General features: G+C 46.2%; 1 protein-coding gene across 4 annotated transcripts; it reads left to right on the top strand.

Moving 5' to 3' along the window:
• Nucleotides 1-5,950: 5,950 nt before the first annotated feature.
• Nucleotides 5,951-106,438, top strand: ANGPTL5 (angiopoietin like 5). 4 transcript variants are annotated; one of them, XM_063957012.1, is made up of 8 exons: nucleotides 5,951-6,115; nucleotides 60,024-60,198; nucleotides 60,893-60,996; nucleotides 69,031-69,124; nucleotides 70,965-71,065; nucleotides 79,916-80,036; nucleotides 85,872-86,057; nucleotides 105,829-106,438. In XM_063957012.1, exons 2-8 carry the CDS (start codon nucleotides 60,072-60,074, stop codon nucleotides 106,146-106,148), a joined length of 1,053 nt encoding a protein of 350 aa, XP_063813082.1. In that variant the 5' UTR covers nucleotides 5,951-6,115; nucleotides 60,024-60,071; the 3' UTR covers nucleotides 106,149-106,438. The 4 variants fall into 4 exon arrangements, with proteins under 4 accessions (XP_063813082.1, XP_063813080.1, XP_063813081.1 ...); XM_063957010.1 differs by lacking the exon at nucleotides 5,951-6,115 and adding an exon at nucleotides 36,158-36,425 and having other exon boundaries at nucleotides 105,829-106,436; XM_063957011.1 differs by lacking the exon at nucleotides 5,951-6,115 and adding an exon at nucleotides 36,347-36,433 and having other exon boundaries at nucleotides 105,829-106,436.
• Nucleotides 106,439-122,287: the final 15,849 nt, after the last annotated feature.

Here is a 122,287-nt window from a genome sequence, read left to right as displayed (position 1 = left end):
ACCACCATAAGATGGCAATATTGCACGCAATCAGTGGTGGCGATGCTGCACGCAATCAGAGGTAGACACCGTGTTGATATCACGCAATAAGTGGATGCAGTGACGACGTCGCAAGTAGTCAGTGGTGGACGCAGTGGCGATGTTGCACGCAATCAGTGGTGGACGCAGTGGTGATGTCGCATGCAATTAGGTGGACAAGGGCGATGACGTACGCAATCAGAGGTGGACACAGGCGATGTCGCACGCAGTCAGTGAACGCAGTGTGGCAATGACGCACGCAACTGGCCGACAACGCAGACATCCAAGTTGCTGTGCACGTGCGTCCCGATTGTTGCCACTCACACTCTACAGATATGGACACATTGTGTGGATTGTAGTGGGCGTAACTGGTAGGTAACGGGGGTGGCTTAGCAGACAAACGGGTGTCACTGAAAGCGGTTGCGTCCAAAGCCGCTGTACCGCTTACACAGGAGTCTTACTCATCTCCAGGGAAGGGGAGACGTCGCACATACGTCTCCCTTGAACTGCCTGGCAGCTTCCCGGGCAGCAGGATCGCATACGATACACCGTGTGCAGTCCTTTTGCATTCAATGTATCGTATGCTATCCCAGCCAAGGCTGCCAGATCCAAGAAATCTATAGTGCAGCCCTTGTGATCTACAGGCTCTGATCCGATTAGCATGGGGCCGCGCATCGGCTTGGATTCACATGCGATTTGCAAGTTTTCATCTGATTTCTTGGCCTAGGTGGTCATTCCGAGTTGATCGCTCGCTAGCTGTTTTTAGCAGCCGTGCAAACGCTATGCCGCCTCCCACTGGGAGTGTATTTTAGCTTAGCAGAAGTGCGAATGAAAGGATCACAGAGCGGCTACAAAATAATTTTGTGCAGTTTCAGAGTAACTTCAGACCTACTCAGCGCTTGCGATCACTCCAGACTATTCAGTTCTTGTTTTGACGTCACGAACACGCCCTGCATTCGGCCAGCCATGCCTGCGTTTTTCCTGGCACGCCTGCATTTAACCGAACACTCCCTGAAAACGGTCAGTTGACACCCAGAAACGCCCACTTCCTGTCAATCACTCTGCGGCCAGCAGTGCGACTGAAAAGCTTCACTAGACCTTGTGTGAAACTACATTGTTCGTTGTAATAGTATGACGCGCGTGCGCATTGCACCGCATGCGCAGAACTGTCGCTTTTTTGCCTGATTGCTGCGCTGCGACCGAAATCTGCTAGCGAACAACTCGGAATGACCCCCCTGATGCGTTGGAATCAGATAAAAAGGGCCCAAATCGCACTAGTGTATGGGCACCTTAAGATAGCTACTTTGGTTTGGAAGTGGGAACTAAGGGGGTGTAGTACTGGTGACCGGCGGTCTCCTGACCGGCGGTCACCTTACCGACGCCGGGATCCCGGCAGCATACCGACGCCGGGATCCCGGCGGGGAGGGGCGAGTGCAGCAAGCCCCTTGCGGGCTCGGTGGCGACCTGCGGTCGCCACGGGTTCTATTCCCACTCTCTGGGTGTCGTGGACACCCACGAGTGGAAATAGTCCCTGTTGGTCGGCATGCCGACCATCGGGATAGTGAGCCGTCGGGCGCACGGAGGAGGTCATGTGACTGTCGGTCAGCTGACCGGCGGTCACATGAATACCACCCAACTAAGGGCCTAATTCAGACCTGATCGCAGGAGCAAATTTGTTCTCTAATGGGCAAAACCATGTGCACTGCAGCTGGGGCAGATATAACATGTGCAGAGAGAGTTAGATTTGGGTGGGGGGTGTTCAAACTGAAATCTAAACTGCAGTGTAAAAATAAAGCAGCCGGTATTTACCCTGCACAGAAACAATATAACCCACCCAACTCTAACGCTCTCTGCACGGGATGCGGTCAAGATCCCGCCGGACGGATTCCCGGCGGTTGAAATACCGACACCGGAATCCCAACCGGCACAATCCCGACATATTCTCCCTCCGTGGGTGTCCACGACACCCATAGAGAGAGAATAAAATAGTGTGCCGAGGGTAGCGAGGCACAGTGCCCGCAGCGCAGCGAGCCTGCAAGGGTCTGGTTTCCACTCGCCACCCCTGTCGGGATTCCGGTGTCGGTATTTCGACCGCCGGGATCCCGTCCAGCGGGATTTCGTACTGATCCCCTCTGCACATGTTATATCTGTCCCCCTCCCCCACCCTACCCCCGCAGTGCACATGGTTTTGACCATTAGAGAACAAATTTGCTGCTGCGATCAGGTCTGAATTAGGCCCTAAATTCTTCGAATTATTTTGTATTGCATCTGAGATCATTTATTCTCGCACTTACATCAGCGCCCCCTACCTCCTTTGTGTACTGTCTAGTGCAGGGGTCAGGGAACTTTTTTTACCTTTTACCCTAAAATATATTTAGATACGCCAACGTTACCCCCTTGATTTGAAAGGAAGGAAATCACATATTATTGTGCATATATACTGGTTATCACTGTGTATATGGCATTTCTGAGATACTGTGTGTATGTGTATATATATATATATATATATATATATATATATTTATTATTTTTATTATGATTCTCAACAATAATTTTTTGGCAATGAATGGGTTAATTAACACTTTCTCCCCAAAACACCAGAATGAATGTAAGAAAGATGGATGGGGGGGGGGAGAGGACACTACTTTTAGGAGACAGATGGTCACATCCTTATCTCAGTAATGTCGGTGGGAATTTCCCACTGTTATGTGGGCCACTGTCTGATCCTGCGGAACTCCGTCACCGGTCAGCCACAGAACACTTCAAGTTCTGTGTGTGGGTTGGCGGGCAGTGGGCTGGAGGACAGGACAGCGCAGGACGGGCGGGCGCGAGGGAGCGGTGACGTCACACCGCATCCAGAAACACAGCACAGGGCGACAAGGAGCACAGCGCAGGGCAGGCAGGAGGGAGCACGGTGTGGCGTCAGCACGTCACATCGCGAGCCGGCCGGTGCTGGACGGGGCTGTGTCTCGGCAGCGCAACCGTCCATTACCCCCAGGAATTTCATTTTTACCCTATTTAGGGTAATTTACCCCTGTTCCCTGACCACTGGTCTAGTGCTTTAGGGATTTCCTCAGGGTTTTGCTAGAACCCTGAGACAGCTAGTTCCACGCTAGTTGGGAATGGTTGATCCCAGATGGCGCCTTTTTCTTTCATTTTGTACATGATATGAAGGGGCAGAGAAATTGAAGCTATGAACCAAGGGGGTGTGGTATAGAAGAGCTACACAATAATTAGACAGTCATTAGGTTGACCCCATATGGTCGACATGCATTAGGTCGACAGAGTCAAATGGTCGACATGGAAAAGGTAGACAGAAGAAAAGGTGACATGGAAATGGTCGACACAAGTTTTTTAAAAGTTTTATGGGTGTCATTTTTTATAGTTTATCATATGTGCTCACATTTATTGCAAATGTATACCATCACAGGCTCGCTTTGCTCACCACGCTTCGGGCAAGGTTACTATTTCCAGTCATAGTCCACGTGGATGGTAAATAAAGAAAAAGTTGAAAAATTTGTGAAAATCAGCAAGAACACTTGTGTTGTCCATGGTGTTGTCGACCTTTTCTACCTGTTGATCTTAAGCACTGTCTACCTTTTACCTGTCGACCTTTTAACCCTGCCGACTTACTGACTGTCTGTCTAGACAATGTCTATTTCTACATTGCAACCCACGCCAATGGCAGGATGCTACACCATCTATGTCACCTTCTGAGTACTCTGCAGGATTGAAGAGCCCGATACCATGAGCTGATCTGCAGTGCCGTTTCTTGCGGAGGACGAGCCATGCAATCACACAGGGCACCCGCTGCAGCACTTTGTCCCCTTATTGCTCCCCCTCCTCCCTCCTCTTCCCGAAAACTCAATTTGGGGCGGGGTTTCACGGAATGATGCGGTTGCAATGTTCCGTCACGACGCAACCGTGTCATTCCGCAAACCCCGCCCTGAACGGAGCACTAGGGAGGAGGGGCAGCTGCTTCATAGTACTGCATTCCTTATAACACGCTCCTGGGGACCGGGTGTATGAAGGGGGTGGTCCCGGTCAGTAGCGTTGCACCAGTCCAGGGCCCCTGGGGACTAAGGGTCCCGCTGGTGTTGGCTGCACTGATGAGCAATACATTTTCACTTGGGCCAGTCCGAGCAGCTGGAAAGGGGTGTGGAGTGTAACAGTGGTGATCCCGCTGCTTGGCTGCTGCAGTTAATCAGCCCACTCCAGCCCTATTGTGAGGAGCTGGGACTGGGTGTTTCCAGCTCATCACACACTGCACTGAGCTTAAGAACTACACTTAGTTCTTAGAGCAGGGGTAGGGAACCTTTGGCCCTCCAGCTGTTGTTGAACTACACATACCAGCATGCTTTGCTACAGTTTTGCTATTTGGCCATGCTAAAACTATTGCAGGGCATGCTGGGATGTGTAGTTCAACAACAGCTGGAGGGCCAAAGGTTCCCCATCCCTGTCTTAGAGCTTAAAACCATCACTTAAGAACTACTTTGGTATGTACAGTGGGCTTGTTGAGGCAATAAATGATCTGTCGTAAAAGAGATTGTTTACAACCATCATAAACTACTATACACCACATTACTATGTGAAATTAGCTGTGACTGTTGGTATCATTGTGGATGCTAAGCAGTGCTGTTTCTTGTGGTGGACGAGCCGTGAGCGGACGAGCACGACAGCGAATCCCTTGGCAACGAGCATGGATCCCAGAGAATGAAAACACCTGGAAACAAGCATGACTCCCAGCGTATGAAACCCCTGGCAATGAGCATGACACCCAGCGCATGAAACCCCTGGTATCGAGCAGGTAATTTTAAAAGTAATTAGAAGCTTTACTGTAGGGCATAATGTATTACAAGCATTGTGGTGTATGGCATGATATGGTGCAAGGGGCATTACTGTGTGGGGCTTAATATGGTGGATTATTTTTTTTACCTGTGGTGGCTGAGGTCTGTTGTTGCAGGGTCAAAAACTGGGGCGTAAGGTAGTCTTTTCCTGCGAGGCTATGCCCATTTTAAGTTAGACCACGCCCATTTTAGTGAGACCATGCCCCCTCCCCGGGAGCGCGCCTCCAGCGCATGCAAAATAGGTTTTTTATGTCCCGGAGGGGGGCGCATTTTGAATGTCTATGGGGAGGGGGGGGATTTTTTACTGTTCGCACTGGGAGCCAAATTGTCTAGAAATGGCCCTGCTGATCTGCCAGCCACCCTGCTTTTGTCTTTTCTTTATGCTGTTACCAATAAATGATGCAACTAAAACAAAATCACCAAGTAGGCGCACGGTACCAGTGATGTTGATAAAAACACAATTTATTAACATAAAACCAATAACAAACTGATTAAAAGACACAACACTACACAGAGCATATAACTGAGGTATTATACCTTATAGTTCACACATAAAGTGTATAAATAAGTGAAAGGGACACTAATATGCAGGAGAACCCGTCTCTGTAAGATAGGGTTAATCTCTCACATTAATTCCATATCAGACAGTTTAAATGAAAAGGAAGTCCTGTAAACTGATGTAATTAGCGTTTGTGACCATAAAGGTGTCCAGATTTAAATAGTGTTTCCTTGGAGCAAAATAAACCAGCCGATTAATGTTACTCACTGAGACGTAATGATCTCTTGCTGTACGGGATAAATGGTTAAGAAACCGCTTGTTATCACCCTGTGCATGGGTGAGACATCCGTCAGCGGTATATTCAGATGAAAGCCACTTCTTTCTGTGCAGCACCAGTTGCCTGTATTAGATCACCATACAGATCCTCCAGCTTGCTGAGCGACGCCCGGCCGGGCAGGAGGTAACAATGTTCCAAATGCAAGGAGAGTTAGAGTGGAGTGATTGAATCACAGGCTGGATCATTCACCGGTAACTTGAGGGTACAGAAGTAAGGGCCACACTTGACCATTAAGTGTCCCACGGAGCACGACATCCATCACTTTCAGCCGTTTGTTACAAGTTACCGGAGCTGCACAGAAAGAAGTGGCTTTCATCTGAATATACCGCTGACGGATGTCTCACCCATGCACAGGGTGATAACAAGCGGTTTCTTAACCATTTATCCCGTACAGCAAGAGATCATTACGTCTCAGTGAGTAACATTAATCGGCTGGTTTATTTTGCTCCAAGGAAACACTATTTAAATCTGGACACCTTTATGGTCACAAACGCTAATTACATCAGTTTACAGGACTTCCTTTTCATTTAAACTGTCTGATATGGAATTAATGTGAGAGATTAACCCTATCTTACAGAGACGGGTTCTCCTGCATATTAGTGTCCCTTTCACTTATTTATACACTTTATGTGTGAACTATAAGGTATAATACCTCAGTTATATGCTCTGTGTAGTGTTGTGTCTTTTAATCAGTTTGTTATTGGTTTTATGTTAATAAATTGTGTTTTTATCAACATCACTGGTACCGTGCGCCTACTTGGTGATTTTGTTTTAGTTGTTTCACTTTCAGGAGGCCGGCTACCTCCTTACCAAGTGGCTGCCATTACCAGTGCTATATTTGCACGACCCTGTTCAGCGCCTAAAAACCCTTTTTCTGTTTACCAATAAATGATGACCAGTTTTAAAATATCCTCACTGCCTTCTGCTGGCTCCCAGGATGGAACAAATTATATCAGTCGCTCCTCACTGCATTCTGCTGGCTCCCAGGATGGAACAAATTTTATCAGTCGCTCCTCACTGCATTCTGCTGGCTCCCAGGATGGAACAAATTATATCAGTCACTCCTCGCTGCCTTCTGCTGGCTCCCAGGATGGAACAAATTTTATCAGGTGCTCCTCACTGCCTTCTGCTGGCTCCCAGGATGGAATAAATTTTATCAGGTGCTCCTCGCTGCCTTCTGCTGGCTCCCAGGATGGAACAAATTATATAATTCGCTCCTCGCTGCCTTCTGCTGGCTCCCAGGATGGAACAAATTTTATCAGGTGCTCCTCGCTGCCTTCTGCTGGCTCCCAGGATGGAACAAATGATATCAGTCGCTCCTCACTGCATTCTGCTGGCTCCCAGGATGGAACAAATTATATCAGTCGCTCCTCACTGCATTCTGCTGGCTCCCAGGATGGAACAAATTATATCAGTCACTCCTCGCTGCCTTCTGCTGGCTCCCAGCAGTGGCGGATCTTGCCACGGGCAAGCAGGACTTTTGCCCGGGGCGCCGCCTTCCGGAGGGCGCCGGCGCCATCCGGAGGGCGCCGCACCATGGCAAGATCCTCCACTGTCAGTGTGCGCCCCAGCAGTGTCCCCCCGCTGTGCCCCCCCTCCCGCTGTGAGAAGGGAACCAGACGCTATGCGTCTGGTTTCCCTTCGTGGCGCTGGTCCTCCCCCGCTCTGAAGGGAATCAGACGCTAAGCGTCTAGTTTCCCTTCATGGAGAGGACCTTTGGTGTGCGGTGCGCGATGACGTCATCGCGCACCGCACAGCATTGTGGCATAGACGCTAGGGGTCATAATTGACCTCTAGCGCTTATGCTGTGCTATGGGAGAGACGTCATGACTGACGTCTCTCCCATAGATCCGAGGAGAAGAGCGGCGCCGGTCTGCAGGGTCTGGAAACAGGAGCGGGGTACAGTAAGTATACTTTTTTTTTCTTCTTTTTTTTTCCAGCGGCGCTACAAATGGGGGGCGTGACTGACCACGCCCCCATGTTAAGCCACGCCCCTAACTTTTGCCCGGGGCGCCGCAAGGGCAAGAACCGGCCCTGGCTCCCAGGATGGAACAAATTTTATCAGGTGCTCCTCACTGCCTTCTGCTGGCTCCCAGGATGGAACAAATTTTATCAGGTGCTCCTCGCTGCCTTCTCCTGGCTCCCAGGATGGAACAAATTATATAATTCGCTCCTCGCTGCCTTCTGCTGGCTCCCAGGATGGAACAAATTTTATCAGGTGCTCCTCGCTGCCTTCTGCTGGCTCCCAGGATGGAACAAATTATATCAGGCACTCCTCGCTGCCTTCTGCTGGCTCCCAGGATGGAACAAATTATATCAGGTGCTCCTCGCTGCCTTCTGCTGGATCCTGAGATGGAACAAATTATATCAGGTGCTCCTCGCTGCCTTCTGCTGGATCCTGAGATGGAGCAAATTATATCAGGTGCTCCTCGCTGCCTTCTGCTGGATCCTGAGATGGAACAAATTATATCAGGTGCTCCTCGCTGCCTTCTGTTGGCTCCCAGGATGGAACAAAATATATCAGGTGCTCCTCGCTGCCTTTTGCTGGATCCTGGGATGGAACAAATTATATCAGGTGCTCCTCGCTGCCTTGTGCTGGCTTCAAGGATGGAACACATTATATCAGGCGGTCCTCACTGCCTTGTGCTGGTTCCCAGGATGGAACAAATTATATCAGGCGCTCCTCGCTGCCTTCTGCTGGTTCCCAGGATGGAACAAATTATATCAGGTGCTCCTCGCTGCCTTCTGCAGGCTCCCAGGATGAAACAAATTATATCAGGTGCTCCTCGCTGCCTTGTGCTGGCTTCAGGGATGGAACAAATTATATCAGGCGCTCCTCGCTGCCTTCTGCTGGATCCTGAGGTGGAACAAATTATATCAGGTGCTCCTCGCTGCCTTCTGCGGGCTCCCAGGATGAAACAAATTATATCAGGTGCTCCTCGCTGCCTTGTGTTGGCTTCAGGGATGGAACAAATTATATCAGTCACTTCTTGCTGCCTTTTGCTGGCTCCTGAGATGAAACAAATTATATCAGGCACTCCTCACTGCCTTATGCTGGTTCCCAGGATGGAACAAATTATATCAGGTGCTCCTCGCTGCCTTCTGCTGGTTCCCAGGATGGAACAAATTATATCAGGTGCTCCTCGCTGCCTTGTGCTGGTTCCCAGGATGGAACAAATTATATCAGGTGCTCCTCGCTGCCTTGTGCTGGTTCCCAGGATGGAACAAATTATATCAGGTGCTCCTCGCTGCCTTGTGCTGGTTCCCAGGATGAAAAAAATTATATCAGGTGCTCCTCGCTGCCTTCTGCTGGCTCCCAGAATGAAACAAATTATATCAGGTGCTCCTCGCTGCCTTCTGCTGGCTCCCAGGATGAAACAAATGATATCAGGTGCTCCTCGCTGCCTTCTGCTGGATCCTGATATGGAACAAATTATATCAGGTGCTCCTTGCAGCCTTGTGCTGGCTTCAGGGATGGAACAAATTATATCAGGCGCTCCTCGCTGCCTTCTGCTGGATCCTGAGATGGAACAAATTATATCAGGTGCTCCTCGCTGCCTTCTGCTGGCTCCCAGGATGGAACAAATTATATCAGGTGCTCCTCGCTGCCTTCTGCTGGCTCCCAGGATGGAACAAATTATATCAGGTGCTCCTCGCTGTCTTGTGCTGGCTTCAGGGATGGAACACATTATATCAGGCGGTCCTCACTGCCTTGTGCTGGTTCCCAGGATGGAACAAATTATATCAGGTGCTCCTCGCTGCCTTCTGCTGGATCCAGAGATGGAACAAATTATATCAGGTGCTCCTCGCTGCCTTCTGCGGGCTCCCAGGATGAAACAAATTATATCAGGTGCTCCTCGCTGCCTTCTGCTGGCTTCAGGGATGGAACAAATTATATCAGGCGCTCCTCGCTGCCTTCTGCTGGATCCTGAGATGGAACAAATTATATCAGGCGCTCCTCGCTGCCTTCTGCTGGATCCTGAGATGGAACAAATTATATCAGGTGCTCCTCGCTGCCTTCTGCGGGCTCCCAGGATGAAACAAATAATATGAGGTGCTCCTCGCTGCCTTGTGCTGGCTTCAGGGATGGAACAAATTATATCAGTCACTTCTTGCTGCCTTGTGCTGGTTCCCAGGATGGAACAAATTATATCAGGTGCTCCTCGCTGCCTTCTGCTGGTTCCCAGGATGGAACAAATTATATCAGGTGCTCCTCGCTGCCTTGTGCTGGATCCCAGGATGGAATAAATTATATCAGGTGCTCCTCGCTGCCTTGTGCTGGTTCCCAGGATGAAACAAATTATATCAGGTGCTCCTCGCTGCCTTCTGCTGGCTCCCAGGATGAAACAAATTATATCAGGTGCTCCTCGCTGCCTTCTGCTGGCTCCCAGGATGAAACAAATGATATCAGGTGCTCCGCTCTGCCTTCTGCTGGATCCTGAGATGGAACAAATTATATCAGGTGCTCCTTGCAGCCTTGTGCTGGCTTCAGGGATGGAACAAATTATATCAGGCGCTCCTCGCTGCCTTCTGCTGGATCCTGAGATGGAACAAATTATATCAGGTGCTCCTCGCTGCCTTCTGTTGGCTCCCAGGATGGAACAAATTATATCAGGTGCTCCTCGCTGCCTTGTGCTGGCTTCAGGGATGGAACACATTATATCAGGCGGTCCTCACTGCCTTGTGCTGGTTCCCAGGATGGAACAAATTATATCAGGCGCTCCTCGCTGCCTTCTGCTGGTTCCCAGGATGGAACAAATTATATCAGGTGCTCCTCGCTGCCTTCTGCGGGCTCCCAGGATGAAACAAATTATATCAGGTGCTCCTCGCTGCCTTGTGCTGGCTTCAGGGATGGAACAAATTATATCAGGTGCTCTTCGCTGCCTTCTGCTGGCTCCCAGGATGGAACAAATTATATCAAGTGCTCCTCGCTGCTTTCTGCTGGATCCTGAGATGGAACAAATTATATCAGGTGCTTCTCGCTGCCTTGTGCTGGCTTCAGGGATGGAACAATTATATCAGTCACTTCTTGCTGCCTTTTGCTGGCTCCTGAGATGGAACAAATTATATCAGGCACTCCTCACTGCTTTGTGCTGGTTCCCAGGATGGAACAAATTATATCAGGTGCTCCTCGCTGCCTTGTGCTGGTTCCCAGGATGGAACAAATTATATCAGGTGCTCCTCGCTGCCTTGTGCTGGATCCCAGGATGAAACAAATTATATCAGGTGCTCCTCACTGCCTTCTGCTGGCTCCCAGGATTAAACAAATTATATCATGTGCTCCTCGCTGCCTTCTGCTGGCTCCCAGGATGAAACAAATTATATCAGGTGCTCCTCGCTGCCTTCTGCTGGCTCCCAGGATGAAACAAATTATATCAGGTGCTCCTCGCAGCCTTGTGCTGACTTCAGGGATGGAACAAATTATATCAGGCGCTCCTTGCTGCCTTCTGCTGGATCCTGAGATGGAACAAATTATATCAGGTGCTCCTCGCTGCCTTCTGCTGGCTTCAGGGATGGAACACATTATATCAGGCGGTCCTCACTACCTTGTGCTGGTTCCCAGGATGGAACAAATTATATCAGGCGCTCCTCGCTGCCTTGTGCTGGTTCCCAGGATGGAACAAATTATATCAGGTGCTCCTCGCTGCTTTCTGCTGGCTCCCAAGATTAAACAAATTATATCAGGTGCTCCTCGCTGCCTTCTGCTGGCTCCCAGGATGAAACAAATTATATCAGGCGGTCCTCACTACCTTGTGCTGGTTCCCAGGATGGAACAAATTATATCAGGCGCTCCTCGCTGCCTTGTGCTGGTTCCCAGGATGAAACAAATTATATCAGGCGCTCCTCGCTGCCTTCTGCTGGATCCTGAGATGGAACAAATTATATCAGGTGCTCCTCGCTGCCTTCTGCTGGCTTCAGGGATGGAACACATTATATCAGGCGGTCCTCACTACCTTGTGCTGGTTCCCAGGATGGAACAAATTATATCAGGTGCTCCTCGCTGCCTTCTGCTGGTTCCCAGGATGGAACAAATTATATCAGGTGCTCCTCGCTGCCTTCTGCTGGCTCCCAGGATGAAAAAAATTATATCAGGTGCTCCTCGCTGCCTTCTGCTGGCTCCCAGGATGAAACAAATTATATCATGTGCTCCTCGCTGCCTTCTGCTGGCTCCCAGGATGAAACAAATTATATCAGGTGCTCCTCGCTGCCTTCTGCTGGCTCCCAGGATGAAACTAACTATATCAGGTGCTCCTCACTGCCTTCTGCTGGTTCCCAGGATGGAACAAATTATATCAGGTGCTCCTCGCAGCCTTGTGCTGGATTCAGGGATGGAACAAACTATATCAGGTGCTCCTCGCTGCCTTCTGCTGGTTCCCAGGATGGAACAAATTATATCAGGTGCTCCTCGCTGCCTTCTGCTGGTTCCCAGGATGAAACAAATTATATCAGGTGCTCCTCGCTGCCTTGTGCTGGCTCCCAGGATGGAACAAATTATATCAGTCACTTCTTGCTGCCTTTTTCTGGCTCCTGAGATGGAACAAATTATATCTGGCACTCCTCACTGCCTGTGCTGGTTCCCAGGATGGAACAAATTATATCAGGTGCTCCTCGCTGCCTTCTGCTGGTTCCGAGGATGGAACAAATTAGTGTATATCAGGTGCTCCTCGCTGCCTTCTGCTGGTTGCCAGGATGGAACAAATTAGATCAGGTGCTCCTCGCTGCCTTGTGCTGGCTTCAGGGATGGAACACATTATATCAGGTGCTCCTCGCTGCCTTCTGCTGGCTCCCAGGATGGAACAAATTATATCAGGTGCTCCTCGTTGCCTTGTGCTGGATCCTGAGATGGAACAAATTATATCAGGCGCTCCTCGCTGCCTTGTGCTGGCTTCCAGGATGGAACAAATTATATTGGGCGCTCCTCGCTGCCTTCTGCTGGCTACCAGGATGGAACAAATAATATTAGGCACTCCTCACTGCCTTCTGGTGGCTACCAGGATGGAACAAATTATATCAGGCGCTCCTCGCTGCCTTCTGCTGGTTCCCAGGATGGAACTGCATAGTCTGTTTGTCTGGAACTTGCCATATTGCCCATACCTCTCCATATCTTGCACAGGGCTAGTTTAAATCTTCTGGCCCCTTTCTGTATTGCTGTGTATGTGTATTTCTTTGCTTTTTTCATCATAAGGTCCTTCTTTGTCTGCTTGGACCATGGAATGGACGTCTATCAATCTGTCAGCAAGACAGACCAGTCACTCTGTTTTCATGAAGATTTTAGCCCTTTTATGGCTTGGTTCTATCAACTGATTTTTTGGCCAATTTCTTAAAGCCAAGGCGTAAGGGGTGTGCGGCCGGTGCCATTGCACAGGGCGGGATGCCCTGAGGACAGTACCGGCCATAGTTACCCTCCACTGCAGCCTCCAGGGGAGGCGGTAAGTCACAGTATAGCGACAGCACCATCACGTCTGCCAGAATCCCGGCAGCGAGGCTGCGAGTCACCTCGCGGGCTCACTGCGCTCGCCACACTGTGGGTCCGGTGGCTAGCTTTGTTCGCCACAGGTTCTATTCCCACTCGGTTAGTGGCATGGACCCACAACCGAGTGGGAATTTCGGGTGGGTGTCGGGATTATGGGCGCAGGTATAATGTCGGTTGTCGGGATTACGGCATCGGTATCCTGATTGCCAGGACCCCGACAGCCGGCATTTTTACTGCATCCCGCTCCAGGTCATGGCTCCCGCACTGTGTTTGGGTATGTATTTTCCCTTAGTGCAGAGGGAGCTGCTACAGTATGTCGCGTGGAGCATCTATATGACGCTCAGAGCCTCCCGCCCCATGGGTTGTTTAGTTATGGTGGCTTGAGAAGGTGGCCACAGAAGCGCCCTGTTTCAGGGCTGCTTATAGCACATGTCATGAAACTTGGGCTTACAGCATTGCATAGATGTTCTTTTGATGAAGAGGCAGCGGTGCAGGATCACGGCTGTGACATCTGATATTTCAGTGTTATTGCTATGGAGTGATACAAAGAGCATTAACAGTTGTTCCTGGGTATGATATCTGTTATGTGGCTGCATGGGATTCCTCTAGGAGTTCCCACACAAATGGTTGTCAGCTGCACTCTCTCCTCAGGATGATCTTGTACAACACGCTGCCATATTTGTGGCACAATTTGTAGCACACCTGGCTACATTGGTTTTGTTGTTGTTCTTGTAATGGGACTGTCACCCTTATGCCTGCTTTCTCTCATTTTTGGTCCTTTTTCAGTCCTAACCTTGTCACAAATGTACCCTACTTCTAATAATCCACATATACAGTATTCTAATGCAATGCTCACAGCCATTATATTGTGATAGAGTAATCACCCCTGAACAAGACTGAAGGTGGGTACACACTGGTAGATATATCTGCCGATCAATTGATCAGCAGATATATCTATGTACGGATCGGGCAGTGTGTTGAGCATACACACTGCCCGATCCGTTGTGGACTGACACCGTGAACTGGCGCCCAGTTCAGCTGTCAATCAACGCCGGCTGCCGCAGCATGTGCCCATACACACACAGCGAAGTGCCAATATATCGGTAGATATATTGGCCGTCGGCTGTGCTGCGGGGCCGACGCGATACGTCTGTGAACGACGAAGTTCACAGACGTATCGCCCGTACACACTGGCCGACGGACCCGCGATATATCAGCTGTTCAAGAGAATGGCCGATATATCGGCCAGTGTGTACCCACTGTCAAAGTCGAAAAATATTGTAATACACACAGCACGTACTAACCACACACACATGCCCGCTGCGCGTGCACTTGTTCCGCCGTGCATGCACATATCCGCAATTTGCGTATGATCGCTCCTGCGATCATGCGCGTGGTATGGGTATTTACGGCGGAGTTTGTGAGCGCATATAGGGGTATCAAAACTTTACATATTTAACCCAAATAGTGCACATTGTACACATAGCCCCCCTGCACCACATCAGCAAGTACTAACAGTTTAAATGATTCCAGGACTAAGGGATTCACCTTTGCATGATAGGAAGGGACAGACTAAGGTTATAAGGTGATGTCTAGTATCCAGCTGTAGGGTATTTTAAGGGTAACATTCCGGTGTTGGTTAGAAGAAGATCGCATGTTCCTGCGTATAGTTATGTGCAGAAGTAGAATATAGATATAAACTGTATTTACTGTATATTATGTATGCTGCGGGAATCCAGAGGAGACCACCCACAAGAGCAGTTGAGAAACACATCGCCCACCTTTTCAAATCAACCTATGACCTCTAGCATACAAAGTGCGTAGCGTGTGTATTAAGTCTAGCGGCCGCAGCGGCTCCATGGTAAAAGTGTATTTAGAGGTATAGCTTTATGGTTTAAGATAATATCGACATTATCAATTGGGGGCATCGTCCGGTTTTTCCTCATGCCCACAACCTAGCAGGTGAAAGCAGACTTTATCTATCAGCAAAGGGCGGACAGGTATCCTACGTAAGCCTTTTCCTGGCCGTAGAATACACTGGTAAACCCTATCTCATTGCTGATAAGATGGCGTCTGCTCTGCATGGTTTGTAGGGATGCTGGTGGGATCCGTAAGGTAAATATGCAAAGCTATTTTAAAAGTCTGTGAATTTCTGTTTGGCGCCAAATGCGTACACAACACAAGCATACACCCGTACTTTGTATACCTGCTCGCATTGTTGCCATACGTATTGATTATTAGATTTATTTTGACCTGTACTGAGAAATTTGTTGCTATTTAGTTAAGACATAGACTAGATATTAAGGAAGTAAACGTAAAACACAAATACAGTCTGGCCTAGTTAAACAGGTTTATACAGGAAGAAACTGTGTTGTGTTAAGTAAACGATTATAGGTAATATCGCTTACTTTTATAGAAGTGTGGGATTTGTACTACTGCGGACGTACGGTCTTTGTACACGTGTCTCGGACAAAGTACGGGACTGTGTACGCAACATAAAGACATACGCACGGTCGCGTGTTTACGCAACGTGCGTAAGGGTACGGCCGCTAAGTACAAATTACACAATAGCATTGTTTAGTTTAGGCGCGGGACGGTAGCCACGCGACAATAGCACAAATTGCTCAGTTTCCAAGATTTAGTTTAAATAAATCCTTTTTACTGTATTACCTCTGGTACTAAGGCTGTTTATCTGAATGAAAGTTAATTTTCTGTACAGAAAAACCAAAGTGTATTTGAGTGAACGAACGTGAGTGTGCAAACATAATAAAGGTTTTGTGGACCCAGTGAATTCGGGATCCCGTAGGAGACCACACCAGGTGAGTGGAGACTTGGTGGCGTGAGAATAGCTAGCTCACGTTAATATAAATTGAAGTACAAAGGAGCAAGGTAGCAGAGTACCGCAGGCCAGAAGGTCAGCGAAGGTTTAGAGTACCGCAGACCAAAGGTCAGCGAGGTTTTTGTTTAGAGTACCGCAGCCCAGGGGGTTAGCGAAGATACCCATTTAGGCCTTTGATTGATACGCTCCGGCTAAGGTTTCGCAGCCTGAAAAATCGATTCCATTGGTCGTACGGCGGATAAGTAACAGTTACCTATACGCTGTGCGATTGGACAGCGCGTTCGTGGGTGTAATATTTAGCGCAACATGATACCCTTTTTTTTACGAGCTTTGCGTAAAATCGCGGGATCATTAGCGCTGGATATAGCATACGCAAGCGTGATTTGTGTATAATAAAGGTTAAGGGAGTTTCGCTGGTCACTCAGGAAATCTCCAACAACCAATATTTACTGGAAAGGGTAAGTCACTCCCAGATACTTCCAGTAAATAGAGGTTACATAGGGGCCCTAGGTTGGGTACGTACCTCCGCTAACGACAGTGTTTGGTAGTATTGGCCAACATGGGCGGTGTTGCCTTATAGGTAATTGTCTGCACTTAGTATAATATTAGGGCAATGGATATTGTCTGAATCAAAATATAATTCATTATAAATAGGCGATGTTACCATAGTGGACAGTATACTGGATATATATAGTAAGGAATAGATATGAAATAAGTTTGAATGTATGAGGTAATGTTTAGCTGATTTAAGAGATTAGGTTTGTGTATGTGTTTATATAGATATACTGTATATTTGTGTTTTACAGCAAGATGGTAAAAAATAGTGTAGGGAACAGGTTTATTCTGCTCTAGTCATAAATAAGGCCAGAGAGGTTACAGTAAGATCAAGAGTCATTGTAGAGAAAAGGTATTAGGCCATAAATGATAATAGGTATGTGACAGAGCTCTGTTGGTCATTGGAATTCACAGGTGTGCTTACAGTAGATCAGAATCTACTGGTTTGTCTATTGTCCAGTGAAGGTTAAAAGCTAGGGAGTATAAATTAACTACTATGAAAAGAGATCACATCCATTGATAAAACATTGTGTAACCGACCCCAGGAAAACTTGTCAATACAACAGAACTTTGGATGAAAAGACATTCCAGATTTTACAATACTATACTTGCTTAAGGCAGTGTGGACACCACACTTTTATGACACCATGCCTCCGTGAACAGGACACGACAGCCCAGTTCAATGTTTGTTTTATTACACCTTGGAATCTGACAAACCTATAATTACCTATTCCATTGGAAACTATGAGAATATGATAGTTTGAATTGGTAAAATATGAGATAAAAGGACCAGACTTGTAGTTAGGAGTTAGAAGGAAGAGGGAGAGGGAGAAGAAGAAGGAGAAGGAAGGAAGTCAGTCAGGAGGAGAAGTCATGGAGAACATGCAGAAGGAATGATTCTTGGGATGGCAATCTTTAACTTGCAAGTATACATTTTATGTTAGCAATTGAAACTGTTTGTGAAACTTATGTCATGTTGTTTTATGTTATGTAACGAAGGAAGCATATATAATTATAATTAGTATATATATCACTACTGTGTATATCTTATTCTGTACGATTTGATCTGCCTGTAAATAAAGAATCATATAAAAAGAGCGGTAATATTCAAGCTTGAACTCTCTTTAAGGAATCTTAACTTAATAACTTCATAAGTCATATGTATAAGGACTGCATATATGTATCAGCCAATTAGTTTGTAAGCCTGACATAATATATTTGCAGATATATATGATAAATGCATATTAATTGAAATATATCCATATATTAAATACCATATATGATATATTAAATATTAATATTCATAAATATTGATTCCAATATTGATTTATGGAATCATATTTATGAATATTAATATTTAATATATCATATATGGTATTTAATATATGGATATATTTCAATTAATATGCATTTATCATATATATCTGCAAATATATTATGTCAGGCTTACAAACTAATTGGCTGATACATATATGCAGTCCTTATACATATGACTTATGAAGTTATTAAGTTAAGATTCCTTAAAGAGAGTTCAAGCTTGAATATTACCGCTCTTTTTATATGATTCTTTATTTACAGGCAGATCAAATCGTACAGAATAAGATATACACAGTAGTGATATATATACTAATTATAATTATATATGCTTCCTTCGTTACATAACATAAAACAACATGACATAAGTTTCACAAACAGTTTCAATTGCTAACATAAAATGTATACTTGCAAGTTAAAGATTGCCATCCCAAGAATCATTCCTTCTGCATGTTCTCCATGACTTCTCCTCCTGACTGACTTCCTTCCTTCTCCTTCTTCTTCTCCCTCTCCCTCTTCCTTCTAACTCCTAACTACAAGTCTGGTCCTTTTATCTCATATTTTACCAATTCAAACTATCATATTCTCATAGTTTCCAATGGAATAGGTAATTATAGGTTTGTCAGATTCCAAGGTGTAATAAAACAAACATTGAACTGGGCTGTCGTGTCCTGTTCACGGAGGCATGGTGTCATAAAAGTGTGGTGTCCACACTGCCTTAAGCAAGTATAGTATTGTAAAATCTGGAATGTCTTTTCATCCAAAGTTCTGTTGTATTGACAAGTTTTCCTGGGGTCGGTTACACAATGTTTTATCAATGGATGTGATCTCTTTTCATAGTAGTTAATTTATACTCCCTAGCTTTTAACCTTCACTGGACAATAGACAAACCAGTAGATTCTGATCTACTGTAAGCACACCTGTGAATTCCAATGACCAACAGAGCTCTGTCACATACCTATTATCATTTATGGCCTAATACCTTTTCTCTACAATGACTCTTGATCTTACTGTAACCTCTCTGGCCTTATTTATGACTAGAGCAGAATAAACCTGTTCCCTACACTATTTTTTACCATCTTGCTGTAAAACACAAATATACAGTATATCTATATAAACACATACACAAACCTAATCTCTTAAATCAGCTAAACATTACCTCATACATTCAAACTTATTTCATATCTATTCCTTACTATATATATCCAGTATACTGTCCACTATGGTAACATCGCCTATTTATAATGAATTATATTTTGATTCAGACAATATCCATTGCCCTAATATTATACTAAGTGCAGACAATTACCTATAAGGCAACAGTCGCCCCCTTGTGGCCATGAGAAATTCTTTTGATTGGCCACACATTAAACTAGCGTAATTGCTTCCAAATACATTTCAAAATATTCCTTCAAACATAACTTTCGTTGTAACCATAATATATACCATAAGTGTAATAATAATAACCATTATGATTTTAAAAATCTCTAAAAATTCTTAGCTTACCTAACCTTATTCTACTTTTAACTAAAGCAGACAAAACTGAGGTTTTTATTCAGTATTCATGAGGAAAACTAATTTCTACAGACATTTGGAATACCATAGCCCAATTGTAGACCTTTTTTCTGTATCTGGATCAGTACGTTTGGACATTTTTGCTGTTCTTGTATGTAGCAATTTACTGGGATAAGACTGTCATCTGCGTGGTTTGCTTGCAATTGGAGATGCCTTGCGTTTGCATTATGGCCTTGCGTTTGCAACATTTGCACCATTACTAGAAGTAGAATTCTTCGTAGCAGCTGCTCCTTTGCTTGCCATTTCGCTGTTTGAGGCAGAGGGCTGTGTACGTCGAGTGCTGTGTCTTGAACATTCAGTACTTGTGACGACCCTCAGTAATAGTAATAGTCTTTATACAGTCTTTAGCAGTTCTGTTTCCTTTGCGTTTATCCAATGCCGCAGTTGTGACCAGTGTCCATATTGCTTTTGCACAAACAGGTTGTGATTTTGAATAGAACAGGCATATATGAAACAGTCTTTTTTTTTTTTTTTCTTTCTTTCTTTCTTTCCTTGCTTGTTAATAGTAGGTCTTAATTGTCTTCGGGCAATAGTACCACAAATGGCTGTGAGTAGTACACCTACTCTGTTCTGTATTTCCTCACTGAATAAATTACCATGCAGTCTTAAATCTCCTTATTCTACCTTGTACCTATTTATACATCTCAATCTTACATAAACTTATACCAGTTTAACCCATATAAAGGCGTTTTCTATCCTACCTATATTTTGACTAATAATTATTTAAAATGCTTTTGATGTGTATATAGTAACATCCTATCAATACAATAAATGAATATAATTTTGCTTCAAACAGATATTAAATATCATTTAGGAATGGCTTTAAATATATCTAATTCCATCCAATATTATTTTATATGCAGCCATGTGCATATACAGTGACCCTGTTATGCTACAAATAATTATCTTAGACTTGTGACAGTCTTTATTAAGAGAATTATTCATCCCACTTAATAATCTCGGCCCAATTTGTTATAACGTGGTATACCATCCTGTATTAGATATTTAATTACTTTTGAAGCTTTTACGAAGGAAGCATAGGTAGTATCTATTGTGTAATATATAAAAAAAACATAAAATATTTACAAGGTATATATGCAATGATATAAAATATATCTCAGACAAATGTTTACATATATGTGATTAAGGTATATGAAGGGATGAGACAGTTCTGTATAATCACAGTGATGAGATGTGCTGTACACTGTTGTGGGAGTGTACATGTAGTTTGAAAGACAAGTAATGATTACTTGTGATGAAAGGGTTAATGAAAACCTTCCCCTTTCTTGTGAAACTGGAAAACTCCTTGAGGATTTGTCCATATATCAGTCTTTAGGGATGCTATGTAGATTTTGCTGGATAGCAGCGATGAAAGGGTTAATGAAGACCTTTTCCCTTGTAAATTGGAGTCTTTTTGGAGTCTTGCACCATTCTGTATACAGGTTGCCAGGATTACTATGAATCAAACAAAAATACATACAATGACTATCACAGATATTTATACAGTGATTTAACATAGCTTGCTATGCATTCTGTCCTATCTGCTGCATGTTATCAGGTACAGAATTTACAAATGTGTCTTTTAACGATTGAATAACAAACAAACAATTGTTTCTGGCCTGTGCCAATCTTTCCTGTCACATTGTGTGTCAATGACAGCACAATTGTCGCTGCAGATATGATGCAGGTTTAATTTGGAAACTGTGGCTGTTTGAACATCAAAGCAAACAATGGCTTCATTGGATCTAACAAGTAAAGGAATGATACTACCGTATTCACTTGTGACCATACTCCCTTGTGATGCAGCCTGGTCCCAGACTGTCTTTAACCATAGCGTTTGCTGCTTGGTGTGGCTCCTTAGTTTGGAAGAATCTTGGAGCTTCTGAAAAAACCTACTTTTGTGGGGAGAGAAACTTGTTAAACTTTGCCAAATATGTATTGCAGGTCCCAGGGCTTTCTGTCTTTCCACACCTGTAATAAAATGGTTATGGCACCAGGGCATAAAAACATTTTCATCCTGGTGATCCTTTTTGTCATTGTTAATTGGTGTGTGGTTTGCAGAATGACACTCTGCATGTGGTCTCTCTGAGAGCATGCAAACATTTGCACCATCACTAGAAGTCTCTGAGTGCTCTGTGGGGGTTACATAAGTTTGGGAACTTTGTTTGTAAACATGCATTCCTGAATTAATTTCATGGATTTTCCCTTTAAACATGTTTCCAGGTGAATACATTTCAAGGTTTGCAACTCTGGTTGCCATGGGAGTTTTCACCATGGGGAACTTCCCCACCCCTGTGTGCACTGTACTGCTGCTATCAGTGTTTAAATCTGCTGACAATTCACCTTTGCCTAAGGGCATAACAAATTCTTCATTTACATTGGGAACTCTGAGAGTGTATTCAGCAGAATACTCATAATCTGAGTTACAATGATCTTCCCCCTTACTAGACACAGTATAGGGGACATCTCCTATTGCTGCTACCTCCTTTACATTAATGTGCTGTCTGATGATAGACACATCCGGCACATTGCTACTTTCTTCCTTTACCACAGAGGCTGTTCTGCTGGTGGTCTGTGTGACCATAGCAGACTCCATGCGCTGCACATTGATGCAGTCCTGCAACATGTAACTTTCCTTAATTTTAGGATCTTGACTGATTAAGTCATTTCTGACTCCTGTAGACTCTGTGTACAGAGTTTCACATACCTCAACACTATTCCTGTTTGGTGTTTCTATCTCAGCTTGCTTGCTGGATGTTATCTCTTCATCAGAGATCTTGACAATTTGATTACAAACTGTCAGGCTTTTCGCTTCTGCCCCAAACTTTTTCTGTTTATTTTTCTGTTTAAGGGACTTAAATAACGAATGCATTTTTGCATTAATGGTCAGGCACGCCTTACGAAGACGTGAACCTGATTCTTCTTTACATTTCTGTTTGGCTTCTAGAGCCGCAGTTCTGCGCATTTTTCTAAATGCTACAGAAAACTTTTGCATTTTTAACATTTCAATGCTAAATTTATATATTCTTTGTTTTTAGTACTGAAGGTATCCTCTCCTTAAGATTGACCGGTGTCTTAAGGTTAAACTCTAATACCTGGTACATTTATACATTTATTTGGAAATACTCTTTTCCACTGTGCACATTTTCTATTCTAGGCCTTTAAATTCTTTATTCTCATTTGTAACCTATTCCACTGTGATCTTGTATTTTGCCAGCAGGCTTATAGCCTTTGGTGCTGCTTCCTAATAGATATTATGTTAGTTAAAATAACGTATATTGCACTAACACATTTATCCTAGGTTATACAGAATACAAAATTGACATTACACAATGGTAATAAATTTTCATAGATACATCCCCACCGTGATTCTGCAGATTTGGTAGCCAGCTTATAGCATCTGCTACTCCTCATAAATATTATAGATCAGATAATCAGATTCAGTAATAACAAGTCCCTTCATGGTCGCCAATATTGATTTATGGAATCATATTTATGAATATTAATATTTAATATATCATATATGGTATTTAATATATGGATATATTTCAATTAATATGCATTTATCATATATATCTGCAAATATATTATGTCAGGCTTACAAACTAATTGGCTGATACATATATGCAGTCCTTATACATATGACTTATGAAGTTATTAAGTTAAGATTCCTTAAAGAGAGTTCAAGCTTGAATATTACCGCTCTTTTTATATGATTCTTTATTTACAGGCAGATCAAATCGTACAGAATAAGATATACACAGTAGTGATATATATACTAATTATAATTATATATGCTTCCTTCGTTACATAACATAAAACAACATGACATAAGTTTCACAAACAGTTTCAATTGCTAACATAAAATGTATACTTGCAAGTTAAAGATTGCCATCCCAAGAATCATTCCTTCTGCATGTTCTCCATGACTTCTCCTCCTGACTGACTTCCTTCCTTCTCCTTCTTCTTCTCCCTCTCCCTCTTCCTTCTAACTCCTAACTACAAGTCTGGTCCTTTTATCTCATATTTTACCAATTCAAACTATCATATTCTCATAGTTTCCAATGGAATAGGTAATTATAGGTTTGTCAGATTCCAAGGTGTAATAAAACAAACATTGAACTGGGCTGTCGTGTCCTGTTCACGGAGGCATGGTGTCATAAAAGTGTGGTGTCCACACTGCCTTAAGCAAGTATAGTATTGTAAAATCTGGAATGTCTTTTCATCCAAAGTTCTGTTGTATTGACAAGTTTTCCTGGGGTCGGTTACACAATGTTTTATCAATGGATGTGATCTCTTTTCATAGTAGTTAATTTATACTCCCTAGCTTTTAACCTTCACTGGACAATAGACAAACCAGTAGATTCTGATCTACTGTAAGCACACCTGTGAATTCCAATGACCAACAGAGCTCTGTCACATACCTATTATCATTTATGGCCTAATACCTTTTCTCTACAATGACTCTTGATCTTACTGTAACCTCTCTGGCCTTATTTATGACTAGAGCAGAATAAACCTGTTCCCTACACTATTTTTTACCATCTTGCTGTAAAACACAAATATACAGTATATCTATATAAACACATACACAAACCTAATCTCTTAAATCAGCTAAACATTACCTCATACATTCAAACTTATTTCATATCTATTCCTTACTATATATATCCAGTATACTGTCCACTATGGTAACATCGCCTATTTATAATGAATTATATTTTGATTCAGACAATATCCATTGCCCTAATATTATACTAAGTGCAGACAATTACCTATAAGGCAACAGTGGTGAGTGGGTGAAAGCACTCGGAGAACTTTCACCGTTGCCTTATATTGAGTATTTTGGTTTTTTGTAGGATTAGCCGGGACGGCAATACCTGCAAAATATGGGGGTCAGTTGCTCAAGTAAGGGACGTTCAACCAGGGATCAGGTTGACATTCCGCGGCCCAGGGGGTCAGCGAGGTTCATAATGTGTGAGAAGCATGGACCACACGCAGAAATGTTGTGCAATGAATGGGAACGTATGACTGCGGAAGATAGGGAACCATTCCCTAAGGTAGGCAGTTTTGAACCAGAGGTATTGCAGAATTTAAGGGTTAGGATATGTCTGATAAAATCCCGAAAGCAAAAGGTCAGACACACAAACTGTTTAAATTTATGGCAGCAAGAGGGCGATATGCAGAGGGAACTAGCTCACGCAGCAGGTTCCAAACCTAGCAGGAAAATGATGGCAACCGCACCACCACCAACGTATATTGTGGGGGAGAAAGTGGCTACAGACAATGGCATATTGGTATCCGATAAGAGTATAGTTGATAAATGTACTAACGCTAACCCTTGCCAGTTGTATCCCATTTTAAACTTTCCTCAGGACTGCGAGCAAGAAGATGAGCCCAGCACGATATCGGCACTCTCTCTAGCAGCCACCATACAGAACACTCAGGTGGGCATGGCCCAACCAGTAAGATCAGTAGTAAAGGCCCCTAGCGGAGGGATAGGTGAGGTCGTGTCCACAGGTAAGTACGGAACCATACATTATGCAGAGACAATAGCACCTCAGATTGTGGAGTCAACTCAGAATGATGTAATTGAATTGAATCCTGTCAGGGTGATCGCAGTCCCCAATGGGAAGACTGACGCTCAGGGAGTCACCCCCATCAGGAACATTGCTATGCATTGTCCTTGGTCCCGGACAGAATTGAGGACAATTATGTCTGAATTTCCAGATCCCAGAAAGGATCTAGTCGCATGCCAGATGTTCATTAAAGAATTAGGTAACGCTACCGAACCCACAAACAAAGATTGGCGAACAGTGCTTCGGGCATGTTTACCCTCCAATATTGACCCCGTGAAATTCATTACTGATTGTAAATTAGACGCAGAAGTACCTCTCACTGATGAGTACACTCAGGAGAATGTACGACAAATCAATCTGCAATTAGGAGTATATTTCCCTACTGTTGTCAAATGGAATAAAATCTTTTCCATAAAACAAAAAGAAGGTGAAACGGCATCTGAATATTTCCACCTAGCACTGCAGGAAATGGCTAGATACACTGGGGTCGAGGACATTAAGGAAAATGTACATCACAGGGAGGTAGCTGTGTCAGTATTAATGGACGGGTTAAAAGAAACGTTGAGAACAAGGGTACAAACTTCTCTACCTAACTGGAGAGGTATCTCGGTGGCTGCATTAAGAGAGTCCGCTATCGAGCACGAACGGAACATCATTAAGCACAGGGAGTCACAGGGGGATAAGCTGATGACAGTAAGTATAAATGCCCTTACAACGAAGCCGCATCAGCCAAAACCCCAGACCCCTGATGGTAAGTTACGTGTAGTGGTATGCTATAACTGTAAGAAGGAAGGACATTATGCACGGAATTGTAGATTTAAGGACACACATAAGGTATATCGACCCCCTAGACCAGGATATGAACCACATTATGATACGCGTAATTGGGATCAGGGATCACATAGGAAAAATTATGAGCCACACGCAGGGGAAACAAGGAGGTATCCACCTAGGAGGGACTGGCAGGCCTCCGAAAATTCTCAGTTACCCCCCTCACATATAATAGCTGCCAGCGCGCTGCGGGAGGGTCACAATATACAATAGGGGTTAGGCCACACCTGTAGTCTGCAGCCAGTAAAGTTGATTGCTAGCCTTGGTAGTGAACCCGAGGTCACAGTTGATGTAGCTGGTAGATCATTACCTTTTCTTGTAGAAACAGGGGCGGCCAGGTCAGTGTTAAATTCGACGGTAGGTATGAAAACCACGGGTAAAACAATTTCAGCAATGGGAGTAACAGGAATAGTGCAACACTACCCTTTAAGTAGACCAGCGGAGATTACGATAGGGCCTTTACAGACCAAGCATTCCTTTTTGCTGGCTGCATCGGCTCCGACTAATCTACTTGGGAGAGATTTATTGTGTAAAATGAGGTGTGTCATATATTGTACTCCTGAGGGTGTCTTCTTGGATATACCCGAGAATCACGTTCAGGAAGTGCAGGATATGTTAGACACCCCACAAAGGTTAATGTCACACTCTGCTGTTATAGACAAGTGTCCATCCAAGGTAGAGGCAATGATCTCCCAGATACCGGAATCCCTCTGGACCAAAGATGGACAAGACACTGGATTGATGGCGAATGTAGCTCCTGTAGTAGTGCAAGTAAAAGATGGTAGGATAGCTCCAAAAATCCCACAGTATCCTCTGAAGCCAGAGGTGGAATTAGGAGTGTACCCCGTCATAGAGCGCTTGCTACAACAGGGCATCCTAGCTAGGACGTCCAGCACTGCCAATAGTCCCATCTTCCCTGTGAAAAAGAGTGGGGGGAGGGTTTACAGACTAGTGCAGGATCTAAGGGGGATAAACAAGATAGTTGAGAGCCAATTCCCTGTAGTGCCAAATCCAGCTGTCATCCTCATGCAAATTCCCCCTACTGCAAAATTTTTCACTGTCATTGACCTCTGTTCTGCTTTCTTTTCTGTCCCTCTGCACCCTGACAGCCAATACCTGTTTGCATTTACATACAGGAGAGTACAGTACACCTGAACTCGCCTACACCAAGGTTTCATTGACAGCCCAAGTATTTTCTCCCAGGCTTTGCATGACTGTTTACAATCCTTTCAACCTGAGAGCGGATCAGTATTAATACAGTATGTAGATGACTTACTGCTGTGTTCTGATTCACTCGAATCGTCCTTGAAAGACACGAAACAGCTTCTGTTTCACCTTTCTAATACGGGACACAAGGTTTCAAAGGATAAGTTGCAGTTGTGCCAGACCAAGGTAAAATATTTGGGACATTGCTTGACGCAAGGACTTAGACACCTCACTGCTGATAGAATACAGGCGATTCGCGACATAACTCTGCCACAAACACAGCAACAGATCCGCACTTTTCTTGGAATGTGTGGGTAATGCCGAAACTGGATCCCAGGGTTCTCCATACTGGCTTTACCTTTGCAAGAAATGGTCTCCTCGAACAAACCAGATCGGATCTCTCACACAGATGAGTCCGAACTGGCATTTGAGAGACTTAAACAGTGCCTATCACAGGCACCTGCATTAGGCATGCCAGATTATGGGAAACCCTTTGAATTGTACGGTACGGAAAGTGCTGGGTGTGCGGCAGGTGTCCTAACCCAGAGACATGGTGATGCCAGCAGGCCGGTAGCTTACTACAGTGCACAGTTGGACACTGTAGCGCGGTCTCTCCCCACATGCTTGCGAAGTGTTGCAGCGATAGCTTTGCTAGTGAGTAAAAGCGAAGACGTAGTGTTAGGACACAACCTGACCATCCATACACCTCATGCAGTGTCAGCCTTACTGAACTCTGCCCAAACCAGAAATGTCTCATCTGCACGGTTTACAAGGTGGGAATTAGCACTAATGGCCCCTGTAAACATCACCATAAAGAGATGCAGCGCACTAAATCCTGCAACTTATCTGCCAGGTGTGCCTGGACAGGCACAAAGGGTGGAGGATGAGAATGATGGTGAAGGAGGATTTAGTACAGACACTGACACACATGATTGTATGGAATATCTGAACCAGACTTTCACTGCAAGACCCGACATTAGTGACAACCCACTGGAAGGCGTAGATTTTACCTTTTACACTGACGGTAGTTGCCACTGACAGACGGACTCGGGAGACCTGTGTACTGGATACGCAGTCGTAGATGACAGAGGTATCATAGAAGCTGAGCCCCTGGGCCCACCGCACTCAGCACAAGTTGCTGAGCTGGTCGCCCTAACCAGAGCGTGTGAATTGGCCACGGGAAAGTCAGCCAATATATATACAGATTCTAGGTATGCCTTTGGAGTAGTGCATGATTTTGGGGCCCTATGGCGCCTCAGAAATTTCATGACGGCAGCTGGCACACCTGTAGCGCATGCATCCCACATAAAAAGGCTTCTAACAGCGATACAAGAACCAGACAGAGTGGCTGTTATCAAGTGCAAAGCCCACACTTACAGTCAAGACCCAGTGTCACTTGGTAACAGCCGGGCAGACAAAGCTGCTAAATCAGCAGCCAGCACCCCCATACAAACAGATATCACATCACTGATGACATTCAACGCAATCAACACACAAAAATTAAGTGAAATGCTAAATTTGTGTTCTCCACAGGAAAAGGCAGTCTGGAGGTCAAAAGGGTATGGCCAGGAGTCCTCAGGACTCTGGACAGATGGACAGGGTAAGCCAGTGGCCCCCAGAGCATATCTTCCAAGCTTAGCTGAGGCGGCACACGGTCTGACTCATCTGGGTAAAGAGGGTATGTGTAAGCTGGTGAGAGCCTACTGGTGTGCGCCAGGATTCTCTTCTCATGCGGGTAAGAGAGCAATGACATGTCTTATTTGCTTGAGGAAGAATATTGGAAAGTCAATACCAACAGAACCATCCCATATCCCGCCGACAGACGGCCCTTTTCAGGTAAAACAGATTGATTTCATACAGTTACCACCCTGCAGGAATTTAAAATATGTGTTAGTCTGTATCGATGTGTTTTCCAATTGGGTAGAAGCGTTCCCTGCTGCCACAAATACTGCTACGTTCACTGCAAAGAAAATTGTGCAGGAATTTGTGTGCAGATATGGTATCCCTAGAATAATTGAAAGCGATAGGGGTACCCATTTTACAGGTGAAGTCTTTCAGGTTATGTGCAAACTGATGGGAATTAATAGCAAGTTGCATACTCCGTACCGCCCACAGGCGAGTGCAAAGGTGGAAAGAGTAAACAGCACTATTAAGAACAAGTTGAGCAAAGTGATGGCTGAAACTGGATTGTTGTGGCCAGAAGCTTTGCCACTAGTATTGTACAGCATCAGAACCACTCCCAGGTCCCCACTTAACCTATCACCCTTTGAGATTCTTTTTGGTCGACAACCCCATGTAATGATAGACCCCCAGGATGATTTGAAATGCAATAACGAAGTGACTATAAAATATTTGGTTAAGATGAGCCAGCAGCTGAGGAATCAAAACAGAAATCTAAAGCTGGTGATTCCTGATCTACCAAACAGTAATTGTCATGACATTGAACCTGGGGATTATGTAATGATTCGAAATTTTCTACACTCAGGTTGCCTCATTGACAGGTGGGAAGGACCGTACCAAGTCTTACTAACCAGCACGACAGCATTAAAGGTTGCCGAAAGAGATACTTGGGTCCACTCGTCCCACTGTAAGAAGGTCGCTGACCCAGAGAGAACTCGTGACAAAGAGCAGAGTGTAGAGAACATCATATCACTGGAGTGTCTGTTCCGGGAAGGTTGAGAGGCAGTACTGTTGAGACGGCACCTGAGCGCGGAGAACAACAAGACCAAGAGGCGGTTGTCGCAGCAGTTTTTCTTTTTTATTATTTTCTCCACCTCCCACTACCCTCCTTCTCTCCTTCCCTTTTCCTCCCCCTTCTTGTTTCCTTTCTCTTCCCTTAACAAGATGGACTTACCCCAAGAGACTGCGTTTCGGGTTTTCCTGTTAACCCTGTTGTTGACCAGAACAGTCTATTTCGGTGAGAGTACCAGAGAGGTCGAGAAAGGATCTGGAATGGGTTCTGATGGCGAGGACGGATTTGTAGAATTCCAAGAGCAACACATCAATCGAGCAAAGGCGAGTATCAGAAAACGATCTGGTAGTCAGGGAGCTAGGAGGCACTGTGAAGGGTTATTGGCTGAGGAAAATTGCATTTGTAAGAATTGTGAGAACATAGTTGAGGATGGGTGCATCCAGAGATGTCAGTCCAGCCTTAATATCAACATGGACCGTCATCCATTGAGTGATTACCACTCACTAGTGGGTAAGGTCTTAAACCAGACAGAATGCTGGGTGTGTTCACAAGTACCTCAAGGTCAGAGCAAGTCAGGATTAGTACCGTACCCTTTAGCAATAGATGAGGTACTCGAATTACGGGGTGGGAGACCGGGGGACAAGAAATTTAATATTTCTAGGCCCCCTAGTTTGAAGCTGCACCAGTATCATGTAGATAGATCCTTAGTGTGCTTTAACATTTCCAATTCCCGAAAACCAGGAGATTGGGAGGTGACAATGAATAATCAAACCATGGCATTTTCGCACAGAGCTGATAGGATACCCGTAGACTCTGAACTTATACACCAAATAGCCAACAGTGGAAGGTATTTCCGGTATAGGTATACTCAAGGAAGCAAGACCATGCGGGTTGGAGAAATATCACCAGGGTACTGTGCTCATATCATACAGCCTGATACTTGTACTGAACAGATAAGAGAACTAAGGATTGGGCTTTTCACTTGGAAAGTTTGCAATATGGTAATGTCATATTCTGTCCCATATGTTCTCCCCGATGATGCCTATTTCATATGTGGGAGGAAGGCGTATAAGTGGCTTGCCCCAAACTCAGAAGGATTGTGTTATGTTGGAAGAGTGTTGCCAGAGGTCATGACCATAACCCATGATAAGATGAAAGACGTTCACCGCAGTGCTCAGGCTCCTTATACTCATACTCACTATGAACACATCGTTAAGAGACACCTCATAGATAGGACAGAGCACGTAGCCTCTGATTTGATCCACGAATCCACCGGGATTCAATTCCTTCTCGCATTAGACATCACCCGTACTGCCAGAGGAATTAAAAATTATAGGTATATCCATGCGCTGGCGAACTTGATAGATAATATCACTGAGATGTATGACGACACCTTCAGGTATACGGGTAGGGAGTTGCAAGCTTACAAAATAGAACTGATCCAGCACAGGATGGTCCTTAATTATATCACAGCCGTGACGGGTGGGTACTGTGTCACTTTGGCAACTCAATATGGTGTGAAGTGCTGCACGTATATTACAAACAGCACTGATGACCCAACCGAGATGATCGATCAAAAGATGGACGATATCTTGCAGTTGAAGTGGGAGTTCCGAAGGAGACACAACCTTACCCTGACTGCTGTGAGTAATGAACTAACCGGCTGGGTCTCATGGTTGAACCCACGCAATTGGTTCTCAGGTTTAGGAGAATGGGCTCAAAATGTTATTATGAGTGTAGGAAAGTTTCTCCTTTGTATCCTGGGAGTCGTCATAATTATTGGCTTGATATTTAGGTGTGCTCGAATTGTAACGCGGCGCAAGCACGGCACAAAATTAATGAGTTTAAGGAGCGGGGGCATTGTTACAGCAGCAGATTTAATTTACGACCCATCCATAGAGACAATGTTATGATAAGGATTGCAAATGAATTCCATGGCCCGTTTCTTTCACCCGTTTTTCCTTTGTCTCCCCCTTGGCCCAAATACACCGATCCGGAAAAGACATCGACTACACCCAAGAATGATTACGAAAATGTTATGTGAATGTATTTTAGATATGTGTCTTATCTTCATCTCTACAACCTTCAGTTAGTGACACACATAGTCGACAGGTGATATCCACATATATTAGCACTCACATATGTTCCCCCTCCATGTATCATCAACTAAATGTGCACCCCATTTGTTAGAACAAGAAGCCGAAAAGAGCTCGGTAGTGTTTGTTGGCCCACTTACAGACCCTTAATACGGGATGAGAAGGATTTAATGTATACTTTGCAATACCTCGAAGCTTATCTAGAACATATACGGTACGATGATACATGCCCCTCAAACATGGATTCATACATACATGCTTTTTCTATCCCACTAGGTCATACATTTCCCGCCTACACCTCTCCTCCTACCACCCAATCATCTGTAGATATTGTATTGTATATTTTTCTGTTTAGTGTTTAGATAGTGGCAGTTATTGTTGACTGCCAAAGGGTGGACTGTCAAAGTCGAAAAATATTGTAATACAGCACATACTAACCACACACACATGCCCGCTGCGCGTGCACTTGTTCCGCCGTGCGTGCACATATCCGCAATTTGCGTATGATCGCTCCCGCCATCCTGCGTGTGGTATGGGTATTTATGGCGGAGTTTGTGAGCGCATAGAGGGGTATCAAAACATTACATATTTAACCCAAATAGTGCACATTGTACACATAGCCCCCCTGCACCACATCAGCAAGTACCAACAGTTTAAATGATTCCAGGACTAAGGAATTCACCTTTGCATGATAGGAAGGGACAGACTAAGGTTATAAGGTGATGTCTAGTATCCAGCTGTAGGGTATTTTAAGGGTAACATTCCGGTGTTGGTTAGAGGAAAATCGCATGTTCCTGCGTATAGTTATGTGCAGAAGTAGAATATAGATATAAACTGTATTTACTGTATATTATGTATGCGGCGGGAAACCAGAGGAGACCACCCACAAGAGCAGTTGAGAAAGACATCGCCCACCTTTTCAAATCAACCTATGACCTCTCCTGTAATGTAAAGATGCATCTCTGTGTCCAATGAACAAAGGGATTACAGTAACCATTGTATTGTTTATGGAAGTAGTGTATAAAAAGCCTGTTGCTGCCTGGCCGGTCAGAAGACTCTGAACGCTATCTACCTGATGAGCGGAGGACTGGTCCAGGTTGCGCAAGCGAACATTCTCACGTATGTACATTGACTGTAGCCATTTTACTCTGTTGTATTTTGTAGTGTATAAATTGTATTGTTATCCCCTTCCAGATATATACGCTGAGGTTTCGGAGCCCAGTGTTTAACTACAAATCGGTGTTGTGTCCTCTTTTCCCTGCTAGGGTTTAAAAGCGTATTACATTACCTAACTGTATAAGGTTTAAGAGTGTATTGATAAGGTGTGTACGCACTGCGGGTACTTTATACCGTCAGCGCTGCAGAAGGTTTAAGGTGTAACATCATTGCATTGCATTGCTAATAAGGTTTAAAGTTTATCAAGAGTGTGTGCACGCGCTGTGTGTACTTTGTACCCCCAGCGCGGCGTTTGTATGCTAAGTCCGTACTAGGTACGGGACTCTGTACGCAAATAGCGTACAAAGTGCGTAGCGTGTGTATTAAGTCTAGCGGCCGCAGCGGCTCCATGGTAAAAGTGTATTTAGAGGTATAGCTTTATGGTTTAAGATAATATCGACATTATCACCACCTTAACAGTAGGGCTCTGGAAGCGGAGAAAGGGATTATGGGAAAGGTAAGACAAGCAATGACAACTTAATTATGAGCTCTGCAAGCCGATTAACAAGCACCCTCTTAAATAACCAGGTAAAGCTCTATAACAATATTTATACATTCATCCCTTTATTCAACTAATATAAGGAGAACATTTTTTTTTTAAAATGGCACAAATCCCTTTAACATCTCATTTAGGGGCTTTTTCATTATCACTAAATTTTCATCATTTTATCAAATTCTACTTTTTTTCACTTAACCTCATTCATCAAAGCTGTAACAGAAGGAGATACGACTAATATCTCATTTGTTAGAACCTGCTTCGATAATCTCTAGACTCCCATGTAGAAATTAGTACATTCATCAAACTCCGTAGAAGCATTTTCTTCTAAGTTTTTTAGTGAAACTGATCCATACTTGCCTACCTGACCCTCTCCATGAGGGAGAAAATGCTCTGTTCCTGGACTTTCCTGGTAATGTATGATTGCCATCACCTGTGGTGAAACACCTTTCTTAACAATTAACTAGCTCACCACAGGTGATGGCAATCGTACATTACCAGGAAAGTCCAGGAACAGAGCATTTTCTCCCTCATGGAGAGGGTCAGGTAGGCAAGTATGAACTGATCGCCATCCTGGCAACGGGCAGCTTGTGCACATAGCGGCAGGATCTGTGGGGGAAATTCAGACCTGATCGTAGCAGCATTCTCAGTTCAGGACATTATCCATTACAGAGGTGAAACGCCACCTTTCTGAGTGGAACACGAGCACACCCATCCCAGTGAGCCTCTCTCTGCATTTTATCAACAGACCTACTTGAGTGCCACTGCCCTACCCACAGAAGTGTACTTTCCCTAACCCCTCCCCCCTATTCTGCGTGCAGCAGATGACTATATTGTACCGAAAATAAAGACACAATTAACTTTTAACATATTACTGTTTATTTGTCATTGTCATATTACTGTTAGCATTAGTATCAGTTTTTGTCATTCACATCCAGTGTGCATTAAATAACAAACAGCATAAATGTAAATACACATCCTTTCAGGTGCACTTGTAAAACTTGTATCATTACCAATATTGTTTACGCGAAGTATTTGAGGCATACTTGCCTACCTGACCCTCTCCATGAGGGAGAAAATGCTCTGTTCCTGGACTTTCCTGGTAATGTATGATTGCCATCACCTGTGGTGAGCTGGGTAATTGATAAGAAAGGTGTTTCACCACAGGTGATGGCAATCATACATTACCAGGAAAGTCCAGGAACAGAGCATTTTCTCCCTCATGGAGAGGGTCAGGTAGGCAAGTATGATTTGAGGTGCTTCACCAACAAGTTGCAGCCTATACAAATTTGTTAGCAGTTAGGCAAACCATGTGCACTGCAGGGGGGGGGGGGGGCAGATATAACATTTGCAGAGAGAGTTAGATTTGGGTGGGTTATTTTGTTTCTGTGCAGGGTAAATACTGGCTGCTTTATTTTTACACTGCAATTTAGATTTTAGTTTGAACACACCCCACCCAAATCTAAAGGGCCCTACACACTGGCCGACCCGACGGCGGATACGGCCGACGAGCGACCCGGCGGCGGGGGGGCAGTGACGGGGGGAGTGAAATTTCTTCAGTCCCCCCGTCATGCGGCTGCATTGAAGTGCAGGCAAATATGGACGAGATCGTCCATATTGGCCTGCATGCACAGCCGACGGGAGACCAGCGATGAACGAGTGCGGGGCCGCGCATCGTTCATCGCTGGAGTCTCCACACTGAAAGATATGAACGAGTTCTCGTTCATTTATGAACAAGATCGTTCATATCTTTCAGAAAATCGGCCAGTGTGTAGGGCCTATCACTCTCTCTGCACATGTTATATCTGCCCCACCTGCAGTGCACAACTGCTAAACAAATTTGCTGCTACGATTAACTCTGAATTACCCCCAATGTGCACTGCAGGTGTGGCAGATATAACATTTGCAGAGAGAGTTAGATTTGCATACCTCCCAACATGACCCTCTCCAGGAGGGACTCAAAGCTCTGTTTCTGGACTTTTCTCTTAATTTATGATTGCCGTCACCTGTTTTGAACAGGTTAATGAATAAGAAAGGTGTTTCACCACAGGTGCTGGCAATCATAAATTAAGAGGGAAGTCCAGAAGCACAAAAGCAGAGCATTCTGTCCCTCCTGGAGAGGGTTATGTTGGGAGGTATGGATTTGGGTGGGTTAATTTGTTTCTGTGCAGGGTAAATACTGGCTGCTTTATTTTTACACTGCAATTTAGATTTCAGTTTGAACACACCCCACCCAAATCTACTCTCTCTGCACATGTTATACCTCCCAACATGACCCTCTCCAGGAGGGACAGAATGCTCTGCTCTTGGACTTCTCTATCAATTTTTAATTGCTCTCACCTGTGCTGCTGAAACACCTTTCTTATCCATTAACCTGTTCAAAACAGGTGCCAGCAATCATATATTAAGACAAAAGTCCAGAAACAGAGCATTTCTGCAGCGGGGTACACTGGTATTCCACAGGGAATAACATCGGGGTGTAGAGTTGGATCTTGATCCGAGGCACCAACAGTCTAAAGCTTTGACTGTTCCCAGGATGCACTGCACTGCCCCCTCTATAGCCCTGCCTCCAGGCACTGGAGCTCAGTTTGAAAGTTGGTGTCTGCAGTGCAGGTCACTAACAGGGGGGCTGCACTAGGCAGCCCTGAAAATAACTTTTTAAGAAGACTTCAAGGGCCACAGCACTTTTTATTTCTTTCTGACATGCTGTGCTGCAGCTCCATCACCTCCTTCAGTGGCGCTGCATACTCTCGAAGCCTGGTTCCCGGGTACTTGCAGCGGGGATGCATCGGTTCCTAGACACACCACCGCTGCTGCTCTCCTGGATCGCGTGGCTGCATGACAGGGAGGAGGTAAGAGGGTAGGTAAATCGCGATCCAGTAGCGGTCCCAGGAGACAGACCACGCTGCTGGCGTGGACACTGTGGCCGTACAGGGACCCCACTATATCCACCAGGGCAGGGAGCACAGGTTGGATTTACCAAAATACGTTTATAATAGGCTCCACAGTACCCGGTGGTGATGTCCAGCAGAGGGGATAAGGTGCAGACCTGTAGCCCCTCCCCCAGCTCCAGGGCGCCATCTACTGCTGGTGTGCCCGCCCTGGAGCTGCATTTCTCTCTCCCTCACTCCCTGTTGAGATTTTGGCGCCATCTTCACTACTAGCTGGGCTGATCTCCGGGACTGCTGGGCAATGTCTCCTCTGTAAAACTGCCTGTCTTGTCAGCGCTGTGTATTTACAGACACTTAAGTATTCTACATGTTATTTTAGACAGTGTTAGTTAAGAACAAGTGTACTGCTATATGAATATTTAGTACACGTATTCTGTGATATACATACAGTGTTTAATGTGCATTGTTATACCTGTATACATACATATCTATATGTAGATTTACTAGTCCAGTGCAGTCTTATTGTTTATATGTAATCATTTCTGCATTGTACCTGTGACTGTGTGTGCCTATAGCTGCTGTGTGGATTATATTCTGTGTATCACACATATTGCTACCACTATATTCTGTTCCCTGGGGGGCTAAGTGCATCAGGGTCTCATGTAAAATATAGTGTGCCACAGGATATCCTGTTTGGTATTTTTCACTGTGTGTTTCAGTCACCTCACACCACTTAAATCCTCTGTTTGTGCTCTGCATTTGCTGTCACATAACACAGGCTTTTTATTTGCAGGTATTGTGTTTTTCTGGCTTTATTGTACTATTACTCCCTAAGGCTACATTTCCAATAATGTCTGCTACACAGGGCGGGAATTCCGCAGACGCTCCTGCATCATGCAGTGCTGGCGCCACGGATTTGACTGAGGAAAAGGTTTCAGCTGAGGGTTCAGGTACGGGGTGCCCTGCACCTTCCAGTCAGTCTGCAGCTCCTGTGGCAAATCAGGACCCACCTTGGGCTGCATTTTCAAATATGCTGACTACGCTTGTAACACGGCTTATGCCCTGTCCCTGAGGGACCTCCCTTGTCATTGCAGCCACATATTGTCCCTGTAGTTAACCCGCCTTGGGCGGATACTCTGTCTGCCCAGTACAACAATTAAATCAGTCTTTGGTTAGACAAAAACCTACCCCTCGCCCTGCTGGGGCCAAGGGGTCATCTAAGCGGGCCATTTCTTCCTCACAATCCACTAATATTTTGGATGATTCTTCCGATGAGGATGGGGATGGGGATTATACTGATCCGTCAGACACTGAAACAGTTGCTTCTGATAAGGAATCTACAACTCAAGTGGATGTTCCTGACCTAGTGGAGGCTATCAAATTGATTCTCCAGATTGATGATGAGATTGATCCTCTTGTTACGTCTAAGAAACCTGATAAGTTCAAATGTCAGAAGGTTGCTAATGTAGTTTTACCACATTCTGACCTTTTAATTGACATACGCCAGGAATCCTGGTCTTCTCCAGGAAATAAATTTTCCCTGTCCAAAAAGATGCTAGCTCATTATCCTATCCTGTGGAGTTGAGTAACAAGTGGGAAACTCCACCGCCGGTGGACTCTCATGTCGCCCGTCTAGTGGTGTCTTCTACTCTGCCTGTCACCACTGTCACCTCACTGAAGGAACCGACAGATAAGCGCGTCCCCACTATGGCAGCCTCTTGGGCTGCAAAAGCTATTGAAGCATGGGTTCAGGCAATTGAGGATGTGCTACCTCTAAATTTTTCTGACACTGACAGACAGTATCTGTCATATATTACCACAGCCTCTCACTCTATTCAGGAGGCGGCCTCTGATGCAGGCGTAATGGCGGCCAAGGCGTCTACTACGTCTATCCTGGCTCGCCGGATTATGTGGTTAAGGTCCTGGAAAGTGGACCTGGACTCCAAAAAGACCTTGGAGGTGCTCCCTTTTAAGGGGGGCATACTATTTGGGATGGATCTGAACAAGATCGTGACTGACTTGGTAACAGCTAAGACTGCGTTTCTCCCAAGTACTAATCCTTCTGCTCCGAAAGCTAAGAGTACCACTTTTCGTTCCTTTCGACCTCCAGGTAAAGTGAAGATCTGGATGACTTGCTGATCCTGGCGAACTCCCCAGAAGTTCTCCTCAGTCATCTGGAACTGACGGTCCAATTCCTACAAGCCTACGGATGGCTCATCAACTGGAAGAAGTCCTTGCTGGTCCCTGCTCAGAGCATGGTGCACTTGGGAGCATTGTTGGACACACACAACCAACGATTGTTCTTGTCTCCAGAGAAGGTCCTGAAACTTCAGGACAGGACAGGATACTTCCTCTCTCGCCAGAGAGTGTCAATACACTCGGCGATGCAAGTACTAGGCCTCATGGTGTCGGCATTCGACATGGAAGAGTACGCTCAATTTCATTCCTGTCCTCTGCAGCGGTTAATTCTTTCCAAGTGGGACGGCATACCTCACCGGGTTAGGTCTCAAATAGGTTCATCTGTCACTAAGCTGGTGGCTTGAGGACCAACAGTTGAGCAGGGGCCGTTCCTTCTGGATATCCAACTGGGTCCTCCTAACGATGGATGCCAGTCTGCGGGGTTGGGGTGCAGTGTTGGAGCAACACTTTCTACAGGGTTGGTGGACCAGGGAGGAATCTCTCCTACCGATAAACATTCTGGAATTACAAAGTGTTGACGCTTGCCCTGCCTCTGGTACAGAACAGGCCTGTTGAAGTACAGTTCGACAACGCCACCATGGTGGCATACATAAATCATCAAGGCGGCACTCGAAGCCACATGGCAATGATGGAAGTGTCAAAAATCCTTCAATGGGCGGAACGCCATCTGCCAGCAATATCGGCAGTGTTCATTCCAGGGGTCCTCAACTGGGAAGCGAACTTCCTCAATCATCAGGATGTGCACGCCGGAGAGTGGAGTCTTCATCCGGAAGTCTTTTAACTCCTAGTGGACAAGTGGGGCCTACCAGATGTAGACCTGATGGCGCCTCGACTCAATCACAAGGTTCCAGTCTTCGGATCAAGGACAAGGGATCCTCATGCAGCGTTCATGGATGCACTGGCGATTCCATGGGACTTTTGGCTGCCATACGTGTTCCCTCCAGTGTCACTCCTGCCCAGGGTTCTACGGAAGTTCATGCAAGAAGGAGGAATACTGCTTCTAGTCGCTCCAGCGTGGCCCAGACGGCACTGGTTATCAGACCTGCAGGGTCTCTCAATAGAGCATCCTCTTCTACTTCCTCAATGCCCAGACCTCCTCGTTCAGGGCCCTTGTGTCTACCCAGACCTGGCCAGACTGGCTTTGACGGCGTGGCTCTTGAAGCATCACTCCTGAGAGACAAAGGTTTCTCTGAGGCGGTCATTCAAACTATGTTAAAAGTCCATAAACCGGCTTCAGCTCAGATTTATTACAGTGTCTGGAATTCTTACTTCACCTGGTGTGCCAGTAAGAACTATGATGCATATACTTTCAGGACTTCCAGACTTTTGTCTTTTCTACAACAAGGCCTGGTCTTGGGCCTTTGTTTGGCCTCCCTCAAGGTTCATATTTCTGCCTTGTCGGTATGATTTCAGAGGAAAATTGTGTCTCTTCCGGACATTCACACTTTTACTCAGGGTGTTTTACGGATTCAGCCTCCTTATGTCCCTCCTGTGGCTCCATGGGATCTGTCTGTTGTTCTGAATGCCCTTCAAGAATCTCCATTTGAACCTCTTGAGTCTGTGGACCTTAAATGCCTTACGCTTGAGGTCGTTTTTCTGTTGGCTATTGCCTCTGCTAGGCGCTTTGTCCTGTTGTCCACACTTTCTGATTTTTCACCGTAACCGGGCAGTTCTTAGAACTTGCCCAGGTTATTTGCCTAAGGTGGTATCATCTTTTCTCTATCGTCCTAGTGGATGCTGGGGTTCCTGAAAGGACCATGGGGAATAGCGGCTCCGCAGGAGACAGGGCACAAAAAGTAAAGCTTTTCCAATCAGGTGGTGTGCACTGGCTCCTGCCCCTATGACCCTCCTCCAGACTCCAGTTAGATTTTTGTGCCCGGCCGAGAAGGGTGCAATCTAGGTGGCTCTCCTAAAGAGCTGCTTAGAGAAAGTTTAGCTAGGTTTTTTATGTTACAGTGATTCCTGCTGGCAACAGGATCACTGCAGCGAGGGACTGAGGGGAGAAGGAGTCAACTCACCTGCGTGCAGGATGGATTGGCTTCTTGGCTACTGGACATCAAGCTCCAGAGGGACGATCACAGGTACAGCCTGGATGGTCACCGGAGCCGCGCCGCCGGCCCCCTTGCAGATGCTGAAGACAGAAGAGGTCCAGAATCGGCGGCTGAAGACTCCTGCAGTCTTCTAAAGGTAGCGCACAGCACTGCAGCTGTGCGCCATTTTCCTCTCAGCACACTTCACACGGCAGTCACTGAGGGTGCAGGGCGCTGGGAGGGGGGCGCCCTGGGAGGCAAAATGAGTACCTATAAAGGCTAAAAATACCTCACATATAGCCCTAGAGGCTATATGGAGATATTTAACCCCTGCCTGATTTCTCAAAATAGCGGGAGACGAGCCCGCCGGAAAAGGGGCGGGGCCTATCTCCTCAGCACACGGCGCCATTTCCTCTCACAGCTCCGCTGGTCAGGACGGCTCCCAGGTCTCTCCCCTGCACTGCACTACAGAAACAGGGTAAAACAGAGAGGGGGGGCAAATTTATGGCGATATTTTTATATAACAAAGCAGCTATAGGGGAGCACTTATTATAAGGCTATCCCTGATATATATATAGCGCTTTTGGTGTGTGCTGGCAAACTCTCCCTCTGTCTCCCCAAAGGGCTAGTGGGTCCTGTCTTCATTAGGAGCATTCCCTGTGTGTCTGCTGTGTGTCGGTACGTGTGTGTCGACATGTATGAGGACGATATTGGTGTGGAGGCGGAGCAATTGCCAAATATGGGGATGTCACCTCCTAGGGGGTCGACACCAGAATGGATGCCTTTATTTATGGAACTACGGGATAGTGTCAACACGCTAAAGCAGTCGTTTGACGACATGAGACGGCCGGACAATCAATTAGTGCCTGTCCAGGCGACTCAAACACCGTCAGGGGCTGTGAAACGCCCTTTGCCTCAGTCGGTCGACACAGACCCAGACACAGGCGATGACTCCAGTGGTGACGGTGACGAATCAACCGTATTTTCCAGTAGGGCCACACGTTATATGATTTTGGCAATGAAGGAGGCGTTACATTTAGCTGATACTACAGGTACCACTAAACAGGGTATTATGTGGGGTATGAAAAAACTACCTATAGTTTTTCCTGAATCAGAAGAACTAAATGACGTGTGTAATGAAGCGTGGGTTGCCCCTGATAAAAAGCTGATAATTTCAAAGAAATTATTGGCATTATACCCTTTCCCGCCAGAGGTTAGGGAGCGCTGGGAAACACCTCCTAGGGTGGACAAGGCGCTAACACGCTTATCTAAACAAGTGGCGTTACCCTCTCCTGAGACGGCCGCACTTAAAGATCCATCAGATAGGAGGATGGAAAATATCCAAAAAAGTATATACACACATGCAGGTGTTATACTACGACCAGCTGTAGCAACTGCCTGGATGGGCAGTGCGGGGGTAGTTTGGTCAGAATCCCTGATTGAAAATATTGATACCCTGGACAGGGACAATATTCTACTGTCGTTAGAACAAATAAAGGATGCATTTCTTTATATGCGTGATGCACAGAGGGATATATGCACACTGGCATCACGGGTAAGTGCTATGTCCATTTCGGCCAGAAGAGCTTTATGGACGCGACAGTGGACAGGCGATGCGGATTCAAAACGGCATATGGAAGTTTTGCCGTATAAGGGGGAGGAGTTATTTGGAGTCGGTCTATCAGATTTGGTGGCCACGGCTACAGCCGGGAAATCCACCTTTCTACCTCAAGTCACTCCCCAACAGAAAAAGGCACCGACTTTTCAACCGCAGCCCTTTCGTTCCTTTAAAAATAAGAGAGCAAAGGGCTATTCATATTTGCCACGAGGCAAAGGTCGAGGGAAGAGACAGCAACACGCAGCTCCTTCCCAGGATCAGAAGCCCTCCCCGGCTTCTACAAAAGCCTCAGCATGACGCTGGGGCTTCTCAAGCGGACTCGGGGACGGTGGGCGGTCGTCTCAAAAATTACAGCGCGCAGTGGGCTCACTCGCAAGTAGATCCCTGGATCCTGCAGATAATATCTCAGGGATACAGGTTGGAATTAGAGACAGATCCACCTCGCCGTTTCCTGAGGTCTGCTTTACCAACGTCCCCCTCCGAAAGGGAGACGGTGTTGGAAGCCATTCACAAGCTGTACTCTCAGCAGGTGATAGTCAAGGTACCTCTTCTGCAACAAGGGAAGGGGTATTATTCCACTCTTTTTGTGGTACCGAAGCCGGATGGCTCGGTAAGGCCTATTCTAAATCTGAAGTCCTTGAACCTGTACATAAAGAAGTTCAAGTTCAAAATGGAGTCACTCAGAGCAGTGATAGCGAACCTGGAAGAGGGGAACTTTATGGTATCCTTGGACATCAAGGATGCGTATCTCCACGTTCCAATTTACCCCTCACACCAGGGGTACCTCAGGTTCGTTGTACAAAACTGTCACTATCAGTTTCAGACGCTGCCGTTCGGATTGTCCACGGCACCTCGGATCTTTACAAAGGTAATGGCCGAGATGATGATTCTTCTTCGAAGAAAAGGCGTATTAATTATCCCATACTTGGACGATCTCCTAATAAGGGCGAGGTCCAGAGAACAGCTAGAGATGGGATTAGCACTGTCTCAAGAAGTGCTAAAACAGCACGGGTGGATTCTGAATATTCCAAAATCCCAGTTAATGCCGACAACTCGTCTGCTGTTCCTAGGGATGATTCTGGACACGGTTCAGAAAAAGGTTTTTCTCCCGGAGGAAAAAGCCAAGGAGTTATCCGAGCTTGTCAGGAACCTCCTAAAACCAGGAAAGGTGTCTGTACATCAATGCACAAGAGTCCTGGGAAAAATGGTGGCTTCTTACGAAGCGATTCCATTCGGCAGATTCCACGCAAGAATTTTCCAAAGGGATCTGTTGGACAAATGGTCAGGGTCGCATCTTCAGATGCACCTACGGATAACCCTGTCTCCAAGGACAAGGGTGTCTCTTCTGTGGTGGTTGCAGAGTGCTCATCTATTGGAGAGCCGCAGATTCGGCATACAGGATTGGATCCTGGTGACCACGGACGCCAGCCTGAGAGGCTGGGGAGCAGTCACACAAGGAAGAAACTTCCAGGGAGTATGGACGAGCCTGGAAACGTCTCTTCACATAAACATTCTGGAACTAAGAGCAATATACAATGCTCTAAACCAGGCAGAACCTCTGCTTCAGGGAAAACCGGTATTGATCCAGTCGGACAACATCACGGCAGTCGCCCATGTGAACAGACAGGGCGGCACAAGAAGCAGGAGGGCAATGGCAGAAGCTGCAAGGATTCTTCGCTGGGCAGAGAATCATGTGATAGCACTGTCAGCAGTGTTCATCCCGGGAGTGGACAACTGGGAAGCAGACTTCCTCAGCAGACACGATCTTCACCCGGGAGAGTGGGGACTTCATCCAGAAGTCTTCCACATGCTGGTAACCCGTTGGGAAAGACCAATGGTGGACATGATGGCGTCTCGCCTCAACAAAAAACTGGACAGGTATTGCGCCAGGTCAAGAGATCCGCAGGCAATAGCTGTGGACGCGCTGGTAACGCCTTGGGTGTACCAGTCGGTGTATGTGTTTCCTCCTCTGCCTCTCATACCAAAAGTATTGAGAATTATACGGCAAAGAGGCGTAAGAACGATACTAGTGGTTCCGGATTGGCCAAGGAGGACTTGGTACCCGGAACTTCAGGAGATGATCACGGAAGATCCGTGGCCTCTACCTCTAAGGAGGGACTTGCTTCAGCAGGGTCCCTGTCTGTTTCAAGACTTACCGCGGCTGCGTTTGACGGCATGGCGGTTGAACGCCGGATCCTAAAGGAAAGAGGCATGCCGGAAGAAGTCATTCCTACTTTGATTAAAGCAAGGAAGGAAGTAACCGTGCAACATTATCACCGAATTTGGCGAAAATATGTTGCGTGGTGCGAAGATCGGAGTGCTCCGACGGAGGAATTTCAACTGGGTCGATTCCTACATTTCCTGCAATCAGGATTGTCAATGGGTCTCAAATTGGGATCTATTAAGGTTCAAATTTCGGCCCTGTCGATTTTCTTTCAAAAAGAATTGGCTTCAGTCCCTGAAGTCCAGACCTTTGTTAAGGGAGTGCTGCATATACAGCCTCCTGTGGTGCCTCCAGTGGCACCGTGGGATCTAAATGTGGTTTTGGACTTCCTAAAATCTCATTGGTTTGAACCACTAAAAAAGGTGGATTTGAAATATCTCACATGGAAAGTGACCATGCTTCTAGCCCTGGCTTCTGCCAGGAGAGTGTCAGAATTGGCAGCTTTATCTTACAAAAGCCCATATCTGATTTTCCATTCGGACAGGGCAGAACTGCGAACTCGTCCGCATTTTCTCCCTAAGGTGGTGTCAGCATTTCATCTGAACCAGCCTATTGTAGTGCCTGCGGCTACAAGTGACTTGGAGGACTCCAAGTTACTGGACGTTGTCAGAGCATTAAAAATATATATTGCAAGGACAGCTGGAGTCAGAAAATCTGACTCGTTGTTTATATTGTATGCACCCAACAAGATGGGTGCTCCTGCGTCTAAGCAGACGATTGCTCGTTGGATCTGTAGCACAATCCAACTTGCACATTCTGTGGCAGGCCTGCCACAGCCTAAATCTGTAAAGGCCCACTCCACAAGGAAGGTGGGCTCATCTTGGGCGGCTGCCCGAGGGGTCTCGGCATTACAACTTTGCCGAGCAGCTACGTGGTCAGGGGAGAACACGTTTGTAAAATTTTACAAATTTGATACTCTGGCTAAGGAGGACCTGGAGTTCTCTCATTCGGTGCTGCAGAGTCATCCGCACTCTCCCGCCCGTTTGGGAGCTTTGGTATAATCCCCATGGTCCTTTCAGGAACCCCAGCATCCACTAGGACGATAGAGAAAATAAGATTTTACTTACCGATAAATCTATTTCTCGGAGTCCGTAGTGGATGCTGGGCGCCCATCCCAAGTGCGGATTATCTGCATAAGTTGTACATAGTTATTGTTAACTAATTCGGGTTATTGTTAAAGGAAGCCATCTTTCAGAGGCTCCGCTGTTATCATACTGTTAACTGGGTTTAGATCACAAGTTGTACGGTGTGATTGGTGTGGCTGGTATGAGTCTTACCCGGGATTCAAAATCCTCCCTTATTGTGTACGCTCGTCCGGGCACAGTACCTAACTGGAGTCTGGAGGAGGGTCATAGGGGGAGGAGCCAGTGCACACCACCTGATTGGAAAAGCTTTACTTTTTGTGCCCTGTCTCCTGCGGAGCCGCTATTCCCCATGGTCCTTTCAGGAACCCCAGCATCCACTACGGACTCCGAGAAATAGATTTATCGGTAAGTAAAATCTTATTTTCTCCTTAACCAGGAGATTGTGGTTCTGGCCTTCATCTCTTCTGGTTTGTCCTCCAAAGAGCAATCTTTGAACGTGGTACGGGCTCTCCGTATTTATGTGGAAAGGACTACCTCTATCAGGAGGTCAGATTCCCTTTTTGTACTTTTTGGTTTTCACAAACATGGCTGGCCTGCGAATAAGCAAACCTTGGCCAGATGGATTAGAATGGTGATTGCACAAGCTTATGCGCAGGCTGGACTCCCAGCTCCTGCTGCTATCAAGGCCCATTCTACTCGGTCTGTTGGACCTTCCTAGGCGGCCCGCCGTGGCGCGTCCGCTAAACAATTCTGCAAGGCGGCTACATGGTCCTCAGTGAACACGTTCATTAGGTTCTATGCCTTTGATACTTCCGCCTCCCAGGATGTTTCCTTTCCACACCGGGTTCTTGTACCCGCTACGGTGCATCCCCTCCCATGAGGAACTGCTTTAGGACAGCCCCGATATTATTCCCTGCGGAATACCAGTGTACCCCGCTGCAGAAAAGGAGATTTATGGTAAGACTTATCATTGTTAAATCTCTTTCTGCGAGGTACACTGGTTTCCAAAGGGCACCCACCCTGACGTACTTAGCTTATTTGGGTTTGTATGGCATTAGCCGCTAGTCCCTTCTCCTGTCGTGAGAATGGGGTTCTATGTGACTAACATCTACCGTCTCTCTTACCTGCTACTGCATTGGACTGGTTAACAAAACTGAGCTCCAGTGCCTGGAGGCGGGGCTATAGAGGAGGCAGTGCAGTGTATCCTGGGAACAGTCAAAGCTTTAGCCTGTTGGTGCCTCGGATCAAGATCCATCTCTACACCCTGATGTTATTCCCTTTGGAAACCAGTGTACTTCGCAGAAAGAGATTTAACAATGGTAAGTCTTACCATAAATCTCCTTTTTGTCCCTCCTGGAGAGGGTCATGGGGGTAATTCCAAGTTGATCGCAGCAGGAAATTTTTTAGCAGTTGGGCAAAACCATGGGGGTCATTCCGAGTTGTTCGCTCGCAAGCTGCTTTTAGCAGATTTGCTCACGCTAAGTCGCCGCCTACTGGGAGTGAATCTTAGCTTCTTAAAATTGCGAACGACGTATTCGCAATATTGCGATTAGACCTCTCTTAGCAGTTTCTGAGTAGCTCCAGACTTACTCGGCATCTGCGATCAGTTCAGTGCTTGTCGTTCCTGGTTTGACGTCACAAACACACCCAGCGTTCACCCAGACACTCCTCCGTTTCTCCAGCCACTCCCGCGTTTTTCCCAGAAACGGTAGTGTTTTTTCACACACACCCATAAAACGGCCTGTTTTCCGTCCAGAAACACCCACTTCCTGTCAATCACATTATGATCACCAGAACGAAGAAAAAACCGTGAGTAAAATTCCTAACTGCATAGCAATTTTACTTGGCGCAGTCGCAGTGCGAACATTGCGCATGCGCATTAAGCGGAAAATCGCTGCGATGCGAAGAAATTTACCGAGCGAACAACTCGGAATGACCCCCCATGTGCACTGCAGTGGGGGCAGATATAACATTTGCAGAGAGAGTTAGATTTAGGTGGGTTATTTTGTTTCTGTGCAGGGTAAATACTGGTTGCTTTATTTTTACATTGCAATTTAGATTGCAGATTGAACTCACCACACCCAAATCTATCTCTCTCTGCACATGTTATATCTTCCCCACCTGCAGTGCACATGGTTTTGCCCAACTGTTAAAAAAATTTCTGCTGCGATCAACTTGGAATTACCCCCCATGTTGGGAGGTATGCACATGGTTTTGCCCAACGGCTAACAAATTTTGCTTCTATGATCAGGTCTGAATTACCCCCTATGTTTGATCCACTGCTATGCTATGCTCTTAGCTACTCCTCCCCGGCTTCCCTCCCACTGTGTGGCCGCAGGTCCCAGCTATCTAGCTTGCCTATACCGTCACCTACCCTTCAGCTTCCCTCGCGCTGTGTGGCCACCGGTCCCAGCTGTCTCCCTTTCCCGTACCGCCTACTCCCTTTCGGCTTCCCTCCCGCTGTGTTCCCGCCGGTTCCAGCTGTCTCCCTTGCCCGTACTGCCTACTCCCTTTCGGCTTCCCTCCCGCTGTGTTCCCGCCGGTTCCAGCTGTCTCGCTTGCCCGTACCGCCTCCTCCCCTTCGGCTTCTCTCCCGCTGTGCGGCCGCTGGTCCAAGCTGTCTCCCTTGTCCGTACTGCCTCCTCTCCTTCGGTTTCCCTCCAGCTGTGTTCCCGCTGGTCCCAGGCAGCATTCTCTCTGCTGAAGAAGTAGGTCTCCGTCCTCCTGCCTCTTAATTTTACTACATATATATATTTATTTATTTATGCGATTTATGTGGCAGTGGAGTGGCCCCTTTCAGCGGCAGCTCCAGGCTCACACGTGTCCCGACGGCTGGTCAGACTCCTCACGAGTCCTCCCTTCAGTGGCGGATCCTGCTCACTCCTCCGGGGTCCAGCTGCAGTGCACACTCGCTCCAGATACTGATCATGCGCAGTAACATAAAACAATACTGAGCAGTACAGGACAAATATATCGATTTCCGAAATGCCTTCTCCGCAAAAAGACCCGTTTTTCGGAATCAATAAAATTTATTATAGAAGAATAATGAATTTAGAAAAAATGTGAAATGAGAGGGTAAGAATAGAAAACTACAAATTCTCATTTCACAATTTTTTCATGCTGAATATGCCCCAAAAGGAGTATATTGACTAAAGAGGGGCTCTTCAAAGCTGCCAATTGTTTTGATAGCTGAATTTTAAGGGGCAATGATAATAAATGCAAAACAAGCATGATTTTGCATTTATTACTATTGACTTTTTAAATCCAGTGCAATGTCAGCACAGGGTCGTTGACACCTGGTGCAGCCAACAGCCCACCTGCATGCATCCAAAAGGAGACAGATCCTCATAGAAAGGGACGCGCTTTACAGGAAGTCTCCCTTTTACATCACTATGGGGGTGTGGCTTCACGGTAAGTCCTCTATATATAACTCTCCAGGGGTGTGCACAGCATCCTGGGAGAGGTTGGGCTGCCCTCAGAGACTCCTGTCTGCACTGCCGTTTCCTTCTCAGTGATAGGAGCCAGACGCTGCAGGATAATGTCACACTGCAACATCCGACTCCCGGTCACTGCAGAGGAGCCCGTACTTCGGTGACACCCCCTGGAAGGGTGATACCCGGGTGCAGTCGGCACCCCACTTGTGACAACTCTAGTCCAGGGGTCAAAGCCACCATTTAGAAAATAAACCCCCAAACAGAATTTTAGCATTGCATACTAGGAACAATCTCAATTTTCAGAGCTCATCAAACAGTTAAAACACTATATGAACCTAATAAAATGACGTAATACAAGTCCATATAAATAGCTAAAATTATTTACCAAACTACTAATTAAGAACAAGTGAACTCTTTTCCAGATTTCAAAGAAGTTGTCAGCTTCACAAGTGAGACTTTTTCCCCCTCATGATTAAATCCAGGCAGGATAGCTGGCGCTGCGAGCACTGAACAGCTACCAGCAAGCCTCCGCTCCAGGATCTGCGGTCTGCTGTGTTTTCAAAAGAAAAGCTGAAGTTCCTTCAAGTGTTTGCATTTCTTCAAATAAAAGATGATGCACTTTTGCGCAGCTGCGTTGATCTTATGCCACATTATTATTCATAGAGGAGAAAGTAATACGACCAGCAATTACTCCCTTACCTCTGCAAAGGTAAGTAACTTAATATTTCTGTCCTCTATGTCTGACAATAGGAAGCAACACAACATGCAGTACAGCTCAATTAGCAAAGACACAAAAGACTAATAAAAACCAGCATAGAGCTAGCAAGAATAACTGTATTGTGTATGTGCTATGCAATCATTTTATATTAACGTTTATTACCGGACTTGTAGACTTTAAAGACTCTTTATTAGGGTATCTGGACTCCAGGTCGACAGCACAAAGGTTGACACACCTTAGGTCGACGCCAATTGGTCGACACACCTTAGGTCGACATGGACAAAAGGTCGACAGGAACAAGGTCAACATGGAAAAAGGTCGACATGAGTTTTTCACGATTTTTTTCTTTTTTTGAACCTTTTCATACTTAACGATCCACGTGGACTACGATTGGAACGGTAAAGTGTGCCGAGCGAAGCGGCAGCGGAGCGAAGGCACCATGCCCGAAGCATGGCGAGCGAAGCGAGCCATGCGAGGGGACGCAGTGCACTAATTGGGGTTCCCGGTCACTCTACGAAGAAAACGACACCAAAAAAACATAAAAAACTCATGTCGACCTTTTTCCATGTCGACCTTGTTCCTGTCGACCTTTTGTCCATGTCGACCTAAGGTGTGTCGACCAATTGGTGTCGACCTAAGGTGTGTCGACCTTTGTGCTGCAGACCCCTTTATTAGATAAATGTGTATTCGCTTATTTATGATATGGTGACATATTTATGTTTTCCCATTTTCTTAAAATACCCACCACTGGTAAATATGTTTTACAATGGTGCGCTGAATGCATTTGACAAGTACAGTATCAGCTCGCTTATTTTGACAGCCTCTCCTGTTATTCTGACTGATCGGCAATTCCATTAACTCAGAAGCTGGAACAGTGAATGCTAGAAAATTGGAAGAGACACAATACATGTCTTATAGCAATTATTCCTTTATTTTGTACAAATTACTTATATGATGGTCACAGAAAGTAAACAGCATAAGTGATACATAGGTTTGTTGAATGCAAATAATAATATATATATTTTTTTTAAATGCCAATGATATAAACCATTAAGCACTGTAATAGTTTTATCTTGATATGCTACAGCCGTTGATTATTTATTGCATCATCTTGATACTCTGTCAACATGTGTTTTTGTTTTCTGGTTTTCATAATAATGTCATTTAGAGATACGGGTAGCAATTTTGACAGTTACTGTAACATTAACATATACTTTCACATTTTAAAGTCAGGGGACCTATTTATGAAGCCCATTTTTAATAAAATGATGCAAAAACAGATTCTGCATACTTTCGCGTATTCCTGCTATGTACTAACAGCCTAATACAGGAGATTTCACAGAAATCACTGAAGACAGCAGTCCCCATTATTATCAGTGGTTACTACAGTCTGCTCCCTATGTTTGGCCTTGGAGGTTTATTCCATCTTCAAATGTCATGAACTGTTTAAGCCTATGGAGGCAGCAGAGGATTATTCTAATCATTTATAGTGTATATATGATTGTGTGCAGTGGCGGAACTAGCGATCGGTGGGCCCAGGTGCGACAAAATGTTTTGGGCCCCCCTCATCCCATCCAAGTCCACCCCCTCACCCCTGGAGAGGATCTAGTGAGGGGGACCTGCTCAGGGCCAGAGAAATGGATACCTAGCAACAGTGCCGTAACTAGACATTTTAGCGCTGTGTGCAAGAAACGGCATCGGAGCCCCCCTCAATGCTAAACTGGGGCAGTGTTACCTGTAGACGCGTGCAAAAAATATAGGGGCGTGGCTTCGTGGGGAAGGGATGTGGCCACAAAATAATACCAATTCCTATAACGGTGCACAGTAGTCCCCATTATTCAAATTACGCCGCACAGTAGCACCACTATACCAGGTAGAGCCCCTTTTACACCTTACGGCGGACAGATTCCCCTTTTTACACATTACGGCAGACAGCGTCCCCTTTTTACACATTACGACAGACAGCGTCCCCTTTTTACACATTACGGAAGACAGCGTCCCCTTTTTACACATAACGGCAGACAGCGTCCCCCTTTTTACACATAATGGCAGACAGTGTCCCCTTTTTTACACATTAAGGCAGACAGCGCCCCTCTTTTTACACATTACGGCAGACAGCGTCCCCTTTTTACACATTACGGCAGATGGCATCCCCTTTTTACACATAATGGCAGACAGTGTCCCCTTTTTTACACATTAAGGCAGACAGCGTCCCCTTTTTACACATTACAGCAGTGTCCCCTTTTTACACATTACGGCAGACAGAATATATAGATAAAAAGAAAGAAAGAATTATACTTATTACTATCTCCACTGGCAGTCAGGCTCCTCGGTGCAGCTTCTTCTGGCAGAGATCCCGGGCAGGGGAGAAGGAGGAGGAGGAGGGAGGTGGAAGCCGCAGCAGCACTGTGTAATTGGTGGAGGCGCTGCTGCTGCTTTCCCTTGCTTCACCATAGGCTGTCCTCCGCCGCTGTGAATGCTGGGATGCGCTTAATTCAAACACAGCTGTATAGCAACAATACAAAGGGGCATAAGTCACCCAGGTGCATCACTGCCCCGAACAATAAAAACAACAATTATAGAAAATAAACCAAGCAGCACAGCTGATAGGGAAGAGGAGAGACAGTAAAAGAAAGAAATTTAGACAGAAAGAAAAGAATAGTATAGAGATACAATGAATAGATGAATATATTGCCGGGGGGGGGGGGGGGGGGAGTCAAACATACGTTCCAGGGAAAGAAAAAATTAAATCGTGGTTTTGGAATGAACGTAATAGTACGCAGTGTCAGGAGGTGGAGAGTCGATACAGAAATAAAGGTCTACAGATCGAACCAACACCACAAATCACAAAAAAATCAAGTAATTGTTCCAGCCATACGATTGGTCAAGTACCATGTTGTATCCTGAAAAACCTTCCAGATACAGTCACGCCTGTCCAGAGGTAAACCATCTATGTACGTGCCCCATTTTTTATGGAAAAGCATCACCCCAGTTTCAATTTGGAAAGTAGCCATTCGCCTCTCACAAAATAGTACATCTAATAAAGCTGATTCCCATTCTCCTATCGATGGGGCTGTTTTATAAATCCAATGTCGCAGTACCACCTGCTTCGCTACCATGACCATCACGGTCAGTAAAGGAATCGCAGGAGTGAGGTCAGACTGCAGCATCCAGGGTGAGAAATCCGCGAACAGCAGCGGGCCCACTACTCTTGGGAGGTTTAATATGAGTAAACGGGATAAATACTAAAGGATCTTATACCAAAACCGTTTCAATTTTCCCACAAAACCAAAGATTATGTGCAAGAGAAGCTCCACTCATCTGGCAGCTTTATTTTTACACTGCAATTTAGATTTCAGTTTGAACACACCACACCCAAATCTAACTCTCTCTGCACATGTTACATCTGCCCCCCCCCCCCCCCCCTCCCCCCGTAGTACACATGGTTTTGCCCATTAGAAGATTTTGTTTTTGCGATCGACTTTGAATTAGGCCCTTTAGGAGGAGTTCTACAAATAAGCACATCCTCTGTAATGAACAAATGAATACTAGATCATAACTGGTGGTGTTAGTGTGTAGTTGTCATAGTATTCTATAATTGAATATTCAGTAAAACAATAATATATGTAGCTTAAAAAAAACATGCAGTACTGAATGTGTTTTTGTGGATGTACAGTATAACACTTGTAAAATGGTTTCTTTTGTGCTGCTAGAGAAGACATTGCGAGTAACCTTGCGTGACCTAATCGCTGACAGCTGCTTATATGTCTGTGTAGTAAAAGTGTGTTAGGAAGCTGTATTGTTTTCTTGTGAATTCTGGCCCTCATTCCGAGTTGTTCGCTCGGTAAAAATCTTCGCATCGCAGCGATTTTCCGCTTAATGCGCATGCGCAATGTCCGCACTGCGACTGCGCCAAGTAAATTTGCTATGCACTTAGTAATTTTACTCACGGCTTTTTCATCGTTCTGGCGATCGTAATGTGATTGACAGGAAATGGGTGTTACTGGGCGGAAACAGGCCGTTTTATGGGCGTGTGGGAAAAAACGCTACCGTTTCCGGAAAAAACGCAGGAGTGGCTGTAGAAACGGAGGAGTGTCTGGGCGAACGCTGGGTGTGTTTGTGACGTCAAACCAGGAACGACAAGCACTGAACTGATCGCAGATGCCGAGTAAGTCTGGAGCTACTCAGAAACTGCTACGAGGTGTGTAATCGCAATATTGCGATTACTTCGTTCGCAATTTTAAGATGCTAAGATTCACTCCCAGTAGGCGGCGGCTTAGTGTGAGCAACTCTGCTAAAATCGCCTTGCGAGCGAACAACTCGGAATGACCTCCTCTGTTCAAACTAGTGGCTAAGCTCCAGAAGCAAAAACAACATGCACTTCTCTGTACAGTTATCTCCACAAGGTGGCAGCACTGGGATCGCACAGGCGTCAGCACTGCTCACACCTATAAATGCAGCAATCACTGGAAAGTACAGGGTGTTTAAAAAAACATAACTGAAACTTTTTTCCATCCTCAAACATTGCTTGTGGTGCTACGGAGTCTGCCGGAACGTCCTTTATTATGATTAGCCACAGACCCTATTTGCCAGAACATTTCCACCCAAGACAGGATGGGATCCAGTCTCTAGGTCAGTGATGGCTAACCTTGACACTCCAGCTGTTGTTGAACTACACATCTCAGCATGCCCTGCATCAGTTTTGCTATTTGGCCATGCTAAAACTGATGCAGGGCATGCTGGGATGTGTAGTTCAACAACAGCTGGAGTGTCAAGGTTGGCCATCACTGCTCTAGGTCGACAGTAACTAGGTCGACAATGTTTAGATCGACCACTATTGGTCGACAGTAACTAGGTCGACATGTGTTTGTCACTTTTTTTCTCTCCATACTTAATGATCCACGCGGGCTACGATTGGGAATAGTAACCTGTGCCTTCGCTCGCCATGCGAGGGGACATAGTGCACTAATTGGGGTTCCCGTTCACTGTACGGAGAAAACAACACCAAAAAAACATTCAAAACTCATGTCGAACTTTTGACCTGTCGACCTAGACCATGTTGACCTAGAGACCCTGTCGACCTAGTTACTGTCGACCATTAGTTGTCGACCCAAACATGGTCGACCTAGACACTGTCGACGCTATGAACCACACCCAACAGGATAGTTTTGTTTGGAAGTGTAGGTCTATGGAAATTGTCCTGGAACCCAGTTGTTACGGATGCCAGGGAAGGCCCGCCATTCTGTCCTCCCCTTAAGTTTGGAAATAATATTCCACACACCATGCACTTTTCTGGATGGCGTACTGTGGCATACCGACTGTCACTCATCATCTACTGTAACACGTAAGATAAATATACAAGTTTCAATTACCTTTTTTTTTCTATACACCCAGTAGCTCTTCTCTCAGAAAGTGCTGTGTCTCTGTCTCACACATGTATATTTGACTTTCAGCATTTTCTTAATGGTGTATTCAGAGACCTTCTAGATTAAGGGGTCGATTCAATAAGCCGCGAGAGGGTAGTTGTAATGGCGTGGAAACAAAATGGCGTGTAAACACAATCAACAGCACAGCAACTCGCTCCCCCACATAGAATGAACAAAAAAAACGACTTCAAGCAACAGTTTGTGGAACAAACAAATCATTGATATTGATAAGTTAGTAATCGTCCTTTAATGTAAATGACATCAAACGTTTAGTTTTTGTTTATTATCAGGTAACAAACTTAGGCAAGCCATCTTAGTTATGGGAATTCTGTCCCGCCTGTACTCTACATGCAGGATTCCCCTCAGTTCATATCATGTAATAAAAGTGCAAATGTATAACTCATAGGGGGTCATTCCGAGTTGTTCGCTCGTTATTTTTTTCTCGCAACGGAGCGATTAGTCGCTAATGCGCATGCGCAATGTCCGCAGTGCGACTGCGCCAAGTAAATTTGCTATGCAGTTAGGTATTTTACTCACGGCATTATGGGGTTTTTTCTTCGTTCTGGTGATCGTAATGTGATTGACAGGAAGTGGGTGTTTCTGGGTGGAAACTGGCTGTTTTATGGGAGTGTGTGAAAAAACGCTACAGTTTCTGGGAAAAACGCGGGAGTGGTTGGAGAAACGGAGGAGTGTCTGAGCGAACGCTGGGTGTGTTTGTGACGTCAAACCAGGAACGACAAGCACTGAACTGATCGCACTGGCAGAGTAAGTCTCGAGCTACTCAGAAACTGCACAGAGAAGTCTTTTCGCAATATTGCGAATCTTTCGTTCGCAATTTTGATAAGCTAAGATTCACTCCCAGTAGGTGGCGGCTTAGCGTGTGCAAAGCTGCTAAAAGCAGCTTGCGAGCGAACAACTCGGAATGACCCCCATAGTGTATTATCTCTAATATCACAAAAACAAAAATTAGAAGTAAACCAAAGGATCATTGTTAGACTCGGGATATTCCTGCTCCCACCCAATGTGTCCACACTTTGCGGATAGTCGCAGTGATAAAGCTTCTCAGTGTGTAGGATAAGTGATCCTCTTCAGGCTGCAGAGTATGGCCCTCATTCCGAGTTGATCGCTCGCAAGGCGATTTTAGCAGAGTTACACACGCTAAGCCGCCGCCTACTGGGAGTGAATCTTAGCTTCTTAAAATTGCGAACGATGTATTCGCAATATTGCGATTACAAACTACTTAGCAGTTTCAGAGTAGCTTCAGACTTACTCGGCATCTGCGATCAGTTCAGTGCTTGTCGTTCCTGGTTTGACGTCACAAACACACCCAGCGTTCGCCCAGACACTCCCCCGTTTCTCCAGCCACTCCTGCGTTGTTTCCGGAAACTGTAGCGTTTTCATCCACACGCCCATAAAACGCCGTGTTTCCGCCCAGTAACACCCATTTCCTATCAATCACATTACGTTCGCCGGAGCGAAGAAAAAGCCGTGAGTAAAAAAACTATCTTCATAGCAAATTTACTTGGCGCAGTCGCAGTGCGAACATTGCGCATGCGTACTAAGCAGAAAAACGCTGCGATGCGATGAAATTTACCGAGCGAACAACTCGGAATGAGGGCCTATGTCAGGAAACGTCTGAGGCGAGCGTGCCAGTCACTGGTTACCCTGAATTCTATCCACCCAATACTACTGTTGGAGTCTCCTTTACTTGTATTATCAGAATAGGTGGTGCATTTTTCATTGGAAGCTGAGAGGCAATTTAAAATTAATTTCTCAAAGAAATTAATTGGGGGGGGGGGGGGAGGTAATCAGAAGCAATGTATACAAGCTTGTGATTGGCCGAAATTAGGTGAACTGCAAATCACTATCCATATCACTAAAAAAGCAGGTTAACATCGTCATGTGACAGATCTCCAGTGTCATTTTCCAGTGTGTAATGAAATTATACAATTTCCATTATTTTATATAGGTATGTTATCACAGTGGTGGCTGCATTGTTGTTTTTCTCTGTCCCTATGGCAGCTTCTTGGTAGATACTGACGTCAGAGGCTAACTGAGGCTGGCAGATAGACCAAAAGAGAGTTAATGTAGTTCTGATATGAACTGTCAGGCAGTCTCATGAGTTCTCTGCAAGATTACAATAACATAGGTTATATAGACATAGCTACAAAGATGGTGTCTGACTGGGCAACAGTAAATATGCCATTGGGGTTCTCAGAGACAAAGAGTACTCCGCTATGGTTTTTCTATAGGCGTTCTTCTGATGGCCAATCAGCACGTACAACAGACAGCAAGGACAGGAAAGGGAGGGCACACCCTTTACCCGAACAACAAAAACTTAGGGATGGCCATCAGTGAGTTAATCATCGATGGTACTAGGGAGGCCAATCCCGGGATTCGGGATTGAAAAATGCTTGATCCTGGGATTCTCGGGAACCCGGGATTGCAGTATGGATCGGTGTATGGAGTATAGAGAGTTGGTGTGTTGGGCAGTGAGGGAGGGTGTATGGAGCAGCAAGGGAGGATGGGTGTAGGGAGCAGTAAGGGTGGGTGTAGGGAGCAGGAAGGGAGGGTCAGTGTAGGGAACAGTGAGGATGGGTGTAGGGTTTAGGGAGCAGGAAGGGAGGGTGCAGGGAACAGTGAGGGAGGGTGGGAGTAGAGAGCAATGATGGTGGGTGCGTGGGGAGCACAGATAGGATGGATGGACTCAGGAGAGTGCTGTGTGCAGTTAGTATTAGGCGGGCAGCCATAGATAACACAGACAGCACCGGCAGCATTTCCAATGTAGCGCTGGCTGCTAGCCAATCAAATTGGAGGTCTGGCAGCCAATCAAGAGCCATTGCTGCGGCCACTTCTCTGATTGGCTGCTGGTCCACCGGGTGTAGTATGGTATGCTGGTGGCCGGGATCCCGGCGGACAGCATACCGGCGCCGGGATCCTGACCGCCGGCATACCGACAGCTGGGCGAGCGCAAATGAGCCCCTTGCATGCCCGTGCTGCGGGCACGGTGGCGCACTATGCGCACCACGCTATTTATTCTCCCTCCAGGGGGGTCGTGGACCCCAAGAGGGAGAATAGTTGGTATGCCGGGTGCCGGGATTCCGGCGCTGGTATGCTGAACGCCGGGATCCCAACAGCCGGCATACTGAATACCACCCCGTCCACCAGCTCCAATTGACTGGCAGCCAGCATTACATTTGAAATGCCGCCGGCGCTGTTAGTGTGTCCATGGCTGCCGCCTAAACTCCATATACCCCGCTGCCACCCGGGCCACACAGCTGGGCAGCATCCTAGCTGAGTGCTATAGTGCTCAGTGCTGCCCAGCAAAACTGCCCATGCGCAACCTACTGTAATCCCGCAAATCCCGGGATTGGAGGCTCCAATCCCGGGATTCAAATCCAGGCATTTTGGGGCCAAAATCCCGGGATTGGCCTCCCTAGATGGTACCATTGGTGGATAAGCACTCACAGATAATCCATCGATGGTTTCAACCACAGATGGTCATCCCTGTGCTATGCATTAGTAACAGAAAAAAGAAAATATGTGGGCGCTCGGAGGGGATGATAATACAACGGCTGCTGGTTTTGTAAATATACAAATTAGTTTATTGGTAAAATAATAGTTTTAAAAAATAAATAAACACTGGAAGGCTGAGTGCCTTTACATTGCATATACACAGTTAAAAATGAAAAATAAATATATAAACATATATGTAGTATTCAAGACTGTGTCCTAGGCCTCAGGACTTGCTGGTAATTAGACACAACTTAATGTGTTGTTTTTCTTGCATGCAAAAATAAACTGTTAGATGGCTGTAAAAAGTTAGTGCATATTGAGCTCAAAGTGCAAAGTTAAAAGAAAAGCTGGTTAGAATTGTAAAGCTGATTGATACTTCACCAATGTTGAACTGGTATAAGGAAAGTTCGAAAGCAAACTTGTGATAATGCTGGCTGAGCTGGGTCCACCTGTCTCACGTCCGTTGGTCGACACACCTTAGGTCGACATGGACAAAAGGTCGACAGGAACAATGTCGACATGGAAAAAGGTCGACATGAGTTTTTCACGATTTTTTTCTTTTTTTGAACCTTTTCATACTTAACGATCCACGTGGACTACGATTGGAACGGTTAAGTGTGCCGAGCGAAGCGGTAGCGGAGCGAAGGCACCATGCCCGAAGCATGGCGAGCGAAGCGAGCCACGCGAGGGGACGCGGTGCACTAATTGGGGTTCCCGGTCACTCTACGAAGAAAACGACACAAAAAAAACATAAAAAACTCATGTCGACCTTTTTCCAAGTCGACCCTGTTCCTGTCGACCTTTTGTCAATGTCGACCTTTTGTCCATGTCGACATAAGGTGTGTCAACCAATTGGCGTCGACCTAAGGTGTGTCGACCTTTGTGCTGTCGACCCTCAGTCCCAGACCCCCCCTGCCAAGGATAAATTAGGTTTCATACATGGTGTAACCTGCTACTGCTGGATGTATCAGTCCGTTTATAAGATCAGCAGTCCCAGCCTTTGCCCACGACATCAAATGTTCCGAACGTTTGCCACTTGCGATCATACAATCAGTGTGAGACATTGGGTGAGATTCAAATGATATATCACGCTCAATTTCCTTTCTAAAATGATCTCCGTTATGGCGCATATTGCGCCCATAGTAATCAGGTTTAGCTGTGTAAAGGGTTGGGTGCCTCGCTTCTCCGAGGGTAGCGAGCTGAAATAATGATACAACGTCCCTGAGGGCAGAAACAGAACGGGTGTGAAAAGGGGTGAAAATAATTGAATCCCGCCCATTGAGTCTTAAGGTAACTGCTTCCTCCATAGGGGAATGTATTCGATGGTGCGGTTTCAGTCAACGTTGTGGGAGAAACAATGAAAAATGTGACCTCGTCAGGAAGGAGGAAAACGATGTCCACTGTAGCGAAGAGTGACGAGAAGTGTTCTCAGATATGGAAAGACATGTCGTTTACATTTCGAGAGAAAAAAATCAACGTTTGCAGTAAGTAGACTTCACTAGTGTCCAATGCGGCTATAGATGTGTCCATCCTCACAGCTGCGACAGAGTCTTTATGCTAATGTTGCGGCCGGTGGGCATCCTACTGAGATGCACACCAGTCACGGCACAAGTCCATCAATGTGTGAACAAAGGCGCATCATCGATCGGACATAGACTGCACCACCGGACAGTCGTGCAACCTTATTGTGCTCAGATTGTTCATGGCTACATAGCTGCCAGTGCATCTTTCCACGCAGTTCTTGTCACTGACACGCCAAGTGTTGTTAGCCACACCCCCGGTCACTGCTCAAGATCTCCAAACAATTCCAATAAGCATCTCCCGCAGCAATCACCAGGAGGCATGGACAGTGTATCACTGACTCATGCGCAGAAATAAAACATTGAGCACTTTCATATGCTTCTGAATCAGGCTCAGTATGCATGAAGCCTGAGGTAAGATATACAGTATGTGGCCATTTTTATGTTACACATAGAATATCAGAACCTGTTTCTACTGTCTACGGTGGAGACACGCTGATGTGAAGTGGAGTGGATGAGGAATAATAGAAAAGAGACAGTGCCCCCCTTTCACCCTTGCCACCCGTTGTGCCCCAGACTACCCATTATGAAAGCGAGTTTTTGATTGGTTACTGTGATTAAATGCCACTCTATATACCCAACTAATGTTTGTTTATAGGGAATCTACAACAGTCGCTTATAACTTATGCAAGAAGCACAAAGACAATGTTGAAGAACATGATGGAAGAACACCAGAAATCTTTGGAATTTCTGTCCAATCAGGTGCAAATATTTTAACAAAAGCAATAGATACTTGATAATTGTATTATATGCAGTTATACCTATATTCAGGTAATTAACAGAATATCACTTGATCCACAGATCTAGATTTCTAATGTATAAACTAATGTTCCACTAGTTTATAGATTAGTAATCTAATGTTCCACTGTATAAATATCTCATGAATCACTATTAGGTGTATTCAATTGGTGTTGGATCCTCTCCGACGGAGAGGATCCGATACTGCACTATTTAATTTACTGGCGTTTTCGAAAGGTTTAGCCCGTTTTCGACAATGCTGATCCGACTTTTTTTAAAGTAGAATTGGCATTATCCAAAAATGGGCCAAAAACCTGTCGAAAATGCCCGCAAATTCTACAAAATTCGTGGATCCGTGGCTAATCCGCCGAACCACATGTTTCTGCTGCGGGGTACACTGGGCTCCACAAGGAATGGACAATGGGGTCTAGAGTAGGATCTTGATCCGAGGCACCAACAGGCTCAAAGCTTTGACTGTTCCCAGAATGCATAGCGCCACCTCCTATATCACCCCGCCTCCCTGCACAGGATCTCAGTTTTGTAATTGGTGCTGCAGTAGCAGGCACTTAACAGAGGGGCTGCTCCAGTGAAGACTTCAAGGGCAGCAGCAGTGTTACATGTCAGTGGACATTCACGGCGGCGCTGTACACTCCCGAACCCTGGTTGCCGGGTAACTACAGCAGGAGGCTCCGGTTTTCTTCTTGTCAGGCACACACGACGGGGGCTCTCCGTGATCGCGTGGCCGAACTTCGGGAGGTGGTAAGTGGGTCACGCTAGCGGGACCCGGTCTTTATCGTGATCCGGCGCGGTCAGTGGGAGGCGGGCCGCGCGCGCTGGCGGTGGACACTGTGGCAGTACAGGCGATCCCACTAGATTACCAGGGCATGGGACAGGTCAGGTTTTCTCTATAAACCGTTTTCTTAGAGACCGCAGTACCCGGTTGTTTTTTCCAGCAGGGGGATAGAGCTTGGACCTGAAGCCCCAGCCCCAGGGCGCCATTTTCTGCAAAGGTTCCCGCCCTGGAGCTGCATCTCTGTCTCTCCCTCACTCCCTGGCAGTGTCTGCGGCGCCATTATCCCTCAGCTCACTGTTCCTGGGAATGCTTGGGCAAATCCTCCTATGTAAAGCTGCCTGGTTGTCAGTGCTGTGACTTTACAAGACACTTAAGTATTCTACCTGCCTTTTTTAGTCAGTGTTAGTAAGAAAGAGTGCATTTAGTCAGGGTTTATTAGTACAATTACCCTGTGATATACATCCAGTTCTTACTGTGTACTGTTATATCTATTGTTATATAGCTGTGTAAGCTAGTTCAGTGCAGTATTATTGTTAGTAATAACCTCTGCATTGTACAAACTGTGACTGTTTGTGTGTGCATTTGATAGCTGAGTGGTGTCCATTTCGTGTCTTTCACTCAACCTGCTATCCCTATATTCTATAACCTGAGGGGGCTTGGTGCGTCAGGTTTTATCTAATATAGGATTTTCACAAAGATATACTGTATTACGTATTTTTCTCTGTGATTTAGTCACCATATCTCTCCTTTATCTCTGCTGGTGCTGACTACACTGCGCAGGGGTTTGGGATAGAGGTATTGTGCTGCTGACAAATTGTACTGTGTTACCTGATACTGCAAGTTATATCATGTCTGCTTCTGAGGGTAACGGTTCTGGGGCTGAACACACTGCCGGTGTTGCTGAAGCCACAGATACCTATGAGGAGAATATAGCAGCTTTGGGCTCTGGCTCTGGGGGCTCCTTGCCCCCCAGTGGGACGGTGGCAACGGGGGCAAATAATGACCCGCCGTGGGCCACTTTTTCCACGCTTCTGCATACGCTAGTTCATAAACTAACACCCCCTATGGGACCCCCAATGCCGGTACAACCGTTTGTGGTCCCTGCAGCTAACCCGCCGTGGGCGGACGATTTATCTGCTCAAATAAATAAGTTGAACCAGTCCCTGACTACTAAAAAGTCTGACCGTCGCTCGCCTACGTCCAAGGGGTCCTCTAAGCGAGCTCTTGTCTCCTCACAATCCCTTGCTGTCACTGACACCTCGTCAGATGAAGACGGCACTTACACTGACCCCACAGGTTCTGACTCAGATACGGCTGATGGCGAGGGTGGTTCACATGTGGATGGTCCTGATCTTTTGGAGGCTATTAAGTTAATTTTACAGATTACGGATGATCCCGAGCCATCCGTTCCTCCTAAGAAACCAGATAGGTTCAAGCGTCAGAAGGTGATTAAACAAGTTTTACCTCAATCTGACCACCTAATTGTGATACGTCAGGAACCCTAGGACAACCCGGGTACGAAGTTTGTGCCTCAAAAGAAAATGCTGGCTCGCTATCCCCTCGCGCCGGAGCTGTCTAAGAATTGGGAAACGTTTCCTCCAGTGGACTCACATGTGGCTAGGATGGTGGTTTCCTCAGCTCTACTGGTCACCACCGTCACGTCTCTAAAAGAGCCTACGGATAAACGTGTGGAGGGTTGTCTGAAAGCGATTTACAGCCTCACGGGTGCTGCACAAAGGCCCACTATTGCAGCTACTTGGGCTGCAGAGGCTATTGAAGCATGGGCCTTGGAGTTAGATGCTGAAATCTCCTCTGACCATGCTAGACAATGCTTGTCTTATATTGTCACAGCTTCTCGTTATATTCAAGAGGCGGCTTCTGATGCCGGTATCCTGGCAGCCAAGGCCTCTACTATGTCAGTCCTGGCTTGCCGGATATTGTGGCTGAGATCCTGGTCTGTGGATCTGGACTCGAGAAGAACCCTGGAGGTACTCCCTTTTAAGGGAGATATTCTGTTTGGGGAGGATTTAAATAAGATAGTGGCTGACTTGGCTACTGCCAAAACTGCCTGTCTGCCAAGTACTGCTCCTTCTGTGTCGAAGGCTAAAGGTACTTCCTTTCGCCCCTTTCGTCCTTCAGGTAAAGCAAAAGGTCAGGCGTACAACAAACAGGCCCGTACTTCCAAACCTGGTAAGCCTAAGCCCAAAAGAGCCTGGGCGGCCCGTCAGCCAGCTTCCAAGACAGATAAGCCTGCCGCATGATGGGGCGGGCCTCCCTCTGGGGGATCCCAGGGTGGGGGGCCGGCTTCTAGGGTATACCCAGGAATGGTTGAAGGCCACTTCAGATGCCTGGGTACAGGAAGTCGTCACTCGAGGTTACGCCATAGCCTTCAAAAACCGACCCCCTCATCGATTTTGCCAGACAGATGTCCCGTTGGACAAGACAAAGGCAAATACTCTACATTCGGTGGTACAGACCCTCCTGGATACAGGAGTCGAAGTGCAGGTGCCTCTTGCGCAGAGGGGCCGGGGGTACTATTCTCCGCTGTTTCTAGTCCCGAAAGCGAACGGGTCCTCCCGGCCCATTCTCAACCTCAAGGCATTGAACAGGTTTGTGAAGGTTTCCAAGTTCCGGATGGAAACCCTTCGCTCTATAGTTCTGGCCTTGGAACCTGGGGACTTCATGGTCTCCCTGGATATACAGGATGCTTACCTGCATATTCCTATAGCAGTGTCTCATCAGCAATACCTGAGATTTGCGATTGGCAACTGCCATTACCAGTTTCGGGCGTTACCTTTTGGTTTAACAACGGCTCCGCGAGAATTTACAAAAGTCATGGCGGTGATGACGGTGGTACTCCGCCGTCAAGGGGTCAGGATACTGCCGTATTTGGACGACTTGTTAATCCTGGCAAATTCCCCAGAACTTCTCCTGTGTCATCTAGATGTGACGGTCCGGTTTCTGCAAGCCCACGGGTGGCTCATCAACTGGAAGAAGTCATCCCTGATCCCTGCTCAGAGCATGGTGCATCTGGTAGCACTATTGGACACTCACAACCAGCGGTTGTTCCTGTCTCAGGAGAAAGTCCTGAAACTTCAGGACAGGATTCGTTGCTTCCTATCTCGTCCGCAAGTGTCGATACATTCGGCGATGCAGGTGCTGGGCCTCATGGTGTCAGCATTCGACATGGTGGAGTACGCTCAATTTCACTCTCGCCCTCTCCAGAGGCTGATTCTAGCCAAATGGGACGGCCTGCCTCACCGGATCAGGTCTCAAATGATCTCATTGACTCCGGAGGTCCGTCTGTCGCTGCTCTGGTGGCTCCGGGACCAACAACTGTGCAGGGGCCGTCTGTTCTGGATATCCGACTGGGTCCAGTTGACAACAGATGCCAGTCTAAGAGGTTGGGGTGCGGTGCTGGAGCAACACTCCCTTCAGGGGCGGTGGACCAAGGAGGAGTCCCTCCTCTCGATCAATATTCTGGAGTTGCGGGCGGTCTTCAATGCCTTGAACCTAGCCCAGCATTTAATTCAGAACCGTCCTGTTCAAGTACAGTCGGACAACGCCACCACAGTGGCTTACATAAATCATCAGGGTGGCACTCGAAGCCGCCTAGCAATGAAGGAAGTCTCACGGATTCTACAGTGGGAAGAACGCCATCTATCGGCCATATCGGCAATATTCATTCCGGGAGTCCTGAATTGGGAAGCAGACTTTCTCAGTCGTCAGGACGTGCATGCCGGCGAGTGGGGCCTCCATCCAGAAGTGTTTCAACTCCTAGTGGAAAGGTGGGGCCTTCCAGACGTAGATCTGATGGCGTCTCGACACAATCACAAGGTTCCGGTCTTCGGAGCAAGGACAAGCGATCCTCAAGCAGCATTCGTGGATGTGCTGGCGGTACCGTGGAGGTTTCGGCTGCTGTACGTGTTCCCTCCGGTGTCACTCCTGCCCAGGGTAATTCGGAAGTTCAAGCAAGAAAAAGGAATTCTGCTTCTCATAGCTCCAGCGTGGCCCAGACGGCACTGGTTCTCAGACCTGCAAGGCCTATCGTCAGAGCGTCCAATTCTACTTCCCCAACGCCCAGACCTCCTCGTTCAGGGCCCCTGTATCTAGTACCAGGACCTAGCCCGGCTGTCTTTGACGGCGTGGCTCTTGAAGCTTCCGTCTTAAGGGCTAAAGGGTTTTCTGAGGCGGTCATTCAAACTATGTTGCGGACCCGGAAACCGGCTTCGGCTCGGATTTACTATAGGGTCTGGCATTCTTACTTTGTTTGGTGCGCATCTAACGATTATGACGCTTCCAAGTTTAGTATAGCCAAGTTGTTGTTTTTTCTTCAGCAGAGCCTGGACTTAGGCCTGCATCTGGCCACCCTCAAGGTTCAAATATTTGCTTTGTCGGTGTGGTTTCAGAGAAAAATTGCGACCTTACCTGATGTGCATACCTTTACCCAGGGCGTGTTGCGTATCCAACCTCCATATGTCCCGCCTGTGGCTCCTTGGGACTTGTCGTGGTTTTGGAGGCGTTACAAGAGTCTCCGTTTGAACCTCTTTGTTCAGCTGACCTTAAGTGGCTTTCCATTAAGGTGGTGTTTCTGCTGGCTATTGCTTCAGCTAGAAGAGTGTCGGATTTGGGTGCCTTGTCCTGTAGTTCCCCATATCTGATATTTCACTGTGACCGGGCGGTTCTTAGGACTCGTCCCGGCTATCTACCTAAGGTGGTTTCTTCGTTCCACCTTAATCAGGAGATTGTGGTTCCGGCACTTGTTTCTCCTGATCTGTCTCCCAAAGAGCGGTCTTTGGATGTGGTACGGGCTCTCCGTATCTGTGTGAAGAGAACTGCTCCTATTAGGAAATCTGATTCTCTTTTTGTTGTGTTTGGGTTTCACAAACGTGGCTGGCCTGCTCACAAGCAAACTCTGGCCAGATGGATTAGAATGGTGATTGCACATGGTTATGTGAAGGCTGGTCTCTCTGCTCCTGATCACATTAAGGCCCATTCTACTCGGTCTGTTGGACCTTCTTGTGCGGCCCAACGTGGTGCGACCTTTGAACAATTGTGCAAGGGTGCTACATGGTCCTCTGTGAACACGTTCATAAGGTTCTATGCCTTCGATACTGCCGCTTCCCAGGATGATTCCTTTGGACGCCGGGTTCTTGTGCCCGCTACAGTGCGTCCCCTCCCGTAAGGAACTGCTTTAGGACATCCCCATTGTCCATTCCTTGTGGAGCCCAGTGTACCCCGCAGCAGAAAACGAGTTTTATGGTAAGAACTTACCCTTGTTAAAACTCTTTCTGCGAGGTATACTGGGCTCCACAAGGCGCCCACCCTGACGCACTTAGCTTCTCTGGGTTGGTATGGCATTAGCCGCTGACACGTCTCCTATCGTGAGAATGCGGTGCTGTGGCTACTAACCGTTGTCGTCTCTTTTCCTGCTACTGCATTGGACTGGTTAACTAAAAACTGAGATCCTGTGCAGGGAGGCGGGGTGATATAGGAGGCAGCGCTATGCATTCTGGGAACAGTCAAAGCTTTGAGCCTGTTGGTGCCTTGGATCAAGATCCTACTCTACACCCCATTGTCCATTCCTTGTGGAGCCCAGTGTACCTCGCAGAAAGAGTTTTAACAAGGGTAAGTTCTTACCATAAAACTCGTTTTTCCCACAAGTCGGAATTCCTGACTTGACGGAAAAACTGCACTTGACTTGAATAGGTCGAATCCAGATTCGACTTTAAAAAGTCGGAAACTAACGTTTTTTAGACAGGTCGGGAATTCCAACAGTAATTGAATAGACGCCATAAGAAGGAATATCCAGACAACCCATCAAAGATCAGTTGAAAAAATAAATGTTTCTTTCTTCTTTGCTTGAGAACTACTAATTGCTCTGCTTACCTCGTAAAAGTATTTTTTTTACTATAATGTGTAACGTATCTTTAGACAAAAACACAGGCAACATAATGCTCTAAAATTGAGCATCTGGTCATATATTGTTTGTCCAATGCCCCCCAATTTCGTAGTGCACACTAGGGTCTATTTTACCAGCAGACAATTAACCTATGGTGCCACTATGTTTTGAAATGTGTTAGGGCCATGCGAACATGAAGAGAACATATATTTCTCCATATCAGGCTAGAGACAGATAGTAAGATAGCCCACTACTCAATCTCTGGGAGACAGCAATGCTAACTACTGTGCCACATAACTAAATTGTTTTTACAATTATTAGGAACATTGCACAAGGATGTTAAGCACAGTATTTATCCATGTGTACCCACTTTTGAACAATAAATGCACAAGGATGTGTGTCTAGCATGTATTGGCGTCTTCATTCAGTTAAACAAACCTATTCCTGTACATCAAGTGCACATACACTTTTCATGCTCTCTGTGTGCCTTCCTTAAAGACATTCATGAAAAAAAAGCTCATGAGAACAGCACCAAAATGAGTATACTTTTAGTGTTCACTTTTGATAAACTTTTCACACAGATGTGTCCTAATATATCTTGCCTCATACACCATACACTGCAAGATGCCTTTTTTATTTTATTGCCAAAAATGCGTCTTATTCACGATGCCAGCCGAACTCTAATGTTTTTTTAAAGGGACAATCGGTTTAATCACTGTAAAAACCACTACACATTGAAACAGTTTTTCTCTTCAAGCGTTTCGCTTGCTGAACACTTGAAAAAGCTGTTTATTTAGTTCTGCATTAGTTTCTGAGTGTGACTGTGGTTGTATCTGCATACGGAATGCTACGTTACAAGTGATTTCCAGAAAAACACTGTAACATAGCATTTCATATGTAGATACAGCCACGGTCGCACAGAATATAGACATGCCGGATATCATTTTATTTAACAGAGTAGTAGCGGTGCGAATAAGATGCATTTTCTGGGGGGAAAATGCACAAAAAGATGCCCGGCGTTAGTAAACACGCTCATGACTAGGCGTGACTATAAGGGTTGTTTTACGTCACTGCAGCCAGGATGTAGGAGGACACATCTGTATGAGAAGGGATAATTCATTAAGCTCAATGGAGTGCTGTTGGTACCCATAGCCACCCCTTTCCATTTTTTTGTGAAAACTTGCTTCCATATAGAGGAACACAATACATTTGTGTAGCATGCATCTATATGAAGCAAAATGAATGTGTACAATGTGCACTATTACTGTAAGTATACTTATCCATCTTATTATTGCACCTATAGGTGAGTGAATTAACCAATAAGGTTCTTCTTTTGAATGCAGAAGTGATGAAAAAACATACAGATCCTTTTCTTTATAGACCTATTCAGACGCATGGTAAGAATATTGCTTTCCCATTATTGAAGTATTGATTGTGGTCAAATCACTGTCTGGCATTTTGTACATTTTGGGTTCACACACACATATTGTACAGTTACCCAGTTTCTGCTATCACCGTGTGTGTGGCCAGCATTAGATAGGTATTAAGTTATTAACTTTTGAAAACTTGGAGTCCAGAAAAGTTAGTGTAACAAAAACAATAGGCAGTGTGAGTGGGCTTGGATTTCTCAGATATATGGCAACATGCAGTAATAAAAGTAAGCTTCATTCATAGAACTGTTCTGATAACCAAGAAAGCTAAGTTCATCCTATACTATTACACTAGTAAAGGGACTCGGCACATGCTCCCCATCACCCCCTTTTCTTATGTGGCTGCGTACCGTTTGCGGTGGGTTCTGCTCCTTTCTGGCTAGGATCCATCTCCTTACTCTAGCAGTGGGAGGTGTTGAAGGGGCAGCACACTGCGCATACACGTAGGAGACAAGACAGACCTCATAATATTGATGATGAGATGCTTTCTTTAGTTCTTCATTTAGTTATAATAATAACTATTCTTAAACTAATTGTTTATTATAGCTAACTGTCTATAATTAAATAATAAAAGTTTTGACGTGCAGAGGGTCTTTCTTGCTCAAAATGTGCGTCTTATTTGCATAAATAAAACAACTGAGGGTGACAAAACTACACTGATCAATTTGATGTGCGTCATTTGAACATCTGTGTGCGACTGAGTCTGAATCTGTGTAAAACTGCTCTAATGCAGCAGCTGCGTTTTTTTTCTCATGTCGGGATTCTTAGTGCTTCATCTGCCACTTTGCATGTATGTAAAACCAAAACGATAACCTGGCTTCTCTGTACACTGTGGGGCAGATTCAATTGCTGGCGGAAAATGTAAAAAACCCACAGCGCTGGGTTTTTCCTGCAGCTGTGCGGTCTTGGTATTAATTGGAAGACTGAAAATGGGACCCAGTGATTTGTATAGAAATCACTACGTCTTTTTTTCTGGCACCTCCAAAGCGTTCATTTTTGGAAAAATTCTTAATTTCAGCCAAAATTGATAATTTTAAGAAAAATTTATAATTTTTGGAAAAATCGTTAATTTTAGGAAAAATAGCCTGGACTTGCTCTGGCACTCAAAAGCCTGTAACCCTTTCTTTAAATTGGATTCCGCGGGTATTGGTGACTTGCATACCTGAGGTGATCCAAAATTGGGCGTGAGGTAAGCAAGGTTTTTATACCTTGCTAAACCTCTCTCCCAATTGATTTTTCCCCTGTGAGTGGCTTTTTGCTGCATCTGCAAATGCGACTAAAATGTGGTGTATGGCAGGGACGTGCCGTGAGGTAAATGGCTCAGGAGGCACTGGCTAGTACCATAGCCAGATTTACACACAATATATGAGCCAAAATGTTCATGTGGGCATTATACACAGGAGCAGCAGTATATACTGCTTATAAATGTAATGATTTTTGATCAGAGATGAGTGGAAAAGATAGGCAGGGGAGGCACTGCCTCACCTGTCATAGATTTTTTGCTCCAGAGTTTTGACTATAAAAATTATTAGAATAATACAAAGAAGATATTTGTAATATATTTTTTGTATTTTTCATATACTTTATACAGTCAAAACTCTGGTGCAAATGTTAGTATGACAGGAAAGGCTCTGCCTCGCCTCACCTCACCGCACTGGTGTATGGACAATCCGTAAGTGAGGACACATCTGTAAATTGGCTAAATTTCAGTGTTAAAAGTCTTCCAGGGCAAAATGAAGCTGCACAAAAATGGCAACTCATTGTTGTGATACAACAAATAGCTTCTCCTCCTTATTTTTGTACATAGGGTTTGACTGCACTGATATTAAAGACAATTTTGAACCAATTTCAAAAGCTCCAAGTGGAATATACATTATACAACCAGAAGGAACTGATTTTTCATTTCAGGTAATTACGTTAAAATATTTTCATCTCTAGTCGTATGGTGCTTTGAAGGAAAGATACAGCTAAAAACGTATAATTTAACTTGAGCGTGTCATTAAGAAAATAGGATTTTGGTTACCTACCGGTAAATCCTTTTCTCGTAGTCCGTAGAGGATGCTGGGGTCCATATTAGTACCATGGGGTATAGACAGGTCCACCAGTAGCCATTGGCACTTTAAAAGTTTAATAGTGTGGGCTGGCTCCTCCCTCTATGCCCCTCCTACCAGACTCAGTCTAGAAACTGTGCCCGAGCAGACAACAAACTTCGAGAGAAGGAATTACACAGATAGTGGCGAGATTCATACCAGCTCACACAACATGCAAATCCGGCCAACATGCCAGAAAAACTCAGCAACAGCTGAAAACCGTAAATAACGCAGAACTTACCTAGGAACCAGGCAGAACTGAACTATAAAAACAAAGCAGGAAAACGCAGCACTGGGAGGGCGCCCAGCATCCTCTACGGACTACAAGAAAAGGATTTACCGGTAGGTAACCAAAATCCTATTTTCTCTTACGTCCGAGAGGATGCTGGGGTCCATATTAGTACCATGGGGATGTACCAAAGCTCCCAGTATGGGAGGGAGAGCGCGGAGGCTCCTGCAACACTGCTTGACCAAACGTGAGGTCATCAGAGGCCAAAGTATCAAACTTGTAAAACTTGGCAAACGTGTTAGACTTAGACCAAGTAGCTGCTCGGCAGAGTTGCACCGCCGAGACACCCCGGGCAGCCGCCCAAGAAGAGCCCACTTTACGAGTAGAGTGGGCATTTACAGATTTCGAACACGGCAATCCTGCCGTGGAATAGGCATGCTGGATAGTGAATCTGATCCAGCGCGAAATCGACTGCTTAGAAGCAGGACATCCAATTTTCTTGGGATCATAGAGGACAAACAGAGATTCACTTTTCCTATGACGAGCCGTCCTCTTCACGTAAATCTTCAAAGTCCTCACTACATCCAAGGCCTTTGAAGTAATTGAGGAGTCAGTAGCCACTGGCACTACAATAGGTTGGTTGATATGGAAAGCCAAAACAACCTTAGGCAGGAACTGTGGACGAGTCCTAAGTTCCGCCCTGTCCTCATGGAAGATCAGATAGGGGCTTTTACAAGATAAAGCCCCCAATTCCGACACGCGTCGTGCAGAAGCCAAGGCCAACAAGGTGACCGCCTTCCACGTGAGAAACTTGAGATCGGCCTCCTGTAGAGGCTCAAACCAAGCAGATTGCAGGAACTGCAACACCACATCAAGATTCCATGGTGCCGTAGGCGCCATAAAGGGAGGCTGGATGTGCAGAACCCCTTTCAAAAAGGTCTGAACCTCAGGAAGAACAGCCAATTGTTTTTTGAAGAAGATGGACAAAGCAGAGATCTGGACCTTGATGGAGCCCAATCTCAGTCCCATATCCACCCCTGCTTGCAGGAAAAGGAGAAAACATCCAAGTTGAAACTCCACCGCCGGAAACTTCTTGGCCTCACACCAAGAAACATATTTCTTCCAAATGCGATGGTAATGTTTAGACGTTACCCCCTTCCTGGCCTGTATCAGGGTAGGAATGACCTCACTCAGGATACCTTTCCGAGCTAAGATCTGGCGTTCAACCGCCATGCTGTCAAACGTAGCCGCGGTAAGTCTTGCAGGAGCAGATCCTCCCAAAGAGGTAAAGGCCGTGGATCTTCCAGCAGAAGATCCAGCAGATCCACGTACCAAGCCCTCCTAGGCCAGTCTGGAACAATGAGGATTGCCAGAACCTTTGTTCTTCTCACGAGCTGAAGAACTTTTGGTATCAGAGGAAGTGGAGGGAACACATACACTGACTTGAACACCCACGTTGTTACCAGTGCGTCCACCACCACTGCCTTTGGGTCTCTTGACCTGGAACAGTACCTCCGTAGCTTCTTGTTGAGGCGGGAGGCCATCATGTCTATGTGAGGAGTCCCCCACCAACCGGTTACCTCCTCGAACACCTCCGGATGGAGGCCCCACTCCCCTGGATGGAGATCGTGTTTGCTGAGGAAGTCTGCTTCCCAGTTGTCTACACCCAGAATGAAGATTGCCGACATCGCCACCGCGTGCCTTTCTGCCCAGATGGGGATTTTTGACACCTCTGAAATGGCAGCCCTGCTCTTCGTTCTGCCTTGTCGGTTTATGTAGGCCACTGTGGTCACATTGTCCGACAGCACCTGAACAGCCGATCCTGTAGAAGGTGTGCTGCTTGCAGAAGGGCGTTGTACACGGCCCTGAGTTCCAGGATGTTTATTGGGAGGAGTGATTCTTGATCCGACCATCGTCCCTGAAACGTTTCCCCCAGAGCGACTGCTCCCCAACCTCTTAGACTTGCATCTGTGGTTAAAAGGATTCAGTCTTGAATTCCGAACCTTTGCCCTTCCAGAAGGTGCGGAAGTTGCAGCCACCAGAGGAGTGAAATCCTGGCTTTTAGAGACAGGCAAATCCTCTTGTGCATGTGTAGGTGAGAGCCTGACCAATTGTCCAAGAGGTCCAGCTGAAAAGGTCGAGCATGAAACCTGCCGTACTGCAGAGCCTCGTAGGCGGCAACCATCTTCCCCAGAAGGTGTATGCATTGATGAACCGATACCCGGGTAGGCTTTAGGACATCCCGGACCATTGTTTGAATTAGCAACGCGTTCTCCACCGGGAGAAATATCCTCTGCACTTCCGTGTCGAGGATCATTCCCAGGAAAGACAGCCATCTTGTCGGCTCCAGATGAGACTTTGGAAGGTTCAGGATCCAACCGTGCTTCCTGAGCAGCTGTGTCGTGAGCGCGATGGACCGCAACAACCTCTCCCTGGACGACGCCTTGATCAGGAGATCATCCAGATATGGAATTATGTTCACCCCATTTGCGGAGGAGAACCATCATCTTCGCCATCACCTTGGTGAAGATCCTCGGTGCTGTGGAGAGGCCAAACGGCAGCACCTGGAACTGATAGTGATCGTCCATCAGCGCAAACCTGAGATATGCTTGATGCGGCGCCCAAATGGGAATGTGAAGGTAAGCAACCTTGATGTCCAGACACCAGGAACACCCCCTCCGTCAGTCCTGAAATGACAGCTCTCAGAGATTCCATCTTGAATTTGAACTCCCTGAGATAAGGGTTCAAAGACTTTAAGTTTAGAATAGGCATACCGAACCATCTAGTTATGGTACCACAAAAAGGTTTGAATAATAACCCTTGTTCCACTGCTGAAGTGGGACCGGAACAATGACCTTTGACACCACCAATTTTCTGATGGCCTCCAGAAGAATTGTCCTGTCTGCCAACAGCGCTGGCAAGCCTGACTTGAAGAAACGGTGAGGCGGGGGATCTTGAAACTCCAGTCTGTACCCTCTGGACACTATATCCAGGACCCAGGGGTCCAGATCCGACGACACCCAGACGTGGCTGAACTGCCGGAGTCTTCCCCCACCTGACCCTCCTCCAGGCCTAGCTGTCCACCGTCATGCGGTGGACTTAGGGGTATCAGAAGTGGGCTTCTGGGTCTGGGAACCTGTGGGAGCAGGTTTCTTTCCTTTGGCACAACCACCTCTGAAGAAGGTGTTTGAAGGCTTATTATTTCTAGGCCTCGCGGGCCGAAAGGACTGTGACGTGGTAGATGAAAAAGGCTTCTTCATAGCCGGTGCAGCTGAGGAGAGAAAAGGAGACTTACCTGCGGTAGCCGTGGCAATCCACTCATCCAGCGTGTCCCCAAAGAGAGCCTGACCTTTGTATGGTAGGCCCTCCACACACTTCCTGGATTCTGCATCCGCAGATCAGTTGCGCAGCCAGAGACACCTGCGAGCCAAGACGGACATGGAGGAGATCCCCGCAGCCATGGAACCCAGGTCTTTCATGGAATCCACCAGGAACCATGCAGAAACCTGAATATTACGTAAAAATAAATCAACGTCACCTTTGTCCAGCGTAGTCGATTCCTCCTGCAGAGTGATTGACCACCTGGCAATAGCTTTAGCAATCCAAGCACAGGCTATAGTAGGCCGCAATATAGCCCCTGAAGCCGTGTAAATGGATTTCAGCATAGCATCCACCTTGCGATCTGCCGGTTCCTTTAACGCGGTAGATCCCGGGACCGGTAATACCACCTGTTTGGACAGCCTGGAGACAGAGGCGTCGACTATCGGTGGGGACTCCCATCTCTTCCTATCTTCCTCTGGGAAGGGAAAAGCCACCAAGACTCTCTTGGGAATCTGGAATTTCTTTTCTGGAGTTTCCCATGCCTTTTCAAAGATAACATTAAAATTCTTTGGATGCCGGGAAGGTGAGGGGGTGCTTCTTATTATCTGTAAAGAAGGCCTCCTCCACCTGTTCCGGAGCTGTGTCCGAAATGTGTAAAACATCCCTAACAGCCTCAATCATCAACTGCACCTCCTTGGCAAGTGATGCTGTCCCCCTCAACACATCCCCGTCACCGTCTGCAGCGTCGGAGTCGGTGTCCGTGTCATCCTGCTTAATTGCAAGTGCATGTTTGTGAGAATGTGCCGCAGGGGACCCCGAGGAGGCAGTATCAGACCATACAACCATAGAGGACTGGAGGACCTGAGTGGCATGCTCAGTCCTAGCAACTCTATCAGAAATCTGAGAAATAGTCCTCAGAGAGACTAACCATTCTGGCTCTCTAGCTGGGATCTGTGCTAAAACAGTGCAATCCTGATTACATGGAATGGAGTCTTCCTGGGAAGACAAATCCTCTGCAGCATATGAAACAGTGTCCCTAGACATGTTGTCACACACCCTCAAACACCCCACAAACACACAGGGTATTGGGGGTAATTCTGAGTTGATCGCAGCAGGAACTTTGTTAGCAGTTGGGCAAAACCATGTGCACTGCAGGGGAGGCAGATATAACATGTGCAGAGAGAGTTAGATTTGGGTGGGTTATTTTATTTCTGTGCAGGGTAAATACTGGCTGCTTTATTTTTACACTGCAATTTAGATTGCAGATTGAACACACCACACCCAAATCTAACTCTCTCTGCACATGTTATATCTGCCTCCCCTGCAGTGCACATGGTTTTGCCCAACTGCTAACAAAGTTCCTGCTGCGATCAACTCAGAATTACCCCCATTATGTAGACAGAGTTTACCCCCAAGAATGGCAGAGAGACACAGAGATTGGAGCCAACCCACACACAGCGCTATTAGAGGTATAGGGAGTCCCTAACCAGTGCTGACTGTGTCCCTTAATAGGTGACACAGCCTTTATACAGCCCCCCCCCCCCTTTTACAACCCCCTGGTACCGTACAGATAGCTGGAGATTGCTCTGGAGGGACCGCGCTCCTACCCTCTAGCCGCCCTCTTCACACTGTCCCCCCCGCTTGCAAGGGGGGACAGTGACTCACTCGCCACACTTCAGCTCCCTGAGGGGGTGGCAGCTGGCCGCCGGCGTGAGCGTTCCCCTGCGACGGGGCGCGATCGGACCCCTCTGGAGCTCAATGTCCAGTCAGCGGGAGCAGTGGCTCAAGACCCCGCAGGGCGGACACTGCCCCCTCAGTCCCTCGCTGCAGGGAGGCTGTTGCTAGCAGCCTCCCTGTAAAATAACAAACTCTGAAAAGAAAGAAAAAACTTTTTCTAAGAGAACTCTGTAGAGCTCCCCTAGTTGTGACCAGCTCCTCCGGGCACATTTTCTAAACTGAGTCTGGTAGGAGGGGCATAGAGGGAGGAGCCAGCCCACACTATTAAACTCTTAAAGTGCCAATGGCTCCTGGTGGACCCGTCTATACCATGCACAAAATGGTAAGCTGCTCAATCAGATTGTGATGTCACTCAGGTGCTAAAAGGGAGGGGTAATTATGTGTAGGAAAAAACAATGTGTTCCCTAATGCACACCGAGTGAAAAATATTACTACATAATAGTCAGATAATACGGAGATCTTAGTTGCGTATATCTGCAGATATAGGGTTAAGCCCCCAGGCCGATCGACAAGGCTTCTCCGTCACTGGGGGTCCCTAATACTAGGTATGGGTCCGGGGTGCACCCCGGACCCATACCTAGTATTAGGGACCCCCAGTGACGGAGAAGCCTTGTCGATCGGCCTGGGGGCTTAACCCTATATCTGCAGATATACGCAACTAAGATCTCCGTATTATCTGACTATTATGTAGTAATATTTTTCACTCGGTGTGCATTAGGGGACCCGTCTATACCCCATGATACTAATATGGACCCCAGCATCCTCTAGGACTTAAGAGAAATTAATATTATTTGACCCAAATGTAATAGGTTCTGATTTGCTGGTACCAGTGCGATTCCGGTGATATAGCCACTACATTTAAAGCGGCAGTTCACTTTGTGGTAGCACCAGGTTGTTTTTGCAGTTTAACTAATTGGTACTTTAAATCTAGCGGCTATACCGCCAAAGTCTTGCCGGTACCCAATGGCTGATTTCCCACTAGGTATGTGAGACACTGTGCCTATGGGCACCATCTACTGGGGGAGGCACAGCAGACTGTCTCCGACGCACACACACACACATCAGAGCCAAGGATCCTTTGTTTATGTAGCACCAGCTCGTAAGGAAAGGGGGGGAGGGGTCGCAGGCAACATTTTGCATGAAGGAGGTATGGAAGAGGGGGTATGGGCCGTTGGGTTGACACAACTTAGGTCGACAGTCATTAGGTCGACATGCATTAGGTCGACAGGGTCACTCGGTCAATATGGTCATGAGGTCGACGTACTAGGTCGACAGGTCAAAAGGTTGACATGAGGTTTTTTTAAAACCTTTTTTTGTGTCGTTTTTTTCGTAAAGTGACCGGGAACCCCAATTAGTGCACCGTGTCCCCTCACATGGCTCGCTTCGGTTACCATTCCTAATCGTAGTCCATGTGAATCGTATAGTATGAAAAAGTCAAGTAATTGAAAAAAAATGTGAAAAGCTCATGTCGACCTTTTGAACTGTCGACCTAGTACATGTTGACCTAATGACCATGTCGACCAAGTGACCCTGTCGGACTAATGCATGTCAACCAATAGTGGTCGACCTAATGACTGTCAACCTGAGTGGCGTCGACCTAATGACCGTATCCCGGAAGAGGTTGGGGCTATCTGCCTTATAGTTTTCTGCTGGGAGGCTTGAGCTTCGGGTCCAGTGGATGGAGCCTAAGCGGTTGGGCAGCTCTGCCGCTATGCTTTATTACCATGACCGCGGAGACTGAGGGCATTTCTGGATGAAAGATTGAGGGGGGAGGGGAGAATAATATTGTGCCTATGCGAGGCCTGTGTGGATCATTGGGTCAATCGGAAATAGGTTGACAGTCAATACGTTGATCCCATAAGGTTGACATGCACTAGATCGACTGGGTAAAAAGGTCGACATGAAAAAGGTAGACACCACAAAAGGTCGACAGTTGCAAAAGGTTGACACAATGTATGTCATTTTATATGTTTAACTACATTGTAGTCCACGTGGATGGTAAAAGTTGAAAAAAACCAAACAAACTTGGGTCAACCATATGTGTTGTCGAAGTCAAAAATATTACATAAAGAGAACATACAAACTACACACATTTAAGTCGCTATACTTGCAAATACGCGCAGCGAGCACAGCAATATATGGTAACACGCATTTACACGGACATGCCACAGAGATGGATTCGACACTTATCTCATACAGTACATAATTATAATAATATCAAGCGCCAGACATCATGATGATTTAAAATTATCTAATGAATTAATGTCATGAATGTGTATTATTTGAACGAAGCAAGATAGACCTGTCATATTTACTATTAAAACAACCAGCTTAATGTGTAGATTAATTTGATACTTGTTATTAAGTTGTAGGACATTGCAACAAATAGTTATGATTACATGTATAAAAGCTAAAATTACTTTTATTAGAACAATAGAAGTTCCAAACAGCTAGTGGACAGGAAACTCCAGCCTGCCCTTTGGATGTCTTCAAGGCTGAATCTGATTACCATATACAAAGAAACTGGTGACTCATCGTGAATCCCTCCCCCAGAAGCTAGTTAACACATTTTGCTGGTCACACAGGAAGGTAGTTCCTGTTTTGGTCTCAGAGTTGCTGTAAGGTCTGAGACGATGATGGAGTTATTGCCAGCTCTGTTCCTGTTTTGGTCTCAGCGTAAGATGGAGTCCCGGCATGATTTTACAGAAAGAGAGAGACACAAGCATTGAGGGAATGGTATTGTATCGCTGGCCTGTAACTGCATGTAACTGTATGTAATTGTATGTAACTATGTTTTAACTGCTTACTGTGTGAGTTGTATTCATGTAACTATAGGTATACTGTACTTTGTAATATATATTGAATCCATATCCTTTTAATAGCAAATATATACTTCAATGAGCTTTGGAACTCAGATAATGTGTGGGTGTATTGTTTTCTCTTATGGGATACAGTGTTTTGCGATGTACAGCGCACTTTTATCGTATATGGTAATAAGATGCGCCTGGCGTCTGCAATATATATTATAGCGGGCATTTTAAATATTTATGAGAAATCAATTTGGCATTCTTAGAGTGTTGATCATTGTCATGTTGACCGTTTGATCCTTTCGACCTTAAGCACTGTTGACCTTTTACATGTTGACTTTTGTACCTGTCGATCTAATGCATGTCAACTATATGGGATTGAACTATTGACTGTCTACATATCATCTGGAACCCGCCAAAAAGTGCCAAAATACTGGTTAAATGAAGCAGATTGACCACGATGTAGTAAAACTGTATAAAGTTTGGTGAGCAAAGTGATAGGAAAGTCAGATAACTTAAGTACGTAACTAATATATGTCCTTATTCTGTTTACTCTCCTGCAATATCCTATTAGGCATTCTGTGATATGGATTACAGAGGAGGGGGTTGGACCGTCCTTCAAAAGAGAATTGATGGAACAATTGATTTCCAAAGAACGTGGCTTGAATACATGGAAGGATTTGGAGAACTTTCAGGTAATGAAGTCTTTAAATCTTTCTTGTCATGATGACATGTGCCCCTCTGTAATCCATCCCCTTTATATTACACTGCCACTTACCACCAGGTTTATTCTCTGCACTTAAGTGAATTCAGATATAAGGGTGGAAATTCAAATGTTTGAAAGTCGGTTTGGTGTCTGTTTGTTCCTGTCTATTAGAAAAAACAGACACCCAACTGACTTTTCAAACAATTGAATATCCCTCAAGGTGTCTAAAATATCGCACCAAATCGATCGTTTGTAATTTGCGTTTTTTTTCTAAAAATCGCAAATGTAATAGAGTGCGAATTTTAAGGTTAAACCGGAATTCGCATGTGATTATTTGCAGTTTTTAGTAATAAAAACATGTATATTTTAGGTCATGTTTTTTATTACTTGGAAGCATGCACAGATCATTGAGATCCGTGCATGCTTCTGTATGGAACAGTCAAGAAAGTGTTAATAAAAAACAAAAAACGACTTGCAGGTCCCCCCCGAAAAGCATAACCAACCTCGGGCTCTTTGAGTCGGTCCTGGTTACAAAAATACGGGGGGGAAAATTGACTGGGGTTGCGGTAAAAATTGCAAGTTTTCTGAAATCGCACCCTATTACATTCAGCCTATAGTCTATTCATGAAGCAGTGAAAAGAGTGGAGAAGTGAGCCTGTGGAGAAGTTGCCCATGGCAACCAATCAGCTGCTCCGTACAGTTGTGTAGTATGCAAATAATAAATGTTACTTCAGTGCTGATTGGTTGCCATGGGCAACTTCTCCACTGACTCACTTTTCCACCCTTTTCACTGCTTCATGAATAGACCCCTAATAAGGAGGGATGTGAGCGGGAAGTCACTTTGTTTTTGCCCAGGCCTGTAAGAGGAAAGAGGAAGGAGCCCAGGCAAAAATTAACATATGGAGCAGCCCAGGCCTCCAGTTTAGGGGAGAGGAATATTTTACAAGGTGGTATTGCAGCCTTAGGGTGGCATCGTAAGGCAGGAACACTATACTATTCATGGAAAAATAAACATTTCCTCCTGAGTCTAATCCCCCCTAGACTGCACATGCAGCACTGGCTATTGCTGATTCTGTGATCAAACTCCTAGTAACTCACTTGAGTAAAGAATTCATGGGGATCATTCCGAGTTGATCGCACGTAGCAACTTTTTGCTGCTGGTGCGATCAACTAGACGCCGCCTATGGGGGAGTGTATTTTAGCATAGCGGGGCTGCTATCGCTTGTGTAGCCCTGCTATGCTAAAAAAAATTCATGCAAAACAAGACCAGCCCTGCAGTTACTTACCCAGTGCGACGGATCCAGCGATGAAGGTCCCGGCTGTGATGTCAGACATCCGCCCTCCAAACGCCTGGACATGCCTGCGTTCGCCTTACCACACCCGGGAAACGGTGAGTAGACGCCCCGATCCTCCTTCCCGCTGTCAATCTTCTTGCGATCGGGCCTGCGATTGCTTTCTTCGGTCCTGGCGTCGTTGCCCGTCGACTGCCGTTGCTGGGAAACGACACGCGTGGGCAATGCGGGCGCCGCGCAGTCGCAGTTCCCACCCATTCACACCGCAGCGAAGAACCGCTGCGTGCGAACGGGTCAGAATGACCCCAAATGAGTGGGAGCCAGTGTACAGGTACTCACCCTCTCTGGCCCCGCTGGTGTCATAGTTTGCAGGGACAGATGGGACTCCAGCCATATATGCGGTCGCAGGTGAGTATTTTTCCGTAGTTATTACTGCATCTTATACTAAAGCCGCAGCTGATTTTCACAAAACAGACATCCACTTGCAGCGCCTTAAGAATGTGCATTTCTGTCTCTGTGCGTCAATGGCAGGTGTAGTTTCTCCATCTAAGTGTGGCCTCCTGTGTGAGCAGTTCAGCGTATTTGGATGCACCTGCTTTCAGCGACCAGCCCACGTTGGCCTCGCCAACCCTCTCCCAGGATCACCCACTAAATTCTACAGACCCTGCGTCTCTGAGCGCTGCCAATCATGATGCATGCACTGTGTGACTAAGACGCATAGGCAGACTTAAAATATCAGCCTGGTGAATGTGATATCGACCTTGCATCTGACTCAGAATCAGCCCCATAAGCTGCATTGTGCATAGGCTAGAACGTTATTGGTCCATGTGCTCTCTACTCCTCTTAAGGTGCATACACACTGAGCTGTTTTCCCCCCACCCAGCGATGTCAGCGGGGGTGAACAGCTTTCAATATCAGGACGCTATGGAAAGCCGCTCACCCCGCCGTTCATCTACTGGTAATACCCAGTGTGTATGGGCCTTTATACTGCGCATGCCGTGCTGGCTGTCTCTGAGGCTGCATGCTGGCTGTCTCTGTGGCTGCATGCTGGCTGTCTCTGTGGCTGCACGCTGGCTGTCTCTGAGGCTGCACGCTGGCTGTCTCTGTGGCTGCACACTGGCTGTCTCTGAGGCTGCGCGCTGACTGTCTCTGAGGCCGCACGCTGGCTACCTCCGAGGCCGCACAGTGGCTGTCTCTGAGGCAGCACGCTGGCTGTCTCTGAGGCAGCACGCTAGCTGTCTCTCTGGCTGCATGCTGGCTGTCTCTGTGGCTGCATGCTGGCTGTCTCTGTGGCTGCACGCTGGCTGTCTCTGTGGCTGCACGCTGGCTGTCTCTGAGGCTGCACGCTGACTGTCTCTGAGGCTGCACGCTGGCTGTCTCTGTGGCTGCACGCTGGCTGTCTCTGAGGCTGCACGCTGACTGTCTCTGAGGGAGCGCCACGTCGTGGCACTCTCCTGATTAGCTGTGTGCTCCTGTAGTGTCAGTGAGGCTGCACACGGCAGAGATACAATGTTGCGCCTATGCGCTCCATTGTATCCAATGGTGGGAACTTTGCGGTCAGCGGTGAGGTTACTTTCGGTCAACCGCTGACCGCAAAGTTCCCATCATTGAATACAATGGAGCGCATAGGCGCAACATTGTATCTCTGCCATGCGCAGCCTGACTGACAGCTCAGGAGCACACAGCCAATCAGGAGAGTGCCACGACGTGGCGCTCCCTGATTGGCTGAAGGGAATCTTGTGACAGGAGTCACGGGGGGTCCCGGCAGTCGGGGAAAGGGGTCCCATGTGTAAACATGGGACCCCTTTCAGTGCGTGGTTCGGGTTTTTCGGTTTGTTTTTTTGCCAAGTACGTGGATTACAAGATCAGAAGAGGACAGATCTACACTGGATTTTTGTGAGTATAATTTTATTTTCAGGTAACCCATGGATTCTACTTGGAGAAGTGGACCGACCCTCGTGTGAACATAGGTAAGTATGTGTGAATGTAGGTGTGCATGTATGTAATAAAGTTGTACTTTCAAGGTGTGTGAGTTCTGTTTTTATTTGGGTATTTTTTTTGTAGTAGTACTACTACAGGTACCAGCGGGCCCGTTTTTCCACTGCATGCTGGTACTTGTGGTTCTCCAAGTACCAGCTTGCGGGGAGGCTTGCTGGGACTTGTAGTACTGCTACAAAAAACAATATTCTATTTTTTTCACAAGGCTATCAGCCCCCTATCCGCAGCCCTTGGATGGGGGGGACAGCCTCGGGCTTCACCCCTGGCCCTTGGGTGGCTGGAGGGGGGGACCCCTTGATTTAAGGGTTCCCACTCCTCCATGGTACCCCGGCCAGGGGTGACTAGTTAGTGATTTAATGCCAGGGCCGCAGGGACCTATATAAAAGTGTCCCCCGGCTGTGGCATTATCTCTCTGACTAGTGGAGCCCGGTGCTGGTTCCAAAAATACGGGGGACCCCTACGCTTTTTGTCCCCCGTATTTTTGGCACCAGGACCAGGCGCAAAGCCCGCTGCTGGCTGTTAAAATATGGGGGAACCCCTGTCAATTTTTTCCCCCATATTTTTGCAACCAGGACCGGCTCAAAGAGCCCGAGGCTGGTTATGCTTAGGAGGGGGGACCCCACGCAAATTTTCCCCCCAGTTTTTACATTAAACAGACCCTTTCCCATAGATGCACAGATCTCACTGATCCGTGCATGGTTATCCAAACTCGACTGGAAAAAGCAGGTCTATTTTTTTCCTGTTTTTATTAACGATTCGCAAAAAAATACACCCGCACTTGAGCACTCAGAGACTAACACCCAAATACGAATGAATAGTGAATACCCGTGTTGTAGGAAATAACAGCCGCGTTTGACCGATGGTCTATTCATTCGTATTTCTGAACTTTGTCATTCAAACCATTATGAATAGTCCAAACACTGCCGAGATTTGTGCTTCGTGAATTCCCGTGTTGGGACTTAGAAAAAAACAACACAAATCGGACAAACTCGATTTTTTAGTAAATTTTGGCCCATGTATCACTAGAACACTTAATACAACAATGCATTAAAACAGTCACTCTGGTGTGTATCTTGTGCATCTTATTATAGTGATTTGCATTTGTCAGAAAAGCAGGACATGGATTCAAATGTTCTGTTAGTCTACAAATAATATATAAGTGGTGTTATTGGCATCATGAGGGTTAAAATGCATGCAAAAATTGTCCGAAAATATGCAAATAGCCGCAAGAGGCCAATTCTCAGATCTGCTGCTGTGCCTGAATACGCGTAAACATCGCTGGCCCTTTGGACGTTAGGTAACATAGGATGTCCAGCAAAACTACATTGCGTGGGTCAATGAAACTACATCCAAGGATGTAGCCACTGGCCTCGGCATGCTCAGAAAATGAGGCCGACACGACCCTGTTTTCTGCAGCACACCACCTTCCCCAACCCCAAACGGCTGCACCACCTTGCCCAATCCAAAATGGCTGCACCACCTTCCCCAACCCCAAATGGCTGCACCACCTTCCCCAACCCCAAACGGCTGCACCACCTTCCCCAACCCCAAACGGCTGCACCACCTTCCTCAACCCAAACGGCTGCACCACCTTCCCCAACCCCAAACGGCTGTCACTCACCCAACGTCTGTTGTCACACAGCATCCAGCGTAGCAGGACCAGATCTGTATACGCACTGTGCAGCTCCTGCGAATGCTCAGAACAAAGAACATCAGACAGTTGTATGAAAATGTAATTAGCGTCCACCTCTGAATCTGCCCCTCCCTCCATACGATGAGCCATACACGTCTGTAGATTATATTCATCATATACACTTATGCCCATGTTTTTAATCATTAGTTTTTCTTGGAAAATACATATTTGATATTAGGCAGCATCAGTAAGACTTTAAAAAAAAACCTCTCTAATACAGCAGAATAAATCTTATAAAAATGTTTATTTTTGTAAAATTTTTTTTAGCTAAAACACAAACACGCACAAAAGTATATTCTATTCCCAGGCTATATAAAGAAAGCTCCTTTTAGCGTTAGTGGTACATTCACAGTCACTCGTATGTGGTTTGCTAGTGCTGTTGAACGTCTTCTTTATCATCAGTGTTCCTGCATCTTACCAACACATTGGGATGCGGTCATGTGACCGGCGCTTGAGATCCCGGCGGTCACCATGCCGAAGCCGGAATCCCTAGCGCTCACAACGCCGGCAGTTGGAATGCCGACCCACAGGCTCTATTCCCACAACACCCATAGAGTGGGAATAGAACCTGTGGCTTCGTTGTGCTCACCTCCTTACCCTCACCGGCATTCTGCTGTCGGGATCCCGGGGTTGGTATGCTGACCGCCAGGATCCCAACCGCCGGTCTACCAGCCCCAACCCAACGCCCCATTCCATTTATCTAGGTCAGGACTGGAGCAAGGGGCCCTTTATATAATCAGATCCTGCGATATGGACCATTCATATATGTATATTGACTATACTTCTTTTCTGAAAACAATGAATGAAATAGTTGTCTTTAGTTTACTCTTTGTATTTGCAGGTGAGTTCTGGCTGGGCCTCAGGAAAACATTCTGCATTCTAAATCAGAAGAACACCAGCTTCATGCTGAACATTGCCTTAGAAGCTGAGGATGGCACGTTAGCATATGCAACATATGATAACTTTTGGATTGAAGATGAAAAGACTGCCTTTATAATGCATGTTGGACGCTATTTTGGAACTGCAGGTTATAATATTTATTATTCTTAGGCGTGTTGGACTAGCATGTGTGTGTGTGTTTATTGTATCCACTAGTTTTTTAGAACATTCGCAAAGATAAACTAAATGCTCACTGCGATAGACCAACTCATTGCTAATCAGAGAATTCTAATGTTCCCACGGTTACATTTACCCATACCCAATGTTCACCGGATTGCACCAACCTGTAGCCAATCAGAGCATTAAGGGGGTACACACGGAGAGATCCGTGTTTAAAATCTAAGCAATCTGACTAGATTGCTTAGATTTTAAGCACGGATCTGTTGTGTGTATGCCCCCCAGCGATGGCGATGCGCGACTCCGCGCATCGCTATCGCCGGTGCTAGATTAAGCCTGCATGCATTCAGCGCTGTGCGAAGTGTGCGGCCCCCCTTCCCCCCCCCTCTCTCAGCACACATTGTGCTATGCTGAGCCGGGGGAGGGATGTGTGTTGAGCGGTCTGTGTTAAGATCGCTCAGCACACATCTTTCCCGTCAGTACTGGCCTTTAGAATGCTAAACTAACCTGTAATCAGTGAGCTTTAGAATGTTTACAGGAGTAGACCAACCTTAGGCCTTAACCAATCACTGCATGTCATTGTCCACAATCATAGCATTAGAATGTTCTGCACATTGCAATGCCCACAGGAATGGAATATTAGAATGTTCAGAGCTAGACCAACCTGTAATCAGATTATTATTATTATTATTATTATTATTATTCTCACATTGTTAGACCAATCTGTAGCTGATCAGAGTAACAATATTTTCAAGGGTAGGCCTCCTTCACTCTCGGCTTGAGTTTAGGACCTGACGACTGACAGTTGACTGTGGGAACAGCTTTCGGCAAAGGAAGGAAACGAGGTGGCTGAATGGAGTTCTTACTCATGGATTGAAGAGTTGTCCCGAAGATGAAGAGGGGTATGCAATGCGGACAATGACTGAGAATGATACACTGAAGAAAGATTAATTCAGTTTTAATGAGACTTCAATAATACACCACAACTAGTAGATACGTCTGAGTGAGTTCTGAAAAACAAAATGTTCCTGACTTGTAGACAGTGCTGAAGAATACTGAATGGAGAAGTGACTGGTGACTTGTAAACGATGCTGAAGAACACCAAATGAGGACATGACTTGTGATTTGTAAATTATGCTGAAATACACTGGATGAAGAGATGACTTGTGATTTGTAAATGATGCTGAAGAACACTGAATGACGAGATGACTTGAACAATGTTGAAGAGAGGATCACTGTGAGCACCGACAGCAAACGGAGACCCTCTACCAGATAGAGGACCCAGCCATCAACCCACAAGGGCAGGTGGATTGGAAGCAAAGGACTGCACCGGGCGGCCTCCACAGAACCAGGATACCAGGGGTTAACCTGGGAGCACAGAGCTTGAGCACCTTACAGCAGCAAGTAACTTGAAGCACTGGCACCATAGCTAAGCATTCACCCCTTTTTATAAGGGGACACAGCACCGGATTGGCTGGACGCGAACTCGTATACCTATTGGCTTGGCTTGGTCTCCAACATGGCGGCTCCCTGCACAGAGGACACATGTGGAACCAGCACACAGCCACTACCTCTGGCCTCAGCCTCCCAGACGATGCACTCCAGCAACAGGACACTTTGAAACAGACACCTCCGGCTGCCTTGCTCCGTACCCCAGGACCCGGACCCCGGCCTCCAAATGCCCGGCTGCCACACTGGAAGACCTCAAAGCCGCAGCTTCTATCCACTGCAGTCACACCAGCCGGCTAACAGGAAGGCCGCAGGGACCAGAACTGGAGGTAAGACTCTGAATTCTGACAGAACCCCCCTTTTTAGAGTGGTCTTCGAACACCCATGCTGCTTAGTGGGATTCTTGGCATGAAAGGCATGACTCAGTCTTGGAGCATGAATATCCTCTGCAGCCACCCAAGATCTTTCCTCCGGACCATATCCTTTCCAATCTATGAGATACTGGAGATGACCATACCTCTTGCGGGAGTCAAGAATCTTATGAACCTTGAATTCCTCATTTTGAGCGGCTTGAACCTTGGGAGGTTTAGGGAAAGCTGTCCGAAAATGATTTAGTGCAAGAGGCTTTAGTAGAGAAATGTGAAAGGCATTGGGAATTTTCAAATAGGGAGGCAGTTTCACTTTGTAAGTAACAGGATTCAACACGCTTTCAGTAGGATACGGACCGATGAATCTAGGAGCAAACATTTTGGTAGGAACTTTGAGTCTGAGGTTTCTGGTGGATATCCAAAGACAATCTCCCACTTTGAGACTAGGAACAGCCCTCCGTTTCCGATCGGCGTAGGTCTTATATTTCTGGGAAGTCTTAAATAGCACCTTATGAATTTGTCCCCAAATCTTAGTGAACTGACGAAGAGCGGATTCAGCAGCAGGAACCTCAAGAGCTGGGAGAGATTTGAAGGAAGGAACTCATGGAAGAAAACCGTAGTTAATGAAGAAAGGAGTGAAATTGGTAGAAGAATGATATAGGTTATTGTGTGCGAACTCAGAAAATGGGAGGTAATCCATCCAGTGATCCTGAGCAGAGGACATGAACATCCGTAAGAAAGTTTCCAGATCTTGGTTGACTCTTTCAGTCTGTCCGTCAGTCTGGGTATGATAGGCTGAAGAGAATTCAACTTGATTCCTAGAACAGAGCTGAGAGCTTCCCAGAACTTGGCCATGAATTGAGGACCCCGATCAGAAACTATTTCCTGTGGGAGACCATGTAAATGGAAAATCTGTGAGAAAAACAGTTTGGATAGCTGAGGAGCAGAGGGAAGACCAGTGAGGGGTATGAAGTGAGCCATCTTCGAAAATTGGTCCACAATGACCCAAATGGTGTTGTGTCCTCTGGAGATAGGCAAATTGGTTATGAATCCATAGAGATGTGAGTCCAAGGCTTTTGAGGTATTGGAAGTGGATGAAGAAGCCCCAAGGAGATGTTTGTGGACTTTTATGTTGAACACACTTGGAACATGCTGCTAGAAATTCAAAGACATCCGTTTTAAGATGAAGCCACCAGTTGAATCGAAGAATGAGCCCACGTAAGCAATTTCCTGTGAGGAGGAAGAGGAACAGTATGAGTTCAAGCAAATGAGGCCGGATTCAGAATAAATTGTTTCTCAGAGGAGTCGAGTGAATCATCTGTTTGAAAAGAATGAGAAAGTGCATCTGCTCTTCGATTCAAGGTTCCTGGATGGTAAGAGAGTTTGAAGGAGAACCGAGAGAAGAAAAGAGCCCACCTGGGTTGACGTAGGTTTAAACAACGAGCTATCTGGAGGTACAGAAGATTCTTGTGATCAGTGTTAACAGAGATAGGGTGTTGAGCTCCATCTAATAAATATCGCCACTCTTCAAAAGCTAGATTTGTGGCAAACAGTTCTTGTTCCCCAATAGGATAATTTTGCTCTGCATGGGAGAATCTTCGAGAAAAATATACACAAGGATGACTTTTCTTATCTTCGAAGAGATGAGAAAGAACTGCCCGACTCCCACCAAAGAAGCATCTACTTCCACCTGAAAGGGGCGATTGAGATCAGGTTGGCAAAGAATTGGAGCGGACATGAAAGCCTCTTTTAAGTACTTGAAGGCTTTCCGAGTCTTGGATGGCCAAATTGAAGGATTGGCTCCTTTCCTAGTTAACATGGTAATTGGGGGCCATAATAGTGGAGTAACTCTTGATAAATTTTCTGGCAAAGTTGGCAAAGCTAAGAAATCGTTGGATCCCTTTTATAGTGGTAGGAAGAGTCCAATCACGAATCGCTTGGACCTTGGTTGAATCCATCTATAGCTCCTGTCCGGAGATGACATAACCGAGAAAGGTGATGGAGGGTACCTCAAAGGTGCACTTTTCTAACTTGCAAAAAAGACGATTATTCCTAAGACAGCTTAAGAACTCTTTGACTTGCTCACGATGGACCTTCAAATCTTTAGAAAAAATTAGAATATCGTCCAAGAATACCACTAGACAACTGAAAAGAAGATCTTTGAATATCTCGTTCACTAAGTTCTGGAAGACCGCCGGGGCATTGCAGAGACCGAAGGGCATCACTAGATACTCGTAATGCCCGTCCCAGGTGTTAAAAGCGGTCTTCCATTCGTCTTCATAACGGATGCGTATCAGGTTATAAGCTCCTTGAAGGTCCAGCTTAGTGAAAATGGTGGCCTCTTTCACACGATCGAATAACTCAGGTATCAGGGACAGAGAATATCTGTTCTTCACAGTGATCTCCTTTAACCCCTGATAGTCAATGCATGGCTGCAGACCCCCATTCTTCTTTTTCACATAAAATAAACTTGCCACAGCTGGAGAGAAATAGGAGAGAATAAAACCTTTACTGAGGTTTTCCAAAATGTAGTCTGACATGGCCTGGGTCTCTGGAAGGGATAACAGGTGTATTCGACCTCTTGGAGGAGTCTTGCCAGGTAACAAATCAATGGGACAGTCCCAACTAGGATCGGGAGGCAGAGTGTTAGCTCCCTGTTTGCTAAAGACATTTTGAAAGTCCTGATAGACTACCGGGAGTTCAGCAGGATTCAAATTACAAAGAGGTTTCACAGATGCCAAGCACTCATGGAAGCAAGAGTCACCCCAAGCGAGCACATCCATAGTCTGCCAATCGATGCAGGGATTATGTCTTTGTAGCAAAGGGAATCCGAGAATTAATTCTTGAGAGGCTTTAGGAATTACTAGGAAAGAGATGTTTTCTGAGTGAAGAACTCCAATCTTTAATTTGAGAGTAACAGTGCGGTGAGTAATGATTCCTTCGGGGATGTAACTTCCATCAACTGCAGTAACTGAAATAGGACGATCCAACTTCACCGTCTGAATTCCAGTTCGCTTGACTAGTGCCAAGGTGATAAAACTCTCAGCTGCTCCAGAGTCGAGTAGTGCAGAAACAAAAAGAGAAGAAGAGGGGAGCTCTAAACAATTGGTAAGCACGGATTCTTTCCTGAAAGGTAATTTCGAGGAGACTCCTAACTTAACCTCTCCTGCGTAAGTTAGGAGCTGGAGTTTCCCGGCCGATGACTGCAGAACTTGACAAAGTGATCAGCCGCTCTGCAATACATTCAGAGGTTTCCTCGTCTCTGCCTTTGTCGTTTTTCATCAGTGAGACGGGACCGGTTAACCTGCATGGGTTCCTCTGCGGATGGAGAAGATGGTCTAGGAAGAGGAGCAACCCGAGGTCTCGGACGGTCCGACTTTGATCTTTCCAGCAACGCTCTCTATAATGTACCTCAGATCCAGCTTGTTGCACTGATTAGTTTGTCCAACTTGTCTGGAATGTCTAGGGTGGCTAGATCGTCCTTAATTTTGTCTGAAAGACTATTCCAGAAAGCTGCTATGAGAGCTTTTTCGTTCCAACCAAGTTCGGAAGAGAGGGTATAAAACTGGATTATGTATTCACTGACGGTTCGAGTTCCCTGTTGCAAATGCAGAATCTCCAAAGAAGCTGAAGATGTCCTGCCCGGTTCGTCGAAAATCTTTCGGAAAGTGGATACAAATTCGGAGTAATTTGAAAGAATGGGATCCGCTCTCTCCCGCAGAGGAGATGCCCATTTTAACACCTGACTGGTCAGCAGAGAAATAATATAAGCTATTCTGGTCCGGGCGGTTGAGAAATTCACTGACTGTAACTCAAACTTAATCTCACATTGGTTGAGGAAACTGTGGCATTGCTTTGGTGTACCGTCAAACTAGGTGCAGGTAATTGCAACCGTGGAAGTGGAACTGGCACAGGAGCTGTTAAAACTGGAGTGGTAGGAACGGGAGCTGGCACTTGAGGTACAGATATGACTGCATGGAGAGAGTCGAGACGGGCTGACATATTTTGCATAAACTGCACGATTTGAGTTTTCGCAGCTTCCTGCTTATGTGTCACCCCCAGAAGCCTGATCACTCGTCGGGTCAATGGGGCCAGTGCTTACTGTCACGCTCGGCTTGAGTTTAGGACCTGACAACTGACAATTGACTGAGGGAGCAGTTTTCGGCAAAGGAAGGAAACGAGGTGGCTGAAAATAGTTCTTACTCATGGATTGAAGAGTTGGCCCAAAGATGAAGAGGGGTAAGCAATGAGGGCAATAACTGAGAACGATACACTGAAGAGAGATTAACTCAGTTTTAATGATACTTCAATAATACACCACATCTAGGAGATAAGTCCGAGTGAGTTCTGAAGAACAAAATGTTCCTGACTTGTAGACAGTGCTGAAGAATACCCAATGGAGAAGTGACTTGTAATTTGTAAACGATGCTGAAATACACTGAATGAAGGGATGACTTGTGACTTGATTTGTAAACGATGCTGAAGAACACCAAATGAGGAGATGACTTGTGATTTGTAAATTATGCTGAAATACACTGGATGGAGAGATGACTTGTGATTTGTAAACAATGTTGAAGAACACTGAATTACTAGATGACTTGAAGAATGTTGTTGAAGAGAGGATCACTGTGAGCACCAACAGCAAATGGAGACCCTCTACCAGATAGAGGACCCAGCAATCAAACCACAAGGGCAGGTGGACTGGAAGCAAAGGACTGCAATAACACTGGGCGGCCTCCATAGAACCAGGATACCAGGGGTTAACCTGGGAGCACAGACTTGAGCACCTTACAGCAGCAAGTAACTTAAAGCACTGGCACCATAGCTAAGCATTCACCCTTTTTATAAGGGGAAAGAGCACCGGATTGGCTAAACGCGAACTGGGATACCTATTGGCTTGACTTGGTCTCCAACATGGCGGCTCCCTGCACAGAGGACATGTGTGGAACCAGCACACAGCCACTACCTCTGGCCTCAGCCTCCCAGACGCCGCACTCCAGCAACAGGACACTTGGAAACAGACACCTCCGGCTGCCATGCTCCGCTCCCCAGGACCCGGACCCCGGCCTCCAGACGCCCGGCAACCGCACTGGAGGACCTCGCTGCCGCAGCTCCTATCTGCCGCTGCCACACCAGCCGGCTAACAGAAAGGCCGCAGGGACCAGAACTGGAGGTAAGACTCCGAATGCTGACAGCCTCCCTATAAGAATGTTCACAGGATTTGATGAACCTGCAGGGAAAGAGAGAATTAGAGAGTTTAGAGATGAGATCAACATGTAATCAGAGGAGCATAGACCAACATATGGCAAATCAGAACTCATCATGTCCACAGGGATAGATTAATTTAAAGCCAATCACAGCATTTCAATGATCACAGGATTAGACCACTCCGCAGCCTAAAGCATTAGCATATTCACAGGTGTAGATACAACTGTAATTAGACAATCTCAATATTCCAGACTTGCCTACTGTCCCGGAATGGCCGGGAGGCTCCCGAAAATCGGGTGACCCTCTCGGCCCCCCGGAAGAGCAGGCAAGTCTCCCGATTACAGGGGTCCCCCCCTGCCCGGCCGCCCATTTAGCGAGTAAAGTGGGCGGTCCGGGCAGGCGATGACGCGTCATCATAGCCACGCCCCCTGCTGTTTAATGCCGGTAATAGCGGCATTACACAGCGAGGGGCGGGGCTTACACGGCACGATCCTGTGGTCACGCCCCCGACCCGCCTCAGCCACACTCCCGGTCCGCCTCCACCACGCCCCCCCCGCCCGCCCCCCTCTGCACTCACATCGCAGCCCGCCTCCCTGCCGAGCCGACCTGGCTGCTCTCTCCCGGAGAGAGCAGCCAATAAGTCGGTAAGTATGCAATATTCACATCCTATAGCCAAACTAAGAATAAGCTAAACGAAGAAAAAAAATAGAATAGAACACCTTATTGGTGGCCTGTAAACTGATGCTGAAATGCCTGTGCTGGAATCTTGATATATTTAAATATCTGTCATCTGTTTAAGCTTCCCTGATATAATAGGCTTCTCCACGCGTCTGATAGGAGCTGCTATAAATGCACTCGGCACAAATAAGCATATCAGCAATGTGCAGGCTAGTAGATAAAGAGCAGTATGCAGCAATTGTGCTGATCAGTAAAGTACCTCTCTGGCACTCAGAGCCGCAACTAGGGGGGGGGGGGGGCTAGGGGGGCACGCGACCTGGGCGCGGAAAAGGAGAGGGCGCCGGCGCGAGGCAATAAGTGGAACTACCAGTGCAGGACGGCGCAGGGTTGAAGAGACACCGTCCCGCTCCGCCAGGACGCTTCCGTAGAGGCTAGAGCTGCTTCCTGGAAAGTAACACAGCCGTCGCTTCTGCCAGCGCTGTGTGTGTGACTGTGACAGCGCGCTTCAGAAATGGAGAGGAGGGGGCCCTGACTGACACAGCTGATCAGCACTAAAAGTAGGTAAGGAGAGGCGGGCAGCTATATATGTACAATATGTGTGTGTGCAGTGTACTTTAACCTAGTGTGTGTGAGCAGTGCAGTGTAACCCTGAGTGTGTGTGTGTTGAAGCAGTGCAGTGTAACCCTGTGTGTATGTGTGCTTGAACAGTTCAGTGTAACCCTGTGTGTATGTGTGTTGGAGCAGTGCAGTGTAACCCTGTGTGTGTGTGTGTGTGTGTGTGTGTGTGTGTGTATGTGTGTTAGAGCAGTGCAGTGTAACCCTATATGTGTGTGCATGTGTTGGAGCAGTGCAGTGTAACCCTGTGTGTGTGTGTGTGTGTTGAAGCAGTGCAGTGTAACCCTGTGTGTATGTGTGTTGGAGCAGTGAAGTGTAACCCTGTGGGTATGTGTGCTGGAGCAGTTCAGTGTAACCCTGTGTGTATGTGTGTTGAAGCAGTGCAGTGTAACCCTGTGTGTATGTGTGCTGGAGCAGTTCAGTGTAACCCTGTGTGTATGTGTGCTGGAGCAGTTCAGTGTAACCCTGTGTGTATGTGTGCTGGAGCAGTTCAGTGTAACCCTGTGTGTATGTGTGTTGGAGCAGTGCAGTGTAACCGTGTGTGTGTGTGTGTGTAGGAGAAGTGCAGTGTAACCCTGTGTGTGTATGTTGAAGCAGTGCAGTGTAACTGTGTGTATGTGTGTTGGAGCAGTGAAGTGTAACTGTGTGTGTGTGTGTGTGTGTGTGTGTGTGTGTGTGTGCTGGAGCAGTTCAGTGTAACCCTGTGTGTATGTGTGTTGGAGTAGTGCAGTGCAACCCTGTGTGTGTGTGCATGTGTTGGAGCAGTGCAGTGTAACCCTGTGTGTGTGTGTGTGCATTTGCTGGAGCAGTTCAGTGTTACCCAGTGTGTGTCTGCTGGAGCAGTGCAGTGTAACCCTGTGTGTGTACTGGAGCAGTGCAGTGTAACCGTGTGTGTGTGTGTGTGTTGGAGCAGTGCAGTGTAACCCTGTGTGTATGTGTGTTGGAGCAGTGCAGTGTAACCCTTTGTGTGTGTGCATGTGTTGGAGCAGTGCAGTGTAACTGTGTGTGTGTGCGTGTGCTGGAGCAGTTCAGTGTTACCCAGTGTGTGTCTGCTGGAGCAGTGCAGTGTAACCCTGTGTGTGTACTGGAGCAGTTCAGTGTAACTGTGTGTGTGTGTGTGTGTGTGTGTGTGTGTGTTGGAGCAGTGCAGTGTAACCCTGTGTGTATGTGTGTTGGAGCAGTGCAGTGTAACCCTGTGTGTGTGTGCATGTGTTGGAGCAGTGCAGTGTAACCCTGTGTGTGTGTGTGTGTGTGTGTGTGTGTGTGTGTGTGTGTGTGCGCGCATGTGCTGGAGCAGTTCAGTGTTACCCAGTGTGTGTCTGCTGGAGCAGTGCAGTGCAACCCTCTGTGTGTACTGGCGCTGTGCAGTGTAACCCTGTGTGTGTTGGAGCAGTGCAGTGTAACCCTGTGCGTACGTGTGTTGGAGCAGTGCAGTGTAACCCTGTGTGTGTGTGTGTGTGTGTGCATGTGTTGGAGCAGTGCAGAGGCGGAACTACCGCCAGTGCAAACAGTGTGTTGCACTGGGGCCCGCCTCTGTCCAGGGGCCCAAAGCATGTAATGAGTCAAACTGACTCATTACATGCCGCTGTGCGCTGCGGGCAAACGCTGCCCGCAGTGCACAGCCGCCGGAGAGAGGAGAGGAGCAGCGGTACGGGGGAAGGAGGAGGAGGGAGGTGGAGGAGGGAGCCGCAGCAGCGCTTTGTTACTGGTGGAGGCGCTACTGCTGCTGCCCCTCTGCTTCACTATAGGCTGTCTTCCGAGAACAGCCTATAGTGAAGCAAAGGGGCAGCAGCAGCGCCTCCACCAATAACACAGCGCTGCTGCGGCTCCCTCCTCCACCTCCCTCCTCCTCCTTCTCTCCTGCCCAGGAATCATCAAGCTGCACGAGGAGCCTGAGCCTGCGGAGAGGGTAAGTATAATTCTTCTTTCTTTCTTTCTTTCTTTCTTTCTTTCTTTCTTTCTTTCTTTCTTTCTTTCTTTCTTTCTTTCTTTCGTGGGACTGCCTGCCGCAATGTGTAAAAATGGGGGACTGCCTGTCGCAATGTGTAAAAAGGGGGAATCTGCCTGCCGCAATGTGTAAAAAGGGGGAATCTGCTTGCCGCTATGTGTAAAAATGGGGGACTGCCTGCCGCTATGTGTAAAAAGGGGGAATCTGCCTGCCACAATGTGTAAAAATGGGGAATCTGCCTGCCGCAATGTGTAAAAAGGGGGAATCTGCCTGCCGCAATGTGTAAAAATGGGGGACTGCCTGCCGCTATATGTAAAAATGGGGAATCTGCCTGCCGCTATGTGTAAAAAGGGGGAATCTGCCTGCCGTAATGTGTAAAAAGGGGGACGCTGTCTCCCGTAATGTGTACCAAGGGCACGCTGTTTGCCGTAATGTGTAAAAAGGGGACGCTGTCTGCCGTTATGTGTAAAAAGGGGACGCTGTCTGCCGCTATGTTTAACAAGGGCACGCTGTCTGCCGTTATGTGTAAAAAGTGTACGCTGTCTGCCGCTATGTGTAACACGGGCACGCTGTCTGCCGTTATGTGTAAAAAGGGGGACGCTGTCTGCCGTAATGTGTAAAAAGGGGACGCTGTCTGCCGTAATGTGTAAAAAGAGGAATCTGTCCGCTGTAAGGTGTAAAAGGGTCTCTACCTGGTGTAGTGGTGCTACTGTGCGGCGTAATTTGAATAATGGAGACTACTGTGCACCGTTTTATGAATTGGTATTATTTTGTGGCCACACCCCTTCCCCACGAAGCCACGCCACTATGTATTTTTGCGTGCGCCTACGGCGCGCACTGCCCCTGTTTTGCATGCAGGGGTGGGGCTCCGATGCCGTTTCTTGCACACAGTGCTAAAATGTCTAGTTACGGCACTGTTGCTAGGTATCCATTTCTCTGGCCCTGAGCAGGTCCCCCTCACCAGATCCTCTCCAGGGGTGAGGGGGTGGACTTGGATGGGATGTGGGGGGGGGGGGGGGGGGGCAAAGCATTTTGTCGCACCTGGGCCCACCGCTCGCTAGTTCCGCCACTGGTGCAGTGTAACCCTGTGTGTGTGTACTGGAGCAGTGCAGCGTAACCCGGTGTTGTGTGTGTGTGTATGCTGGAGTACCCGGGGTGGGTACTTCATTTGTATGTATAGGAGGGGTGTATTTAATCACAGTATATAGGGGTATGTGTATATACAGGGGGCACGTATATATGTTTATTTTGGTAGTATGTGTATATTCAGGGGCTGTGTAGATATGTACTGTACTGTGTATTATTGATGGTGTGTACATGTATGGGAGGATGTATTTCTGTATAACGGGGCGGGCGCCAAATGACTGTCTTGCCCCGGGTGACAGAAACCCTAGTTTCGGCCCTGTGGCACTTGATATGTCTGAGGGGGAAGCAGTTAGCTTCCCGATGGATGGGATCCCGGCGGGCTGGCATTCCATCTATCGGCCAGTCATACTGATCCCTTCTGAGGAACAGGACAAGTAATGCATTTTCTGGTGTACAGTACCTCAGCCACCACACTATTATCATGGATGCCCTCTCCCCATCTCAGACGTAACCTCTCAAATCCGAAGCTAGTAAGGTTCGCACCAGTCAACAGAAGTCACTTTCCTGATATTCCCATCTCTGCTGAAAACACAACAGCATCCCTACTGCTTAAGCCCACTGCCTAGGTTTAATCCCTTCCTCGGAACTGTCTGCATTCAATCTATCTCCAGATCCTGTTACATACAGTTGCAAGAAAAAGTATGTGAACCCTTTGGAATATCCTGGGTTTGTGCATAGATTAGTCATAAAATGTGTTCTGATCTTCATCTAAGTCACAACAATAGACAAACACAGTCTGCTGAAACTAATACCACACAAACAATTATATGTACTCATGTTTTTACTGAACACACCATGTAAACATTCACAGTGCACGGTGGACAAAGTATGTGAACCCCTAGGCTAATGACTTCTCCAAGAGCTAATTTGAGTCAGGAGTCAGCCAACCTGGAGTCCAATCAATGAGATGAGATTGGAGGTGTTGGTTAAAGCTGCCCTGCCCTATAAAAAACACACACCAGTTTTGTTTACAGTTTGCAATTCTCAAAAAGCATTGCCTGATGTGAACCATGCCTTGCAGAAAAGAGCTCTCAGAAGACCTACGATTAAGAATTGTTGACTTTCATAAAGCTGGAAAGGTTTACAAAAGTATCTCTAAAAGTCTTTGATATTCATCAGTCCACGGTAAGACAAATTGTCTATAAATGGAGAAAGTTCAGCACTGTTGCTACTCTCCCTAGGAGTGGGCGTCCTGTAAAGAGGACTGCAAGAGCACAGCGCAGAATGCTCAGTGAGGTGAAAAAGAATCCTAGAGTGTCAGCTAAAGACTTGCAGAAATCTCTGGCACATGCTAACATCTCTGTTGACGAATCTACCATACGTAAAACACTGAACAAGAATGGAGTTCATGGGAGGATACCACGGAGGAAGCCACTGCTGTCCAAAAAAAACATTGCTGCACAGTTGAAGTTTGCAAAAGAGCACCTGAATGTTCCACAGCACTACTGGCAAAATATTTTGTGGACAGATTAAACCAAAGTTGAGTTGTTTGGAAGGAACACACAACACTATGTGTGGAGAAAAAAAAGCACTGCACACCAACATCAAAACCTCATCCAAACTGTGAAGTATGGTGGAGGGGGCATCATGGTTTGGGGCTGCTTCGCTGCCTCAGGGCCTGGACAGACTGCTGTAATCGACGGAAAAATGAATTCACAAGCTTATCAAGATTTTGCAGGAGAACTTAAGGCCATCTGTCCACCAATTGAAGCTCAACAGAAGATGGGTGATGCAACAGGACAACGACCCAAAGCACAGAAGTAGATCAACAACAAAATGGCTTCAACAGAAGAAAATATGCCTTCTGGAGTGGCCCAGTCAGAGTCCTGACCTCAACCCGATTAAGATGCTGCGGCATGACCTCAAGAGGGCAATTCACACCAGACAACCCAAGAATATTGCTGAACTGAAACAGTTTTGTAAAGAGGAATGGTCCAAAATTCCCCCTGACCGTTGTGCAGGTCTGATATGCAACTATAGGAAACGTTTGGTTGAGGTTATTGCTGCCAAAGGAGGGTCAACCAGTTATTAAATCCAATGGTTCACATACTTTGTCCACCCTGCACTGTGAATGTTTACATGGTGTGTGCAATAAAAACATGAGAACATATAATTGCTTGTGTGGTATTAGTATCAGCAGACTGTGTTTGTCTATTGTTGTGACTTAGATGAAGATCAGAACACATTTTATGACCAATTTATGCACAAATCCAGGAAATTCCAAAGGGTTAACATACTTTTTCTTGCAACTGTACATCTAAGAAACATTTACAGAATACACCCACAAGACACTGCGCAATCTCTATTGTGAAGATACGGAGTCTCTGATCACTCAGGTAAACAGTTTAGTAAAGTGGCAAATGCCCTTTATTGTAAATATACACACACAGGACACAATAACATTAACAATTGCAAGACAGAATGGTATCTTACTTACTAAATGCCACAGTAGTATAGAATTACAGTCTCCTGGTGTTATATGCCAGCAGTAGTTCTGTGTCCCCTGGTCTGGAATACCAGCTTACACAGCGTCCTGCGCCACGGATTTTCAACACTGATGGCACCGCAATGCCTAGTCAGTGTCTGCACTCCAGAAGTACATCCACTCTCTGACCTTCTGTGCAGATCTCTCCCTCTTTCAAAAGTCCCACCAATTCCTCCAGGTGTAGACCTGTCTTCCAGGGCTGTCCAAGACGTGGTGCTTTCTGCTTATTGGAGCTGCCTGCAGAGTAAGGGGTGGAGATGGCAGGGAGAAAGGCCGGGTTCATTGCAGGTTAAAACCTGCTGTTGTCCTGTAACATATCTATACAGGCCTACTAGAGAACAATAGATGCTTATTATGTTAGCCTTCCTCCAAATATCAGATAGTGTCCAGTCACCACCAGATTTATCCCCTTTGTAGTAGACAAGGGATTCCAGCTGCTATTTGTCTGTGAAATCCTCTGGCAGAGAATTATTCCTATTAACAGCTACACACATTGAATACAGTATAACCAAATAAACTACATAGTCCAAATATAACATATAAAATATAACTGTACAATATAATAATACAACACAATACAATACAATACTGCCTAGCATATAACTAATAACATATTGGCAATTGGTGGAGTCAATAGGTAGGACCAGGGCTAGGAAAGTAACCGTGTGTATTTTACCACTGTGAGACACGGGTGTAGTACTGCTGACCGGCGATCCCGGCAGCATACCGACGCCGGGATCCCGGCGGGGAGGGGCGAGTGCAGCAAGCCCCTTGCGGGCTCGCTGTGCTCGCCACGCTGCAGGCTCGGTGGTGACCTGCGGTCGCCACGGGTTCTATTCCCACTCTATGGGTGTCATGGACACCCACGAGTGGAAATAGTCCCTGTTGGTCGGCATGCCGACCGTCGGGATAGTGACCCGTCGGGCTGGTGGAGGAGGTCATGTGACTGTCTGTCAGCTGACCGGCGGCCACATGAATACCACCCGTGAGACATAATGCACAGGCTGTGTCGTCACATTACCTCCCCCTACTTTCTAGCCCTGTGTCTTGGGGTAGCTTAAGCTTGCGGAGAGCAGTGGCACTCTCCTACATCAGACAGTCTGGGCGCCGTCATAACAATGACTGGCTGGATTCTCCTGAGGGCCTGGTGATTTGTGAATAGCATTTTACAGTTTGTAGGGAGCCCACCAGTGTCCCATGTCCACAGTCTTTGGCAATTATCAAGAGACTTGCGTGGGGATTTCTTTCCCTGTTCTGGCGGGTGCGTGACCCACAGTACATAAATCAATAAAGTCTTACCAAGGTCCGGTGGAAATGTGATCAGCAGTCCATAGTTCTTGTATTTTCCCCCGGTGTCCTACCCAAATACATTAATCAAAGTCCCCTTTGGAGACAACCGCTGGGTTAGGCTAACAGCTGGTGCAACAGTGTAATTCAGTAAGTCCTGTAACTCTACCTGTGGACTTAATAATTCCCCTACACCCAACTGGGTAACCTTTTATTTCAGATAGTCACAGTTTTCCTCCATAAACAAAATCTGATCTCTGGGGCCCTCACTTTCCCTTCCCAACAATGTATTCCCTGGGAACCCCACTTCCATCACCTCTGGTGCATCTGGACAGTGTCTTGCCTCCTCCTCCCCCACCCACCAAGTGGGCAACTGCCAAGTGGCCTCCAAACCTGGGGATTCTGAAATTCTTTGGAACATGGGCACCTCTTCCATCATAACAGCCTCACTGTAGATGCCAGGAAATTCCATCTCTTCAATCCCTGTGGGTAAATTTTTGGTCATATCCTGGATGGCTGCTTCACTCATGGCAGAGAGAAGCTGTAGCAGCAGGGCCGACTCCAGGCCTACTAGCACCCTGAGCGAGAAAATGTAAAATCGCCCCCCCCCATGCGCGCGCGCTCCCGGAAAAGTGGGTGTGGCCTCTGGAAAAGTGGGCGTGGCCTCATAACTTCATATCATCAAACTATAAACATATTTTCACACAATTAGCAGCCTTACACATAGCCACAGTAGTGTTCCTTACACACAATGTCTCCAGTATAGTGCCAGATACACATAATGTGCAGTGCCAGATAGACATGACATGCCCCCCAGCAGTGCCAGCTACACATGACATGCCCCGCAGCAGTGCCAGCTACACATGACATGCCCCGCAGCAGTGCCAGCTACACATGACATGCCCCGCAGCAGTGCCAGCTACACATGACATGCCCCGCAGCAGTGCCAGCTACACATGATATGCCCCACAGCAGTGCCAGCTACATATGACATGCCCCCCAGCAGTGCCAGCTACACATGATAGTGTTCACTTTTTAGGGCATGGTGCTGATCACAGGGAGGGCACATTTTTAAGTTAGGAGGGCAAAATGATGTACATACTGCTTGTTGTTCCCATACCTATATAAGTGAAAGAATGGACAGTGCGCGCCGAAGGCGCGCAGCAAAAATTAAAGGGAGTTACTTCGTGGGGAAGGTACGTGGCCACATAATAGTGGCAATTTGCATTACACCACACAGTAGTGCAGCTAATACACACTGCACCAGGTAGAACCTCCTATACACTTTGCGCCAGGCACAGCACTGAGACACATTGCACCAGGGAGAGCACTGAGACACATTGCCTAGCCATAGACGCCTAGCGGGAACACTACATGACATGCTCCCCAGCAGTGCCAGCTACACGTGACATGCCCCCCAGCAGTTCCAGCTACACGTGACATGCCCCCCAGCAGTGCCAGCTACACGTGACATGCCCCCCAGCAGTGCCAGCTACAGGCGACATGCTCCCCAGCAGTGCCAGCTACACGCAACATGCCCCCCCCAGCAGTGCCAGCTACACGTGACATGCCCCCCAGCAGTGCCAGCTACATAAATGGCCACACAGTGCCAGATATGCACCCACAGTTCAGATACATAAATGCCCCCAAAGTGTCAGATACATAAATGCCTCCACAGTGCAGATATGCCCCCCACAGTGCCAGATACATAAATGCCCACACAGTGCCAGATACATAAGTGCCCCCACAGTGCCAGATATAAAAATGCCCACACAGTGCCAGATATGTCCCCACAGTGCCATATATAAAATTGCCCCCACAGTGCCAGATATGCCCCCACAGGGCCAGATACATAAATGCCCCCAGTGCCAGATACATAAATGCCCACACATTGCCAGATGCATAAATGCCCCCAGTGCCAGATGCATAAGTGCCCACACAGTGCCAGATGCATTATTGCCCCCCACAGTGTCAGATACATTAATGCCCCCAGTGCCAGATATGCCCCCACAGTGCCAGATACATTAATGCCCCCAGTGCCAGATATGCCCCCACAGTGCCAGATAAATAAATGCCCCCCACAGTGCCAGATAAATAAATGCCCCCAGTGCCAGATAAATAAGTGCCCCCACAGTGCAGATATACCCCCACAGTGCCAGATACATAAATACCCCCACAGTGCCGATATGCCCCCCCAGTGCCAGATACAGAAATGCCCCCACAGTGCCAGATACATATTTTGCCCCCACAGTGCAGATACATAAATGCCCCCACAGCGCAGATATGCCCCCACAGTGCCAGATACATTAATGCCCCCTCACAGTGCACAGATAAATGTCCCCCCCCCCGCAGTGCCAGATAAATGAATGCCCCCCCACAGTGCCAGATAAATGAATGCCCCCCACAGTGCCAGATAAATGCCCCCACAGTGCCAGATATGCCTCCACAGAGCCAGATATGCCCCCAGTGAGACAGATATGCCCCCAGTGAGCCAGATATGCCCCCCACAGTGCCAGAAATGCCCCCAGAGAGCCAGATATGCCCCCAGTGTGCCAGATATGCCCCCAGTGTGCCAGATATGCCCCCAGTGTGCCAGAAATGCCCCCCACAGTGCCAGATAAATGCCCCCACAGTGCGATCCATAAATGTGCGACCCCCCCCACCAAATACCTGAGGCGCTGAGAGGGGGAGGAGGAGTGCTGGCGGGAGTGCTGGCGGGCGGGAGAGTGAGGGTCCGAGTGAGGGTCCGGGTGCGGGTGGGCGGACGGCCACTTGTGTGCGCTATGCGCGGCGCCGGCATCTGACGTTAGACACCGGCAGCGCGTATAGCGCACACACGGACGGGACAACGCTGCACACACAGGGCCGGCTCCAGCTTCGAATATGGCGGCACCAGCGCGCGGCGCCCATTAAGGGTGGCGCCCTGCGCGGCCGCTCTATTCGAACGTGCCTAGAGCCGGCCCTGTGTAGCAGGCAGTGCCTCCTGGCATCCACCTGAATGTTGGAGTCTCTATTATCTTTTTTTGCCTCTGTCAACTCGTCCAAATCTAACAGTTTGTGTTCCGGCGCTGCTGCTTGTCCCACTGGGATGAGAAGCGGTTTCAGGTAGTGTCTTTGGGCATCCAATTGGTCGACAACAACCTCCCCCAGCATAGCACACTGGGCAACTGGTTTGAGTGTTACTGGCAGACTAGATCTCACCTGCATCTGCAAGTCCTCAACCCTTGCGGACGGACTCCTTGGTTCCCTTGACACTGACCTCTTTTTGGTACTGGCATTCCTTCACCGTGTCTTCATTTTCCATCTCTGAAAAGGGAAAGCGGGGTAGCAGCACCTCTGCTTGGTCTGTAGTTATATCAAGCAGATCCCCACTCTGTGTCTTGTCCACTGTGTGTGCGGTATCAAGCCCACCCACCATCGGCTCCTTAGCTGACTGGTAGGACCAGTGCTAGGAAAGTAATCGTGTGTATTTTACCACTGTGCGACACAATGCGCAGGCTGTGTCGTCACATCTATCATGTGCTCACTATCTTCTCACTCATTGACTTCTACGGTAGCCTCCTTCCTGGTCTTTCCCTAAACAGATTTTCACCCTTACAGTCTATTTTGAATGCAGCGGCCAGACTGATTTTCCTTGCAAAACATTCTTCTGCTGCTGCGGCTCTGGTCTATCCTTCCTTATATTGGCTGCCTGTATCTTATAAACCCAATATAAAATACTTGTGCTAACATACAAGGCCATAAACAACACTGTGTCAACATACATTTCTTCGCTTATCTCAAAATATCTCTCAGCTCAACCCCTCTGCACAAGTTCTGCATCACTAATCTACACACATTCTGTTCCCATTCACAGTTACATTACTTTTTTCGGGCTGCTCCCCCTCTGTAGAATACCCTCCCAGACACAACAAGACTTTCCTCTTGTCTCCAAACCTTAAAGCATTTCCTGGAAACACCTCTTTAGAAAGCTCAAATTCCAGACCCACCCATATATCCTCCATAGACTATTCTACCCAATTACCTGCCTTCTACGCAGCTCACACAAAACTTACACATGTTCTCATTCTGCACTCACATATCCTACTGACCACATGATGCCAACATAGTTGCGTGACTGGATCATGTAGCCCACCAAGAACCTCTGCAATCTGGCTGGACCAGTTTGTAATATTTAGTAATTATTCTTATGTATCAACCTAAGTATCTGTAGATTGCAAGCTTTATAACAAGGCCCTATTACCTCCCTATCTGCTATTACCCCTTCTTGTTTTTTACTGTTTGCGCAATTGTAAAGCATGTTGTTAAATGCCTGCGCTATATAACTAACTGTTAATAAAATAAATAAAATAAAATACATGGTATTTGAATATTATTATAATTATTAATAATAATAATAATAATTATTATTATTATTATTATTATTATTATTATTATTATAATGATTATAATAATACAACTAGAAATTGAGCTAGTTAATTAAAATGACATTGCAGAAATTATTATTATATTTTTTTTTAAAAAGAAAACTATTTACTAATTGTTAATTTATGTGCAGGTGATGCTATACGAGGTTACAAGAAAGAAGACAACCAGAATGCAATGCCCTTCAGCACGTATGATGTAGACAACGATAATTGCTATCCTTCATGCACCTTCAGCGGAGCCAAAGTGACCAGCTGCAGTCAGCACAACAACAGGAGCGGCTGGTGGTTCAGCCAGTGCGGTTTAGCCAACTTGAACGGTTTCCACCGAGTGACACGAGCTGTAGACGTGCCGGGCATTCACTGGGACACATGGAAAGAAAACAATTCAACTGTCAAAATTAAATCGGCTTCAATTAAAATTAAGAGAACTCATTACCCCTTTTTTAAATGATTTCCTTACTCATTTTGGTTGTTAATATTATATGAATAATGAACAGCAAAGTGTCTATAAATACCTTTAAAATAATATTTTGAAGCTCTGTGTATTTTTATATTTCTATTACTTGTGATAGTTTAGTTTTTTTTACTTTTTTCGCTACTTGTATTCCCCTAATGGAATATAAGGTTTCCAGTCCCAGAGTATTTAACTACTAGAAAATTTTATTAAATTCCACATGGCAAATTGCCTCATGTATTATTCGTTTTCAAAATTCAATAAACAGAAGCTATAAATCATGATATTAATCCTCCTCATTACCAGCTACTGGTTTGCAGTCCCATTGCACAGATAATTAGATCCATTTTTACTTGTAAAGGGTCTATTATGCAATGGAGTTTGAGAATGGGCAATGTACAAGGTATCGTGGCTGTCATTAAACAATTATTATAGGAATCCTAGGTATAAAATGAACAAGCACGGACGCGTGCGCCACTTAGAACGGACATTAGAATTGAAAATCCGCCTGTGGAGAAGCTTTACAAAGCATTTCAGTAGAGTACGAGTGATTTCATCTCAGCAATCTATCAAACAATAACTTCCCTTCTACATTCTGTGGGGCTGACATTTGCACGTATGTAGTGTACGCATCTAGCCACCGTCATAGTTCTCTGTGCTTGCATTATTAAACATATGCTTCATGCAAGAGTTCCATGTGCGCCAACTTTGCATTACTCGCAGTTCCATCAACGTGTTCTGTCTAGCCTTAGCCTTTGGGCAAACACCCCATTAGCACCCAGTTACACCCCCCCCAGGCGCAAGTGGGGATGTGACTGAGTTACGTACGACTCAGAACCGCCCGTAGTTGCACGCGCTTTGCTCAGGAGAATGCGTAGAGCATAAATACGCAATATCTGCAAAACAGACTTGTGTTCAGTTCTGTGCCAAAGTGGCCATAAGTGATAATAGTTACTTTAGGGGACATTTTGCAGAATTTAGTGGTGCCTAAAGAAACTGCCTGGTGACATTTAATTATGAAACATAATATTTCAGAAATTACATTACAAAATATGTGACAATTACTACATTAAAGATAGAGGAGGGATGTCAGGCAGGATTAGCCTTTATTTTCAACATGTACCCAGCTCTCACCACAATGACTCCAGGCATTGAGCAAGTCCAAGGATTAGCCGAGGATCCAGAGAGGAAGTCATCAGAAAGTCAAGGGTCAAGAGCCAGAGAAGTAGATGTCAAAAAGCTAGGGGTCAAAACTAGAGATGTGCGGGTTGGGATTTACCCGGATCTCAAAACGGTATCTTATTGGCTCTCAGTTGTCACATGTTTTGGATAGCCACTGCTCCCTACATCTCCAACCTCCTTTCCCTTTATACTCCTTCCCGCCACTGGCGTGCGCAGCACATTTTATTAGGGGGTGCACCGTCGGAGGGGTGTGTCTAGCACCGCCTTTTGGGCGTGTCTAGCACTATCTATTGATGGTCAACGCATAAAATATACACCTTTGTACCAATCCTAATAAAGCAGATACATTGTCAGATGTTGTGGTGTGCACCAAACAAGCACCCCTGATGGCATTAACTGCAATTCCACTGCTCCTCATCAGCCTGGTCTGGCTCCCCCTCTCTTTCACCTGCAAGCTGCAGCAGCTTACTTACAAATCAGTCACTCACTGACACTGACAGTCATAGACTAGTACTGCTGCTGCTGGAAAAACTAGTGACGTCTCAATGCTGCTGCCGGCTGTCTGCCAGTATTGAATTTGTCTTCCTAAGAGGAACGCTGGCTGCATGCTGCTCCTCATCAGTGGCTGGCATTGGCATAGCATAGAAGGAGAGAGGTGTATATGTGGTGGGTGTGACGGGAGGGCATGCGAGCAGCATGACGTAATCACGTCACATCACGCTGTTTTTGTACATGGTGGTGGAGCAGGGAATTTGAAAGCCGGTGGCAGTGGCACCCTTGATTAACCCAGGCGTCCAGTCAGTAATGCAGTCCTGACAGGGTGCAGCGCAGAGGGGACAGTAATCAGCCTGCTCGGCGATCGCTGCATCAGGCATGTGAGATCGTGGTGCCAGACATTAGGGGGTGCCTGTGCGCACCAGGAACCCCTCCTGCGCACACCTATGCTTCCCGCCCACTACGGTCGGCTGATGACCGTCACCTCTCCTCTGCCTTGGTCACTGCTTCCCATGCACGAGTTCAGGATTTTGCCCGTGCTGCACCCCTTCAGTGGAATGCGCTCCCCCGCTCCATTAGACTCTCCCCGACCTTGCAAAGCTTCAAACGGGCAATAAAAACCCACCTATTTATCAAAGCGTACCCCTCCACCAATGCATAACCGAGTCCTTAGGCTGCTCCTCCATCCCCCTGCCCCACGCCTTGAACATCTCTGCTTTGCTTGCATACTGCCATCAGGCTTCCTCCTGCTTGCTTGCACCTCATGTCATCTGTCTGTCACCCCTCCCCACTAGATTGTTAGCTCTTCAGAGCAGGGCCCTCTTTCCTCTTGTTGTCTAAGCCCTCTTCTCGACACATTTCAGTCAGCGACCATCTTTACCTGCTTTTTCTCCTACTGGTAAAGGCTCCTCTCTATCTATGGCCGCCAGCCCCAAGTAGTACAATGATTACTCCCTTGCTACTTACATCTAAGCTGTATTATGTTTTGAGAATTGTGGTGCTCTTTGTTACCTGCACTCCATTTTTGTTATTTAATTACGGTAATGCTAAGTTTTGTCTCCCTGTACTGTCCTTTGTACGGCGCTGCGTAACACTTGTGGCGCCCTATAAAATAAAATGTAATAATAATAATAATAGCCAATTAGAAAAATCTGGATAGAGCCGAACTTGCGTTAGTTCTGGCATTAAGAACTGAGTAAATCCGAACCCGCACATCTCTAGTCAAAACACAGTAAAGTAGCCATGGAGATAATAGGATTTGGAATGTTGGTTCACAGAAGCAAGTTTAATAAACCGGCAGCTGAATGGTGCTTGCTGTAGCAAGCCTTACTAGTTGCCAGCCAATGATGTCTGAGGATAGGTAAGATTCTCATCTCATCAAGATGAAAAAAATGTGGAGAATATGTAAATTCTGACAAAGAATGTATCCATTGTCTGGATGTATCAGATTGTAGAAGAAATGCTGTGTCTTAGGTAGTAGACCGAAAAAAACATTATTTGAAAAGAGAGTTGGGGGGGGGGGGGGGGGATATTATTATAAACAACACTGGGTCATTTTACATAATAGCCATTAAAATTGCCTAAAATCATGGATTCTGCAAATCCGTAACCTTTTATATTTCTCTGTGAAGTCAGATGTAACCCCTACATGCAAACATTGAGGCCTTCAAGGCATATGAAACTTGTGAACAAACGGGCTACGTCAGGGACACAGTACCATCATGGGCCCTGACTGTGATTCTCAACTTATGTATCTCTATTGTCCTAAAACATAGACAAAAGACAGGATTTTAGGAATTTCCAGGTTGCTGATCTTTGGATTTCTTCATACTTGCCAACTCTCCCGGTAGGTCCACGAGAGTCCTGAATTTGGAGAATATCTCAGGGCCCCCCAACAGAGTTAGCCAATCTTCTTGTGCTGCCCACTTTCCAACTGAAGTGGATGCCAGAGGTTGGATGGTGCAATTTGCATTGAATTGCATTATTTAAGCTCCACCCCTTCTGTAAAATCAACATTCAAGATGGGTCCACGATGGCTTGTAGCTCCGGACCCATTTTAAACATGCACCAACCACTGGAGTAGGTTGCCCAATCCTAGAAGGTAAAACAAAGTCAGCAGTATATTTCATTTAGAGTCGGCAATATATATTATTTACTTTTGTAATTCTACATGTCATCTACATTTTGTTCTTTTTAGCCAGATTTTTTTTTTACAAAGTAGTCTGGTCTGCAGCATGAAGGCTATAACACTGCTTTTGTGACCAGTAAATCATATGTATTCCTGTTCAACTGCAGCAACAGCAGCATCCTGACGTTCAAAATCTCGGCGAGTATTTTAACTCTAACCCACCACTCCTGCAGCCTAACACTAACTGTCCCCTCCCACAGCCTAACCCCCTTACACACACACAGCCTAACCTTAACTGTCCCTTCCCACAGCCTAACCCCTCTACACACACACACACACACACACACACACACACACACACACACACACACACACACACACACACACACACACACACCCTATCCTTATCTGTCCCCTCCCACAGCCTAACCCCTCTACACACACACACACACACACACACACACACACACACGCACACACACGCACAGCCTATCCTTATCTGTCCCCTCCCACAGCCTAACCCCCCCCCCTACACACACACACACACAGCCTAACCCTAACTGGCCCTTCCCACAGCCTAACCCCCCTACACACACAGCCTAACCTTAACCCTCACCCTTGTGCCTAACCTGAACCCTAAATTTAACCCTAACCCTAGTGCTTACTGTCGGTATCCATCGGCATTCTAACCGTTGGGATCTCAACCGCTAGGATATTAACTACATCCCATATGAGGACACATCTTTACCCCCACTAAAATAAAACACATGCACACTGTTGGCAGTACAAGGGCACAGCTTTTATTAATTAAAATGTAAATCAGGAAATAGATGGATGAGAAGGAATTGGTACATGCCAGTTGTGCTGCTAAGTAAATGGGCGCTTTGGGGTAAATTTACTAAGATGGGAGTTCTATTTAAGATGGGATTTTGCACATAGCAACTAATCAGGTATTGTCTTCTAGAAGGTGCTAGATAAATGAGAAGTCGAATCTGATTGGTTGCTATGGGCAATGGGGGTCATTCCGAGTTGTTCGCTCGCAATCTGCTTTTAGCAGCTTTGCACACGCTAAGCCGCCGCCTACTGGGAGTGAATCTTAGCTTCTTAAAATTGCGAACTAAAGATTCGCAATATTGCGATAAGACATCTCTGTGCAGTTTCTGAGTAACTCGAGACTTACTCTGCCAGTGCGATCAGTTCAGTGCTTGTCGTTCCTGGTTTGACGTCACAAACACACCCAGCATTCGCCCAGACACTCCTCCGTTTCTCCAGCCACTCCCGCGTTTTTCCCAGAAATGGTAGCGTTTTTTCACACACACCCATAAAACGGCCAGTTTCCGCCCAGAAACACCCACTTCCTGTCAATCACATTACGAACACCAGAACGAAGAAAAAACCGTGAGTTAAATTCCTAACTGCATAGCAAATTTACTTGGCGCAGTCGCAGTGCGGACATTGCGCATGCGCACTAAGCGGAAAATCGCTGCGATGCGAAGAAATTTACCGAGCGAACAACTCGGAATGACCCCCAATATCCCATCTTAAATAGAACTCCCATCTTAGTAAATTTACCCCTTAGTGCTGTTTGTGCGATGTGCCATGGTCCACTTCACATTATACATTTACCAAGACATTAAACTGTCTGTTCTTAGAAGTCCCTAAGCCAGTCTTATGAAGAACGGCCAACAATTGGCAGATATGAAATAAAATTCCACAGGGGCAGTCAGTAAGAAGAACAGCGTTACCCACCCACAGTGTTTACAAACCGAAAATAAATAAACCCACAGAGTTTATAGCAATGGAACTTTAACCAATATTCCATGAGATCATCCAGCGATGCCCTGCATTATATAACTATGGATGCTTAGAAAAAAATAAGGTGGTCATTCCGAGTTGATCGCTCGCTAGCAGTTTTTAGCAGCCGTGCAAACGCTATGCCGCCTCCCACTGGGAGTGTATGTTAGCTTAGCAGAAGTGCGAACGAATGTATCGCAGAGCGGCTACAAAAAAAATGTGTGCAGTTTCAGAGTAGCTTCAAACCTATCACATCAGACCATTCAGTTCCTGATCTGACGTCACAAACCCGCCCAGCGTTCGTCCAGCCACGCCTGCGTTTTTCCTGACCCGCCTGAGTTTTTCCGACCACTCCCTGAAAACGGTCAGTTGACACCCAGAAATGCCCTCTTCCTGTCAATCACTCTGCGGCTGCCTGTGCGACGGAAAAGTATCGCTAGACCCTGTTGACAATGCCTATTCTATACCTTGTATAAAACACGCTAAAAGGTTAAAGAACACAGTACGCAATTGGCGCACGAGGTACCGTAAGGGTACGCCCTTAGCGTAGCGGACGCTGTATCGGGAGCGAGCCGCTCGAGCGACACAAACGCTCGCGAGAATACGCTGTTGGTATTGGGCACACTATAGGTGAGCGACTACCGTAATGCTACACTATCAGCGTAGCGGACGCTCGAGACCACGAGGAGATCACGAGCGGCGCAGACGCTCACAGTGTTAAACCTATATAACTAAACCATAAACAATGTACTTATACTGTAAACCCTTGTGCAGTGCTAAGGTGTAAATGCAACACAGTGTAACCTTGTTAGTTTAAAAGCTGTATGAGCGTATGTGACGCTCAGAGAACCCCTTAGCAATATAATAAACACTCAAATACCGGTCTAAGGGTCTAACGCCTTTTAAGGAAATGAATGAACGTTCAATTGCAAAAGAATAATACAATACAAGTTATACACTACCAAGATAACATAAAATACCTAACCGGATAACTACACATAAAATACAATACAGATATAATTACATTTAAAGGGGGGGGAGGAGAGAGAGAGAATGGCTTATAACATTAAATAAGAGACAATATGGTTGCAGAGAACTTACGCACCAGGGGAAACAATCGCAAGCGCCTTTTCTGGATATCCAGCTCCCGATTATCAGCAATGAGAACCGTTGAAGAGAGTAGAGAGCTGGCCCAGATCGGCTTGTCCTTTTATACACTACACACAATACAGTACAATTGTCCCTACATTCTTATTGTTCATTGGACACAGGAATTCGTCTTCGCATTATAACAAAAGGTCATAGGTTGGTTCATACAGGTGGGCTGTGACTATTTCAAACTGCTCAGATGGGAGGGAAACTGGGTTTCCCGCCGCATGGGTAATAAAGTGCAAATATAGTAAATGTCCATAAACTTCTTATGTCCATAACTATACGCACGAGCGATTAATCCGCTTCAAACCAACACCGGAATATTGCTAATTATATTCTCTTCCGATGGATACTAAACACCACTGTGTAACCCCTGTCTGACCCTTCGTATCAAACAAAGAGGGATCTCTTTGTCCCCGAACATACTACATTAACTAAACTTTCAGATTCTATCAAAGGGACCATAATCTACAAAATACATTATATGAATACAATATGTTACGATTGAGTCGCCCGCTAGATGAACATAAACTCTACCGTAAATGCGCATACCGCGCGCCTGCGGGTACACGCAACTGAGAGTATGCGCACGCACGGGAGGGCTCATGCACACGCAGCAGGCACTCGCATGAGGTGCATATATGGCAGTGTGTAGCGTGATATTTTTCTGACTTTGACAGTCCACCCTTTGGCAGTCACCAATAACTGCCACTTTCTAAAACATTTCAAAAAGAGAAAAATATATGTCATGTATAATACATTTCTATGATTGGGTAGGGGAGGAGAGGAGAAGGTAGGAAAAGGGTATGACCTAGTGAGATAGCAGAAGATTGTGTGTATGAATCCATGTTTGGGGGGTCATGTATCATCGTGCCGTACGTGTTTTAAATCAAGCTTCGAGGTATTGCGAAGTATACATTTGAATTCCTTCTTATCCCGTGGTACGGGTCTGTGGATGGGCTTTCAAACTTTACCGAGCTCTCTTCGGCTTTTGGTTGCAACAAAATGGGGGAGCACATTTTAGTTGATGATACATGAATGGGGGAATATGTGAGTGCTGATATCTGTGCCTATATTCCCTATCGACTATGTGTGTTATTACCTGAAGGTTGTAGAGATGAAGATAAAGAACAATTATGGTAAATGCAGTGATAAACTATGTGAGTTTAATATACATTTGCCGATTGAGGTCTTGTCTTGTGTCTTGTCTTGTCTTGTCTCGATGTACATGTTGACTGTAGTCTCCCGATGCTTTTGCTATAACGGTGTGCAAAAAGCTTTTTCAATGTCCATAGACTTACAAAAAGTATTGGGCTAGCGTAAAATTAAAGGTACTAGGGATATGGGGGTCTATGGCATAGTCCATCAGTTGTCTGTGTAAAAGGTTGTCAAATTCTTCTCCCAAGCGGATGTCTTTGTACCTTGGAGGAAAACAAAGGAGAAACGGGTGAAAGAAACGGACCGTGGAATCACATTTTCATCACAACATTGTCTCTATCGTTGGGTCATAAACCAAATCAGTCGTTGTTATTACAGTATCTTCACTTCTTAAACTCATCACTCGGGCGCTACGTTTACACTTTGTTAAAACCCGAACGCATCTAAATATCAGACCGACCAATATGATGACACCCAGAGTACACAGAAGAAATTTCCCTACATCCATGATAATTCCTTGAGTCCATTCTCCTAAACCAGAGAACCAATTTCGTGGGTTCAACCATGACACCCAACTGGTCAGCTCATTACCCACAGCGGCAAGGGTGAGATTGTGTTTCCTTCGGAACTCCCATTTTAATTGCAAAATGTCATCCATCTTTTTGTCTATGACCTCAACCGGGTCCTCGGTGCTGTTTGTAATATATGTGCAGCACTTTATTCCATACTGAGTCGCTAGGGTAACACAATACCCGCCTGTCACAGCTGTGAGATACCGTATTTTTCGGACCATAAGACGCACTTTTTCTCCCCAAAAATGTGGGGAAAAAAGTATGTGCGTCTTATGGAGCGAATAAGACATTTGTGGGTAGCGGGTAGTGGCCGCGGCCGGCGGGTAGCGGAGGCTGGCGGGTAGTGGCGGGTCCTGGATGCTACTGCTGCGCCGTCATCAGCAGAGCGGCCACAACTCAGCAGCAGAGCCGGCGTCCTGTAACTCCCCTGCTCCCCCATACCTCCTCCCTCCTCAGGAGAGTAGGAAACCACTGGTACTGTCGGGTAGCGGCGGCCGGCGGGTTGCTGCGGGTCCTGGATGCTGCTGCTGCTGCTGTGCCGTCATCATCAGAGCGCAGAGCGGCCACATCTCAGCAGCAGAGCCGGCGTCATGTGACTCCCCCGCTCCCCCCCACCTCCTCCCTTCTCAGGAGACGCAGGGAACCACTGGGGGTGTGTGTGTGTGTGTGTGTGTGTGTGTGTGTGTGTGTGTGTGTATATGCTCGCTCTGATGTGTGTGTGTGTCTGTGTATGCTGGCTCTGACAGAAGGCTGCACTGTATATCTCTTAGAGGTCAGAATATTTTTTTCCCAGTTTTCCTACTCTAAAAACTAGGTGCGTCTTATGGTCAGGTGCGTCTTATGGTCCGAAAAATACGGTAATTGAGAATCATCCTATGCTGAACCAGTTCTGTTTTATAAGCTTGGAGCTCCCTTCCGGTATACCTGAATGTGTCATCATACATTTCAGTGATATTGTCTAATAAATTTGCAAGCGCAGATATATATTTATAATTTATCACTCTTCTGGCGGTACGAGTGATATCTAACGCGATTAGGAATTGAATCCCGGTGGATTCATTGATCAGGTCAGAGGCCGGATGCTCTGTTCTTTCTATTAGGTGTCGTTTAACGATGTGTTCGTAATGAGTGTGAGTATAAGGAGCTTGGGCACTGCGGTGAATATCCTTCATTTTAGTGTGGGATACGGTCATTACCTCAGGCAGTACTTTTCCAATATAACACAACCCTTCTGAGTTTGGGGCAAGCCACTTATACGCCTTCCTCCCGCATATGAAATATGCATCATCGGGGAGAACATATGGGACGGAGTAGGACATTACCATATTACACATTTTCCATATGAAATCTCCTAACCCTAATTCTCCCATCTGTTTAGTACACGTATCAGTTTGTAGGATATGTGCACAGTATCCTGGTGATACCTCTCCAACTCTCATGGTCCTACTTCCTAGGGTATACCTATATCGGAAATATTTTCCACTACCGGCTATGTGGCGTATAAGTTCTGTATCTGTAGGCATTCTATCGTCTCTGTATGAAAAGGTCATGGTTTGGTTATTCCATGACACTTCCCAATTTATCGGCTTTCGGAGATTGGAAATGTTAAAAGATACTAGGGATCTATCCACATGATATTGGTGGAGCTTCAAACTAGGAGGACTGGAGATATTAAACCTCCTGTCCACCGGCCTCCCACCACTTAGCTCAAGTACCTCCCCTATAGTTAAAGGGAAGGGCACTAATCCTGATTTGCTATGGCCTTGAGGTACTTGAGAGCATACCCAACAATCTGTCTGATTTAACACTTTACCCACTAAGGAATGATAGTCACTCAATGGATGCCGGTCCATGTGGATATTAAAACTGGACTGACATTTCTTGATACACCCATCCTCAACTACACTGTCACAGAGTCTACAGATACATTTCTCTTTTCAGCTAACAATCCTTCACAATGTCTATAAATAACATGGCTGCTGGGTCGTTTCCGGTACTCGCCTTTGCTCGGTGATTGTGTTGTTCTTGGAAATTTACACCTCTGTCTCTGTCATCAGAACCTTTCTGGATCCTTTCTCGACCTCACTGGTACTCTCACCGAAACAGACTGCTCTGGTCAACATCATGGTCAACAGGAAAATCCATATCACAGTCTCTTGGGGCAAGTCCATCTTACAGGAGGAGAAAAGGAGTAATTTGTAATGGGGGTACAGAAAAAAACAGTTTGAGGGGGAGAGAAACTTGTTATGATAATTAGTTCTCTAGTCTTGTTGTTCTTCTTGTTCTGCTGTCATCTCAAAGGTGCTGTCTCTCAGTCTTCCAACCGAACATTCTGGTGATACAATATTCCTTCCAAATCAGCGATCTCTCTGTAAGGAGCAAAAATCTTGCATTACCATTTGTCTAACTGATGTGTGACATACCATCTTTAAAACATGAAAACATGAGTTAGAAGAGTGAAACCAAAAAAAAAAAAAAAAAAGAGAGAGAGAACAATTCATATACATATATATTACATAAACCAACAATAAACAACAGGAAAAAAAATTTTTTTTCAAACATTTTAAAACATTGTCAGATCTGCCGTTCATCATCAGGCTGTCATATCTACATGTCCAATGGTATCCTTGCGCAGTCCCTCCCACCAGCACCTCCATACTCCACCCTTTGTATCTGGCCAGGATACATTGATGCGGGTAGGTCATGCTGGGGTTTGGTAGACTTCTGCAAAGACCAAGTAGCTATGCAATGTTTGAGTCCTGCTGATGACCGTCAGAGATGGGGAAAAGAAACATTTCACAGATACATTACAACGTTTCACCCGGTCATTCCTGTGTCTTCAGGGAATGACCTCCCAATTTATTAACCGTTACCTCAGGCTTACCATCAGTCCTAATGATCACCTTTTCCTGACTACATATCATGGGTGTGGCCCAAAATTCTTCCTATATGATCCCTGATTATAATTTGGTTTGTCATAACTTTGCTCATATTCATGTCTAGGGGGTCTGACTTTATGTGGGCTGTTGCAGTTGCTGGCATAATGCCCTTCTCTTTTACAAAGATAACAAGCCCTGGGCTTCCTCCAAGTGCCAGTGACCTGAGGTCTGGGTTGATTTGATGCCTCCTCAAACGCTTGGATGCTCATCACCATCAACCGCTTTCCCTGTATTTCCCTGATTTCTTGGATACCATGGTTATGTTGTTGTCTAGGGGGTTGATATGACTTTTGTATATTTCTCGATCTACAATCTCTTGCAAAATGTCCCTCTTTGTGACAATGGTAACAAACTACCACATTTGAATTTCTCACAGGATTTTGGGTCTTAAGCTGGTGTGGCTTTTTGGTTAGAGCCTGTATACTTACAGCCATCAGCTTATTACTCCTTGACTCCCTGTGTCTGGTGATGTTCTGATCATGATCAATAACGGCCTCTCTTAATGTAGCCACCGAGATATTTCTCCAGTTTGGGTTGGTGGTCTGTACCCTTGTTCTCAACACCTCCTTTAAACCATTCATTAATAACCGCTACTTCTTTATGATGTGCATTTGTTTTGATGTCTGTGATCCCAGTGTCTCTAGCCATTACTTGCAGTGCTCGATTGAAGTAGTCAGAAGTACTTTCCCTTTCTCCTTGTCTTATGGAGAGGATTTTGTTCCACTTAGCAATGGCTGGGAAATATACTGCTAACTGTTGGTTGATCTGCTTAATACATTCCTGATTGTGTTCCTCCGTATGAGGTACCTCTGTGTTTAATTTACAATCAGCAATACATTTTGCAGGGTCAACACTGGAGGGCAAACATGCCCTCAGCACTGTCCGCCAATCTTTGTTGGTGGGTTCTGTGGAGTTTCCTAGTTCTTTAATAAATCTCTGACATGCAACTAGATCTTTCCTAGGATCAGGGAATTCAGACATAATTGCTCTCAATTCCATCCGGGACCAGGGACGGCGCATTGCACTGTCCTTGACGGGAATAATTCCCTGATCGTCAGTCTTCCCATTGGGGACTGTGATCACCCTGACAGGACTAAGTTCAATTACATCACCTTGTGTTGGTCTTACAATATGAGGTACATTTGTTTGTGCGTGATATATAACACCGTACGTACCTGTGGACACGACCTCACCTGACCCTCCGTTAGGGGGTTTGATTACTGCCTTTACCGATTTGGTCGCGTCCACCTGGATGTCTTGTAGGATGGCTTCTGGAAGAGGTACCGACATCGTGCTGGGCTCACTTTCTTGTTTGTAATCCTGAGGGAAGTTTAACATGGGGTGCAACTTGCATGGGTTAATAGTTGTACATCTAACAGTATTACAATTATCATCGTTACGTTTATTACAATTAGTCTTATCATCTATAATACAGTTGCTAAGTGCATTTTTATCGTACACCATTGCGCCATTCTCTGCAACCATAATCCTCTCCATTGCCATGTCTCTCTTCCCAAGATGAGAGTCAGATATGTAAGTTAAATTTCTTTGCATTTCACTTTCCTGTTGCCACAATTTTAAATCATCATAATGTCTAATACGCCTTTTTGAAGATTTAATCAGACACACTCTTCTCCTTAAATTCTGTAATATTTCTGGATTAAAACTACCTACCCGGGGAAACTTTTCCCCGTCATGCACAGTCATCCTTTCCCATTCATTGCATAATATTTCTGTGTGATGACCATCTTGGTCTGATTTCTCACACATTACCTTGCCGACCTGATTGATCGGTTTCAAATCAACCTGAACCAGGGTTGATCGCCCCTTACCTGAACAAGTGGCCCCCATCTCTGCAGGCGTTGCTTTCACTACCTCTGACTTCCAATCAGGGTCTCCGGCAACCCTCACAGAAAACCAAAATGTCCGGGGTAAGGCTGCGGTGGGGGTTTTGCCTCGAGGTCCGCCCACTTAACTCCGCCCACGTTGGCCAGTACTGCAATCACTGTTCCCAGAGCTGCTGTACCCAACCTAGGGCCCCTATGAACCTTTATTTACTGGGGTGTGTTGGACCTTCCAGCCCCCAGCAAGTATCGGTTGTTGGAATGTCCCCGAGTGATCAGGCTACTTCCCTTAAAATAAAAAAAATTACACAAATCACGTTAACAATGTGCAAGTAGCGTTCTTCTGAATTCAAGACACGCTAATGCACACAATCACATGCGGTACAATCGTATCTGCACACAAGCAACTAATCTTATGTGCGGAACGATCAGTGGAATTGAAAATTTCTGCTGCAAATTCCTTCAGCGATGAGCTTCTTTGGCCTATATGGGTCTCGCACCAACCCCTCTTCGGTTGTGCTCTCTACTTCTAGTCTGCTGTACCTGTCTGTGACCTCCTGGTCCGTGACCTCCTGGTCTGTGACCTCCTGGTCTGTTATGTACAGCAGACTCTACTGCTCATTAATGTGTCGAGTCTAACAAGGGACGCCTCCCAAGCCACCCCACGATATCACTCTCGCTGGTGTATCTCTTTCTACTGGCCTATGGTTCCCACTTCCGTAATAAAAGAGAAATCTTATATATACACACACTCTTACCACATGTACACTTTAATTTTTATTTCTGCGCAGAAATCCTTTCATTCGGTATTAGCCTAACCCAGAAGAATGGCAACAGAGAAAGTCTTTTTCTTTTAACTTTTAAACTTTTGGATTTGAGATAGATTTGTGTTATTTTCGCGTTATTTCCTTATCGCTTACTAAACAATACTATCGTGCGGTTTGTATCATGTGGGCGTATCCGTATGCTCCGTTGCGTAATACACGCTCCGTGCGTCGACCCTTGCTGCGTACGCCCTGCCCTTGTAAGGACACGTGTACACAGACCAAGTACGTCCACAGTTACACACTACACGTTTATCAATGTGAATGATCTTTAACAGTAATCCTTCACTGACCACCACTCAAATCTCCCTTGTATTCTAGGCGAGATTGTGTGCGTGCCTTTTACAATTATTCCCTTAAATATTACTTTTATCTATTAATAACAACAAATGTCTCAACACGTTTATCACTAGTATGTGGCAATCAGGAGAATGAGGCACGAAAACAATACTAAACAAGAAATACAGATGTGCATGCTTATTGCTTATGCGTACGTTCGCAAAACAGAAACTAAACAGGTTTTAAAAGACAATAATGTACTGTTCCTACCTTTCGGTTCTGGATTCCTTCAGCACTCCTTACTAAGCGAAGCAGACGCTTATCTGGTCAGCACTACGAGGAATATTACCTCCCGCCTTTTGCTGATCGATAATGTCTGCTGAAATTACCTAGTGCAGATATGTGAAGAGCGGGCGAGTCCCCAATTGACAATGCCTATTCTATACCTTGTATAAAACACGCTAAAAGGTTAAAGAACACAGTACGCAATTGGCGCACGAGGTACCGTAAGGGTACGCCCTTAGCGTAGCGGACGCTGTATCGGGAGCGAGCCGCTCGAGCGACACAAACGCTCGCGAGAATACGCTGTTGGTATCGGGCACACTATAGGTGAGCGACTACCGTAATGCTACGCTATCAGCGTAGCGGACGCTCGAGACCACGAGGAGATCACGAGCGGCGCAGACGCTCACAGTGTTAAACCTATATAACTAAACCATAAACAATGTACTTATACTGTAAACCCTTGTGCAGTGCTAAGGTGTAAATGCAACACAGTGTAACCTTGTTAGTTTAAAAGCTGTATGAGCATATGTGACGCTCAGAGAACCCCTTAGCAATATAATAAACACTCAAATACCGGTCTAAGGGTCTAACGCCTTTTAAGGAAATGAATGAACGTTCAATTGCAAAAGAATAATACAATACAAGTTATACACTACCAAGATAACATAAAATACCTAACCGGATAACTACACATAAAATACAATACAGATATAATTACATTTAAAGGGGGGGGAGGAGAGAGAGAGAATGGCTTATAACATTAAATAAGAGACAATATGGTTGCAGAGAACTTACGCACCAGGGGAAACAATCGCAAGCGCCTTTTCTGGATATCCAGCTCCCGATTATCAGCAATGAGAACCGTTGAAGAGAGTAGAGAGCTGGCCCAGATCGGCTTGTCCTTTTATACACTACACACAATACAGTACAATGGTCCCTACATTCTTATTGTTCATTGGACACAGGAATTCGTCTTCGCATTATAACAAAAGGTCATAGGTTGGTTCATACAGGTGGGCTGTGACTATTTCAAACTGCTCAGGTGGGAGGGAAACTGGGTTTCCCGCCGCATGGGTAATAAAGTGCAAATATAGTAAATGTCCATAAACTTCTTATGTCCATAACTATACGCACGAGCGAGTAATCCGCTTCAAACCAACACCGGAATATTGCTAATTATATTCTCTTCCGATGGATACTAAACACCACTGTGTAACCCCTGTCTGACCCTTCGTATCAAACAAAGAGGGATCTCTTTGTCCCCGAACATACTACATTAACTAAACTTTCAGATTCTATCAAAGGGACCATAATCTACAAAATACATTATATGAATACAATATGTTACGATTGAGTCGCCCGCTAGATGAACATAAACTCTACCGTAAATGCGCATACCGCGCGCCTGCGGGTGCACGCAACTGAGAGTATGCACACGCACGGGAGGGCTCATGCACACGCAGCAGGCACTCGCATGAGGTGCA

The sequence above is a fragment of the Pseudophryne corroboree genome, chromosome 2, assembly GCF_028390025.1.
Source record: "Pseudophryne corroboree isolate aPseCor3 chromosome 2, aPseCor3.hap2, whole genome shotgun sequence".
In the NCBI taxonomy this organism is placed as follows: domain Eukaryota; kingdom Metazoa; phylum Chordata; class Amphibia; order Anura; family Myobatrachidae; genus Pseudophryne; species Pseudophryne corroboree.
This window is presented reverse-complemented; position numbering and strand designations above follow the sequence as displayed.

What these genes read in the sequence shown, in the direction of transcription:
- ANGPTL5 (XM_063957009.1), top strand. Translation starts at nt 49,665, where the DNA reads ATGATGCACTTTTGCGCAGCTGCGTTGATCTTATGCCACATTATTATT. An exon ending in ACTCCCTTACCTCTGCAAAG is followed by an intron (nt 49,764 to 60,023) that starts GTAAGTAACTTA and finishes CTTCCTCCATAG; the next exon opens with GGGAATGTATTCGATGGTGC. An exon ending in TAGACCTATTCAGACGCATG is followed by an intron (nt 69,125 to 70,964) that starts GTAAGAATATTG and finishes TTTTGTACATAG; the next exon opens with GGTTTGACTGCACTGATATT.